At 39.1% G+C, this 144,179-nt stretch overlaps 1 protein-coding gene and 1 pseudogene across 20 annotated transcripts; one reads left to right on the top strand and one right to left on the bottom strand.

Annotated features, from left to right (window-relative positions):
- Positions 1-42,388: 42,388 nt before the first annotated feature.
- Positions 42,389-127,190, bottom strand: CD28 (CD28 molecule). 20 transcript variants are annotated; one of them, XM_071220690.1, is made up of 12 exons: positions 127,170-127,189; positions 126,306-126,358; positions 124,041-124,132; positions 118,363-118,410; positions 113,064-113,115; positions 112,034-112,093; positions 105,719-105,814; positions 103,692-103,841; positions 101,072-101,174; positions 48,199-48,555; positions 47,822-47,946; positions 42,389-42,832 (listed from the first exon to the last, which is right to left on the bottom strand). In XM_071220690.1, the coding sequence occupies exons 9-12, from the start codon at positions 101,088-101,090 to the stop codon at positions 42,704-42,706; spliced, it is 630 nt and encodes a 209-aa protein (XP_071076791.1). In that variant the 5' UTR covers positions 101,091-101,174; positions 103,692-103,841; positions 105,719-105,814; positions 112,034-112,093; positions 113,064-113,115; positions 118,363-118,410; positions 124,041-124,132; positions 126,306-126,358; positions 127,170-127,189; the 3' UTR covers positions 42,389-42,703. The 20 variants fall into 20 exon arrangements, with proteins under 20 accessions (XP_071076791.1, XP_053774949.1, XP_053774951.1 ...); XM_053918974.2 differs by lacking the exons at positions 112,034-112,093; positions 113,064-113,115 and adding an exon at positions 116,070-116,192; XM_053918976.2 differs by lacking the exon at positions 105,719-105,814 and having other exon boundaries at positions 111,996-112,093.
- Positions 69,361-72,207, top strand: LOC112307971 (SWI/SNF complex subunit SMARCC1 pseudogene; annotated as a pseudogene).
- Positions 127,191-144,179: the final 16,989 nt, after the last annotated feature.

Genomic DNA, 144,179 nt, shown 5'->3' with positions numbered 1-144,179 from the left:
AGCTGACCATGCTAGGTACTTACCATAGCCACTTAAAGCTTAAACTGTTCCAGCTAATGAGAGCTACCACCTGATGGGAATAAGTGTTTGAGTTGCCTTCCCTTATTGGGTGCCAGGAGACCATGGTGTTTGTCTAAAATGAACTTGAATTTACATAAAGTACATGTGTATCCCCAGATTTCCAAATGTCCTTTTATCTATATAAAATCTCATTTGCAGCATCCTTCCATCTGGTGATTCTAGATATTCCAAGTGGCCAGGGATGCATTAACCACTGGGACACATGGTAACTGTTACCAGGTGCTCACAGAAAAACTTGCACCCAGCAGTTTCTGTCAAGAAGCCTAGCAACATACTCTGGAAGGATTTGAGGGCCCATGTTTTTGCAACACAGGTGGGTAAGGGGTGATTCTCCTACCAGCAAGAAACCTTTAGCTACCACTGGTTGAGAGGTCTGGGTTGTCTCGGTGGCAAAATTAGTGAAAATATTGGTCAGGCTGCCCTGAGTCAGAGATGAGAGGCATTTTTCAATTAAGGACTTGACACAGGCAGTAAAAACTAGTCTAAAAATTGTAGAGAAATTCTGAATCTACTTTGTGGGATAGAACACATTCAGTTTGGTAGACTGTTGATTATGAGCAGCATCTAACAGACTATGGTGCCAGTTCCTCCTCAACAGAATGGCTGTGAATGCCTTTGCCCAAGAGTGGTTAGACTGAGCTAGGCACCTCATCAGAACAACAGTAATAACAACAACAGATTCTATTTTGGGGGTACCTGGGATGTGCCAGGAACTTCACGTTCATTACCCAGAACCTTCAGAAATACCCTGTAAGTAAGGTAAGTAGTACTCCATATGATCCTCACTTTACACACGAGGAGACTCCCACTCAGGGAGGTTAACTTGCCTAACTTAGTCCATATTTGAATGAATGAATATTTATACCAATGAATAAATGAAAATGAATGAATGAAATTACCTAACCAGCTAAACAAAAAGTGAAGTTAATTGTTCTAGAGCTGCTCTGGAAATGCTTATACTTTTGTCATATTGTTTCAAAAATAACATCTTTTTTTTTGCCTTTCTTCAAAACCTCATGCCAGGCTGGTATTTTCCTAATAGTGATCCAAAATATTAATTTCAGAGCATTCTATTTTCCTGTCTACATTTTCTTGTGGTTGTTCTTTGAATACAGAATTTTTTTAACCAACTAAAGATTACTTACTGATAACATATATATTTCTGCCCTTATTTAATATTTCACATGTCTATGTAATGCCAGAAATGATGAAAGAATGACTCTAATACCATAATAACCTCTACAAAATACTTATAAATGCTTGTGTCAAAATAAACTTTTGCACTCAAATTAAAATTGGTATTTTTAAAGTTTATCAAGTTCTTTTTTCATTATAAAAATATTATAAGCTAATTACAGAAAGTCTGATAAAAAATACTGGAAATAACTACCTATCAATATATATTACTTTTGAAAGGCAGTCATTGTTAGCTCAAATGTACTAGATTTCCTTCCTTTCTTCTTTCTGTGCAAAGGTCTTTTTTTTAGGGATGAATATTTTCATGCCTATCATTCTTTGTTTCTCTTAATGTTTAATCTTGAAAAAGGCTTTGGCTATCCTATAGTCTTTCTAAACATCACTTTTAATGACAGGACCAAAAAGATGCTTATGCAGCATTACATGGGAAATAATCTATATGTCCGACAATTTAAAATTATAAGTACATCTACTTGAAAGCATTTAGTACAAAGAATTTTCAAAATTTAGATTTATTTCATTATAAATATGATCACATGATTCTTAACATATAAGATGAAGATATATATAATATATATGATTTACTTGCCACATATGTACATATACATGTACATATATATGACCCTTCACCCAAAAATTCATGAGCTCTTTCCCCTGTAGCTTTGTGGCCTATCTCTAGCCATTGAATATTATCTTAACTTTAATAGGTTTGATAAAAACCATCCATTTTTTCCTCCCTAATATTTTGCTGTTTAACTATTTCATGTTAACAACTGCTCAAGCATGCTGCCTTGGGTATGGGAGAAAATATGTCAGATATTGCTAAAATCTCTTTCAACTCTACGGCCAACTAAAGGACTAAATTGCCATTTTTTTCATGCTTATTACAACAAGTGAACAATACAATTCAAAAGCATATAAGGCAAAGCTAATTATATCCCTCCTGTTCCTACCTCTCCATTTCCACCCCCTGAGGTGACCAATACTAACAATCTAGCAATTATTTGTCCACCTTTTTCCTTTTTCCTTGTTTATGATACATACAAACATACATACATGTGAGAGATTCTTAATAAAATATTTTCAGATGAAATTATATGGCATTTGCTTAAAATCATTTACTTGCTTAATTTGATTTGCTTGAAAAAAATCTTTAACACACACATATATCCCTTCACATAAATAGAATTATATTTTACACATTGGAAATTTTAGGAAAGTTTTTTTTTTTATTTTGCTTTTTTAACTTCTTTATTTCCCATCTCCATCCCCTCTCCACTCATCCTCACATTAACATCAATGTGTACCCATACATAATTTCCATATTAGCTATATACGTCCATGTTTATGCATGTACATATATGTAAAAATTCATTAATCATCAGATACATAGTGGAAGGGAAGCTCAGCCCTCCATGCTCCATCTGCCTCCCAGCCCTGACTCCCAGTGAGCTCAGGAGAGGTTTAGGGGTAGAAAGGAAGAGAATGTGGAACTTGTTGAGCCATCATCCTTCCCAGCATACCCTGTGCCACATTTAATATATACCTTGTTATGTAAGTTCTGCAAAGATTTCAAGTTGTCACTCAGAGATATAAGATGTTCCCCTCCTTTGTATGGCCCCCTCATATTACCCAGCTCCACCTGACCCAACTCCACCTCCTTGAAGAGCAGTACTGCTCAGCAGAGGAACCAGTAAATCCAACTCCAGATACCTGGTCCTGAAAATGCTATGGACAATTTTTTATCTGAACAACTTTTTTTCTGGAAGATAGTTCCCCACTATTAGTATCTTGAAGTTGAAGCTAAAAGGACCCAATAATTTGCCTCAGCCCTGAAAGATAAAGCAAAGGATATAGGTTCAACTTATCAAATGTTCTCATCAGGGACTTTGACTCTGTGGGGAGGACACAAAGATAGAGAGATGGCTGAGAGTTTCTGTGTGGTGAAAGCACCAGCATCTTCAGTCTCGTGAGCATGGCACTGAGAGGTGGTAAACCCCTGGCCCTGTTTTTACTGCAGCCAAACACCCCTGGGTTCCTGTCTATATTCAAGCCTAATTCTTTAGGCCTCCCATTGATTCTGTAAATTGCCCAACAATTACTTTTCCATATAAGTTAGCTGGGGTTGATTTCTGCTGCTTACCATCCAAACCCCTGATGAACACAGAAAACTTCTTTACATCTAGGAACCGAGTAGATAACTATACCTCACATCAGATCACCTTTGTTGCCAAATCCAGGATGGCATGCTACACGAGTAGTTATGGCTATAGTCAGTTCTAAGCAACACTAGTTTTTCATCACCATCTCTTTCAATTCTACCCTACTCCCCACATACTCCTATTTTCCAGTGACTGCAACCCCTGAAATGACCAGCATTCCTCTCCTGAAATGCAGCCAGATTAGGTCACAAAAGTAAAAATATCCAACATTTCAGATTACTTTTTTCCCCTCATGTTTTTATTTTAAGATAGAGTCAACACAATTTTGTGATAGCATCCTCTGAGATATGGTTCACTGTAGTACAATAATATACAAAATATAAGATAATAAAATATGAGGTTAAATTGGGTAAAGCAATCTGAATGAGGTTATTAAAGGTTATTTGATTGGTAAAATTCTTATTTGGCCTGTACAATTTTCTTTAGATTTGCCCATTTTTATTAAGACTATAATTCCTTTACTCCTAACTCATCTGTTTTTTTCTGCTATACAACCAAGAATATACCAAATGCCCAGCATATATTTCAATATTTCCACACTGAAAATATTGAAACTGAGAATAATCGATTTGTTAATTTCTTATGTGAAGTTTTTCATGCTACATCACCACTTCAATACAAACCAAAAGAGATGGCTTTCCTAAAGGTGGTTAATTTGACTAGTACAGACTAAATCAATTAGTACATAACTGATTTTCTAACTACATGCCTATAAGAGACGTGAACTAGAGAATATCCAATTTTCCATACCATATGCAATAGTTTTGACTTTAATACCTTCTTGTTTTAGGGAAACAACGAGTGAACCATCAAGGTATATTTGACCAACCTTTCTCTTTTTCAAGCTCATGAGACTGCTGTTAAGCTTTCAGGCTCATAGGATAGAAATCTCTGCTTCTGACTCAACTTGCTGGAAAGTAGATACATTTTTTAACACTGATATCACTCCCATTAAGTCACATTTTGTCAATGTGCACATATGTTAATTATTTGATAGTTTTCTAATTCTTACATACTCTACTTCTGCCTCTACAGAGAAGTACCCCAAACCATTTGCAAGATCAATGCTTTCCCTTGGGTGGCTGAGTCTTTCTCTTTGGAGAATTTTCTCTTTGTTAATCTTTATCATTTTAACCCTTTTGTTCTAGAATTAGATTGTAACCTGTCTTTCTGTAAGTTCCAGGGTGTTTACTCTGATCCTGGCACTGCACCAAGTGCTTAGTAAAAATTATCTCATCTGAGCCTCAAGACTCTGTAGATAGGTATTATTACTATCCCCATTTTATAGATGGGCCAGTTGCCCAAGATCACACAGTGAGTTAGCTGAGCTGGTCATACAATCTTGGTCTAATGTCATCTGTGCTTTAACCACTATGCAGATTGACACTTCAATCCAGGCTGTGTACATGTCCTTCCCACCAGAGAGGACAGAGAGGTAAGCATTCTCTGTCAGTTAATTACTTGGTTTTACTGTCAATACTTAGGAAAGGCCTTAATATATCATTGCCTCTACTTCTAATTACTATTCCAAAGCAAAACTCAATACCAATTATATCAAAAATATCATATTGGACCACTTCTTCAGTATTTAACTGACTATGGCTAACATCCTTATAAAGCAAGTCAAGTCAAGACACCTAAGCATATATTTTGCAATCTATCTATGCTGGAACTTTCCCCTGAAAGTTGAAATTCTCAAAGAGAGATATTCTGTATGTTATTGAGCTTTAAAAGTTTTGAAAACTAAGATTATTATGGCCATGATCTATGACTATGGCTTCTTTTTAATTTATTTTTTATTGTTCAAGTACAGTTACCTACCTTCCCCCCATCCCTCCCCACCACCCCAGCCCTCCCCACCACCCCCGTCTTCCTCACCTCCTTCTACTGTTTCCACCCCCCCTTTGTTATTGTCCATGTGTCCTTTATAATTGTTCCTGTAAACCCTTCACCGTTTTCCCTCATTATCCCTTCCCCTCTCCCCTCTGGTCACTGTCAGCCTGTTCTCAATTTCAATGTCTCTGGTTATATTTTGTTTGCTTGTTCATTTTGTTGATTAGGTCCTAGTTAAAGGTGAGATCATATGGTATTTGTCTTTCACCTCCTGGCTTACTTCACTTTGCATAATGCTCTCCAGTTCCACCCCTGCTATCGCAAAGGGAATGAGCTCCTTCTTTCTCTCTGCTGTGTAGAATCCCATTGTCTAAATGCACTATAGTTTTTTGATCCATTCATTTACTGATGGGCACTTAGGTTGCTTCCAGCACTTGGCTATTGTAAATTTTGCTGCTATGAACATTGGGGTGCATAGGTCCTTTTGTATTGGTATTTCAGGGTTCTTAGGATATATTCCTAGCAGTGGAATTTCTGTGTCAAAAGGCAGATCCATTTTTAGTTTTCTGAGGAAATTCCATACTGTTTTTCATAGTGGTTGCACCAGTCTGCAATCCCGCCAACAGTGCACTAGGGTTCCCTTTTCTCCATAACCTCTCCAACACTTGTTGTTTGTTGATTTGTTTATGATGGCCAGTCTCAACGATGTGAAGTGGTATCTAATTGTGGCTTTAATTTGCATCTCTCTGACAGCTAGCGATACTGAGCATCTTTTCATATGTCTCTAGACCCTCTGTATGTCCTCCTTGGAGAAGTGTCTGTTCAAGTCCTTTGCCTATTTTTTAACTGGGTTGCTTGTCTTCTTAGAGTGGAGTCATGTGAGTTCTTTATATATTTTGAAGGTCAAACCCTTGTCTGAGGTATCATTGGCAAATATATTTTCCCATACGGTTGGTCCTCTTTTCATTTTAATACTGTTTTTTAGCCATGAAGAAGCTTTTTATTTTGATGACATCCCATTTGTTTATTCTTTTATGTCCCTTGCTCTAGGGGACATATCAGTGAAAATATTTCTCAGTGGAATATCTGAGATTTCCCTGCCTATGTCTCCTCTAGGACTTTTATGGTGTCATGACTTATATTTAAGTCCTTTATCCACCTTGAATTTGCTTTTGTGTATGGTGTAAGTTGGTGATCAAGTTTCACTTTTTTGCACGTAGCTGTCCAGCTTTCCCAACACCATTTGTTAAAGAGGCTATTTTTACTCCATTTTATGCTGCAGATCCCTTTGTTGAATATTAATTGACCATAGATACTTGGGTTTATTTCTGGGCTCTCTATTCTAGTCCATGGTCCATGTGTCTGTTCTTATGCCAGTACCAGGCTGTTTTGATTACAGTGGTCTTGTAATAATACAGTTTGATATCAGGTATTGTGATCCCTCCTACTTTGCTCTTCTTTCTCAAAATTGCTGCAGCTATTTGGGGTCGTTTATGGTTCCATATAAATTTTTAAAGTGTTTGTTTTATATCTGTGAAATATGCCATTGGTACTTTAATAGGTATTGCATTGAATCTATAAATTGCTTTGGGTAGTATGGACATTTTGATGATGTTAATTCTTTTGTGACTATGACTTTTTGAATCTAAATTAATTTAAATTATATAAAACTAAGAGTTCAATTTTTGGCCATAGTAGCCATAATTCAAGTGCTCAATAGCCACATGTAGTTAGTTACTACAGCACTGGGAAGCATGGTATAGGAGACTTTCATCAGCCAAGCACAGTGGCATATGTTTGTGGTCCCAGGTACTCAGGAGGATCACCTGAGCCCAGGAGTTCTGGACTATAGTGCACTATGCCAATTGGGTGTCCTCACTAAGTTTATCATCAACATGGTGACCTCCCAGGAGCAGGGCGCCACCAGGTTGCCTAAGGACATCTTATCCTTAGGAGTGAACCGGCCCAATCAGAAATGAAGCAGGTCAAAACTCCTGTGATGATCAGAAGAATATTTTCATCATTGCACAAAGTTCTATTGGACAGCTTTGGGACCTTAACTGTCTCAGAAAATTGAGATTCTATCTTGTATTTCCATAATTTCTTGTCCAAGTCCTAAAATAACATTTTTGCAAATATATTTTGGTATGTTTCTAATTTTAAGATAATCCAGAGACTTATTTTGATTGAGTTCATTAAAACTTAATCAATGAGGTCAAAGTTAGCACAAATTTGTTTTATTAGTTAGGATTAGCAACATGCAAAGAGTCCCAAAATAATAGTGGATAAATAAAACAATTGTTTATTTCTATCTCATGTAAATGAGGCCTGTAGATAAGATGTCTTAGGCAGGTATAACCACTTCCCTGGTTAGAAACCCAGGCCCTATGTTTGCTCTGCACCGAGTTCTGTCCTTGTCTGCATTTTCTGAGATGATTTCCCATTCCCTTCACATTCCAGGCCCCTCAAAGGAGGAAGGGAAGAAGCCATAGACAATCACTCAGCATAATGCTAAGAAAGAGAATAGGGATTAAATTAACCCAAATATTTGGTGCCTGATATGCAATGTTTTCTGACATATTTTCTAATTTTTCAAAACAAGTTGGTAAAAAGTCAGCTCAGTGTTTTTCATTTCCAAAGCTCATGTATCAACAGTTCTTCATTAATTCAAGGTCCATTGCTAAATATTTCCCATTTCTGATGTCAGCTTAATTTTAATCAAGACTGAATTAATGAATTTGGAGTTTGTGTTTTTCTTTTAGTTCTACAATCATCCATTCTTCTGTGTGCTGGAGTTGAGCCCAAATTGTTTTATAAAAATATCTAGAGGCTCTCTCCCTGCAGACCAGAATGCTCTCCTCACGCCTGGTTGGAGAAGGGAGATGACTGTTTATTTCCTCAGTGAGTTTCTCCAATTTCTCGTTGTGTTAACAGCAATAATCAACATAAAATACCTTCACTTATCCAAGAGTGTAACCTAGAATTCACCACTGTTAAAGAAGTAATAATATTTATGAAGGATTTCTTCACTGCACTGGATAGACCAAAAATTTATCCTAAAATTACAACATCAGAAACTTGTACATGTGTTTTGCCCCTCATAGAATTAATTTTACTGATATAATCTTTGGCATTTTACCACAGTCAGATATTAAAATATATTGTAAAGAATTTCCCTATGAAACTTATAATTATAGTTATAGTAAAGACATTAAGGATGGTTTCAAAGCATTATTCACTAACCTACCCTATGATTCATAAAAAATTATTATGGTTCCCTCATGAAGAGCAGTAAGTGGAATCCAGAATAGGTTGACCTCACACCTGCTCTTACACCTGGACCATGGGCAATTGGGATAACAACTTTTAGCACTGTCTAAGAAATAGATGCTTGGAAATCATATCATTTGCCCCTAGAATATAACCCAAAACATGGTTCCCTAAACAAACTTGCAAATACCTCTATGGAAAGAGCTCCAAGTGTATTTTAGAAACAGTAGAGAGAAGCAAGTCAGGACCCAAAGTAAATGACAGTGAAAGGGAAGAAATAGGAGAGCAGCTCAGCCAGGAAGGAAATATGCCAAAGACCTTCATTCCAACCAGAGCCCTCCTTGCCTTGGCAATCATGGGAGACCCAGCCTGCTGTCCTGCTTCTGCCAGGCAACCTAAGGGGAAAAGCTGCTTCTGACAGTAACTGTCGGCCTGGTCATGCTTTCCCCAGACCTTGTTGTCAGCTTCAGGCAGAAATAGGAGCTAGATTGATTTTTGCTTTTCAACAACTGCTAAATCTGCAGGCTGGAAGTCCACATGTATAATAAAGATAAGACAACCTAGATTCAGACTGATCTATAAAAGGAGAAAAAGCATTATCATCATCATCACCATAACAACAATAAAAACAACAGTAATATCTAACTCCTACAGTTATAAGGGCTAAATGAGGGAATACATGTAAAGCCTTTGCCTAACACATGGTAAACCTTGTTTAAATGATTATTATTATTATTATTAACTACAAGGTTCAAGTCTGCCTTTAGTATCGGCCAAAATGAACTGGACTTAATACATCATTTAAAGGGTCAAGATATCCAGTTACCAAATAAGAGAAAGGATGGAAGCCAGGGGGAGGGGAGGAAGAAGGAAAGAAAAATAAAAATGAGAAAGTAAATAAGGAAACAAAATCCAGAGCCTAAATTTAAAGTTAAAAGGTTACCTTATAAGTTCTGCATTTGTCTTGTTATTAGTCTAAAACTGTGCCATACGACTCCACAAAATTCAGTTAAACAATTGAACCTTTAAACCAGTGCTTCCTAGTCAGAAGGTAGAGAACTATATTGCTTAGGGAATTACGTCAATGGGTTCACAAATCCATAGATTCAAGTATGGTCGCTTTTATCTTTATGCAGCAATCAAGAGATGTCTTAAGGGTTATATTCATATTCATATATATCAACAATAAACAAATTTGTTTAAAAGTATTACCAAATTCTTAGATGCCTCTTGTCATGATTTCCTCAAGCAAAAGATACTATTATGTGGAAAATGTGATAAGGAGATCAATATTCTAAAAGATTTTGTGCTTCTCTTTCTAATAATGGCAGGCTGGGTTTTCAGATCGACCCCTGCACTGAAAATAAATGAAGGCATGTGTCTATCATTGTTATGGACTTTCTTATGGGCTCTCCTTTGGCACTAAGGACATGAAAATGAATAAACCTTGGTCATCATGGTGAAATAAAGTACTGGGTAAAATGTGTTGGCTATTTTATAGGAGTCAGGTCAAATGAATCAGGTAACAAGAATTTGTTCATTATCTACTCAGAAAATGTCGTGCTAGGTCCTACGTCAGAATTACATGGAAGTACAAGCGATGATCCTTTTCAGTAAGGAACCTAGATTTTTGCGTTCTTTGTTTGTGTTCTGCTCTAGCCAAGTCAGTTCACTCGGTGACCATATACAGGACTTAAATTCTACCTCTGGAAAGTTGCCTGCGATTTCCATCCGAAATGCCTTCCCCACATCATTCTCTTAGTTCATATCCTTCAAGAACTGCTTGAAATTTAGTTCTATCAAAAAGTCTTTACAGGTGAAACTCACCCCACTTTGGCTTTTCTGTGTCACCTCTGCATCCATGTGTACAGCAGCTTTCACGTTGCATGGTCTTGAGTCTGGGAGTCTGAACACCCACTGACATGCTTCCCCACGCTCTGTAGTTTCCAGCCCTCTGACTGGGAAGCACTGCTTTAAAATATCAATTGTTTGGGTTTGGTGGAGTTGTATGGCACACTTTTAGACTGATTCATAACAAGACAAACGCAGACCTTAGGAAATAATAAGAAAGGAGGCTAAAGAGTCTTGAAGGGCTTGGAAGGGTGAATTGTCACGAGGCGGCAGCATTGCTGGCCATCAATTCTGAGACCTGGGAAAATGGAACTAAACTATCTGAGCAAATTCTTCCTGGTGCTCCTGTTTATTTTGGCCTGCCAAGTACAGACCCAGGGATACACAGAGAAATTCCCCCAAGATTCTGAATCAGAAAGATACAAGTGACTTCATTTAAGATAACCTTTTCCTTTTCCACTTTTTCAGTTCCATGACTGCTTAAACAATTTGGGGTTTTTTTTAAGATTTTCTTTATTTTGTTTTTAGACAGAGGGGAAGGGAGGTTAATTTTATGTCTCTCCTCTCCATGAGGTACTTTTCTACATGATAGAAAAAGGTGATTTGTGGTATATTCATAATTTGAACGAGCTAGTGGAGGATCTCTTCTTTTCCTTTATTAAATCTGAGGATTATTCCTTGATCTTTGATTTATGGTCATAAAATAACCAACATTTACCACTAATCTTTAGATCAAACATGAAAATATTTACATTTTTGTCATCTGTCTCTGTTATTCTGCATAAAATAGGATTTTTGAAGGAAGCTTCAACCTAATAAATTAATAACCTAAAGCTTTAATCTGAGAAGCCTATCTTGATCCTTGCTTTCCTGAAAAAATTCACAGTTCCTAAGAATATGAGGTTGAGTCCTCACACTGCAGAGTGTCGTGGCTACAGCAAACCTCTTTTTAGGTCTTCCATTTTGATATTAAGGCAGAACTTCTGTACTGTAATATAAAATGTAAACATCCCAGAAAAATCAACCTCTGAAGTTCTTGAAATTGCTAGTTTAGCTTTAATATTCAACTACTTTCCTTCAAATATACTCCAGGGTACAATGAATTGCTATGGGGTTTTCTATACTAAGGAAAATTTCCAAGTTCCCTATTGAAAACCTCCATTGAAACAAATGCATTGTGTCAGTTGGAATAAGAGCATCTGTAAATACTTTACAAAATAATTTTCTTTGTTCAGCAGGAGGAGGCCAGATGATGCAATATCTAGCTTCCAGCTGCACCTTCCTCCTCTGGTAATTCAGCTTCTTTTGAAAGACTCCTGACCACTTACTGTGCAATTTTGATGATGTGCTTAAATTTAGTTCATCTCATTACTTATGAGGAAGAGGGAATAGAAATTGTATGAGAACCCATATGTTTCCACAAAGCAATAGCAAGATGGTTATCTTTCTCCTGGGCATTATTTCTTAAACACAAACAGTACCAGACAAAGAGGGAAGTCAGCCAGAGACCTTGGGGGATTCAGAATGAAGGAAACCCTTCCGCAGGATGAAGTATACATCCCAAAGAAAGTACATAAACAGCCTTATAAGCTGGATAGTATTGTGATTTCTCTGCAGTTTTACATTTTCCAAGCTTCTAAAGCTATTCATCATTTTATTGTGCCAAAATAGATGAACTAATAAGTTGGCTGACTGCTTTAAGAGGTTAGAAGACAAACAGGAAAAAAATCTCCTATATAAAACATAACAAAAATATGTTAGTTGATTCAAACATATTCTTAGTACTCAGAATTGATCATACTATTAGGGCCAAATGTTAAAAAATAAATGGTGGAAATCAGAGTGTCAAGCTGAAACAACTGTTTAATCGGTCATTTAAGGGGAGGGGTGTGCGGAATGGGTGCAATTTACTGTATTAGGTTGTAAAGACAAAACAAACATCTGATAAGATTTTAACTTTCAGTTTGGTATAGGGGTAGCATTGTGCATACATTGCCATTGTCTAGTCTTTGATCTGAATCTAACAGACGAGACTTCCTCATTTTCCATAATTTTGCCCCAAGATCTATGTCCTGTGCTCTGATGTGATGCATTTCTTTAAAAAATAAGATTCATAACTGGGAAATCTCTTATGCAGACTGTCAAAGGTTTCGCGTTGCACCACCATGGCTGGAGCGTGGGTTGGACTCCAGGAGCAGTCATGGATTGTCCACTTTCCCACGCATGCTCTCTGACCTGCACCCCATCATGAATAAGGATGTGCATCAACACCAAGCCCAAAAAGCTGTGGTGGCAGCAATGGGAAAAGTTGAAGGAACTCTCTGACCTTGCCCCCAACTTCCCTGCCCAACTCCCATGTCCCCCCCCAAGTCCACAGAGTTAGTTCATGATGACCACTGGCATGTTTAGATTTCTCAGATGTGAAAAGAACTTCAAAGCATGAATTCTTTTCTTGGGGACACAGCCTATGAATTGCTGTGTTTCGTAACTGTGAGCAAAAGAAAAAAATGGAACCATTTAAGGATACACTTAACATTCTTGGGACTCTGGATACAACACCAAGTTCACATAATTCTGTAACTAGAATGATATAGTAGGCTTTTTGCTGTAAGCAATTTGTGACAGATCCTTTAAAGAGACATTTCATCTAATGTGTTATGAAGAGAAATAATGCGTGTTGCTCCTTGGTTCTTTAAAAGAGTCAGATGAACTTCAACTCTGCAGAGTCTGTGAAATGCCTGGGGTTCATTTTCCACCCACTGTAAACGTGATGCAGTGCCTGCCCCAAATCCACTAATGAGACCTTGTGCCATCCCATCTGTGTTTCTCAAAATTGCACCATAGACAATCTTCATCTCAATGTGGATTTCTGGGTCCTGTCATAGCCCAAGTGAAATCAGCCTCTGGGAAAAGGGCCTAGGAATATACCCTTTTGTCCAGCTCTCAAAGGGGTTCATTAAAGCTGGAGAGTCCCTGATCGAGAGCTTTACAATTCTATCCCTCTATTAACTTAGACCCTGGAAAAAGAATGTTTGCTCTGTGTCAACAGTCTGTTGCAAAAAAAAAATGGCTTCATTGTTACTTCTTAAAGTCATACCTTCTATCTTTATGGGTGGTTGATCCAAGAGCCACCTGAGGTTTGTCCCAGTATATTCTATACTACAGAAGTTAAAATTCTGTTCACTCCACACACCTCTGTGTCTTATGTAAGACTCCCGTGCCATTCATTCATGATTTTATTTAGTTGTGGTGTGGGGGCAGGGGCGGGAGGGAGGCAAGGAAATATTATATGATCATGGGTTTATTTGCTTCCTGTTGTCAGAAAATGAAAAATATGTAACTCCATGTTTCCTTTGTAGTTTTAGCCACCAGAAATTGTACAGCAAGTTTCTTGTCTAAGTGTGGCAATCTGCTCTACTCTGTGGTCTCAATGTATTTCTTTTCTCCTCCTTGTAGGTGGACCCTGTTTTATTTTACATTTAAATGACATACTGGACTGTTATGGTCTCTGGTGACCTCTGAACCACATTAGACAGGGTATAAATTTTTACAAAGCAGAGAGTGTACGTTTATTTGTAGCATTTAATTCTTGGCATGTAGCAGTTCCTGAATGGCTACTTGAATCAATATTAAAAACTGGCTGGTTATAAGATGCAGGACTAGCAGTACTAAATTCTGTCCAGTTGAGCCTCTTAGTTGGATTGGATACTTGGGTCCAGCTGTATTTGTTTTACACATCTATTTTTTATGAATACAAGCCAGAGACAAGGAGTTAGGATGCATTTCCAATGCTTTCAGAATCCATCCCCCTTTGTAGGCTGTGAATTTCTGAAACAACACAGTGTCTCCATGGCTACCTGACAAAAGCACTAAAACTGCCAGAGCCTGCTCTTACATGGCTGAGTGTGAACTAAACAAATTACTACAGCCAGCGCAAGATAGAGATTTTGCACCTCCAAGCCCTGTAGAGGGAGATATTGAGCATCCAATGAAAGCTCAACAACATTCCTGGCAGAGGCTACACCAAGGTTTGCTTGGGTGCTGGCCAAACCCTCACGAATTGGAAGTAGCACCACAGGTCATCCTCATCCCCCACACCTCCTAATGCTATTATTCATCACTTACGGTAGCCACACTTATGGCAAAGTTTGGGTTGGACCAACAATGGATTTTGTTTAACTTTACTTCTGTGTATGATTCCTCAGCTTCCTCAGCACCCTCCAACACAAAGGCACTAGTTATTTAATAGGGGCTCTAAATGTTCCCAGAATTTTTTTTTACACATTCTTATCACAAAACACCTTCCATGTCTGTCCAATTCAGACACAACAACAAAATCCTCTTTGAAATATCCCTTCTGGACTGCTGTCCACACTACCTGATACAAAATTCTCTAAGGGACATATAGCATAGGGTTTAAGTGCATGGCCTTTGGGCTCAAAAAGACCAGGATTCACATCCTGGCTCTGTCCCATTAAGTACCATCTGTGTGTCATTGGGCAAGTTTCTTCAGCTCTCTGAGACCTGGTTTCCTCATCTTCAAAGTAAGGACATTTATGAAAGTACTACCTCAACAGTGGTTGTTACAATTAAGTGATTTAAGAATTTAGCACATAGGGGAGATGTTGGTCAAAGAATACAAACTTCTAGTTAGACAAAAATAAGTTCTGAGGATCTAATGTACAGCATGGTGGTTGTAGCTAATAATGCTGCATTATATACTTGAAAGTTGCTAAGAAAGTAGATCTTAAATGTTCTCACCACAACAAAGAAATGGTAATTATATGACGTGATGGCGGTGTTAGCTAATACTATGGCAGGAATCATTTTGCAAGATGCAAGTGTATCAAATGAACATGCTGTACACCTTAAACTTACACAATATTATTTATCAATTAAACCTCAAAAAGAATTTAACACAGAGTAGGCACTTAATAAATTATTATTATTAGCACTCACAAAGTACCTCTTCTGGCACAAACAGGTCTATTGATAGCAAGTCTTTCCTACACTAAACTTTAAAATTCATTTCATAATAAAATACTCTTTGTTCTGAGTCCTGCCTCCAGAAGCTGATATATTCCTTCTTCTATACAACAGCATTTTAAATATTTGAGGAAAGTGTCATTTATTTGTACAACTATCATTTTTTTTCAGTTTGACCCTATAGTTCTTTCAGCTGCTTTCCGCATACCTTTTAATCTGCCACCATCTTGCCAGAGCTGGCTAGGTGCTTACCAACCCCACTTTCTCTTCTTGCACATATGTGAACACCCCATTTCCCAATGTCCCTAGACTTAGGTTGGGGTAGTGGGACTGGGTTCTGGCCAATAAAATGAGGGCAAAAGGCCTGTGTACCACTTCCATGCCTGGCCACGTGTCCCATGAGATCTTCCTTGCTCACTTTCACTCGGTGGCCTGCCGAGGCAGATGATCCAGGGCAAGATCCAGTCCTTATGCCTAGCTGTATTTCACTTTATCTTTTAGTTTTAAGTCCAAAATTCCAATTGGTTGTGGTAATTTCAAATCATGATTTTATACCCCAGAACATATCTGCTTCCTCAACAATTTATCAAATTTGTGAATGATAAGCATGCATTCTATGAGCTCATTCAAATCAGTGTCCAAAACAAATTCTTAAAGAAGAAAAGCCTGAGACAAAGGCATAAAGAATACCCAAGTTGAAACTAATTATTAATTAGTACTTTTGGAATCAGGGGTTCAACTATCTCTTGATCCACCTAAATATTTCCCATCCAGCATCCATTCCTTCACTAGAATATCACAAGATATTTGGTCAAATTTTACTTGAAATTCATATACACAATGGACCAACAATTCTTTATCTCTTTGAACTGAAGAGCTTGTGTAAAATGTAAAAGTTTATTTACTCCTTTCTCTTAATGAACTTATAGTAGCTTCTTGGTGATGATAACTTCCCTTTGTAAATAGTTATAAAATAACTGTTTAATATTTTATTCTGGCATTTTTCTGAGAGCTTATGTTTTCATGGATATGAATTTTCTGGAAGCCAGTTTTCCCTCTTGTTGTTTGGAACTTTAAGGAACACAACTTTTCATCTCTAGTTTCCTGCCGTGCCTCCTATCCTCCATAAATTTTTAGAAATTATTGACAATAATGCCTAGAGTGCTGACACAAGTGATTTCAGTGCCATTGGTCACAGTCTGCCCATACCTGAGAATGGAAGTGCCCTTAAGGCAACACAGAGATGTCTTACTATACCCTCACTTAGTGTATAAGTCAGGGGCCTGGCAGGACACAGAACTCCCTCCTCACCCCCCAGAGGGATAACATGAGGAGGCATTAGCAAACCAACAGACTACTTATAAAAATATGGACAGAGTTAAGAAACAAACATGGATGGTGAAACAAGAGATGATGGGAAACTGGTAAGACCCTGAATCAACCAGGGAACCAGAAAGAAATAGATGACATGCTTAAACTGGGTAATTGAGGAAAGGGACCACATACAAAGCTGTAGGCAATGTTTAGAATACACAGGATCAGCAAGGAGTGACAGTACCCTGGAACTAGTAAGAGCAGGGAGACAAATATCCCCTGAGCCTGGGTGAGTAAGTGGAGGAAGCTGTTGCCAGGATACAAAGAGATGATGGTATAGGACAGCCCTGAAGATGTGTGTGGTCTTTAGTAGAGGCCCACTGCCCACTGCCCATAGCCCACAGCCCACAGCCAACCCAGCATGGCACAGAGAAAAGAATGGAGAGGGATGGGGGACAGGAGAGTAAATAGTATAACCGCATTCTCCCCATCCCACATTCTAAAATCCCCATCGATGCTGCCTGTTGGCTAAACCTACTTGGAAGCCTGAGGAAAAGGAACCCCTATAGGGTACCCTTTTAGGTACAGAGCAAAATGGAGGATGGAAATAAGTAGACTCAGAAGGTGAAAGAATAGCCAGCACAGCCCCAGAGGAACAAGAGGAAGAAATGTTACTGGAGCCCTCTGCAAACTGGAACTGGAACAGAAGGGGGGGCTATCTAGTAGAAAGCTGTGGGGGTGAAGAAATGAGGCACCAAAGCAGGAGAGGGTGGAGGGAAACACCCCACCCTCTCTCTCTGCCCAGCTCTCAACTTCTCATTCTGCCTCCCATTGTCCAAACCCAAGTAGAATCCAGTTAGCAAAGGAGCCTGTGTGATAGGATGCATCTGGGGCTGCCTCAAGGACATGGAGCAGGGCAGAAAAGGACACAGATAGAGACTAACCAGCACAGTCACCATGAGAAACTCTCCTAACAATGTTTGTTTTACATATCCCATTTGAAACATAATTTTCCATCCTAGAAAACAAGGAAATGAAATAAGAGTTTAGTGATTCTGTTGTCTTGGTGTCATTTGATACCATTCTGACCAAATACTAACTCAGCTCTTCCTTCCTTTTTCTCCTTTCTATCACGAAACTCTTCAAAATTTCTTCTTGTTACCCTGAGAATTTCTCACACGTCATTTCATTCTGGGTTTTAGACTAACGTACATTTAACAAATATTTATGAGTCTTTGTGTGGCAGCGAACCTGTGCTAGAGAATCCCAGGATATGGCCATGAACAAGGGCAGACAAAGAGCAGTGCACAAATCCCCTCAAAGCCTCTACAGACCACTCTGTCTCCTCCCATCTGAAGGGCAATCTCTTCCTATCATGAGAAAGTCCACTCTTCCGAGACACTCTGCCCCAACCTAAGGAAGCCCTTCTTTTTGCTTAAGGACTCCTAAGGGCTTATATTCTTGGAAACAAAAGCTAGAAAGTCTTTTAGATGTTCCACCTTAACCACAAATCTCTTCTGAGACAATGACGTTAAGAGTTGCTTTTTTATTGAATAGAGAAGAAAGGAGGATGCAAAGATAAAACACAGGGACAAAAAAAAAGTAACATAAGAATTGATATCTCTAACTATAACCTGGTGACATTTGGCTGCTCTCTCACCTTCCATCTTTTGGACGTGGCCTTTTCAATGCTGAGCTCACTGGTAAACCCTCCTGCAGCCTCACCGGTTCTGTCAGTTGTTTCTATTTTTTTCTCTCTATAATCATTTTATTTTACCTTTTAATTTTTTATTGTATTTTTCCATTATCACTTAGCCCCCTTACACCCTCCCCCCACAAACACCACACTGTTGCCCATGCCCATGAGTCCTTTCTCCTTTTTTTCATCACACTGTCAGTATTGCATTTTAAGAAAGGCCTATCCACTTTGAGTTCTCTTCCTTGTTAAAGTCTTTGGCAATGAGAGAAACCAGTGGAACATTTTGAAATCAGTTTTTGTCAATCAGACTAAATCCAATATTGTTCTCATTGACAACTTTATGAGCTCTAAAATGGGGGTTAGTCACTTCTATTTCCAAATGTTGGCTTAACTTTCAATGTAGCTATTTCTGAATATAACCAATTGCTGATCAGAGTTATGGTTCTTATTTCATCTTCTGTATCCTGAAGGATTGGGTCACTGGTAAACCATGTTTCAAAAAAGAAAATATGTATCAGTTGTTTCTTTTAGGAGACTGAGACTTCCAGCAAAAGTCTAGTGTGCTATTCTGTGCATACAAATAACCAAACTTCATATACTCATATACCTGGTAATAAACATCAGCATAATAAACACACCGATGTTCAGTTCTCAAGCCACAGTGTTTCACCAGGGAGTCCTACATGTTATGGAAATAGCTGCATCGGCATTCTTACCCTGTTTAGCCTTTTGCTGGGAGCAGCCCACAGGAAGCTTGGACTTCAGTGTGAACACCGTGTTGGATCAGGGTTGGGGACGGGGACAGGGGACGCAGTGTGGAATAGCTGGTGCCACAGTCAATTATGCTTCCAGCAGCAAGAAAGCTGAGTGACACGTTTTTATGAGCATCACACCAAATTAAGACTAGAAAAGCTATAAGATGAGCTTTAAACTATGTAGGAAAAATATGTTTTAGATTAAAGTCTATTTGTGATTTTAAAAGAATCCTTGGCAAATAGGACTAGAAGTGAACACATTTAACTGGTAAAAAAAAACATTAAACAAAAAACTAGTGCAAATTTCAAATTTAATGGTCTATTTTAAAATCACTCCATTTTAAATAAAGATCCATATAGGAATACTTACTCTCACCACCTTGATTCAACATTGTTTTGAAGCTTGTAACTATAACAAAAAGCAGGAAAAAGAAACAAAAGGCATTAGGATTGGAAAGGAAAAGGGGGCTTTCATTATTCATTGTGAATATATAACACATGAAGATATATAATACAAAAGAATAGCCAGGAAAAGTATTAGAATTAAAAAGAGGATTTGACAAGGTGGTTGGTAAAACATCAATGTAAAAATCAGTGTACACCAATAACAAAACTTTAGAAAATATATCTGCAATACAGTTTTTCTCCTTTAAGTTATTAATATATTTTCTAGATTTATTCTTAGGTATCATATTTTTATTGTTTAAATGATATATTTTTAGAAGACTAAATACATGCAAAGATATATTATGTATTTATTTTTTAATTATATTTTATTGATTATGTTATTACAGTTGCCCAATTTTTCCCCTTTTGCTCCCTTCCACCCAGTATCTGCCACACCCTCAGGCAATCTCCACACCATTGTTCGTGTCCATGCGTTATGCATATACATTCTTTGGCTGCTCCATTTCCTGTATTGTACTTTACATCCCCATGGCTATTCTGTAACTACCTATTTGTACTTCTTAATCACCTCACCTCTTCACCCATTGCCCCATACCCCCTCCCATCTGGCAACCATCAAAATGCTCTCCATATTCATGATTCTGTCTCTGTTCTTCTTGTTTGCTTAGTTTGTTTTAGATTGAATTGTTGCTAGATATGGATTTTTGCAGTTTTATTGTTCATAGTTTTGATCTTCATTTTTCTTAAATAAGTCCCTTTAACATATATAGTAAGGGTTTGGTGATGATGAACGCCTTTAGTTTTTTGCTGTCTGAGAAGATCTTCATCTGCCCTTTGATTCTAAATGATAGCTGTGCTGGGTAGAGCAATCTTGGCTGTAGATTCCTGCTTTTCATGACTTTGAATATTTTTTGTCAATCCTTTCTAGCCTACCAAGTTTCTTTTGAGAAATTAGCTGACAGTCTTATGGGAACTTCACTGTAGGTAACTAATTGCTTTTCTCTTGCTGCTTTTAAGATTCTTTCTTTATCTTTAATCTTTGTCATTTTAATTATGGTATGCCTTGGAGTGGGCCTCTTTGCATCTATCTTGTTTGGGACTCTCTGTGCTTCCTGCACTTGCATGTCTATTTCCTTCACCAAATTAGGAAGTTTTCTTTTATTATTTTTTTCTAATAGATTTCTTATTTTTTCTAATTTCTTGCTCTTTCTCTTCTTCTGGCATCCCTATGGTGCAAATATTGGAACTGTTGAAGTTGTACCAAAGGCTGCTTACACTATGCTCATTTTTTTGGATTCTTTTTTCTTCTTGTTGTTTTAATTGCTTGTTTTTTGCTTCCTTGTATTCCAAATCATTATTTTGATTTGCAGCTATATCCACTTTACTGCCGTTTCTCTGTAAATTGTTCTTTATTTCAACCAGTGAATCCTTCGTTTCTGACTGGATATTTTTTATGCTCTTGAGGTCCTCACTAAGTTCCTTGAGTATCCTTATAACCAGAGTTTTGAAATCTGCATCTGATAGATCACTTATCTCCATTTCATTTAGTTCTTTTTCTGGAGTTTTAATCCACTTTTTCATTTCAGCTATGTTTCTTTGTCTCCTCATTTTGGAAGCCTCCTTATGTTTGTTTCTATGTACTAGGTAGAGCTGCTATGACTCCCTGTCTTGGTAGTGTGTCCTAATGTAGTAGGTGTCCTGTAGGGTCCAGTGGCACAGCCTCCCCTTTCACCCAAGCTGAGTATTCAAGGTGCACCCATTGTGTGGGCTGAGTACACCCTCCTCTTGTAGTTGAGACTTGATTGCTGTTGGCAGGTCAATGGGATGGATTTACTCAGGCCAATCAGCTGCAAGAACTGGCTGTGACCACTGACCACCAAGCTCTGTCCTCTGTGGAGCATCAACTGTGCAGGGGCAGTGTAGTGGTGCTACAGTGTGGTCTGTAGCTGTCCACTGGGTGCACAGGCTCTGGGGTTTCCTGGGTGGTGTAGGCCAAGGTCAGCCTCACTTGTATTTTGCCCATGGACACCCTGCCTAGGCTATAAAGCAATCTGGAATGGCTGCTTCTATTACTGGACTTGGAGATTCCCAGGCAAAACCAAGCTTCAAAACTAGGCTAGCTGTTGCTAGTGCCAGGCCTAAGGCCAGTTAACAAGAGTTTCAGGGGCTGGGGGCTCACTGAGGCTGGCTGTTGCTTGGTTGAAAAAATTTAGGAAGTTGTGAAGCGTGAACCAAGACCAGTCATTTACATGGAAAAGTCATGGTTAACAGTTTGGTTGGGCCCATAAGTTGGATGGGATGGAGTCCCAGGGGATCTCCTGGGCAGGGCAAACAGTGTTAGTCAGGTTGATGGAGTCTCAGATATGGCACCCACCTGCCAGTTCTGTGACTCTGCGAGGGGAGGATTCAGAAAAGGGACAATGGCCTCTTCCTACCTTTCTGTCTGGGAGAAAGCTATCACCCAGCTCTTGCCTCGATGGCATACATTTCAGTTCCTCCCTGTATGCCATTGGTGCCTTTCAAGCTACTACCCTGTGCTGGAGGTCAGAGGGAGTGAGTCTGAGTAAGTCTGTATGTGGGTTCTTTAAGAGGAACTGCTTAGGACTTCAAAAGTTTCTTCCACTGACTCAATCCCCACTGGTTTCTGCAACCAAAAGTTATGGGGACTTATCTTCCTGGCATTGCAAACTTAGTCTGGGAAGCCTTGTGTGGGGCTTGGACTCCTCACTTCCAAAATATTCCTTCTCAATTTTTATCCTCCAGACATGAATGTAGGACAAGCTGTTCTGTGTCTCCACCCCTCCTACCAGTCTGGATGGATGTGGTTTCTTTAATTCTGTAGTTGTCAGACTTCCATTCAGCTTTATTTTTGGCAGTTCTGAGTGGTGGTTGTTCTATAATTTAGTTGTAATTTTGATGAGGTTGTGCAAGGAGGTGAGCCATGTTTACCTATGCTGCCATCTTGACTAGAAGTCATATATCACATATTTAGAAGGCAAGAAATATTACAAATATGTTAATTCTCCCCAAATTGACCAGGACAATGAAACTTCAAATCAAATTTCAACAGGATTTTTCATGGATCTTGACAAGCTAAAATTTATGTAAAAGACCAAATAGTACTCCTGATGAAGGCCAGAAATCAAGATTATAAAGCCACTGTAATTAAGGAAGGGGAGTTTTTAGCTCAGTTAAATAGACACCTGCACAACTAGCACAAAATAGAGAGCTTAGTAATAGATGCATACCCCTATGGAAGCTTGATGTAAAGGTATCTTTGAACTCAGTTCAATAATGAGACAAATGGGGATCTAGATGGAAAAAAAAATAAAACTGTACCCCAACCTCATATTATATTCAAAAACCAATTTCAAATAGGTTGTAGACTTCAATGTGAAAAGCAAACTTAAAAACCTTTAGAAGAAATTATGTTATAATCTCAGGGGGGAAAGTATTTTTTTTAATGGGACACAAAACACAGAACCAAAAGGCAAGACCTATTAACATAAATTAGCGATTTTATTTTAGCCAGGTTTATTAGAAGATTCCATAAAGATTAGGTAAAGGTTAGCTACAGGATGAGAAAATAGATTTGTAACACACGTAAATAACAGAGAATTGGAATTCAGAAAATATGAAGAATTCCTTAAACTATATACATGAGAAATCAGTTCCCCCCCCAAAAAACAATACAAAAATGGATAAAAGCCTTGTACAGGCATTTCACAACCAAAAAGTTGAAGAAAATATACTCATTAGAAATCTAAAAAATACAAGTAAAATACATTGAGATATTACTTTACCCATGAAACTAGCAAAAATTAAATTGCAGGATGTTGACTATGATGGGGAGAGACAGAAATTTGAAATGCTGCCAGTGGGGGAAAAATTGACACAACAACTGAAAACAACTTGCCATTATCTAGAGAAGTTGAAACCTAGAATAGCAATTCCACTCATAGGTAAATAGTTTCATTAAAGAAGGTCTTCCATACATACACAAGTTGATAATAGCCTCATCCTTTAAAATAGGGTGGAGTGGAGGGGAACAGAAAACAACTTTAAATTGGAGAATAGATCTGATATATAGTCAAACAATAAACTATATTTCAGTGAAAATGAATAGCATAAAAATGGATTCATATCTCAAATCTCATAATAAACCAGAAAGTAAATTTCAGAAGAAAACATAAAATATGTTTCCTTACATAAAGTTTTAAAAACATGCAAAACTATAAAATATATTGCTGAAGGATGCATACATCTATGATAAAATTAAAGCAAAGCTAGAAAATGACAAAACAGAAACCAATATTTTTCTGATAAGAAGAGAGGGAGGGAGATGGAATAAAAGAGTAATACAGGAAGCATCCAGGATACTGAATATCTTCTGTTTCTTATTCTAGGGCAGGTGTACATAGGTGTTATTATAATAATTTTAAGTTGCTTATTACTGTTACTATTATTATTATTTTAATTCTCATCTTCAAACTGATTCAGACAGGTATTAGCAAGCTTCTGTAGAGACCAAAGGTAGAACCAAGGAGGTTCTAGCAACATCCCAACATCCCAAAATGTGATGCAGAACACTAGTTCCATGAATTATTAATAGATGTTGTGCGCTTTTTATAAAAAAAAATTGAAACATAAAAACTAGTTGAGAAACATTTGTTTAAAAGGTAAATTTTTGCCCTGGCCAGTGTGACTCAGTAAGTTGGAGCATCATCCCATACACCAAAAGATTAAGAGTTCGATTCCCATTCAGGGCACATACCTATGTTGCAGGTTCAGTTCCTGGTCGAGGCATAAACAGGAGGCAGCCAATCAATCTTACTCTCTCACATCAATGTTTCTCTCTCCTCTTTCTCTTAAATAAATAAACATTTTTAAGGTAAATTATTTTTTATAACAGGACTTCTCAGAATGTTTAATGCTAATACACTCTGACTCTCTGAAAGGAATATCATCTGCAGTGTTCCCCAAATTTGTTGACCCCCATCTGTTTTCTTTTTGCAAAATACAACTTTGTCTTTTGCCCACTCTGTTTCATTTCTGCACTCCTATTTTTTGTTTCCTAATTCTTATAGCACCCTAATTTTTGTTATGTTGAAGTTCCGTTAACAGGCAAGAAATAACAGATTTTCCAAAACAGTATTTTATTAGAGCAAAAACTACATGGCTAACTCCACTTTATATAATAAAATATAGTATATAGGAACTCAAGGGAACAATATATTAACAAGAATCTGAGACAACAGAAGTATGAATTATACTGAAGCAATATTTACTCCTTCCTGACTTACAAAGCAGGTCTCATAAAGGTAGTTAATTATTCATCATAATTTATATTTCATTATTCTTTCTTATGAAATAATATTATGATATACAGTCTAAATCATAGGTTCTTTTAGTGTAGATTTTCAAAACCCAACATCTCAGTTTTTTAACTTACATGGTAGTTTCAAGTTCCAGAGTAGTTTTAGGTGCCTGTACTCTATGACATGGGGTCCAACAGACGTGGGTAGGCATGCTAATACAAACACAGAATGCAGAGGAAGTTTTTCACTCAGTACGTTTTATTCTTAGCATAGCCTGAGCAGCACTCACTTCCTCATTTGGGGCATGAAGAAGTTCCTGCACATGCTCAAAATCACAAGTTTGCTGTCTTATTTATGTGCACTCGTATCTACCTAGAGCACACACCTTTTTCCCCTTCTCTCAAATCTTTTTATGTCTCTATGAGTCAGACCACAAGTTTTAGGACCAAACCCAACTCCCCTTCCCCTCTTTTTTTCCTTTTGTATTATATTTAGTACTTATAATTCTTCCCAAACACTCAGAGGCCACACAGGTACAAGATACCTCTAACTGTGGTAATTGTCTCTGTAAACATTACCTACACCTCCCCCAGCATGGTCCCCACCCTCCCACAGACGTCCATGGCTCATTCTCTCCACTCCAGTTGGGGCAGCCAGGCACAAGCTTCACCTAATTTATAAATGACTATATTCTACAAAGGCCCATCTGGAGTCAGAAAACAACCTTGGGTTTGATTTGAGTGTGAAAACCACTGTACTCACTTGTTTGTTAAAAGAGTTACAAAGATGTGTTAATCATTTCAATTTCTGTCCCCCCAAAAGAATGAAGAAAGGAAAAACAAGTGGGAAGGAACACTCATACAGTATGATTTCACTGCCTTTTGCTATGATGCCTTGAAACAGAAGTTCATAAACCTATAGAATCTCTCATTTAGAAGGGATCTTAATGTCAAGGTGGTTTGAGCACTCTGACATGCAAACTAGTGACAAGAGAGTAGGCTTTGAAGTTGGACAGAATGTTTGGCTTTGCTACTTTCCTAATCATGTGGCTTTTTTAAAATTTTAATTAATTTATTTATTTTTATTCAATTACAATTGTCTGCATTTTCTCCCCTTCCCTCCACCCCACCCCAGCCAGTCCCACCTCCCTCCCCCACCTCTACCCTCCCCCTTGATTTTGTCCTTGTGTCCTCCACAGTAGCTCCTATATACCCCTCTCCCCACTATCCCCTCCCCACTCCTCTGTGGCTATTGTTACAATGTTCTTAATTTCAATGTCTCTGGTTATATTTAAACAAGTTACTTAACCTGAGTCTCGATTCCCTGAACTAAAAAATAAAGAAAATGGACAATAAGCAGGGCTATTATGAAAATATAAAGTTATGTATTTAAGATGCTTAAGATTGTGTCTAGTGCCAAACAAATGGTAGCTGTGATCTTATTTATTTATTTACTTATTTAATTCTTACAAAGTTAACAAATGATCATCCAGTTAACTCCTCTTCAGTGATGAGAGAAACACATTGTTTCTCCAGCCAGGCCATTTTATCTTTGAAAAGTCCTCTGAGAGTTACCAAGTGTGTCCTTATTGGTGGGATTGCCACCTGCCCAAGGAGGCAGAAGCTAGGGGTAGATGGTACCAAGGGCTATATTAAAGATTAACAGAGGAGGCTGTGGATTCAGATAGCTAAGAAGGGAAAATAAAAGTTCAGGTTCAATCAAGTCAACATGTACCTACTCACTAGCCCTTCTACACACACATACCCTATGCCTAAGCCCCCTAAGCTTGTTCAAAGAAGGTTGAAAGAATTTGACCATCTAGTTGCCAGCAAAGTGTGAAGGGGTTAAAGGATAGTGAGCACTTTGGAATTCCCAATATCTTAGCAATGTATATAAACTTGTAACCAATGAAACTTAAAAGAAAATGTATTGTGTCCTAGCTTGGGTATCTTAGGAAAAAAGAGAGAGTGAAGCAGACTTCTTTATGAATACTTTATTGGAGAATGGGACCCAGGAGGGGTGGCCAGGTGACAAAAGCCAGGAAAGAGGGAGAGCCAATTCAAGGATGAGTTGTTAAATTAGTCACAACTATGTGTGACTGGTTGCTCCATTCCATAGGACTATATGGGACACTGTATGCAATCTGGGAGCAGAAAGGGGGAAATGTTTAACCGCTGACTCCCAATTCCCACTGGTTCAAAGTTCATCCTGCAGGATATTGACAGCCTCCACTTCCAGGCTGCACAAATATATTAGCTATATTGCTGGAACAGTGCTTCACACACACACACACACACAAAAAAAAAAAACCTCCAAACTTTCAGTGGCTTACCCCCCCAAAAAAATAATAAGATTTATTTTTCTTGCTCATGTGAGTCAGCTGGCTGTGCTCTGTTTTAGGCTATGAATGGGCTGGATTCAAGTCTGCCTCACTGTCTCTCTTGGACCATAAACTTCCTGGTACGTGTTCTCTCATGGTGAATGGCAGAAATATGAGGAAAGCCAAACCACAAGAGCACATTTAAAGCCTCTGCCTGCATCCCATTCATTCACATGCCATTGGCCAAAGCAAGCTACGTAGCAAAATCAGTGCACAGAGGTAAAATATGCCTCTATTTTACCAAGAAGCAATTAAAAAAAAAACCCCACCACTTGCCAATGGGTTTTGGTGTGTAATTCTATTATAGGAAGGGAGTAAAGATTGGGAGCCATAATCTAATCTACCAAGCCCATCTGGGCACCAAGTGTTTTCCTGAGGATTCTACATTAAGGTATCAGCACAGAAGCCCCATGGCAGATGAGATACACCCAGAGGTCATATGAAATGAGGTACTGTCAGGTTGAAACTGCATGAAGCTGTCTGCCTCAACAGAAGGGGGTGGGGGAAAACAGGTAAGGTTGAGAAGATTTGAAATAATACATAAAAGATATCCAATCTATACAGTCAACTCTAATATCCAATAGAGTTTTATAACATGATGAGAATAATTACTTCATCATGGTATGTAACATGTGCCAACCCTACTACAATTGAGACCCTGCTAGGAGAATTCACTCTCCTGCCTTTCCTTGTGGAAAGAAAGAAAATAGACAGTGTGAATTAAAGAAAAGAATCATCATCTCCCCACCCTGCTATTAAGTTTAGAATGGTTTGTTACACATCAGCAAATAACAGATTGAGAGCAGAAATACAGAGGGGAGAGAGAATACTCACACCTTTGGATACTATTTGTAGGTGTAGGACCAACTGATCCCATGTGGGGAAAGGTCAACAGCTCGCTCCACACATAAAAGGAATATAGTGCAAGCTCTGATGATATCAAGTCATCCTGTGCATTGTGTACCAAGACAAAAATAGAAGAGTTTGCTTTGCAGAAAATAAATCCCTCATAGTCCATTCCTTTCCATTCAGTGCACAGTGCAGCAAAAAGTTCAGGAGTAGATGATCAAAACAGCCTTTCCCCACACTCCACAAATAAGGGATGCTCGATGAATCCTGTGCACATGTGTATGTGTGAGAAGGAGACAAACATCCTTCGCAAGCCAAGATTCAGTGCTCCCCCTACACTAGATTCCTCTCCAACCCTCCACTCTCTTTCCCCAACCCTATCACCCCATCTCATTGCTCAAGGATCTTTCACCATCTATTATTTCCTTTTATTCCTTCAGCTTTCGTTTTTCTGTTTTTACTAGCTGTTCTTTCCTTAAACAGCTTAAATCTTTGTCTTCTAACAACAACAAAAGTTTCCTATAATTACTGTCTTCCTCTTGCTCTCCAATCAATAAACATTTGAGAGCCTACCATGGCCCAGTTGCTTTGTAGTTTGCTGGACTTTTACATTCCATCAAGGAGTTCCCAGACCAAAAAGGAATGCATGTGCTAAGGAGCTTCTTTTCACAAGGAAACTTCTTACCCTAAGTTTTACTCTCTTGATGTCCTGTTCTTCACTCCGGTCACATTTTTCCCTGCTAGGACCTCACTTACAGCCCTACCATCCCACTGCAACTAGTCTTGCCAAGGCCCTAGTTGACTAATCCAAAGAGCTGATTTCATCCCTCAACTTACTTACTTAATGAACACTGTTGACCACACTCTCAGATTTTGACTTTTCTTCTCCTTTAGAGTAAGTGTGACCCTTTCTCTTCTTTGCATTGGACCATATAAAGTAGCAGTTGTTATAAATCAAAAATAGTAAAATAGCCAGGAGTTTCAGGGAGGAAAGAAAAAGAGGGTGGAACATAAGGAATTTTTAGGGACATAAAACTATTTAGCATGATAGTATAATGAGGAATACATGCCACTATATACTTGTCAAAGCCCATGGAATGTACAACACCCAGAGTGAACCCCAGTGTGAACTATGGATTTGACTGGTAGTGATGTATCAGTGGTGGTTCTTAAATTGTCATAAATGTTCCACTCTGGTGGGAGGTCTTGATGGTGGGGGAGGCTGTTTGAGGCAGGGGAGTATAGGGAAATTCTCTGTACTTTTCATTCAATTTTGCAGTGAACCTCAAACTGCTCTCTACAAATTGTCTACTAATCTTTTTTTTTAAGGTGAAATCTCAGCAATTTTACATGGTTCAACCTAACAGTTCTGCTCTCCTCCTCTGGCAACTCCTTCTAGGTCTCCCCAAGTTTACCTCCCTTAGTCATTTTCTTAGCTGCTGGTATTCTCCAGGGTCCTGTGTTTTCTTCTCACTCCAAAAACCCCACAGGAAAAGGGCTGCTGTCCTAAGGATCCTGCATTTGAGACTTGTGGAGACACCCTTCCACATTTCTTGTCCTGTGGCCTGGAAACACTGGGCAACTGCCTCCACATGCCAGTGAGGTTGTAGGTTGCACCTCTGCCAATCTCAGATGACACTGCCTCCAAGTTTGGGGAGGGTTGAGTGCCAGAAACTTTTCATCAAAGGAAAAGAAAAATTAACCTTTTAAATTCTTCCTTTCAGATGGTATAAATGCTTTAGGTTCTTCTACAATGAGGTATCACTTCCCATGACCACTACACATCCTTTTCCTTGCTTCTGTTTGGGTTCCAATTTGTGGTTCCAGAAGTACTCACAAATTAGCACAGTATTTTCAACAGTTCCACATAATTTAGAACATTTTACAATCTTAAACCATTTTAAAATTACTCCAAAATTTATCTCTAAGCCTAGACAACACGCATGAATATTGATGCTGGTTCTTTACTATCATAGGTTAGGTTTCCTGAGACCAAACTCTCTGAGACTCTAAATTTATTTGAGTTTTTACAAGAAAAAAAAAATCACTCAGTGGGAAGGGGCAGTGAAGGAAGCCTCAACCAATACTACTAGAAACTATGGAGCAGGGATTTGGCCGTTCATAATTGTCCCAGTGGAAGTACCTCCAATGACCCACAATTGTAGAAAGGCTGTTGCCAGGGAGAAGGCATAACCCTGAATTAGGCAGCTCCCTTCAGCAGACAGCAGTTCCTGGAGAGGGAGCCAACAGAAGCAAACACTCTAGCAGCTGCAGAAATAAGGGCTTGTACCTGCAGGGGATTGGATGTCACTTAATAGTGTGCAACACATTTACATGAGCAACTGAATGGACATTACATGGTAGAATTCCAAATTCTGTTATATTCATAAAATATCTATATTATTTATCTAAGACTTTAAAAATTAAAGAAACCAATTTTGGTTTTAATTTAATGGAGTTTTCTTTTTCAATTGTGAAAGGAAAGTCTGTGGGAATGACACTAACATGATTAGGAAAAAAAATGTATACAGGCCAGAATTTTGGTCAAAAATACAGAAGTCACATATGACTCATTATTTGTATTGGCACCGGGAGACTGTGATTTCATGTGTGCTGAGGATGATGACATTTTTTTGGAAAAATTCAAAGATTATACACAGTATTTTATGGATCTGCCAAAAGATAAAAATCTTAATGAAACACATGCATAGCAAATGTGACCTTACAAATTTTGAATACATGATGGGAAGGCCAACTAAATACTATTAAAGCAATTAGACTTGCCATAGACAAGATAGAGACTACATTAGAAGAATTAAGTGAAACAACAGAAGACTTCCAAAAAAGAGCAAATCGTGGCCTTTGTTAGAAAATTAAATTTCTTCTGTATTTGTTCTGGCTGTTATTTGGTATGAACTATTACTTGTTATTTATTATAAAAATAAGCAGATCTGAATATAGATGTTTTATTTTTAAGAGAAATTTAAAGTATTTTTACTTTAAAGTATATTTCCAAATGAAACTACATGCAAAAATGCAACAAAAGCAGAGTCTTAATAAACTACAACAAAAAAAACATAGTTGTTTGCATGGATGTGAAGATTTTCCTATAAATAATCCTGAAACCAATTTCTCTAGAGACCATTTTCTGGCCATTTAAGATCAAGGCACAATCTCAACTGAGGCTAAAAATGCAATAAATATAGATAAGTTGCCTCATTTAATATTAGTCAAAGTACACAAATTATGTTAAAAAAATCTTGATTATCACATGATTTGTGCTGAAATAAAAGCAGGAAAAATAAATTTTAAGGCATAAGTACATGATAAGTACAATTTTTAAAAACTTTTTGCTAAAGTATAACAATACAGAAAAGCACACAAATCATACACGCACAGTTCAGCGAATTTTCAGCATGAATAGTAATAAGCAACCAGTTGAAGAAAGTGAACATTATATATTTCTTAATTTTATTGGTCATCCAATCATCTCAACTCATTAACAAAAGACCTGTGACCTCCAACAACTCTCTATGTGTGACTCTATAATAGACAAAAAAAACTTGGGAAAAGTACATCTTTTATAGCCTGGAAGCTTCCTGAGGATAGGGGCTATAGCTAATACCTGTGCCAGTTCAGGGCCTGGAATGGAATGGGTACTTAAGAAATGCTGATGCATAAACAATGAAACACAAAGCTTACATCTGCTCATCTCTAAAATGAAGGAGTTAAAAGCAAAGGGCTAGTTTTCTTAAAGAGGTCCTACATTAAAAAGCCAACAGCGCAACTGAAAACAATGATAAAATATATGAATACACAGTTCACAGAAAAAGAGATACGAATGGTTCTTAACCATATAAAAAGATAGTGAATCTCATTCATTAAAGAATGAAATTCACATTAACTCAATGATGAGATACCATGTTAAATTATCACACAAAGATAAAGTGTTGATAACACTGTGTTATTGAGATAAATGGGGTAATAGGCTCTCTTGTACATGACTAATGGGAGTATACATCAGTATTACCTCTCTGCAAAGCAAACTGACAATATATCCAAAAATTAAAAATTCAAATATTCCTCCTCAGGGCAGTTCTACTCTACACAACTTTAAGGGGAGTATATACAATACCATTCATTCTAGACCAGTTAAGAGTGAGATCTGGAATTCCAATCCACAATAATCTTTCACCTCTGAACATGATATACATATCACTTAATTGGAACTCAGTATATATTGCCTTTGTGACCAGTTTTTTCCCAGCCAGATTATACATTTCTGAGGTCAGGACTATACCTTACATCTCTGTTTGTCCTTCTAAGTATCCATGGCTCTATTGAAAACATTTTGTGCTCAGTTTGTGTCCTTTTCACAGAGCACAATTCTTCCTCTGGAAAATCCCAAAGGCTCTCTAGAAATTAATATGTCACCCTAGGAACCCCAAGGAAGATCAATATTGCCTAAGAAGCCACCGCCAAAGGCTAAGAAAGACTGAAAGGATGAGGGTCTAGGCCCAGTGCACCTATTTTAATCATTCATCTTCATTAGAAGAAAAATGGAGAGGATTCTACCATTTAGAAAAAAAATTTTAAGCCACTGATGAAAATTGCCAATGTAATATTTTAGCTTCATATTTTAAACATATGTACATTTTGAAGTCTTAATTTAATTTTATTTAAATATTATTTAAATATTTATTGTTTAATACCTACTAAGAGTTATCTCTGCTGTTGGTCCCTGGAGTTTAGACTAGTATTAAGAAACACAGTGGGAAAAAGAGACCATTCAACTAAAGAATCTTGAAAAAATTTACTGGTGTGTGCTATCCTATACTGTAAGGAAGTAAGCCAATGTTCCCATTTTTCACATACATTTTAATTCAAAATATGACAGTAAATTCCCCAGGCTCCTCCCAGGAAGTGTTCCTTCTCATTAATTCATATAATGGAAGAGAAGGAGAAAGATCTAATGATCTCTTGTGGAGGCCTTGTATCTTCTGCTATTATGTAATCTTTAACACCCCCAAAAGGCAATGTGTTCAAAGAGGCAAACTGCCAAATTTTGTGTGTCAACATACATGGACACTGCCCTGGGCGTGGGAACAGCATTTCGTTATTGACAGTTATCAGAGACTAATAATTGAGCTTGTCCATAGGATGCGATACTGAGTCATGTTCTTTGTATCCCTAAGTAATATAATCTATGAATATTAATGCACATTAAGAAACATGAAGGATGTAACAGAATGCTTTAAGCTTCATGCAATTAAAAATATTAAGTAATAAATCTATTTATTGTCTCATATGACAAGAAGTTGAAGAAAGAACAGCTTCAGTATTCGTTCAATCTGTACCTCAACAATGTCAGCAAGACCCAGGTTTCTTCCCACTTTCTGCTCTGCCTACCTCCGCATGTTCATCGCAGGCTAACTCCTCTTGGTACTAAAATGGTTGAGGCAGAAAAAAGACTATTTATTTCCACAGATTTCTTTTTAAGAGGAAGGAGAAACTTTCCCAGAGGCCCTCTCAGAACACACTGCCATGGCTATTGATCAGAATTGTGTCATTTGTCCATGCCTAAAACAATGACTGATGATAAGAGCAGGACCACTATTCTGGTTTAAACCAATCATTATCCACTCCCTGGCATGTCCCGGGAGCACACCGAGCATAGATACCAGAACATATTAGAATACTGGTTGTTGCCAAGAAAGGGTAAATAGTTTTTGCTTCTGAATGTCCGAACAATATCTTAAAATGCGTATTAATAAGATACATTTAACAATTTAAGAAATGGTAAATCTTTCTCAGTAGTCCTCAATACTCCCATCTTTTCTAGTACCTAGCTCATCTACTCTGTTAAAGACCAAAACAGCTTGCAGATTGTCAAATGAGTCATTCATTCATCCATCCATACATTCATTCAGTTCAGATCTTCTAAGTAACTATCATATTCAAGGTATAGTTTACTATGGAGGATTCCCTAATGTAAAGTTTATGTCATCAAGAAGTTTATTATTTGGAAAATACCAAACTTAGGAAATGATGTCATAGTTTCTCACTCTATCATGTGAAGGTGCTTTCCAAATTAAAGCCGTAAGTTACACAAAATATTCAAGATTCCTAACCTAAACTTACAAATAAAATTCATTCTTTTCTTATAAGAAAGTGCTGAATGCAATTTTAATAAATTACTAAATGTATTAATACTAACTTTAAGTTGTAGAAAATTATAGATTAATTCAAATAATCCTGGTTGACAAATATCAAACATAAATATATTTATCTGTAACACTCAGGCATGTGATAATGGGAGAAAACAATGGCATTTGTTTTGGAAAATTTATTCTGGGATAGTCCTAATTAGGACAACTATTATAGGCATTAGACTTGAGGGCATTTAGTCTACCCTCTCACGTACTGATAACTAGGAAACAAGAGTAGACTGCCATTAACTGAAAAGATCCAGGGACATCTCGAGAACTAACCCAAAACGCAGTACTCTTCAGGTCACAAAACTTGTTTTTCCTCTGAGATCCAAACCAGGTCGTTTCTTCTCACATTACTCCTAAAAGACAAACCCACCAGAGGTATGTCAGGAGAAAAATGACAAACTGTTTTAAAGTATAAAGAATTGAGGGGAAGAAATGACCAAAGAAGAGACCCCCAAAAGATATTTTTATGGTATTAAGGACCTTTCCATTTTTTTTTGGTTTTATTTTAACCTTTATCCAATCTAGATAATTCCTGTTTTGAGAATGGTGATCTAATTTATTCTATAAAGAGCCCAGTAACCAAGTGGCAGAAAGACAAGCATTTTTCAGGGCCTCACCAGCCAACATGTTGGACGTTAAAGAAAGGTACCCTTTCCAAGTGGGCATAGCTCTTGCAGGTGCATGGCTTAATAAGGGAACCCTGACTGGATTTCAGCCCCCTCTATCTCTTTGGCCAGAAGTCTGTGCGCAGGGCATGCCATGCATAAATGCACACAGTGACCCTGAATGCTAAAAATGAAACATCTTGGAATTCCCAAGGCTGTTTGCCCAAAAACTTGAATGCCATGCACAGAGTCAGGATAAATCCATCCTGCCAGAATCTTTTTTTATTACTAACACCCAAGATGTTGGCACAATAATATTAATCATCTGACCTTTTAGAGGTAATTTCCTGACTTTAGCTGGGCAGATCAGGCTAAGTGCTACATTTGGCCCTATTTTTAAATTACCCAGATGGTGTAAATGGGTGTGTAGCTTAGGGTGCCCACATACACTGGGCAGCTTCCAGGGACTATTTGTACCTTGGGTGTGACCAGCAGCTACAGACAGGAGTGGAGAATGGGGGTGAAGGAATGGTGTCATGTCAGTGCCTTTCTTATCTGAGTAAAACTGATTTCATCAGTCACCTGTGAAATGTTGAACCTTGGTTTAAATTGGGGGTGGGAGGGGTTCACTCTTGGTCACTCATAAAGTAGCAGCCAAGTACAGATTGAAGGAGTATGATAGACAGAAAAAGGGAGGCCAGTTCTGAGATAGCTGTTCCCCGTCTCTGCTGCACCAGCCCCAAGGTGGATTTGAATGTTCCAGGTGGGGAAGGTTTTGCAGGGAAAGAAAGGCCATTTTTTGTCCTCTGTCTGCTGTGACTTGAAATTTATTTTGTTTCCTTAGAGATTAAAAGCATTTGATGCCTACAAAAGAGAAGAAAGGGCCAACAGGACTTAAGAGAAGAGTAGCCTTAATTTCCCAGAGTTTTAGGCTTTCAATAACAAGGTACAGGGGACGTTATTGTCTTGAATCAGCTTCTTCTCCTCTTTTCTTATAATTTCCTGGTTTTCTCTGCTTAAAATTACCTTCCCTCAGATGAAGTTTCTTCTTTCTTCTTCCTCATTAATCCATGTCTTTCTTTCTAACAGATACTTAACATTTACCACCCCCACTAAACCTCTCTACACATCCAAACTGATTCCTTCTAGCCTCGATAATGTAGATGACAGCTAGAACTCAAAAACAAGCTTGTAGCTAAAATTATGGCTTTGGGTTTAAGCTAGGAGGCAGCACTCTGCAGCTTGCAGGCCAAATCTAGCCTACCACCTGCGTTGGAACAGCCCATGAGCTAAGAATGGATTTTACATGTGTAAATGGTCAGAAAAAAATCAAAAGGATATTAATGTTGGATGACATGAAAATTGTACCCACAAGTCATGGCTTATTAGAACACAGACATGCTCATTTGTTCACATACCTCTGGCTGCTTTTGCACTACAATGGCAGCGTTGCACAGCTGCAGGAGACTGAATGGCCACAAAGCCTACAGTATTTATTATCTGGCCCTTTCAAAAAAAAAAACCCCAAAAAACAAAAAAACCTTGTCAGTTCCCAATCTAAGATGTTAAATGAGTTAAAGATGTTAAATAAGAACATCTCAAAGAAATAAAATTCAGGCAAATAAGGCAAAGGCTATTAAACAGCCACATTAAGGTCTGAGCCTATAATTAAGACTAAGTGGTTTTCCTGAGAAGCAGGGTATTAAATAAAGGGGGTGAGGGGAATAAGCAAAGTCTACACTACACTTGGTAGATGTGCAGATAATGATGCTCTTGTTGCTTACCGCCACAATTCCAGTACCGAGCCCTCTTCTTAGAGCTGGGCAGTTTCTCATTTAAATAGTTATTAAATGAATGAGGAGGAAGAGAGGAGAAAGAAATATAAAACAACTGAAACAGAAGTTGCACAGAGTTGGGAGTGTACAAGAGTCCCCAATAACGACCTCAAATTTATCTACTCTTGTTTAAATGTCACAGGTTCCCAAATGTTAGCAGAAATTCACACTTTGGAAGCTAACATAGCAAATACTCACTGTGCACCCAGGAGAATAAAGAAATGACTAAATAACTATGGTAACTGCCATAATGCCCATTCAAGACCATCATTTCCACCCTCTTTCTCAGCCACCAAACACTTATATATTTAGTTCAGAGAGTAAATTTAGACTTGGAGATTAGTGAGGGGAAGGAAATCAAATATAAAGCTCATGAAACAAAGAGCACCACTTGTCACTGTTGATCTTTGATTAACTGGCTCTTCTTTCCGAAACAGGGCCTCTTTTTCTTTCTCTCTCTCATTTGCTTGCAGGTGACGCCCACACATATCCTTCGGTGCTGGCAGAGATGCTCACTCAGATAACAACTGGAGTTCATGCTGCACATTTTCATCTTCGTGTGTCATCATCACCATGTAAAACCACAACTATAGGAAAACAAAGCTGTTTGCCGCTCTTCTGTCTCAACTGACATTTCCACCCAGCTCTCACAACTTGTTCTTTGGAGCCAGAGGAGTGTTTAAATCTGTCATTGAGATAGCTCTGCTAGATGAAGTACAAGTAGAATCCAATCCACCCCTACTCTAAGATAAATTCACCTTTCTGTGACTTTCTGTTCCCTCAAACACTCAGCACCCCGTAATCTTTCACAGAGTTGAAACAGGTGACTAGAATAAGGAACAGGTTTTGAGAAGCACGCATTCTAGCCTTAGAGTGGCCTCAGTAATGAGGTCAGCTTGGAAAAGGTGAAATATTCTTGGATCACTCATATTTTATCCCAAGTATTTTTCAAGTAAAGAGTCCAATGTCCAGACCTTCAGATGAATGAAAGACACACTAAGAAATTGTCCCACATTCTGCTCTGGACAGTGGTGAGTGCTCAGAGCCCGTGAATCTTTGAAGGGAAAACACCAATTCCTTTGGGAGACCAAATCAGAGAAAGCTGAGAGGTCCACCCACTCAGATTCATTCCTGAAGAACCAAGCTTCTGAGCACTGTTGAAAAGTCAAGAGTTATGCAGTGTCTCTCAGTTTTGGAGACACAGATAAGTTACCAAAGTCTGGTATGGTTCCAAGACCATCCCATTTTCTGCTGCTTAGTGTGGTGGTCAGGCCACCGTTATGATGAATCCGGAAGTGTCTTTGATTTTTCTCACTCATCTATTATCTCTGTTCCACACAAGATGAGAGAGGAGAAAAGGCACTGCTTTAAAAGCAAGCAATCTGTTTTATCAGGCTAGAGAAAGAAAAAAGTTAATTCGGAGTTGCAGGCAATTACATATTTACACAGCTAGAACATAGTAGGAGGTCTGTTAGGTAAAGTCATGAGGTTTGCATTTCATTTCATGTTGAACTTGACTTTCAAGGAACTAGAACCTTTTTACAGAAGTAGTTTGCATTATTTTTATTAGCTCAGTTCAGGAGTGCTTATTGAGCAGATTCATTTAATGGCTGATTTTTACCAAGGTTTTCCCTTTTCAATTGATTGGGTCTGTACTATTTAACTCACAAGTGATTAACTGAATTCAGTCTTTCTTGGAGTAGGAAACATCTAGGTTCATCTTCTTCAAGTCTTAATTACCTTTATTAAGTTTAATGAGCTCCATTTCAACAACAAAAAAAGAATAAGTGTGGAGATGAACTCATTGCACATGCATTTGACTTCAGGCCATCCTGAAAGCACAGTTTTCAATGAAGTAAATAGAAGCTGCTACATGAGTTATCAGACCAGCCCTTGTGTCTGGTTCAGGGGCCTTCCCCTACCCACAGGATGATAGCTGTGTGTGTGTGTCTCTGTGTGTGTGTGTGTGATGATTAATATGTCTGATTTGAATTTTTCAACCTGTTCCAAGTGCCACAATTTTGTTTGTTGTTTTTCGTTTATTTTTAAATTATTGCAAGCCATTAGAGTATTCGGTTATGACATGAGCATGACAGGTGAAGAAGCTGAAACTGTCTGTCCCCAGCTTTCCCATCTTTGAGCTCTTTTTGAATCACAGCCAGACAAGGCATATTATAGCACCTCATAGAACTTGCTGAGACAAAATCACTCCATAGAAAAGAGCAGCAGCTTGGTAGTAGAATGGAATTTTAACTCCAAAGGCAACATTTTCAGAAGTCTTACACTAACAGCATGCTTAAAATATTGTCAATACTCCATTAAGAGAGGATTTGGGGACATCATTTGGAAATCAACCTAACTCTTGACTGTGGCTTATTTAGCGTGACTATTTAAGATGATTCTTTCTAATAGTATTGGTTTTCCTCACTGCACAAAAATTTCTAAAATATAAATTAGTTTATATCCATCAAGTTTTCTTTTAACAGGTTTAACTGTATATCTTTTTGCCTCTTGTTTCACTAAAAAATTAATTTTTGAACTTTTTAATAGGAAAGTTAGAAAACAGAATTGGCTCTCTCCTTCTCAGAGTGTGACTAGTACATAAACTGAATGTGAATTCATTAGGGCATGTGAGATTCACTCAGTCAATAAATATTTTCTTTATGCCAGGCACTGTTCTAGGCACCAGGGACATGGCAATAAACAAAGCAAAGCTCTGTCCCTTGTGGAACTTACATTCTGGCTTGAGGAACAAACAATAAATAAATAAGTAAAAAATCTAGTGTAAGAGGTGGTGAAATGCTATGGGGCGGGCGGGGGTGGGGGAGAAGCAAAGAAGGCAGATAGAGTTTGGGGGAATTTAACTAGGATAGAAAGCAATGTTTGAGCAGGGACCTGAAGGAAATGAGGGAACAAGCCAGGAGATATCTGGAGAAGAATATTCTAGAAAAAAAAATATATATAAACCCTGAAGTAGGAACATGCCTGTAATGTGGAGGAATCCATCAGAAAGAATGCATATACCTGTGAGAGAGGGATTCACATCACACAGAATGTGCAAGGAAGCCCCGCCTGACATCTCAGAGATGTAAACCATTATTTTGATAAGAAATTTTGCTAAAGCCAATCTAGAAGTGTACCTTGCTTGAAGTGAAAACATTTGAAAGTCTGGGGTTTTTTAAAAGGATAAAATTGGAGATTTATGAAAAGTGCCCATTTTTTAAAAAAACATAGCGTTTTCTTAAGTTACGTTGCTAAACGTGAAGCTTATCTGCTCTGAAAGACAATATTAAAGCACAAATTTAAAAACAGGCACATGGTAGTTCAGTAATTTTATCACTAAATACAGAACATAGTGTGCACTTTGTCTCTGTAAATTGGCATGCTCAGCCCCAAAGAAGCAAGCTCGCAATAAAAACTTACAGAAACACTAAGTATAAAACTCTTAGAATATAAGCAGCAATTGTTTTCTTCATAATTATCATACCTGACACTGTAAAAGCACGGCTCCAGCCACAGTTTTTAAACCATCTCTTGGTTCATACTAATAGTGAAAAAGGACTTCCCTGTTAACATTTCTACTTTGGTTCTGTTCAAAGTGAGTAAGAAAAATCTAAAGTGTGATTCATCTTTAGTAAACCTGTTTTTCCTATCAAAAGATAAAACCAGTTATTACCAAAGATCAAATCTTTCCATTTTTATTTTATATTTATTTACTTTTTGCCATTGCCCTTTCTGCACATTTGATAGTTCTATAATTTTCAAATCCAATCTGATAACTTGGATTGAAGAACTCTGGGTGCCAAGAGCCTGGCATTGTGGCAAATGTGCCACCTTAAATCCACCTGAGTTCTTTGTAACTCAAATACTGCCAGGTTTGGCCATCTTTGGATCAATTAAATTCATGGAATAGAAGACCACTTAAAAATCAACCGAAGTACAATGTTTTCTGTCTAGAATCATAATATTCATAGCCCTCCCCACAATACAAAAAAATTAAAGAAGACCTCTTTATGTACATAAAAGTGGGAAGTGAGATGCTGTACATTTCAGTATAAGGTAAAATAATCTGAAACAGGAAAATGGTGTCAGTTAAGAGGCTCTCAAATTTTATAGCATCTCATCCCAGGTGGTGGGTTTAAGTTTGTGTTACAATATGCTCTCCTTTCTCATGTCATTGCCCAGTTTAGTTGTCGTGCATAATTTATCTAAATGGCAATAATAATTAATAATAATAATACCTAACATTACATGTCAGGAATGGTACTAAGTGCCAGGGACAAATAGAAAAAAAGAAAGACAAACTAAGGCCATGTCCTCAAGGAGATTACAATATAGGGACAGGCATTTGTGATCATTATTTCATTTTATAGTTGAAGAGAACCAGAGTCTTAGAAAGACAGTGACCTGCTTGAGACCAACTAGCAATGGGACATGCACCAGGACTATCTGACTCTAAAACCTAGACTCCTCTCACATCTGAATAAATTCAAGCACTGAACAATTGGAAAGGCTGCAGTAGATCCATTCTTCAAGGTCCCCAGGCATACTGCAGTTGACCCAAACTGGAGGTAGAAAAATGTCCATGATCATTCCAGGGTCAGGCCTTACAGGGTATCTTGAGAACTTTGATGCTGTCTCAAAAGACTCATTCCATAATACTTTCCATGTCAATGGACCTCCAGGGTAAAATGGCACCTGCACCGGCAAAGTTCTGGAGCTCTGGGCCCTAAAGCACATAAAGTCCCTCTACAGAAGCTTTCACCAGGGCTCCTTCTGCCTGCCATCCTCTGGAAAACTTCCAGCAGCCAGCTCCTCAGCACGTGACAAGAATCAAGTCATTCCTTCTATTCTTTCTCCTTCAGAAGAAGTTTCTTGGGACTCATCCCCCACACCACAATGAATACTAAGATCCCTTTTTCACAGTATCATCAGCTCTCCTACGGGTGTGCATTCAGCATTCATTCCACTTCAGATCTCACACAGACAATAAAGAGACCAGCTCTGCAAACCTGAAATATATGGGACAGAAAAGCCCCCTACAGGAGTTGACTGGAATGTGCTGCTAAACAAATAACCCTTCATAGTATTTAAATACTTTTGACATCAAGTGGCCTTATTTCCAAGCACATTCTTCCTTGGTGTAGGAAGACTATTTTATTTTTTTAATCATATCGTGAAGACTACATTGAATTTCCATCACAGGGAGTAAGGAAAGCAAGTCCGTTTGCTTTTACATTGCTTTGAAGGTATTCCATTGGTCAAAATGACTCAATATGACCAGAATTCATCAAAGATAATGTCTATATCTTGCTAAACTAAAAGGAAAATATTAAATAGGTACTGAGTGGCTCATTTCATAATCGATAAACAGTGTTTTCATGACTTTAAAAATGTTTAAGTCTCTCTATCCTTCAACCCCAACTCTAAACGATTTCCCTAAACCCCTATTTAACCACAGGGAATGATTTTCTAACCTTTCCTCTCCATCCCAAAAGTCCTCCATTATCACACTTCACTTGACTGCCGTGTGCAGGGGTTAAGAAAGGAGTAAAATTGTAAGCAGATTTTAAGGCTAACAGGAATCACTCACTTTTTATTTTCTACCCTAATCTCTCAGTCAAGTCAATAAATACACAGTAAGATTGAATTTTGGTCATGACACTACAAGATTTAGGCTGCCATAGTAATATTCTTTAACTTCATTTCAGAGTCTCAAAATAATGTTCTTTGGTCTAGTTGGTTCAGAAAAATTGGCATTTGTGGCCTAACAGGGGCCTGAGGTGGCCGGCTGAAGACGAGGCAGTCCTTTCCTATCCAGAGCAGTGGTGTTGAGCAGGTGAAGAGGTGTCAGCCGGCTGGCATCTGGATAGGCGTCCGTGTCAGGAGCGGTAGGCTGCAAAGTCTCGTGCTGGGGCATAGGGATGGTAGTGTCTGCGAGTGGGCCCCGGCCTCCGGGGGGTCATGTTCATGTAGTCACTCTGAAGGATCCTGTTCCTCTTATTCTTCATCTGCAGAAAAGAGAAACGTCACTGTGAAGGGGCCAAGGACATGGAGGGAGATGTCATGGGAGGAATTCTAAGACTTTGGGGACAACTTTTCCAACCACAGACTGTCAAAGGAAGCTGAACACCAGAATTCATTAAGCACCTTGGACTTGGATCATGACTAAGCAAACCTAACTACTTTGGACTCTTCTAAATCAACTTGAAAAATCTGAATCAAAGAAAGTATTTTAGAAAAATACTTTCCCTGATACTCTCCACAGTCATTTAACCTGAATTTCAAAAGTATACCTAATTAACATATCTGCTGTTGATAAGTAAATACTCTTGAAGGCTCTTCATCATTTGCAAAGGTTAAGCATCCCCATTTCAATCTTCTTACATTAGCCATTTGTTTAACAAGCTGTTTTTCTATAATTAACCAAAGAGGACCTTCAGCCCCTCAGAGTCTGGAGTAATCATAAATTCATAGCAGTGCATACCAAATTAATGGGAAGATAGTTCTAGGCAACTAGTAACATTCCTATTCCTTCATATGTATTTACATTTCCATAAAGACAATAGAGTCACTCATCTTTATTCCTCAGGTTCAGCTCCCTCTAGATGAATTTCTGCAGGATTGAGGAAAGTAGGACAACACTTAACCTGCTGCAAGAGTTACACCTCCATGAATCCGAGCAAAGTTTTGATTGAGGAACATCTTCTCCAGATCAATGTGATGATAAAATTTATACACTTGATAAAAGGCCCATAAAAAATTTTTTAATAGAAAGTCACTCAGATTTTTGGATTTGGAATTCTTTATTATGGAAAAAAATGCCTATTTCCTGGCACCTAGGCCTGATGCACAAGTAGATATACTGCACGTGAATGATATGAACTCCTGCATAAATTAGCAAGCACAGGACTTCAGCCTGGCCTTATTTCCATGCACTTCTACCTCAGCACTTCACATTTCCTTGTCAAAGAGGCATGAGTAAGTGTTGAAGAAAGGTTGGAAAAACACTGACCTTCACAGTACCAAAAATGACTAACATGTTTTCAGTCCTCATCTTCTTGAACTCTCAGTAGCATTCTTTATTATTGATTATTCTCTCCCTTTTGAAACACCCTTCCCCTTTGCCTTCTATGAGATGGTATCATCCAGATTTTCATCCTGTCTCTCTGATCACTCTTTCCTGCCTCCTCTGAAAGCTCATCCTTCGCTAACTAGCCATTCAGCATTAGACTTTCCCATTGTTTTGTCCTAGGCCTTTCCCTCTACTCACTCCATCCTCACTCTCCCTAGACAAGCTCATCAACATCACAGCTTCAATTATCACCTATTTACCCAAATGTACATTTCTGGATTAGGCTTCAAAGTCATTTTAAACTCAACATACCCAAAACAAAACTCAAGATCTTACTCTAAAATCTGGTCTTCTCCCAGTGTTTCTCATCTCTGTGAGTGACTACATATATAAAGTTGCCCCAGCCAGACCTCCTAAACCTCATTCTTGCCACCTCTAGCTCCATTATTCCCTGTCCTAGGGGACATTTGACAATGTCTGACAACATTTTGGGTTGTCACACCTAGAAGGAATGCTACTGGCATCTAGTGGATAGAGGCCAGAGATGTTGCTAAATATCCTACATTGACAGGGCAGGCCCCATCAACAAAGAATCATCCAGCCTAATATGTCAATAATGCCAAGACTGAGCAATCCTAATCTAGACTCCGGTCATGAAAAAAACATGGAATGAAAGGAAGCAATGGATACAAGATATATCATCAAATCAGCATGAGTATTGTTAGACTCCTTGACTCCTCCTTCTTGGTCATACCCAAAGATGATTCTTTATCTGAGCCTAGGTGACTAGAAGGACAGTGTTTCACCCATAGACATAAGGCAAGACAGCAGGAGAAGTGTATTTGAAGGAGGTTATAAATTCTGCTTTTGTCATTTGGGACTAGAGATGATGGATGGGTTATTTAGCTGGAACTAAGAAGAAAATAGCATTAAACACACGTAACTGGGGGATTCATTCAGAGAGAGGTAGTCATGGAAACCAAATGCATGAAGGAAGTTGCTCTTCAAATATCTTGATTCTATGTCCATTCTATAAATCAGAGATAGGAGTTCCCTTGGACAGGAAAAAGGATATGGAAACGTCTGCCCCCAACTCAGTGTAGAAGGCTGCTGATGATACCCTGGGGATCATTTTAGTATTTATTCCCACCTTGAGGACTCCCCTTGCCAGATTCCCAAGTGATAATCTTTGTCTCCAGACACCCAAATAAAACTATACCTGTTAGAGAGTGCCCAAAAATGAAGAAGTATTGGTTCTGGGTTCTCCAGGTTGCACACAAAGACTATGAAAGATCTACTGCAATCAACTCCCATGCTTACCCTCACATTGTTATTGAATGGTGGATTTAGTCATCACCACCCAAACTCTAAACACAGCAGTAGAATGGACATGACACATGCATGACTGGGAATACTACACGCAACCAACAGTGTCTGTGTGTACTTAGCATACGTACATGTGTTTGCAGACTACTCACTTCATGTGTCTGTGTATCTGGGTCATCTACTCTGGCCCTTTACCATTCAATGTCTGCTAAAGCTGTATGATTTTAGGACCCACCTCCCTTGCCCTTCCCTTCACCACAGCCTTTACCCACTTGTTTCCTGAGAGCAGCAGCAAGACCCAAGGTTCATACAAGGCAATTCAGTGAATGGAGGATTAAGTGAGAGTAGCAGGTGCTGGTCTGTGGCAGCCTAGGGGAGCTCTTTATTTATTCAAATGTCAGCAATAGGTCAAGAACTGAGATAGAATCTGCAGCTGCTCCCAGAAACCCACTCAGCCTAGAACTGCCTATGGTAGCACGTCACAAGCACTCAGGAAGTTCCGGAAAAAAGCAACTTGCATCAAGGCACAGTGCAGACCAGCCAAAAATGGGATCCTAAAAAAGTACCCAGGAACAGGCTAAACTTTAGGGATCCTTAATGGCCTGGCTGACTAGCTTAGGCAGGAGCTAGTTGCTTAAACATTAACACCAGCAAGAAGAGATGAGCCCAGGATAAAAATGCTATATTATTCTATGAAACATAGGTATATATTTATTTCACACACTTTTGGTCAAAGAATACAAAGACCTAGCTAGATCTGAGATGCAAAGAAAGGGTAGTTAGCAGGTAACTAAATTGGTTGATTTGAGTCATTTAGCAAGTTAGTGCCTGATTATAGTAACTGACATTTTAATGCATATTTACAGCAAGTTTTAAATGATGATTAGTACCCTTCTGGCCACTGAAGGTTAAAGCAGTTTCCAAAACTACATCCTAGGTCAATTGACCTAGCTCAGCATATCACAAGGGAGCGCCTGTCCACTGCACCTGGCTTTTAAATTAAAAAGTTGAGATTCCCAATGGGATCAGGAAAAAACAAGAATTAAGAGCCCAAATTCTAAAATCATTAGCAAACACCACAGTTGTTCAAAGCTAGAAGGGGCTTTGGATGAAGACCGCAAGATCCACAAAGATAAAAGGACTCAGCTAACATCAGAGGAAAAACTTGGGCAATATTTCACTACATAAAAAGCCCCCCATCAGGCTTGGGCAACTTGAAGAAGGCAAGACAGGCAAATTCTCAAGATGATATCTAGTATAAAGGATTTCCAGGAACAAGGAGCTACTTTGTTCCCTACCCTGCAGAAGGCAGAGATTAGGCAACAGGCAGCATGACCAATGTCCAGAATATCCCAACAGTCTTCTAAAATGGGAGAAGTATGTGGGGAACAATTGAGAGGCAAACTCTGGCAACAGGCCAACCAGAGAGTAAGGGCACCCCAGGTTGTATCTATCATTGGTATGACTGTGAACCCATGGCTGCCAAACCCCTCCCACCACCAAAACTACAGTAAATAGGGTGGCTCCACATGACATGGCTTCCAGAAATATCTGGCCCATGTATGGACTAGTTAAATGTATGAATTACGCCTTGAAGGTGGATATTATACTTCAGGAATGTTTATTTAAGTCTTTAGTTTGGCCTCTATGGAAGTTGTTAACTTAAGCATTCATCAAGCATTAAACGACTTAATACTAGATAGATAGTGAGTATAAATAGTTCTTTATCCATTAGGAGGGTACATTTCTTGTTGAAGGAATGACTCATACATGCATCTAAATTTTAGAAAAAATTTCAAAGACAAAATGGAATCAATACATGAGGTATTCTATACCCCAAAGCTTGTATAAGAACAGGAAAGATCCTTAATAAAGAGGTGCCTTCTTAACAGTAGATGTGGTCATCAAGAGGTCCTCAAACCTCAGTGAAAAATTCAACATTGAAGAAGGTAAAAGAAATATATATATATAACAAGTTTATTGCATGAACATTTGCAAAAGTTGGTAAACCCCAATTCAGTGATGAGAGCTCAGAAAAGTCTAATTCTCCTTATAGTTTCATAATGACAGCACCATACTTGGTCTCACAAAATTCAACTGCTTCTGAGGAGATAAAAATATGAGTCACATAAACAGACCTAGTTTTTTTTGCTAGGTTTGAATGCATAATTTCAGTAGCCAAATTTCTCATGATTTTTGACCCTGAACCAAAGTTGTTCACTGATTTCAGTTGTCTAGACTCCCAAGCTGCTTAGATTTTTATACATATGTATATATTAAAACTTTTATATGTCATAATGATATTGAAAATGGGGATAAAAAAGTAACTGCCCTTATTACCCCCACCCTAATTTGGCCAATTGGCTTATTCTGTCTGGCCACCTAACCAGTGCCTTCTGGAAAATAGAACACCCATCACATTTTTATCTCAGATTAGGTTGGACAGGCTAAAAGACAACCCACTTAAACCTAGCAGGGAAAAAGAAAATAATAAAAATCACATGTTAAACAGAAAATAAACGACATGGACAAAATTCTTGAATATAATCAGATTTGCATGTGCAGTAAATTTACATAAAAGCAGTGCTGCTTCTCTTACCCAGCAAGTAAAAAGAGCCACTGTTACTAGCAAGCTATACAAAGCCAAGATTCCATCAACCACCACCAGTGCCCAAAATGGCTTAGAAGACTCAGGAGTTTGGTGAGCTGGACAAAGCTGATTCTCTGAAAAATAGAATAGAGTGGATTAAATGATATGGGAGTGGCACTTGAGTAGATTTCCTTCCTTCTGAACTTTATGGAAGAATGTGAAAGGGACCAAAATATTCAAAATATCGCTAGCTTAGAATGCATAGAATTCCTCTTTGATCTATGCTCTTTGGGATTTATCCAATCCCACCGCTCAGTATGACGAAGTTTTCAAGGCTACAGCTGAAAACCATTACTTTAGAGTGGCACACTGTGGTTGCATGTTACCTTTCACATGGATAATGGTTCCATTGCTCTTCTCATTGTCTATGTAAGGAGGAGGATACATGACTTCTATTTTGCAGAAGTAAATATCTGTTTGGTTAACGAACAAATTCCAGAGGTAGAATGTCACTGTTTCGTTGCCCAATTTCCCATCACAGTTGAATCCCGTTTTTGACTGAAACTGAAGCTGATGGGAGTAGTTTCCATTCACAACACAAACTTCCACAGCACTATCTGCTCCCTTGTAAAGGGATGCCCGGAACTCCTTTGAAAAGAGGTTGTAGGTGTATTTGCAGCTAAGGTTGACAGCGTTGTTGTTCACCACAAGCATGGGCGACTGCTTCACCAAAATCTTGTTTTCTGGAGAAGGAAAAATCATTGCTTAGAACAAGGGTATAAAGACTTTTTTCTGAAATCAAAATATAGTAATTAAAAAAATAGATCTCCAGTAAAGGCTTTTTCTTGGCAGACAAAGATACAGGAGCTCTTTTGGAGATAATTATACCAAGAGTTTAAAAGTTTACTGCTTGATAACATTTTCATTCTCCTTTGAATGAAACAATGGAGCATGTCTATTCAGATATTTGCCAGTTTACCTGGGTTGCCTTTTTATTGTTGAATTATCAGAGGTTTTTACATATGTTGAATCAAGTTCCCCATCAGATATATGATTTGCAAGTATTTTCTCCCATTTTGTGCATCATGTTTGGTATTGTCCTAAAAATTCTCCCAGTTGATGCTAATATCCAGTCAGGGTTGAAAATCACTATAGCCTAAGAGATTTCTCAAGCTGACAACATTTTAGAATCACCTGGGGAACTTCTACAAACCCTCAATTCCCTCGATTAAATCAGAACTTCTGGGTGTAGGACTCAGGCATCACTAGTTTTAAAGTTTCTCAGGAGATTCAAATTTGCAGTCAAGGAACCAGTGACTTACCAGATAAAAGCTCATTTTTATCCTCAATTCATAGGCCTCCACAGGCTTTTCCAACCTCATTTCCTCAAACCAAAACCTTCCCAGTTAGCTGGATCTTTTCAGTCAGCGCTCCAGGAATACATCGTGAGCATTCCTCTCCCCATACCTTGTTCACTAACTCCATGGCCTAGTGACTCACCCTTCTCAGGTCTCAAGATAATTACTATGTATATCACTCACTTGCCATTTGGTCAGGTTCAACATATTTTTGGCTTTTGTTTATTGGATGATTATTGGTCTTTTAATTTCAATCTATAAGTGTTATATGATTCACTACTTATTGTGTATTAAATATTGTGGACATTGATTTCCACCAGAATCGGTACTGATTGAGTTGAAAATACAGTTGTCCCCTGAACAACTTGGGGGTGAGGGGTATCAACCCCAGTGCAATAAAAAATCTATGTATAATTTTTGACTCCCCCAAAACTTTGCTAATAGCCTCCTGTTGACTGGAATCCTTACAGATAACATAAACAGTAGATTAATATATATTTTTATATTATATATATTACACATTATATTCTTATAACAAATGAAGCTAGAGAAAAGAAAATGTTATGAAGAAAATCACAAGAAGAGGAAATAATTTACAGTATTTATTTAAGAACTCAGTGTATAAGTGGACCCACACGATTCAAACCCATGTTGTTCCAGGGTCAACTGTATATTTTAAAACACCATTTTAAAAATACTAGAATGTTGTTTTCCACTTTATATATTACAAAGATCAGTTAAAGTACAACTATCTGAGAATCTTGCTTAGTTGAAAGTATCATATCTATAAAATTGAGCTGAAAATTTGCAAGAATTAATTACCTTCAAAGAATTTTTTTCTATAAATTAACTACATTTCAACAAGCTGTTTTGAGGCAATGTCCATTGATATAATGACAATGAGATCGATTTAATTCTAAGTACTCACTCATGACAGTGCCACAAAATTATTTAATTCCAGCTTATGTGTCCGCTAATTTTTAAATTGCAGATACTACTATCTCAGTGTAAATGAATGTGCCCAACGGCCCTCAGCCTACAATTTTTCATTTACATTTCTTTTGTACTTTCAAAATAAGCAGTTCTACATTTTGAATACCTCTTGTTTTATATGCTTCAATTCACTCAGCTTTTAATTTGTGTGTATTTCCTCCAGACCCCTAGTTTTCAAGACTCTCGAGAGCAAGGGCCACATGTTATGCTCCTTTGTGTATTCTGCAAACAATAGGATCTTAATAAATAACCAATTAGTGAAAGATGGTGATCTGACTGTATCATTCTTATCAGCATCTAAGCCCAACTACCATCTCACCAAATCCTTACTCAAAATTGGTGTCTCCACAATAACTTTAGCTTCATTTATTATTCATTCAACAAATATAGCCTAAAAAGCACTAAAAAGTAAACATGTAAAGAACCAAAAAGTTCAACCTGTCTTGGTAGGAAAATGCAACTTGTTTTTTGTTTGGTTTGGTTTTACTTGGCCTTTTTCTTTGGGTATTTAGAAGAAATCATTGGGCAGGTTCTGAGTGGGAGAACCAACCCCGGGAAGAAGTGCCAGCATCTCCCCTCCTTTTTAGGGAGTTCAGGTGAGGAATTTGTATTTCTGCTTACTGAGTTCTGCAGGAATTGTATTTTTGTTACTAACTATTTGGATTCTCTTGTTATAGGCATTCAAATTCTTCCTGATCTACCTTTGAAAGCTAATAAGGAAAAAGATGAGACTAGGACTCCTTTGCAGAGATTTTTAAAAAGGGTGGGGGCAGGGGGTTGGCAGATCTTGGGCAGGGAAATTGAGTAAGGCTGGAAAGAAACTCTGGATGGCTACCCAGTTTGGCTCCCTTCTCCTAGCACCCACAGTGAGGAGGAGGGAGTGAAGAGAGCATGGAGAAGAGAGCATGAAGAAAAACAAAGTTACTACACTCCATAGCATCTATCTGTACTCCAGTAGTGTGCTTACTATGTCTTGTGTAGCTCAGGGTGTGACACCTCCCCAAGATGCATGTAGGAGAAAAAAACTGATTTCCCGAAGACAAACAGAGTTCACTTTCTGTCCTGGGGCAGTTCACAGTCTGATGGGGAAGAAAGACATACACAGACAACTACTGAAATAGTGGCACGGTGCTCACAGTGTTTCTGGGGGCAACTGTGGGGCCAGCTAAGGATTCCTAGAGGTGGTGACTGCTGACCTGAGTCTTGAAGGACTATGCATGCATTAATTCAACAGGTTTTTATTAAATAAACTTAGCCTGGCTAAGATGAGTGTTTGTGCTAAAAGATGGGGTAAGGTAAGAGTGGGTATTGGGGTAGAGGGTGAGGTAGAGGACTCTGCAGAAAATAAAACAAAGAGACAAAAAGAACAATCGAGGCAGAGAAGATAAGGAGATGTGAAAGTGGATGATGTAGGGAATTACAGCTACCTCACTTTTGCTGGACCCTAAGTTTAAAAGACAAGATTGACAAAGCAAGCATAGTTTATAGCTTGGGATCTCTCCTGTAGGTTTGAGGATCTATGAGAGGATTTTAACCTGAAGAGTGATGTGTACAACATTTCATTTTATATAGATTACTTTAGCAAAAATGTGGAAAGTAAATTTGAAGGGTACAAGAGTGAAAAGATGGAAACAAATTAGGATACAATTGTAGTAGTCTAAGCAAGAGGTGATAAGGTTAGAAAGAACTACAATTTGAAAGAAGTGAATAAATTCAGGAAATATTTGTAGCCTAAATCAGCAGAACTCCATATTGGCTTAGATCTAGTGGAAGAGGGAGAAGAAGAGTTAACAATAACTGTCCTTGAGTCACACAGACCAACCAGGAAGTAACATTGTTTTCCTTTTGCCTGCCTCTCTTCTTCATTCATTACAAAAGCAGAACAGACAGCTCAGAAGCTGAGGTGAAGTTTGGACATCTGAGATGTGCAAAAGACATTCTTCTACCCTAAAAGACTGTTGCAAAGAAAATACGAATTACTTCACAGGTTCCTGGGAATACCGATGACTCCCTGGAGCTTAGTACAGTGTTTGCTGTTTTTCACAACGGTCTTTCTCTCTAAAACCATTTTCCCTTCACAAAGCATAATATAGTGAGATAACTAAAAGATAGATTTTCCTTCAGTTCATTATAAAGCCTCCAAATTCAAACCTCAGCATTGTTAATATTGATTCAGATTTCTCTTGAGCCCATTCTACCTCAGCTCTAAAGTTGAGGAATTTCTCACGGAAGAGCATTCAAGATCCTAGTATCTAGGCTGGCGGTTACACACTCCGTTTTCTCCTGGTTGATGGCATATCCAACACCTGAGCAAGGGAAGAAAATGTCTTTCTTTTTTTTTTTAATTGATGTATAATTGACATATAACATATTAGTTTCGAGTGCACAACATAATGAATAGATATTTGAATGTGTTGTAAAAAAATCACCACAGTAAGTATACAAGGTCTGTCCAGTAAGAGTCCAGTTATTGTTAATCTAATGGGAATGGTTTGTGCGACATCGATGGAACCTGGCAGCCAAGGAAATTGGACTGGAATATGCATGCATTAACAATGGACTTCACTGTACTGGTCAGTGGAGGCAGTAGATGCAGTCGAGTGAGCATGTGTACTGTGTGGCCATCGCATTCAAAATGACTGAGCAAGTACAGCAAACGAATCTGTTATCAAGTTTTGTGTTAGGCTTGAACTCTCCTCCACTGGAAACTATTTGGATGATTCAGAAGGCCACAGCTATAGGCAACTGGTGATTGGCAGCTTCATCACAGCAACATGTCCACTCATGCATCCCACCTGGTGCAGAGATTTTTGAGGAAACATCAAATCACCCAGGTGACTCAGCCCCCCTACAGCCCAGATTTGTCACACTGCGACTTCTGGCTTTTCCCAAAACTAAAATCACCCTTGAAAGAGAAGAGATTTCATACCATCAGTGAAATTCAGGAAAATACGATGGATGAGGCAGCTGAAGTCTATTGGGAAAACTGTGTAAAGTACCAAAGTGCCTACTTTGAAAGGGACTGAGGTGTCATTGTCCTATGTAGAATGTTTCTTGTATATTCTTCAATAAATGTCTCTATTTTTCATATTACATAGCTGGACACTTTTTGGACAGACCTCATACTTAATATCCATCACCATACATAGTTATAGAATATTTATTTCTTTGTTATTAAATTTATTGCAATGATATTGGTTAATAAAATTAAATAGGTTTTAGGTGTACAATTCTGTAATACATTATCTGTACATTGTATTGTGTGTTCACCACCCCAGTCAAATCTCCTTCCATCACCATTTATCCCCCAATTACCCTCTTCTATCTGTCCCATGCCCCTTTCCCTCTGATAATCACCAAATTGTTGTCTATGAGGTGGTTTTTAGGGGGGGGGATATTTGGAAGGGTTTAATTCCTTCACCTTTTTCTCCCAGCTGAAGGTAAGGGCTCCTTCTTTTTACTGCATCATAGTATTCCATTGTGTAAATGCAACACAGTTTCTTTTATCCACTCATCTACTGATGGGCACTTGGGCTGCTTCCAAATCTTGGCTATTGAAAATAATGCTGCAATGGACATAGGGGTGCTTATGTTCTTTTGAATTAGTATTTTGGGTTTCTACAGATCTATTCCCAGAAGTGGAATTGCTGGATCATAAGGCAGTTACATTTTTAATTTTTTGAGGAACCTCTATAATGCTTTCCACAGTGGTTGCATCAATCTGCATTCCTACCAATGGTGCATAAAGGTACACTTTTCTCCACATCCTCGCCAACACTTGTTGTTTGTTGATTTATTGATGATAGCCATTCTGACAGATGTGAGATGATATCTCATTGTGGTTTTACTTTGCATTTCTCTGATAATTAGTGACGCTGAGCATCTTTTCATAAGTCTATTGGCCATCGGTATGTCTTCCTTGCAGAAGCATCTATTCAGGTCCTTTGCCCATTTCTTAATTGGATTGTGTTTTTTGGTGTTGAGTTTTACAAGTTCTTTTTTAAAAGGTTTATTTTATTTTCATTTGAGAGAGACAGGAAGAGAGAGAGAGAAATATCTACATGAAGGAGAAACAACTATCAGCTGCCTCATGCACACTTCCCAACCAGGGATCAAGCCCGAGCAGGTGCCCTGGCCCAGAATTGTAACAGCAACCTTTTGATTATGTAATGATGCTCCAACTGAGCCATGCTGGCCAGTGCTACAAATTCCTTATAAAGTTTGGATACTAAATCCTTATCAGAAGTATCATTAGTGAATATGTTCTCTCATTAAGTTGGTTGACTTTTCATTTTGCTGATGGTTTCATTTGCTATGCAAAAACTTTTTAGTTTGATATAGTCCCATTTTTTTCTTTTGTTTCCTTTCTCTGAAGAAATATATCAGAAAAATATCTATATATTGCTAGAAGAAATGTCAAGGTTTTATTGCCTATGTTTTCTTTTAGGAGTTCTATGGTTTCATGTCTTACATTTAAGTCTTTAATCCATTTTGAGTTTCTTCTTGTTTATGGTGTAAAAAGGTGGTCCAATTTCATTTTTTGCATGTATTTGTCCAATTTTCCCGATACCATTTATTGAAGAGACTATCTTTAACCCACTGTATGTCCTTGCCTCCTTTGTCAAATATTAATTGACTATAAAGGCATGGGTTATTTCTGGGCTCCCTAGTCTATTCCATTGATGTATATGTCTGCCTTTATGCCAATATCATGCTGTTTTGATTACTATGGCCTTGTGGTATAGTCTGATATCAGGTAGCATGATTCTTTCAACTTTGTTCCTCTTTCTCAAGATCACTGAGGCTAACTATAATTGAACAACAATAAAAAGTGTTTAATTAAAAAAAATTAAATAAAAAAATAATAAAATAAAATAAAATAAAATACAAAAAATAAAGATCACTGAGGCTATTGGGAGTTGTTGTGATTCCATATAAATTTTTGAAATATTTGTTCCACTTCTGTGACATGTGCCCTTTGTATCTTGATAGGAATTGTGTTGAAAGTATCAATTGCTTTGGGCAGTATGGATATCTTAATGCTATTAATTCTTTCTATCCATGAACACAGTATGTTTCCACTTATTCGTATCTCCTTCAGTTTCTTTCTTCAAGGCCTTATAACTTTACAAGTACAAGTTTTCTACATCCTTGGTTAAATTTATTACTAGGTATTTTTTGATGCAGTTATAAATGCAATTTTTTTTTAATTTTTCTTTCTGACAGTTCATTATTAGTGTATAAAATGCAACTGATTTCTGAACATTTATTTTGCTTCCTGCTACTTTGCTGAATTTATTTATCAGTTCAGTAGTAGTTTTTTGGTGGAATCTTTAGGATTCTCTATATATAGTGTCATGTAATCTGCAGCTAATGACAGTTTCACTTCTTCCTTTCCAATTTGGATGTTTTTTATTTCTTCTCTTATCTGGTTGCTGTGCTAGAACTTTCAGTACTATGTTGAATAAAAGTGGGGAAAGTAAATATCCCTGTCTTGTTCCTGATCTTGAGAAAAATGCTTTTAGTTTTTGTCCATTGAGTATGATGTTGGCTGACAGTTTCTCACATATGGCCTTTAACATGTTGAGGTATGTTCCTTCTATTCCTTTGCTGAGGGTTTTTATCATAAATGAGTGTGAGATGTTATCAAATACTTTTTCTGCATCTATTGATATAATCATGTGGTTTTTATCCTTCATTTTATTTATGTGGTGTATCACATTTATTGATTTGCAGATATTGTACCAATCTTGGATCCTTGGGATAAATCCCACTTTATCATGGTATATGATCTTTGTAATGTATTGCTGGATCTGGTTTGGTAATATTCTGTTGAGGATTTTAGTATCTATGTTCATCAGGAATATTAGCCTATAATTTCCTTTCTTTGTAGTGTCAGTGTTATATTCTCTGTTGGATTGATCCATTTATCATTATGTAGTGTCCTTCTTTGTCTCTTACTATAACTTTTATTTTAAAGTTTATTTTTTTCAGATATAAGCATTGCTACCCCTGCTTATTTTTTTCCATTTCCATTTGCATGAAATATCTTTTTCCATCCCGTTACTTTTAATCTGTGTTTATCTTTTTCTTCTGAAGTGAGTCTCTTGCAGACGGCATATATATGGGTCTTGTCTTCTTATCCATTCAGCTACCCTATGCTTTTTGATTAGAGCATTTAAGCCACTTATGTTTAAAATGACTACTTATAGGTACACATTCATTGCCATTTTATTCTTTAATGTTCCTTCTTTCTTCTTCTTCTTCTTCTTCTTCTTCTTCTTCTTCTTCTTCTTCTTCTTCTTCTTCTTCTTCTTCTTCTTCAACATTTAACATTCTCCTTTAACATTTCTTGTAATCCTGATTTGGTGGTGACATACTCCTTTACCTTTTTCTTGTCCGAGAAGCTCTTTATTTCTCCTCCAAATTTAAGTATTAGCCTTGTTGGGTTAAGTTGTCTTGGTTGTAGGTCCTTTCTTTTCATCACTTTGAATAATTTATGTTAATACCTTTTGGACTGAAATGTTTCTGTTGAGAAATCAGCTGAGAGTCTTATAGGAGTGCTCCCTTGTAGGTAACTGCCTTTCTCTTCTGACTTTTAAAATTCTCTGTCTTTAATCTTTGCCATTTTAATCATGACGTGTCTTCTTGTGGGCCTCTTTGGGTTTATACTGTTTGGGACTCTCTGTGCTTTCTGGACTTGAGTGTCTTCTTTCTTCACCAGGTTAGGAAAGTTTTCAGTCATTATTTCTACAAATTGATTCTCGATCCCTTGCTCTCTCTCTTCTCTTTCTGGTATGCCTGTGATGCAGATGTTGTTATGCATCATGTTGTCCTAAAGGTCCCTTAAACTATTCTCAATTTATAATTCTTTTTTTTTTTAGCTGCTCTAATTGTGGATTTTCAGCTACCTTGTCTTCCAAATCACTGATTCAATTCTCTTCTTCATTCAACCTACTGTTTATTCCCTCTAGTGTACCCTTCATTTCAGATTTTGTAGTCTTCATTTATGATTGGTTATTTTTATGGCTTTTATGTCCTTTTCTATGCTTGTCATCTCTTTGTTGAAGTTCTCACTAAGTTCCTTGAGCATTCTTATAAAAATTTATTTGAACTCTCTATCTGTTAAATTGCTTATCTCCATTTCATCTAGCTCTTTTTCTATAGATTACTTGTTTTTTCATTTGAAGCATGTTTTTTGTCTTCCCATTTTGACTGCCTCTTTTTGGTTGTTTCTATGTATTAGGTAGATCTGCTATGACTCCCAGGGTTAGTAGGGTGGCCTTATGTAGTAGGTGTCTTGTGGGAGCCAGTAGCACAGTTTTCTTCATCATCTGAGCTGGGAGCTCCAGCAATGTTCCCTGTGTGAGTAATTTGGGCCTTCCTGTTATAATTGTGTTATAATTAACTCTTGGATGCTATTGTCATTTTGGAGTGCGGGGCCAACCCTCATGCTGGCTGACTATAAGGGTGTACCCCAAGCACAGCATGTAAGATGCTGTGCAGATGCTGACCACATAAAGTAGAATTCACCTCAGCTGGATCTGATGATTGCTGAAATCTCCCAAGGACATGCCCTTTGTGAAGCTAATTGGATCTCCCTTCACGTTGTCTGAAGCTGGTCACTGGATGTGTTGGTTTTGGGTCCTTTTGGAAAGGTCTCTGGTGCAGGTCAATGCCAGACTCTGCTTGTGACTGGCTCCGGGTAACCTGTTTGGAGCTACAAAGCAATCCACAGTTTATGTCTGCCTCCGTGGGCCCAGGTGTGCACAGGAAGAACCAAACTGCTCACCAAGGCTGGCTTTTACCAGCACCAGGCTCAGTAGCAGGTTAGCAAAAGTCCCAAGGCTTTCCAAGATCTGCCTCCACCTGCCAACTGCCTAATAGGCTCTGTCACTGAAAGAGCCTCTGACATGACTCAAGTTGCAGGAGGGAGATTCTCAGTGAGTCTCCACATAAGGGTGAGTGGTGTTCACCAAATTGATACAGGTTCAAACTCAGTGCCAGTGCTGGGTCTGAGGCCACTCAGCAAATGTCCCATGGTATACCAACTCTAGCTACCATCTGCTGGTTGCTTCCACAGCTTGTGGTGGGATTAGGTCTCAGGGAGTCATCTGGGTGAGGCCAGCAGAGACTGTCAAGCCCAAATAGACCAAGATTTGGCCACATGAAGAGAGAGCTCTGAGCGCAAGGAAAAATGGCCCCCATCCTAGAGCCACACAACTCACTGTCCAGATTCTGCCCAGAACTCAGTAGGGTGTAGCCATAAGGAGTCAGGAGGGTGGGACCTCCCGGAGCTCTGAGGGCGGTTCTAGCAGTTCTCTTGTGAGGGAGAAGCACAGTCAGGTTCACAGGAAAGTGTGGGGATGGCCGTCATCCCAAAGCCACACAATTCAGTCACTGACACTCCCTGATTCTGTCCAGACCCCTACATCCCAGCCCAGGCAGCTGACTCCTCAGCAGGGCACAAGCTCCATTTGGTGGGGCCACAGGGAGTCTAGAGTGTGGGGCTATTGCAGCCCCTAGACTGATACCATAAAGAGGGATATAATCCACCTAAGAAAGATGATGTCTGTGATTTGGAAGAGGAACACATCCCAGGAACCCTGGTGGCTGTCCCTTCAGAAATCTCCCCAGAGTCACAAACTCCAATTTCTCTTCATGCAACTCTAGTCTGCTCCATCCTCCCTCCATAGGAGCTTGGAATGAGTGGCTGTGGATGAGATTTTGTGGTTTGGCTCTTTAAGAGATTGTCTGTCTCTCCCTGGTAGACAGAATGTCCACCAATTTTCATGACTAGATGTTATGTTGGCACCTCTTCTTGGCTCTGGTACTCTGGACTGAGGAGCCCAGCTTGCTGTTGAGACCCCACTCTTCTAAGGGGAAACCTTTGCAGCTGAGATATCCCTCCAGAATCTCAGCTGCCACCATAGGAGCAGGGGCCAGCCCTTTGCCCTTGATGCCAGTATCATTGTGGTTTATTTTGTAAATCATTCATTATGAGACTTCTCTTCAGCCAGTCTTCAGTTCATTATTCAGGTTGATTGCTCTATATTTTAGTTTAATTCCAGTTTGGTCCTGGGAGGAAGTGTGTGTAACATCTATCTACTCTACTGCCATCTTGGATCCCTCAGAATTTTTATTTCTTCTGATGAGAAATTCTATTAAGAAAAAATCCTTTATTTTGTGTAACTCTTTGTGCTAATATTTTTGGAGGGAAAGAGCATGAAAAATGTTGTTTGGCCATTTGTTCAAAAAGAGATGTTTAACTTATCTGTCAATATTCATGCCTTTTCTATGTCCACACATATGCTTTTCAAATTAGCTGATCCTTAAAACATAGATACTATGTTTGAGGTAATTTACTTAGTATGTGTTAGTGTATGACTAATAGCCTCTTAGATTTGGATTCAACCTGAGTTTATGATTGGCCTATAAAACCTCTTATTTATGTCAGTTATTCAGAGAAACCTCAGTAAGAAATGGTCTCATAGGGTTTCAAAGTCTTCATCTGCTTTTGAGAGAAACTAATGAAAGAAAATTCACTTTTGGTAGTAAAAAAAATAGAACCAGTTACTCTAAGTGATATGGAATGTATTATGATTATTATGACCTTCAGTAGACACAAGAATTCTGATTCCTCTTATTTTTTCTTAAAATGGAGCATGTGTGAATATGCACACCACTTATTCAATGGGAGTGAAGTAATGACATGAATAAGTCAAAGCAACCAATAATCAAAACATCAAGTGATATTTGGCTTTGATATGTAGTTTGGTTCTCTGAGTTTCAGGAAATCCACAGTACTTCAAATAATTTAAGGACATATCTAGACTCAGAAGAAAGTAGACAAATATTTAGCTTCTCCATACTTAACTTCTGTTTGATTCCATTTTGCTTTCCAGTTTGTGCTAGGAGTGGAAAGCATCCTTCTCAGGTTACTGTGGTCTTAGTAGACCTAGCCTTTTCCCTTAGATATTTGGTTTTCCCTCTTCTGAGTAGTTAGGCAAAGTCTACGTAGGTCAAACCTCTTTTAAAAGAGAAACATTGTCAATCCTTCTATTGTATTTGCTTACGGTATCAAAAAAAATTGTCTTGACTGACATTTCTATAACTGAATTGACAAGTTGTTTTGATGATGAATTTAGTGCTTTGCTTTTCAAAGCCTTTCCTAGCTGCTAAACCAGCTAAAAGTGTGGAGACAGGAAGCAGTAACCTCAAAACTCTTTCCCTCACAACTCCTCCTTGACAACAGACAACATGAAGAGTAAGATTGGAGGTGAGAAGGTACTTATCTGCTGCTTATGAGCTAGGCAGTGGGAGCTAAAAGATTTCTCACAGATAATCTATGAATCTTGTGCTATAGTTGACTTCTGGAAAATTGAAACTTGCTTGTACTTCCATGAGAATGGAGTGGGAGAGGAAGCTTAATTACAACAAAAAATCTTTCCCTTTTTGCCTATTGTAAATGAGTCAATTACTATATTAATAAACAAGTCAACTCTCTGCACAGGTAGGGTGGATAACCATCTGTGAGGTGTGGCTCCAAGTACGAGAGAAGGAACCCTGACCCTGAAAGGACCCTCTTCACCAGCTCAGTTAATGGTTAGATTTCCAAAAAGATAAAGCCTAAAATATAATGTGGGAAACATGTTGATTTAAATTAGTAACTATGACCTATATATGTAAGGCTACAAAGCATTTTCTCCTATTTTATCTCATGTGAACTCCATATTAATATGTAAAGTAAATAGGCAAGGTGTTCATATTTACAGCAATTTTATAGGTGGGAAACTGAGGTCAATTAGGTCAAATGACTTGTCCAACGTTATAAGACAAGTTAGTGACCCTGAAGACTTGGCTCATGCCTCATGACTTCTAATTTACTGTTCTTTTCTCTCTGCCAAGTTGCATCAAAATTTCAACACAATTTCAGTGATTGATTTTAGATCCTCTCAAAGTTGGACTTGATAATTGGATGGGACTACATGTCTGAAGTGAGAATTAAGGAGGAGGATACCATTGAACAAGGAAGTAAATGGGGTGGGAAAAGACAGAATCAAGATAGATTCCATTTTCTCTACCATTTTGCTGGATTCCCATCCTGCAAAAACTACTCAGCTACAAAGAAAGCTAGAGATGATTCTAAGCCAATCCCTTGTTTTATAGAAGAAGCAACTGAAAACAAATGAAGTAAATAACTTTTTAAGTAAAGTCACACAAATAGTGGAAAAGCTAAGGTTTTGTTTATTTATTTATTTTTATGATTCTAGATATAACGTTTTAAATCATGAGTGACTGGAAAACCAAGCTTGTGAATTCAGCAAAATTGACTTCATTTTATGGTCACATTTAGAAAGTGCATCTCCAAGCAGTCTCTGCCTCTAATGTGCATACATAAAACATTTTGCTTACCATTTCAAAGACTTCCGGAAGGTCATAGATGGATCCCAAATAAGGCCTACACATAATATTCTCACATGAAATGTCTCTTATAAAGTATTTTAGATCCATAAGCAATAATTATACTATGGTACCTCTTTCATTTCAGCTTGCCTAAGTATACAAAAGGGTTTGAACATAAACATTAGTCAACACATAAAGTCATTTGTTAGTCTAAACCTCATTTGGGGAAATCCTTAACTTCATGGTCTTTGTGAATTGCATTTACTTGTCATGTTTAACTTAACATATTTTGTGTGTTTTTTTTCTTTGTCATAGCACCATAAAGAAATAAAATGCCACATAGAGGCTGGTGAACCAAAGAGTAGAGTAGGCAGCACTCAACACTGAAATCTGCATTGGGAAGTTAAGGGAGCAGTGGAAAAGGTATAATAGATATTTGGTTAGCAATGTGACTGCCCTTCAGAACCTCTTAAGAACTTTATTGGGTTCCATCTCTGCACATTCTAATCAGAGTTTCTTTTGCAGTTTAAAAATCAGGTTGGAAAATCCTAATCATATTTTTTCCTTTTTTAAGTCCTGAGTGAACAGAATTTAACGTGTTAGGCAGGAACCGAAGAAAATGAAAGCTTTCTATTTTCAGCCATCTTGCCCTATGATGTCTGTGAACATTTTGTGAAGGTGACACTGGTTTCCCTGACACAGAAGAGCACCTCCCTCCTGACCACAGAGTTGGTAAAGTTACCGTAACTTCCCTTTGAGTACACTTCCTGTTCAGGCCCAGGATACCCTTCACCATGTGGCCATCTGACCACTTTCACCTTTCAGCCCCTGTAAGAAGCAGGCTGCCCTACAGGCCAGTCCAGGGTTTGCTCCGGAAACTGTAAGATAAACTGTGCTTTCTGGGAGGAAGGAGAGACTCAGCCATCTCTGGCTGTGGTAATTCTAGCTGGTGGTTTGACCTCGTAGAGATGTGAGAAAGATAAGTACAAAACATTCATTAAAATTAGGTAGGAGGTTTTACAATAGAAGGACTATTGATGAAGATGTGGAGCCACAAGGGGTGGCACTAGAAGCTGTAACTCGTAGCAGCAGAGTTATGACCCCCTTGGGTACAAAGAGGCCAGTGGAAAGTGAAGTCATGAGAAGCTCATGGAAAGAAAATTGTGTAGAAGAGGCCAGAGCAGAAGCAGTGACTCTATCAAGAGAAACAGTCAGGCCAAGCACCTTAACTCCTATCAACAGAAAGTGTGACTTCAAACAAAATCTAAAGAGGTCTTTAGATTTTAAAGTTTAAACAAGTACAACTGATTGCAGAAAAAAATAGAAATAGAAGCCTACTTAATAAATTCACTAAACAAGCTGCTGTTGGTCAGCACTAGTCTGAGCTCCATATTTTACCCTGATGTGTGTTTTCACACAGGCAAACACTGCAGTATAGAGGACATTTTCCTTGTCCTTTTAATGAAAACACTAATTGAAAAATATATGTGCACCCCTATGTTCATTGCAGCATTATTTAAGTAAGATAAGGAAGCAACCTAAATGTTCATTTATGGACAAATGGAATATTACTCAGCCACAAAACAGAATGAAATCTTGTCATTTGCAATGAGATAGATGGACCTAGAAAGTATTGGGCTAAGTGAAACAAGTCAGACAAAGAAAGACAAACACCATATGGTTTCACTTATATGTGGAATCTAACAAAACAAACAAGAATGTGGGAGGGCAGGGGAGAGTAATGGGGGGTAGTGAATGGGGACAACTATAATTGAACAACAATAAAAAAAGATATTTTAGAAAATGAATATTTATGAAGGACTTAAAATTAATACAGACATATTCTATGTTAATAGAGAAGAATAATCAATAAAATAATGTCAATTATTTTTTATCTATTCTATCTATAAGGATATATAATTCTAACAACAGCAACAACAAAACAAACACATAGACACAGAGAACAAACTGATGATTGCCAGAGGGGTGGGAGGTAAGGGAATGGGTGAAAAAGGTGAAGAGGATTAAGAAGTACAAACTTGCAGTTATAGAATAAATAAGCACATAATGTATAACATAAGGAATATAGTCAATAATATCATAGTAACTCTGTATGGTGACAGATGATTACTAGATTTATTGTGGTGATCACTTCTTAAAGTATATAAATGTCAAATCACTATGTTGTACACCTGAAACTAATATAATGCATGTCAACTATAATTTTTTTTAAAGTACTGTTATATGAAACTGTTAGTAACTCAAAGGTCAAATAGTTCATTAGCAAAAAAGTCCCATCTGAGCATCTAAATCTAAGTCATTCATTCTTAAGTGATAAAAATTATCAAAAAAAATTCAATAAGTATTTTCTACAAATACATTTTGAATTGTCAGAAAATTTTTCTTTAGTATTCTAACTTCTGCCTTGACGAAGTCATGCACTCATTCAGCAAATAAATGATGGGACCTTAGTACTAGATTCATGGGGGATGGGAAGATGTAAAAGATGTAGCTTTTTCCATCTAGGAGAAATCTTAAGCAGGTAAACAATTAGCTACATTCCAAAGCCATGTATGGTGCATGAGCCCTATAGAGATTCACTGACAGTCATATGAAGGAGACTTTGTTTCTGGAAGACATGATTCTGGAAGCTGTTAGCCTTTAGCTGGGCTATGATGTCTGAGGCAAGTTTAGACAGGCTAAAGTGAAGGAAAGGACTTTTAGTTTACTGGAGACAAGCAGGGCATCCCATTTACTTAACAGGGAAGCAGGTGAAGATGGCTGATACCAATCATGGAGGGCCTCTAATGCCAAGAAAAGACACATGTATTTTACTAGCACAGCAACAGAAGACATTGAAGACATATGAGTTAAGTAAGTGCCTTGGGGTGTTTGCATATCAGTGCAGAATACAGTGGCTTGGAATGAGGCTAGAGTGAAGGCAGAGACCCACTGGAGGTTGCTGCAAGAGTGCTGATGTGAGCTGCAGAGGTGGGACGGAAATGATGGACAAGTCATTGGTGCTCAGTTGTGCTTGGTGATAAAGAACAGGAATCAAAAATGACATAGAGGACACGAGCTGGGTGAGAACAAAAGTAGAGGTGCTTGTTGACAAAATTAGATAAGTGAATAGAAGACATTTGGGAAAAAAGCTGTTGAGTTCAGTTTTTGATATGTTAGTGTTGAGTGGCAGGCAAGGCATCCTAGAGAAAAGGTCCAAGAGTTAGATATCTCAAACTAGAGTTCAAGAAAGTCATAGAGAGATATGTACATTGGAATGTCATCTCTAATAAGATGGCAGTTAATATTAAACCTGCTAAAAGCCATGGCCTACACTATGATCCATCCCTACCACTCAGAGACACTGCCCAGCAATGCAGGGTGTGAGCAGTCTAGGACTGAAACTTCCTAAACATGAAGCAACATAATCTTGGGTGCGATGTGACCCAGCTCCTATCATTCAAAAGGCTGCAATGGTCCTCTCAGCTCCTAAAAGTAAAAAGACAGTCTAAGAGGACACCATGGCAGAGCACCTTAACTTGTATGAAAAAGGTACCAACACCCATAACTACTCAACTACTTCCAAAAATTAAACTTTATTATCCTAGAAAGATGCCTATAGTCCAAATAGTAAGTAACCAGGGTTTTCTAGTTTTCTACATAAATTATGATAGTAATTGAGCTAACAAATAGAAAGAAACCCCACAGTATCAAGGAACTTCCTATATTAATATATTATTTTCCAAATGTATATTTTAATCCAGTAACCAAATTTGGAACTTTATTTTCCTCCTCAGTCACCAATAATTCTGAGCCTTCATTCAAAACAACTCTGTAAAAAAGATGAGAGTACATTTATTCTCTTTGTTTCATTCTCCCTAAATCTTCCATTTCCAAAGAGCCTAATCAGGATCACCTTGGCACGTACCGAATCTTCTAGGTAAGTGACACGGCATGGGAGTTTGAAAATAATTGCTTCATTGAATCTTAACATTACACAAGAAAATAGGGAGAGAGAGCAAAGACAATATTGTCCCTTAAACTCCTGTAGTCATTTCTAAGCATATTAGTATCTAAAACTCCTGGTTTGCAATCTCTCCAGATTTGCTAGATGGCTGGTTTGCAATTCTTTGTATTTTCTCTATTAGATCATAAGAGCATCTACAAAGGAATGGGGTGGTTGAGTTGCCTTGTTAGACCTCATAAAAGCCAGAGCTTTTCTATTCCACTAAAGAAGCATTTTTAAGCCAGAAATAGACCTGAGATGTCTTCAAGCCCAACCCCCTATCAGATGAGAAAACCAAGACCTAGAAAAGCTGTGCCACAGTGTAACAGACTAAAACTCCTGATCACATCCTCCTATACTGAAAATTTTTTTGCTTAAGCTTTTGAGTTTGAAAAAAGAAAGGTAAAAAACATAATAGATATGACCTTTCCAAAGCCAAGGGCAAGCAGCCACATCCTTGTTTCAAAAAAACACCGGGAGATGCTGAGATGAACTTTCCTGACTGGAAAATGGAGCCCTGCCCATGACGTTGGGCAGGGTTGGTCTGAACCTTGTGACCTTGTTATCTCAGCCATGAGCTGAAGCCACACCCAGCCACAGTGTGTATTTTTGAAGGCTCAAGCAAATTTAAAGTATGCATGGGCATCAAAGCGAAGGTATGAACTAACCCAGTGGCCCTTGTTAATGAAAGTTTAACACAGCAACATAACACATATATAAATCTCCTTTCTTCCTCCCCATTTTTCTCAGATATTTGTCCTCCTCTCTCTAATCTCCCATGCTCCAAATCATCTCCTTCCTCATCTTCTGGAGAAAACTTCCTCCATCCTCCTTTCTTCCTTCTACCCCCGCCTCCTTTCTTCCCTAATAGCTCTCTTTTCCCTCCAGCCTGCAATAGTACACACATGCACACACACTCGAAACCAGCATTTTGTTCCTTCCACATGTCAAGCATAATAAAGTCCATCAGTTTGCAAACTTTTATTACATACTTGCTGTGTACAAAATACCATGGTAAACAGTATAGGTGATAAAGGTTCTTAAACATCTCCACTTTAGTAATTTCCTGCTCTTTTTCTTAACCCTCTGAAGTCTTATTTCCCTTACCACTCTGCCTATACTCAAAAGTCCTGAGTTGCCTCCTTTTAGCCAAACCAGTGGCCTTCCCAAGTTATTATTCACTTCTCCTTCCCTTGTCCAATTAATGCTATTAGCTACTGGCTTTTGTTTTAACTCTTTTCTCCTTTGATTTTAATGATGCTTCATTAGCCTCATTCCCCTTGCCTCTCTAAACACATTCTCTGTCTCCTTCTCTAGCCAATCATTCTCTTCCTAACCATGACTCCTAACCAGACCTCTTTTTCTTCTTACCCAGTTCCTATATCATCAGCTTTGTACTGGACATTTTTCTGACACCTCAAACTGAACATGTCTAAAGCTAAACACTATTTTCCTCCAAAACTCAGTGTCACAACATCTTGATTTCAGGTGGTGATACCATCATTCCTCTGTTAAACCAAAAATCCTGGCATTATTCTGGATCCCTCCCTCTCTTTTGCCTTGATCCAAAGCTAGGTCCTAAGTCCTGGAATTTCTGCTTTCAAACCTCTCTCATAGTAATCACTTCTTTCTAGTCCCACCTTCACCACCCAGTCCGTATCTATACCCTCATCTTGGTAAAGCCACAGAGTGTTATAACATAATCTCCTTGATAATAGTCTCCAAAACCATATGTATTCTAAGCACTTCTGCTTCCAAAACTTTCATCTTCTTCATAATGCCTTAAAATGAAGTGTGAACTTCTGTTATTAATATTCAATCCTTTGTTCAATCTGATTCTACACTACCTTTCCAGATCTCCACACATTCAGACTGGCCATCAGTTCCAAGAACATAAAACAATACGCCTGGTTTAATTTCTTTATTTGCATGTGCCTCCTTCCTGACACAACATAGCATTGGTAAGACATGAACCCTGGAGACAGAGTGTCTGGATTTACTCACTTACTAACTGTATGACCAGAGACAAGTTGCTGTATCTCTTCCATGCTTCAGTTTCCCCATAGAAAATGGGGTTAATCATAGAAACTACCTCATAGGATTTAGGGGGAGAATAAATGTTTTGGTACAGGGAAAGCCAGGTAGAAGAGTGCCTGGCACATTATGACTGCAAAATAAATGTTAGCCGCAAATTACTATTAATAAAATCATTCATTTAAATCCTGGCTTTCTTTAAAGTCCAGCTCAATTCCCAACCCTTCATGAAGGCTAACTATTCTATGTTAATCTCACTAAAGTGTTTATTTTATGCTTCCTCACTTTAGTATTAATCTATTTTCTCCATCAACAAATATTGAACATCTACAATGCCCCCAGCACTTTTGCATAGTACTGAGATTTTAAGGATGAATGAGACATGACCCTGCACACAAGAAGCTCACAGTCTAGAGGAAAAAACAAATGTGTGAACACAATAACAATAATTTTGGGAACCCTGAGGAACAAAGAAATCCATTGTTTTGCCATTTGAGGTCCCAGAGAAGGTTTCTTCAGTTGAGAAGTATAGGGGACATTCCAGATTACAAGAATAATATATGCAAAGTGATTAAGACATCAAATGGTGTGTGAGGTAGGGGACTTCCAAGTGTTATCTGTTTCCAGCTGTTATGTCCTATTATATATACATAGTCTCCTCAACTAGATTGTAAAGTCCATGAAAGCAGAGAGACCTTGATTAACTACACAAGCAGTTCCTGTGTGCTAATTAAGTCTTTATATTTCTTTCCCTCTTTTTATTTTCCCTCAGACTCAATACAGGTTAAAATACAACAGGTTTAATAATTATTTGTTAGATTAAGTTATGCTCCCATTTAAATGCCTCTTACAAGTTTATAATGAAGGCTAAATACCCAGAAAAAGCTTCTTCAAGGAGGTGAATCTTACATTAAGGACATGAAGTGAAAGAGAATTAGGATTTAGTTGGGTGGAAAAGGGGAGAAGGGAAATTTCAAGAGGGAAACAGTATCAAGAAAGTCATAAATGCAGGATGCAGGTGCGTGAGACAGTGAAGGAAGCTGCAGTATTAAGGTTTAGAATCATATTAGAATATGAAGGGAGACAGCTTGACTAAGTAAGATGAGTCCAGCCTAAAAGCATCCAAAATTGCCAGGAAACGTTGCAATGTCATCTTTCTATAAGCATCTTCTAGGAACTATCAACATAACTTCCTCTTCTATACATTGAGAGAATGTATATGTCAAGTCCCCTCAGCAATTACAAGCACAACGCTTTACCTTCTCAGAAAGTTAAAAAAAAAAAAAAGTCAAACAGCCACCTAAGTTCTTAAGAAGGAAATCTATGTCATTGTTAAAATGTGAGACATTTTAATAATTCAGGTTCTTGTGTGAATGAGTGAGTAATAAATAGGAGTTGCTGCTGTAGTCAGTACATTCTTTTGAGGATTTGAGTCAAAAAAGTGACACAGATACTACAGAAGGGGGCTCACGATTAGATCAGAGGTCAGAGTGAACAGTGAGTGGGTGACTCTGATGTCACCATCAGGAACCATTAACCTGGGTACCTTGGCAGCCACAGTCCCCAAGATAACAAAGATGATGACGAATGAAAAAGGTGACAGTCGTGATGATGCAGAGATAAAGTTGCAGCTCAAAGTTATAAGAAATTCTCCCATCATGCAGTTTCTCTTCCAGGAATGAAGACATGAACACATGTAATCTGAATGGTGACACGTACAGACTACATTAAGGTGCCACCATTCAGATAAAATGCTGGCTGGGCTGATGGTGCAGTTTCTCCAGTTCCAGGAAGACGCCTTTGGGAACCATGTTACCTACCCGGCCTTCACCCAACAAGCTGGAGGCACTTTGTGTCACAGTCTTGGGGCTGCTTACAAGTGTAAAAATGAATAGGGATGGTTGAGGTTTGATCTACTGAATCTATCCTGAATGGACCGTAACGTTGAGATGTTGTTTATGAACATTGAAAACACTGTTGTGGAGGAATTGTCTGACCAGACCCAACATCTATCTCATTCCAGACATTGCTCTGAAGTTGGCTAACAAATTGAAAGATACCATCAAAAGACATCAAGGGACATTTACTGATGAGGAGTCAAATCTTTCCACCACACTTATCTGTATCCTTCCTCACATGAAGATGAAGAGTGGTTGAGACCCATGATGAAAAAAGACATTGAGGATTTTACCAGAACAGTTACAATACTTGGGTCCATAGTAATGATGTTGATAAGGAAATTGAAGAACCACAATTCCAGAAATGGCATGGAAGATTCATGCAAAATGGATTTGGGACACTGATGTTTTCAATGAATGGATGAATGGATGAATGGATTATAAGGTAGACAAGAATAGGAAGCCTGTGAGTTTTCAATAGCGAATTTCAACAAAAAATGAAGACCTACTCAGAAGTCCAGAGAGAAGAGATAGAAAAGCATCAGCTAATGCTCAAAAGAGGGAGCATTTGCCTTTCCTTCTACCTTCCACACCCACAGAACCAAAGGCCAAGCTAGTCCTTATGGGAAGCACAGAAGTCGGAAAGAGGAAAATGAGCAAGATCTTACCAAGGATATGAAAGACCCAACAACTGTACCCAACACAGAGGAAGTGGTACTTCCAAAAAATGTAAATCCGAAAAAAGATAGTGAAAATACATCTGTTGAAGGAGGAACTACAGCCAATCTAGATGAGCAGGATGAAGAAACAGTCACAGCAGAAGGAAAGGAAGGTGAAGATCCCAGCAAAGGTGATCAGTCAGTCAGTTGACCCTGGTAAAGATAGTGTAACAGAGAAGACCGATCACATCACTATTCCTAGCTAAGCATCGTGGTTTGATTATAACTGTATTCATGTGATTGAATGGTGCGTTGTTCCTGAGTTTTTCAATGGGAAAAACAATTCCAAGACTCCAGAGATATACTTGGCATACAAAATTTTATGATTGACACATATCGCCTAAACCCACAAGACTGTTTGACCAGCACTGCCTGTCAGGGGAACTTGACTGGAGGTGTGCGTGCTATGGTGAGGGTTCACGCCTTCTTAGAGCAGTGCAGTGGAAGCTTGTTGATTACTGAGTGGATCCAGCAAGTTGACCCATGGCAGTGGGTCCTCCTCCTACTCTTCATTTCAGTGTATTTGCTGTTACCCCTCTGCTCTTGTGCCTCTACATCTTTGATCACTTCAGGTCCCTGCTGCTCAACAGATGTTACATTTTCCTGAGAAGAACAAGGAAAAACTGATTGATTTGCAGAACTTTGGTCTCCATACTGACATTTACTCCAAGAAAACCTGAGCAAAGAGTAAAGATGCCAGTGCTGAAAGAGATTGGACTGAGCAGGAGACCCTGCTATGCCTGGGGATACTGGAGATGTGTAAGGATGATTGGAACAAAGTTTAGGTACATGCTGGACTTCATACTCAGGCTGAATGCATCCTCCACTCTTTTGAGGCTTCCCATTGAGGATCCATATCTGTACCTACCAGCCTGTCCCCTTTGTCAGTCAAGGAACCCAGCAATGAGCACTGTGGCCTTTTTGACATCTGTGGTGGACCCCCGTGTGGCATCAGCAGCAGCAAAATCAGCTTTGGAGGACTTTTCTCAGGCCCAGGAGGAGGGACCATTGGAATTGCTTGAAACTCATGTCAAGAAAGTACAAGAAGCTGCTCGAGCCTCTGGGAAAGTGGATCCCATCTAGGAGAGCAGCTGCATCTCAGGCACAGCCCGGATAAGCCAGAAAAGCTTGAAGGAGCTGAAGGCAGAAAACAAAGGGGGGAATGAAATGAATGAAGATGATAAAGCAGAAGACAGAGTCAATGAAAAAAATAGCAAGAAGGAACAGGATAGTGAAGTTAGTGAGGATACCAAACCAGAGGATAAAGGAGAATAAAGAGAAAAAGGAACTCACTGGCAGTTGTAAAGAAAGAAGTGATATTGGGAACAAGAAAGTCATAGAACATGAAATTTCTGAAGGAAAGGTAGCCACTGTGGCCGCAGCTGCTCCTGCCTCTGCTGCAACCAAAGTCAAGCACCTGGCTGCATTTGGAGGAACTGGAAATGATCATGGGCAGAGAGAAAGAGGCTTTGCAACAACAGAGGCAGCAGTTGCTTGCTGAATGCTAGAAGTTCCACATGGAGCAGCTGAACTATGCAGAGCAGCAGCATGGGCAGAACCCTCCACAGGGAGAGCAGCACTCAGGCGGGCCTGGCCTGGCCTCGCTGGGAGCAGCAGGGCACCGCAGCATGACGCCTCACCAGCAGCCCGCTCCCTACTCTCTGACGCAGCACCAGATGCCACCACCCCACACGCCCTAGCCAGGTCAGATACCAGATCCAGGTTCCATGATGCCTGGGCTGCCCATGCCAGGCCGCCTGATTCCCACCAGTGTGGCCAACATCCACTGCCTGGGAGTGGCTCTACCACTCCTGGTATGCTGCCAATGCCCGGGAAACATCTTAGGACCCTGGGTGATCCTCACAGCACCTAAAAGCATGTATGCCCTCCACCGCCGCTGCAGCAACAGCAGCTGCAGCCACCTGCAGGTGGAGTCCCTCCGCCTCCTGCTCTAGGCCCACCCGCCTCTGAGGTGCCCTAACCTGGAAAATGCCACAAACGCCCACGCCCAGCACCAAACCAGCTGGAGTGGTTCCTCGGCTTCCTTGGGTTTCCTTCAGGATTTTTCTCCTCACATATCCCGTCTCTCCCCATTCCCCACGCCACCCGTGTCCATGCCCTGACTCCCCTTGTGTTAGGTCCTTAGCCAACACTCAGGGGAAGTCTTGGTGACAGTGTCCCTGGTTATGCTAAAAATAACCTGAGTCTTCCCTGTCCTGGTGTGGGTATTCTATGTCTATTATTTTTGTTCTCCTGCAGTTTTTCGCTTTGTCCTATGCCTCTGTGGATAATGTGTTAGTCCTCTTCTCTCGCTCTCTCGCTCACTCTCTCGCTCCTCTCTCGTCATTTTTGCTTTAAAGGAGAGCATCCGAAGTTAATAGGCACCAAAAAATGGTGATGGGCAGAGGGGATAACCAATGGGGACAAACCTTAAGGCATTATAAGTGACCTTATTCCTGCTTATCTGAGCAAATAATGGGGCTGATGGTGAAGTTTCATGAGACTTTTGCCACAAGTAGATACGCCAAAATTCAAAGCGATGGGGTTAGGGCCTCCACTGCTTTTTCTCCCTAGTGAGGACTGTGAGGCCCTCCACCCTGCATGGCAGAACATAAGCCCACCCTTAAGCACCTGGGCGGGGAAAGCACATGCATTAGCACAGGTCCACTCCCTCCCCAGGCCCACAGGTCTGCTTCCCTGTGCAGATTGTTGGATTGGGGTGGGTGCTTTTGTTTTTCTGAAGGCAGTGTGAGCTTTGTCCTTAGTTCCTGGGACTAGCCAGGAAAGTTTTAGGGTCCAAGAGCAATGGCCACCCAATGAATCAACCTCACTATTCACTGCCTGTGTGCATTCTTTTGCTCCCTCTTAAAAAGTAAAATAAAGTAAACTTTAAAAAGAGGGGGAAAGGTAAGTAGATAGTGCTGAACATTTTAGCTCACAGAACTTGCTTAGGACAGCTGGGGTGCAGGACCCCACACTACATCTTGCAGAGGGAGTGGAATTTAGTGCCCTCCTCATGCAGGAACTACTCCGAGGAAGATATTCACACAGGATTACAGCTGAGTGGTAGCCGTGTGGAATTTCTACACTCATGATAACAGAACAAAGACGTTAAGAAGGAGGATGGTCGATGTCTAAAGAGAGAGAAACGGTGAGATCCCCTCCCCACCCTGAGCAGAGGTTCAAATGTGAGAGCTTCAAAGTTAGGACCACAGATTCATTTCTATTTCTAATCTGTCTGTGAAAATGACTCATTCTACTTTCTGATATTGATCTATTAATTTTACAGTCCTGGCTTTAAAAGTCCTTTCTGGATGATTACCTTTAGAAAACTAAAAAGTAGTTTTTGTTGTAGGGTACGGCAGTAGAGAAAATAAAATTCTCAAGCAACATCTATACTTTTGAAATATCCTTTTGTAAGATCACTTGAAATGACAAAACAGCCAATCATTTTTTTGCCAGTCAGAAAAACTGGCTACGGTGTATTGATCGTCATATAGATACAGCAGTCTGTTGATTACAGCGCATTTTTGATGTTCGTCTTTTTACGTTCCTTTCCCAAGTCCAGCCTCAGAGCAAACACTTTCCTCTGAGAAGTAAATCACGTCCTTTTGTGTACAGCTACCTCAGCGGGGTCATTTGCTGAACTAAAAATAAAGTTTTAAATTATTGTGCTTTGCTGATTATTTAAATGATCAAATACCATTTTTCTGCCTTCTGTGCCTCTCTCAGAAAAAGAAAGGCTGAGAGAAATGCAGCAGCATTGGAGAAATCAATCCTGTTCAAACTGGCCATTTTGACAGTTTATTTGCTAAGGCTTGGGGAGAAATGAAAATAAACACTCTCATGGAAAACAAAAGTGGGGTGGTCCTGATTTTGCCTTCATGCCGAATAATTAGCTTTCTGGAAAATAACCAATATTGGCTGCAAATCTATGAACGATGCTATACATCACATGCCCACCCCTTCCATCATCAATCACTGGCCCTTTCAAGGGCCTGCTGTACCAAGTTGGACTCATATTCTGACGTCCAAAAAAAATCCTCTGTTGTGGATCTCAGTTGCACAATTATCCAAATCTGGTAGAAAACATGTAACTTTAGTAAAGGAAATGTCTAAATTAAGATCTCCTCACACTTCCTAAGTCATACTTCTTTAATTTAGCCATAAAGATCTTTCTACAATGTCCTTAAAATCATAAAGAATCAGGCTAGGTTTAAACTGCTTAGAATTTTAAGCTGTGCTGTGAGCCAATGAGTTAGGATTATTAAATTAGTGGAAAAAAAGAACTATTCTTTACAAACACACACACACACACATGCACCTCGACACAGACATACCAGTAGTTTTCACAATCCTAGGGAGGACAATTACACTTTGACCAGAGAGTTTTCCTCTCTTTCTCATTTCTTCATAGAGGGTGAGTACAGAGAAACAAAGAGCACATGAAAGGGTTTGCACCGTTGATCAGAATGGATCCTACATTTGTGCATGTTGTCATTGTGTTTTCTCATAAGTTCTCCTATTGGAAGAAGCATTTCAAAAGTGCCCTCTCTACCCCGACCGCTTTCCTACTTCATTAGATGGCCACTCAGCATCAACTCGGAAAAGTTACTAGGAGGGTGATTTGGTGTTTGAAAGGCAGATGTATTTTTAAGTTGAAAACTTTAAAGGTTCTGCATGTGTGAACCCTCCAACTGCTTGTTTAGCTACCCCCCCCCTTTGCATAGATGTTCTAAAGAAAAAAACAGAGCTTTGAGTCTTACCAAAAAAATCTTCAAAGGACAGTGAATGAACTGATGACAGATGATTGTTCACAAAACACATCAGAACAGTATTTTGTGTACAATTATTCCTTTAAATTTTCTGTCAGGGTGAGCCTTCTCTTTCCTTTCTGCCATTCTTTACTGACTAATAAATTAAGACATTTTAAATATTATTTAAAAATAAATTTTAAAGATCCCTTAAAATTAGAGTTTAAAAACCTTTCAAAAATAAATTTAAAGATACTTTTTAAATGAATTTAGTATCTCTAAATGCTTGGTAGTAGATGCTGGGGCAAAACTTGTCTCATCACCAGCCTTTCCTTATATGAACAGCTTTTATAAATACACACACAATTTGTAAATGTTCGCGCTGGCACATCAGACAACAAAATAGATGGGTATATATGTAACTATTGTACTTGTGCAGGTTGGGAAATCATACCCTTCGAAGCACGTGCACATGATGTTTAAGAACAACAAATAATGCAGTCTTTGCACACCAAAATAAATGAGAAAGAAAGCCAAAGATACTGTCTTTTCAAAGTATCTCCAAGGAAAAAAGTAACTATAGTTAAACATGCCTATCAACCCTTATCAGCCCAATTTTTGAGCCAAGCAGGACCCTTTTCTAACTCTGAGAATAAGTTAAACAGACACCTTACTCCAGCCCACAAAAGCAACGAGTTCATTCTGTTTGGAATTGGGATTTTTTAAAGATGATTTAGACTTGGATATATCTAGAGCTATGAAATTATAAACCACATCATGTTTGGTGAGCTCGCATAATGCTCAAGGGAACAGGCTGTAGCATCAGGCCCTGGTGCCAACAACTGGTATCTATACATCCTTGGGCCTATTAGCACTCTCCTCCTTTTCCATTTCTTCATCTGAAATGGGGTTCTCTAATAGTGTTAGATATGTCATCCTCCTCATCATCATCACTGGGAACTTAAAGGATTTTAAAGATTTCATTTTTTAAAAATTTATTTTTAGACAGAGGGGGAGGGAGGGAGAAAGGGAGAGAATCATCAATGTGTGGTTGCCTCTTGGGCATCCCCCACTGGGGACCTGGCCTGCAACCCAGGCATGTGCCCTGACTGGGAATCGAACCAGTGACCCTTTGTTTCGCAGGCCAGTGCTCAATCCTCTGAGCCACACCAGGAGGGTAGGATTTTAATCTAAAAAAACTATTTCAGCCAATTATCAAAAAAAGGAAGGAAGGAAGGAAGGAAGAAATAAAGAAATAAAGAAATAAAGAAATAAAGAAATAAAGAAATAAAGAAATAAAGAAATAAAGAAATAGAAAGAAAGAAAGAAAGAAAGAAAGAAAGAAAGAAAGAAAGAAAGAAATTTATTAGCATTTGTATCATTCCAGTTTCTGTGATGACTCCAGAAGTCATTTTGACACCAGTTCGACTCTGTCAGACATAGTAATTATAAGTACCACTTACTTTGCTAGACAAGAGCTGTCTGCACTAAGCATTTTACATTGATTATATCAATTTATCCTCACAATGACCTTGAGATGAGGTTATTATCATCCCCATTTTACACATAAGGAAACTGAGGCTTAGAGAGTTTAAACACTAGGCTGAGCTTAGCTAGTAAGAAAAGGATCTGTGATAATGAACCCAGCCAGGCAGTCTAATTCCAGAGCTTTCAGAACCAAACTGCTTATAGTAGTTTTCTTTTAAAAAAATCATATATGTGACATTTTCAACTAAGAGTTAAATGAATTTTATTTAATTTCAAAAGATGTTCATTAAAATATTATCATGTAGTCTAAGAACTGGTGAGCTTCTAAATAATAGGTTACCATTTTATAGCAAAATCACACTTCAAATACCCAAATTTCACAAGTTGCTTGAAATTCAAAATGAATCAAACCAAATGGAAACCTCAAAAGTAAAACTCAGAGGAAGAAATAAATCAAAATTGTTTACCTGATACTTGAATGGAGGGGAAGAGGTTGAGAGCCAGGAGCAGCCTGAGGATCATGGCGCTAACGGTGGGTCAGGGCTGCAGCCCCTCCTCCCCGAGGAGCCCAAAGTGTGAGGTGGGCTGAAGACGCACTTGCCAAGGCCCAAGAGTCTCCGTCATCCACAGCCACCTCCAACTTATTTCTCTCAGGGCACATGATCAAACCACACATACTCAAACCACAAAGCATTGTTTCACACAGGATATTACCTTGTTTTGATGACTTTAGACTTTTCTTTTAAAGGCAGCCTTTTCTTGTCACAGAAAAAGAATGTCAGTCACTCTATAATGGGCTCATTAAAATCACTCTTTACAGTCAGATGTCAGAGCTGTGAAAAATTGGGACTTGGAATCCAGACAAACAAGGTATTCTGAAGGACGAATAAAGCCTCTGATAGAGGAGAAATTTTCATAGGATGGGGATAGACTGTGTCAAAAAGACAACAGTAAGAATTATATTGAGGATTTGGGAAACATCCATATCAGTGTTAAAAGGAATCATAAATATTAGGAACTGAACCTTTATGTTGGACATAGGTAGCCCTATGGAGCACTTAACACACCTTCCTTAGTTTATATCAAGCCTCTTCCCCAGCTCACTTCTAGACACTTTGAGAAACACACCCTACTTGCAAGCAGCCAGCCTACTGAGGAGGTTCCCTAAGCAAAGGGGGTGTCAAATAAGCTCACATGTCCTTAGTGGGGAAGTAAGGTGACCCAAAGCCCTTTGGTATCACATGTTCTCTATGTCCCTCAAGGATCACTGAACGTTAAGTGACAGGCAAGAAGAGAGGCTCCAGAGCAGGCTCATTGAGGCCTGTCACCACACCTCCTCAGCCCCTCCCGCTGGTCAGGCCTCCTGCATTTAGGGTCATCCCATGGTGTGGCCAACTCTGCTTTCATCTTCTGGCACCTGGCTCTTCTGGCACCTGGCTCAAAACTCTGCCAGTAATTTTTCTGCTTTCCTGAAAATCTGAGTTTTATATGATTACTCTAGCTTTTGGTTTGTATATGTGGGGTTTTTTAAAGACAATTTGTATTGATTTCTGTTCTGACTGTAAAAGTAAGACATATTTCATGTAGGAAATTTAGAAAAGGATACATTTACCTTTTTAAATGTTAAAAATAATCATTAAAACAAAACTGTCTCATAATCTTACCATCCTGATATAAATGCTTTTAATATTCTGGTCCATTGATTTCCATGTGGTTTTCTATTAAGATTTTTACATATTTGATATCATGTCTTATTTATAGTTTCAAACAGATATACACCCTTATCTGTTATATCTGGATCATTTTCCCATAACACATAAGTGTTCTTTATAAGCATCATTTGTAATTGTTATATAATACTCTATCCTATAATCATTATTATAAATTGTTTAAGAATCCCATAGTATCGTTGCCAATTTTTTACTATTTTAAAACACTACAGTGAATATCTTTGATGACCTAGCTATAAGTCCTTCCCTCCTCATCTGCTGAATGACAGACAAAAAGCACTTCCTCTACTGAGAGACCCCTTTTGTCCACATTACAATTTTCTCACAAACACAGTCTTTGTGAACCTCCCACACTGACACATTTCTCTGTCCTTTGGAGGAATTTGTCCTTGAAAATGATCCACTCAGACTTCCGAACTAAAGGTAAATAATGAAGTTATGCCCCTAGTCCTGGAGAAGATTCACTTCTAGAATTTGACCCAGTATTCCTAGCTCTGACCCTTTATCCAGGTAAGGGGACCTATATCTTATCCAGGGCCTGATGTCTTTGTGGGGACAATTTAAAGAAGGCATAGTGCCCTTCTCTAAAAGGTTACCCCTTTTAGAGCATTCTCCCCTATTCTGGAGCAACCAGTCCACACAGATCTAGAAAGAAAGGCTCTGGAATTCATTATAGAGTTTAAGATTATGTACAGTAGAAAGAAAGACTTCCCAAATTTCCTTATGATTAATAACAAAAGACTAAAAAGAAAACTAATAACTGTCTTTGAGCATATAAAAGATAACTGTGTAGCTTCTTGTTAGTATTATTATGTATATGGTGGTGCTTGATTGCATCATACTTAACTGGAAAGAAACAGTGTAATTAATGGTATGACTCCTTTATTTTGCAGAGGAGGAAGTTGAAGTCCAGGGAGGTTAGCTAATTTATACAAACTCACAAAACAATAATTAAATGTACTTGATTTTATTACTTGACTAACCCTATTTGGCTTTCATTCTTTAGAGTAAAAGGAAATATAAATTTTGACTTCCTTTTTTATAAACATGTGCCACACTAAAGAAGCTAATCATTTCATCAGGGTCCTTTCACATTTGCTCTTGAAATTCAATGGCATTCACATATACTAATAAGTAGAAATGATAAAGATGAAATAAAGGTCATTAAAGCCATCCATGCACAGAGTACTGAGACTCTACTGCATTCCCCCACAATAACAATAGCTGGAATTTATGTACCAAGCACTTTGCACGCCTGGTCTAATTTATACTCATACAACCTTTAAGGAACATGCTATTATTATCCCCATCTTACAGATGAGAAGAGTGACTCCAAGAGAGAGTTGCAAAGTCTCAGTGGAGCCAGCATTAGAATCTAGATCTTTCTAACTTGAACCGCTATACCATAATCACAGCGCTGCCTTGCCTCCTTACTGCCAAGCTGCTCCAGTATTACAAATTCCTTCTGGACAAAAGAATAAGAAATGTGCATTATCATGAGATTCTCCTTGAGAATTCTCCTTGAGAAGCATCTAACCTGTGTGACTGGCGTGTGGAGAGGAAAAGAGCTAGTGGCCCAAGATGCTGGAAAGATATAATCAAACTATGTTTCATAAAAAAACATAGATAAAACCTGGATAAAACCTGGATATTTCTGGAGGAATTTCAGATTTTTTTAATTCACACATGATTTTGAAACTCAAGGACATGTGCATTGTGATGAAACAAATGACCTTAATCAATCAACAAGTATACTGAAGTCCTGACTACATAGCTTGTCAAAGAAAAATATAATACAAATGATCAAATTCTATAGGCTGTTGAAACATAATAAGAACTAAGCCTGGGGCTAAGACCCTGAAGAAAAAGAATCTCAGAGTATATAATACTGTGATATAATATTGTCTTCATCCTTGGTTCTAGCAAAAGCTCCTAAAACCTTTACAATTTCCTAATCAATAAAGGTTCTAGGAGAATTTTGTTTTCATATTTGGTCTTTGGTCTCAGTTCCTGCCACAGAGCTCCTAAATGCCTTGGAATTCCCTGGCTGGTGGAAGCATCTTTTGTTCTAATGAGGTGATTCTAGTTGGGTTCCTGAATAGCTTCAGGAAGGGGGTCAGAAATAAATTAAATTGTAGGACAACCACTGGTGTCAAAGAATTAGTTGGTGTGGGGGAAAAAAACTTCGGGGAATTCTAGTGGCTAAAAGCACAGGACTTGAAGTCCCACAGGCTTAGGGGTCAAATCCCAGTTGGGCCACTTCGTAGCCATATGATCTTAGAATGTCATAGCCTCAATTCCTCACATTGTGTAATACCTCACATATTAAGTTGTTCATATCTCACACAATGTATGAATTTTCACTCTTAGGATAGAAATGACTTAATGAGTCTTCATGTCACACTTATAAGGGGCTGAGTAAAATTTTGTTGGATCAACCAAAATGGATCATTGAATATAAGTTCAATATGTTTATGTGAATTGATTTTGCTCCATAGCATGAGTACCATGAGAACTCTGTTTTAGAAATTAGCATAGTATTCCTCCGTGAGGCACACTCTTTCATTATAACATACACCAGTATAAACTACAAAGTATCACTGAAGAGCCTATAAGAATTACAGTTGTCAAGCAGTCAATGACAAGAAGCCCTTGGGCTCTCTCAACTGTTATTGAGTCACCTACCAGGATAATGTCTTCTTTGGTCTAAATTCCAGCTAGAAAATTGCCTTTATTTTAGTTTCTAATTTTCCTTCCAGCTCCGTCACACAGAGATTCAAATGCTCACATGGTGGTTGTGGGAAAACAACAAAGCCTGAGATTCTCTCTTTGAGCTATTGGTATTATCCCAGCTGTTGGTATGGAAAACTTACTCCAAAAATACACAAAGAGGGTTAAGAAAGCCATGCATATTACAACAAACCAGCAGGATCAAAGCCTGAAAAAATTACGTTACACCTGAAAGAAATGAAAAAAGCAAGAAATAACTACCATTTTATCAACTAATTCTACTGAGTAAACAAATATTACAGAAAGAAATATTTGCAGGAACAATCTAGGAGGCTTTATCAAGGGTTACATGAGAAGAATATGAGAAGAAAAGTAGCTTAAAACAGTTACCTAAAACCTTCCACCACTTAGAGAGAGAGGCAGGCCTATGGCTCCAAGTGGGTGAAGCAGTAGCTAACATTTCCTGGAGGCTTCCTGCAAGCAGGCATTGTGCTAAGCATGACGCATGCGTCATATCATTTAATCTGCACAACAGCCCTAGGAGGTTGGTACCATTAATATCTCCATTTATAGTTAAGAATACAGAAGCTTAGAGTGGTTACGTAATTTACCCACAATCACACAGCAAGTAGGAAAGCAGAGATTTAAACTTGATTTGTTCTGACTTAAAAAGTAAACGCTAGATTCGAGCATCATGGCAGAAGTAAATGCAACCCCGATCAACCAACAGCTGGAATATGTGATTGATAATGCAGTGCTTAGGAACAAGGTTTTTAAGGAGGAATGTATCTTCTTGATAGGCACAGCTGACCTTTAGCACCAACTTCATAAAAATTCAGCAAGAATTCTTTGTGTGACTTGCAACATCTTCCTTCAGTCTGGAGGATGCAGTTCTCATTGCTTTTCTGCTGACCCTATCGATACTCATGCAGCCCCCCATCAAGAGGATGAAGCAAAAGTTGTGTAGTTTTGACATCATCCTACGGAATCGATACTGATGAGATCCTAGAGGAATTCGTGCACTGTCAGCAAGGATCCATCATGTGCCTAGGCAATGCTGACCTGGCGCTAGGGCAGTTTCTGGACAGTAGATTCATTCACTTAGTAATCTGCAAAAAGCAGAAGGGGAGTAGCAGATACAGAAAACATCAGTCACCATCATTAAAGACTGAGAAAGACTATTTATTATCACGCAGATGCTGGCTAAGCCACTGTGGCGATCTAAACTTACAAGTCTTAGGGCCCAAAGATATTGTTATCAGAAGCGTCTACTATGCTGTTCTCAAATCTTTTTATTCTGAAATTGAATGGTCTCATAGAGCAATGTTCTTTTGGTCTTATGGAAGACCAGCTGCCTGCCTTTTTGCTGGTGTTATTTCATGTACCGAGGGCCCTGTTGGGCTGAATTTTTAATTTTTTGAAGCCACTGAGACATTTGGATGTTTTCTACAAACAGGAATGTTAATTAAATATGACTGGGGTTGGAAGGGCAAGGTAAGGAATGTACTTCACTCCACATCTTGTATGGAACCTGATTTGACTCTCTTCTATTCCCTGCTGTGCAATCAGTGGACTGGTAAAGAGGCAACCTCTGACCTCTTCAGGAAGTACAATCTTGTCCTGGCCTTGGGAAAACTGTCAAGCCTGGTTTTCCTCCCTTCAGAAAAATTTTAAAGGCCCTCATCCCCTAACGTGTTTTTTTAGTATAGAAACTCCAGGAAATAAAACTGTTAACTTCAGTGTTGCTTTCCATGGTCTCTCATGTTACTGAGCCCCTGTGGGAGCCTTCTCACCCTCCCCACGGCTGTGGCTCCCTCCCCCCTCCCCTTTTTCCACCAGTTCCCACACTCACTGAATAAGGAAGGTCAATCTGCATACATCTGTCCACATCTCCGGAATGCCACAGAGGAGTAACAGCTGTTGACCTCTGTTCCAAACACATGATCCTGTTTGTCCCAAAAGTAGCTTGGGTGAACTCCAGCTAATACATACAATCTCTACTTCCTATGGAGAATGCAGAGCCAGGAGAGCATATTCCCCACACTTGATTTGCTATAAAACGACCTGCTTTCAAGTTCTGGATCCTGTTACTGCTGATTATAATAGTAATTGCAGCTAAAATTCATTTAAGCATTGCTATGTGCCAGATATAGTACAAACCTAAAATATGCCAAGTTTCTAAGTCTGAAGGTCTTCTTTATGTTCTGGAAAATGCAGTCCTTTCTTTCCTCTCTAAGTCACTATACTTCTACATCTTGATACACACACACACACACATACATACACGCACTGACAACATTTTCTAACCTCCTGTGAGTACAGGTGATAAAACTGAAGATTTTGTGTTTTCTCCCAGAGATATTGATGAGGGGGGAGGGGGAGGGAGAAAGCTGTAACAGATGTTACAAGAAGCCCAATGGTAACAGTAAGGAGCAGGAATAAGAGGCTATTTCCTGAGGCAAGGCCCAGACAAATCTAGTGTTTGTCTAAGAATTCATCCAGAAATAGCCATTAACACCACAGTGCATGAGATGTCTTTTATTCATGGTCTTGAGGAAAACTCCAGACTACAGTTGTTGTCACAGCACTCAGCTCCCTTTATATCACAGGTGCTCAGTGTTAGAATGACTGAAACCTAAGTCATTGTTCCATTCAGTGAGGGGCCAAACTCAATCCCTGAGATTGAAACACAAGGAAATCTCATTGTCATCAAGAATCTAATCTGCACTGATTTCTCATGCTGGTGTTCATTGGATGAAATTTGCCCAGCTTTGCTGTGCCGAATTGTCCCAGCACTCTTCTAGAAAAACTGGAATCCTTTAGCTGCCTTCAATGCAGAACAAACAAGAGTAGGAAAGTCTATATACAGCAAGCTGGAAAATGCACTCATTCACTCAACAAACATATGTTTGGTGCCCACAATAGAGAAGGCCTGTTCTATACCCTGAGCATCCAGGGAAATCAAGGCTGTCCCCTTGTCCTCAGAGAATTCAAGTATGGAAGAAACACTGAGGAAGAAGCCCCTAACTTGCCTGGACAGGCTTTCGGGGCAGGGAGGCTATGATTTGGAGGACAAGCAAAACTGGCCAGACCAGAAGTAGGGAAGAAAGGGACTTTCCTTCCAAGCAAAGGATATACCATATTTCGAAAGCTTTAAAGTACATGGCTTGCTGAGAGAACTATGAGGAGCTTCATGTGGCTGGAGCAGAAGGAACTCTGAGCAGAGGCAAGGGAGATGACAGGCATTCAGGAGCAATCAGGCCATGGCAAGAAGTTTGCTCTTTGTACTGAGAACAATGAGGCACTTCCACAATATGGGTCAGCACACAGGTCTGGGCTGCTGTTACAGATTTAGAAGGCACCAGCATGTTAGACCCAGGCTTTCAGAAAGGTTTAATCTCTTACATCAACTCCAGTTGATTGATGTCAGCTGCCTGAATCACAATGTTGAATGGGATCTCTGAGACCTCATACTGGTTCAATGGGAGCATGGGAAGGGGGCAAATGGTGGGGGTAGATAGGCATGGCTCTCTGTTGCTCCCTGGTCAGGACTATAAAAAAGCCATGAACACAGCTCAGGTCTTAAGCTGCTTTCCCCCCACACTACGTTACAACATTTTTTTCCACAGTTGGGGTCTGAGGAGGCCAACAGATTACTTCCTTCTACCTGCTAATTCAGCACTAAATCTAATAAGGGGGACTGAGAAAGAAAGGAGTCATACTGATGAAGATGCAAATATTACTGATAGAGTACTGCCAGAGAATGTGGTTAAGATTTGCGCCCACAGCAAGCACCCCAGAATTAGGCATATTTACCCATCAGTCATAGACATTGTCAGAAAAACACAGGCCCCACCTACAAGGTCAGAGTCCTCACCACTAACCTACCACTGGGCCCAGAACAGAACACCAGCTCTCTGTAAGAAGACAGGTCCCAAAGTTTGGGATAGAAGGCAGCAGGAGACAGAGGGATATGTAAGGTCAGGTGAGCGTGTTTTCGTGCTCCAGCAAGGAAGGCATCACAGAGAGAAAGACTGAAGAGATAAGAGAAAAAATAATCTGTAGGGGAAAGAAAAGAGTTGATAAGAAATAGGCCTTGGCATAAACTAATACCTCACTATTAATTAAAAAGGAGGAAACCTCTTTGAGACTAGCACACCTGTCTAGGAAAACAGAAGTGATAGCAGTTAGAGATTAATGAGCTCTGACCAGGTACTTTCCATTCACGCACATAATCTTGTATAATCCCTGTGTGAGAGCCATTCTTTCTAGTCCATTTTATAGACAAGACCTACTTAGCAGCAGAAAGGGAATGAAGCACACTTCTTCCAGCTCTGAGACTGCGATCTTGGGGGAGTTGCAGATTTCTCTGATTCCTCGCTGTTTGCCATTAAACCATCATTTCCTTAAACCATTGCTTCGGAATGAGCTTCCACTAGACAATGTGAATCAATGGGAGAGACATCTTCAGGAAACATTATTCAGTTTGTGTGATGGAGAGTGGAGGATGGTGGGAAGTGAGCGGCCTCTTGAGCTTTAAATTCGATTTCTAATAGTTCTTTAAAAGTGAACAAACATCTCTTTCAGCAGGGGGGCATGAAGGCATCTCTTATCCCTGGATGGCGTCTCAGACCTTTGGGAAACCAGGCTGACTTCTCAGGGCTTGCTGGGTGCAATGTCTCTGCCAGAAATTAGATTTCCTAAAAATAGCATCCCTCTGGTGGCTAAGCCATGGGAGGTGGCAGGCTGGCTAATGATCTGCCTTGTGCTTACAGAGGTCCCCTCTGAGGACCCTAAGGCTAAAGCCCAAAGGAATGGGGAAGGCTGGGGCTGGCTGAATGGACTTTCCCTAGACCCCTGAAGGTTAAAGTTTTGAGAAAATTATGTTTGTTCTTTTCCCAGATCTCTACTTACTTAGCAAAGGTGGGTGGAAATGTACTCTTTGTACCCAAGATTATGGGTACTTTCTCTCAAAGCTCTCTCCTGTCTTTCTTGATTTATCCATCTTTTTATTTCTCAGAAATTCAGCCTCTGAATATGTTTACAAACTGGATAAAAATATGCATGTTTCTTCACAAACATGGGGTTGACAAGTACTCATTGCCTCTTCACCTTTTCTACTCAGTCAGAATGCAAATATGCCTCAGATGAAAGTGGACGTGTGGCTAGCTTGGCCCACCCTCCTATTACATACATCAAACTGGTAAGATTGTCCATTAAGTGTGACAGTTCTTAAATTTTTATGTCAAGGACCTGCTTAGTGGTCTGGGAGCCTACAAACCTTTCCCATGGCCATGTTTTGAAATGCAAACAATAAAATGCATAGGACTGCAAAGAAAACCAGAGTACTGAAATGCAATTTTCAAACCTTTTTAAAAACATCAGTAGTAATAAATGTGCTTTATTAGTACATTAAATAACAAGATCTAGCTATGGTGTGATAACTACTATAATTTTGAATTACTGATAAGCATAGTGATATTTTGAGATACCTGAAACAACTATAATGTGATATGAAAATATCTGTGTTTTCTACTGATGCTAAAATTATTGTGGTTTATTGCCTAAAATATATCATTGAAATGCTAACTTTCAGTTAGAGATGTTAGTGAAAATGAAGATATAATTTTTTCCTGCTCAAGATTATGCCAGACCCCCTGCTTAAAGCATCCCTGAATAAGCCAATACATCTGGTGGTCATCAGCGTCAGTCTACCTACAGGTGGCTCTCTCTCTCTCTCTCTCTCTCTCTCACACACACACACACACACACACACACACACGCAAGCACTGCGTGCCCTACAATATGAACTAGAATTTGATAGCATCTTAATGATACTCATAAAGGACCCTTCTCAGATGTCTTCCATCCTGAAAGATCAGGAGCAGAAAGTTCACTTCAATATCAGCATTCTCTTTAGCCTCCAGTTCCAAGTACCTACTGGGTGTGGATGGCAACTCCCAACCATGATTTTCTCATTTGGGCCTGCAACTTGAGCCAGAATCATAAGCTTTATAGTTCCACCTGCACTTGTTTCGCTCCCTCATTTTAGATGAATTCCAGCTTTCCGCTGTGCTCGCTGTACTCAGCCAGGTGGGACATACTGTGCTGAGATGAGATGCAACGCACAGTGGGAGGACCACACTCAAGCCCAGACTCCTTGTTCTGGATAACGATGTCAAGCCCCCTGACAACTCTGCAAGCACTCCACATCCTCCATGTGCTATTCTGTCCTTGAAAGTAGATCCAAAAATCCCTGGAGGATTTCTGCCACTTATGGCACATGCTCCCCATCATTCGCCCCACTGCAGATACATGAGCACTAGTTTTTATGCTCTAAAATACCAGCTTATTTTAGGTGTCAGGTCCTTCACAAGAGCTCTTTCCTCCATCTGGAATAGATGCTCTCTCCTCCCCTTCAAGAGCTCTTTCCTCCCCTTCAATCTTTCCAAAGCTCATGCCTCCACCTGACAGTCATTTCTGGCCACCTTATGTAAATTAGATACTTCTTTTATTCCCTGCCTCAATATCCAGGTAATTTTTCTTAAATGACCACAATTTGCCCTGGCTAGGTGGCCCAGTTGGTTGGAGCATCATCCCATACACCAAAAGGTTGCAGGTCTGATTCCCAGTCAGGGCACATACCTAGGTTATGGGTTCCATCCCCCATCAAGGTGCAGATAGGAGGCAATCAATTGATGTTTCTTTCTCTCTCGCATGTACACTCAAAAAAATCAATAAAAAGATAAAAATAAATAACCACAATTTGTTAATTTTATATATATATATATATATATATGTTTGTGCTTTTGTCCATATCTTACTAGAGGCTAAAGTTCTTAAGGAAAGGGACCCCCATATCTGGCCTGTTTACCTACGTATCTCAGTGTCAATGCAATGCCTGGCATACAGTAGGCACTCAATAAAAATTTGGTGAGTGAATTAATCAGTAATGAACATTCTTTCTTATAATACACAGCTCTATAATCTGTAATGTACACACTAAGCTCCTATATCAGAGTAACAATGGAAAGTAGACAAAGTATCAGATGATGTATATTCAAAAGCCTTCCTCTGCTCTATGGACTAGAAGTGGTATCCTATTTGGCCTAGTTTGCCTGTCTGCCACCTGTTGATCCAGCTGCCACAGTTCCCCATACTTGCTGTGCCAGTCTCTAACAACTGGTATGGATAACTCTGTGCCTACTTCTCTGCTCCAGGGAGGATGGCAGTAGGAAGTACAGTTGTTTATTCTCTGGAAACATGGAGTTTGGCACCTCAGGAATGCTCTAATCCTAGCTGGCCAGGCACTCTTTTTGGAAATCTCTCTCTTCTTGATGTCATCGTACCAGGGAAACAAGTTCTATGGTATTATTTCCCTCTCTGAAATTCATTTCCTTTGAAAGCCATATATTCATCCTCAGATGAGTAATAGCATTGCACTCAGCGATAGGCTCATTACTATGGGCTGGGAGGCATAGGCAAACAAAGCATGCCCTCAAGTGGTCCAAGACAGATAAGCAAATGAGTAACTTGTACAAAGTCAGTTCTGTTTTTACATTGACAGGAACAGAAAGCATTATCTTGGCTCATATATACATTGTCTTTCTAAAATATCTATAAAACTATTTAAATGAACCCACATGACAAGGGCACTCACGGATATGTATATGTGTGTGTGTACCTTCACATTTGCCATATCTCACAAGATCCTGAAAGTATCAATTAGAAAATGAATCTCCCTCCCAGGGAGGGAGACTTAACCATTCAACACGATTACTGTTGCTTTAAGGGAAGGTCTGGAGCTGCCGCACTGCCCAGCCCAGTAAACACAATGGAACATTTTCCTTGGGATTACCTCACTCCCAGTGACCCACACAGGAAATAATTATTTTGGTAGAGTTGCCAGTAAACAGTGAAACACACTTACTTGAAAAATAAGCTCTTTTTGACCCTGCAAGACAGTGGCTTCACAAACATAGCTGAACCTAGTTTCTACCCAAATTCAACAATTTTGTACATAAATGGTGCCTTATTCTTGGATTGTGGGTTCCCCGATCCAGGCCACACTTCAGCATTCTGCCAAAACCCCACAGCAAACAGTGGTTTCCTTGTATTTCTGGCTAAAGAAGAACGTAGCATCAAAGAAAAGTTATATTTCTTTCCTGGGATAGAATATGGAAAGTCCATAGACGTCCTAGCAACAAGTTCAAACACTGGACTTATGTCTGAGAAAGTACTCCCACTCTTACAGATGTCAATCACAAGAAGTGCCAGAGAAATAGGGCAATGTTTGCAGTAAATGACAGTTGCGGGAAGGATTTTTGAATCAAAGAGAAAAATCTCCACTCCCTATTCTAGCTGGGCCTAACTTCAAAGCACTTTGTTTTTCTGGGTAGCCCCCAGAAGGCAGCACCCTAAGTGGAAGCTACAGAGCTCTGAGAGATGTAACATTACCTGTTGAAATAGACAATGTTCTCAACTAAAATTGACTTTATGCTTCTGAAATCCAGTCAGTGACTTAGGATAAAGTCTTGGCTGCTTTGACAGAGACCCAGACTAACAGTGGTTTCCACATAATAGATGATTTTTCCTCTCTCACCTAACAGTCTGGGAGTAAGCAGTCCAGGTCTAGTGTGGCAGCTCGAAGCTCAAAGGCCCAGATGCCTTTTATCTTATAGCTCTGCCATCCCGGGACCCACAGGGTCCAGGATGGATCACCCTCACACTCACATTCTAGCCACCCAGAAGGTAAGGTGGAGAAAGGGAGGGCCTGCCCTTCACTTTAGCGGCACAGCCCGGAAATGGCATCACCTCTTCTTGTATCCCATTTGTCCAAAACTTAATCACATGAACAACAGAGCTTCAAAGCTGTTTCCAGCTACCTATTGGAGATTCTGTTATTATAGAAAAAAGAGAGAATTGATATTGAGAGATGGCCAGTGGTTTGCTACAATTGTCAATTTTCAGATTGCTCCTTTGATGATGGATGAGTTGTCAGAAGACACAGCTTCTTTTCCTGCCTGCAAAGCTATTGATGTGCCCTCCTCCAAATATACTCCATTTCTCAGACCATCTATGCCAGTGTGATGCCCTGGTATGCCTAAGGAGTAAAAGGCCATTGAAATAAAGCTACAGTGCCTGTGGACCTTTCCGTGGTGATATCAGCAATAAGCAGGGCTGTACCTCCTGGGAATCTCCCCTGATGATGGCTCTGGTTGGGTCTGAATAGTGTCAACAGTTATCCCATAGGTCAAAGACACTGATTTTGATGACCTTGAGACCCAGAGGTTATCCTGTGGTTGTGTAGATCACCTTGTCTCACCTTTGTCCTTTCTACAGCTCCAATAGGAGATAAGATAGAGCTGCAAAGCTCCCATGCAATTTCAACTTTGGAAAGGAGGGAGGATTTCTCCAACTCTGAAGCCCTGAAAGAATAACCTAGTACAAGAAGGGGCTACATGTTAACTTGGAGTGTCTCTGTGAGTTCCTGAGGTCACTCTAAGAAGTACATTGTGAAAAGAGGGAACTAGGGAGTAATTCATCCAGCCCTCTTCTTGGTTCATTTTGGAGTGAGACTCACAGACTTCAAAAGTAATAGAGAATTCCTGAGCAGGGACTTCCCAGAAATTTTCATTTATTAAGGAGGAAAGAGTGAGGGTCTCCGTGCTGAATAGATTCGAATTCCACCTGGTGTTTACACCAGACTACAGGATGTGCTTAATATCCTGGCGTGAATAGGCCATCACTTGGCAGCAGCAGACAACTGTTTACAGTACCCAAACTGGTCATATAAGTTTAATGGTACCTACTCTAGTTTCAAGTGATATAAAAATCAAACGTATGGATGTTCAGTATCTCCAAGATAAGCTGCCAGAAAGGGGGCCAGATTGAAAAACTCCTAACTAAAGGAATGAAACAGAAACATAACTGGCTTTGTGTGATTAGCAGAAATTGTAACATATTACTACTCAATTATGATAAAGTCATAGCCAAAGAAGTCTTTGAGGTGAGAAAATTTTAATTTATGCAGAGAAAATCATCTTCATTTGATATAAGACCTATAAACTATAGAAGTGTAGAAATTTAACCAATGTCACAGCTGATTTTAGTGATTTTATGTAGCACATTTATTGTAGCTGATGTATAACATAGTTGACACTCACACACACACACACACACACACACACACAGAGTACAGGACGATAGAGTCTTACAATGAAACAATGATTTTAATCAGAAAATGATTCCAAATTCCAGTTCAGGTCTCTAGTCAGGGAACATTAGGACATCCTCTTCCTGTTTCTGCCTTGTCCAGAAGCTAGAACAGAACTCTTGGAGAGGGTCCAGGATGTCAGGAAGAAATTATTTTAAGTGCCGTTACGCTAGGGAGGGGCAGCAGGGCACCATGAACTGAGCTCTGTATCTGAATCCATGTAAAGTAATAATAAATCAAGCCCCCAAAAGACTTCAGTATGTTAATTTCTGGCAATAGACAGAGGAAATTGCACAAATGTCCCACACATAGGCCTGTTTACTCAGTCCTTCCTCTGCGCTCTGTACATCCCTCCATTAGCACTTACCTCATTCATTACACTGTAATTATTTGTTCACAGGCCTGTCTCCACCACTGGCCTATGACATGGGAAGGAATTAAGAACCCTAGCTCTGCCTAGATTTCAACCCTGGCTCTGCCACTAGCGAATTTCTGTGACTTGGAGCAAGTCCTTCAACCTTGCCAAGCCTTAGTTTCTTCAACTGTGAAATGAGGTTAGTAATAGTATCTGTCTCTCTGGTGGCTGTGAATATTTTGTGAGAAACGAATAAAAACATGTCTTGCCTTCAGGAACATCCTCGGTAACTGATGCTGTTCTTTTATTACCATCTAGGGATGAATCGCAACTTATTCATCTTTGCATTCCCAGCAGCTATAGGGTGCTTAACTGCTGAAAGCATGTAAGTTGAATGAACCAATGAAAGAGAAAATGGAGTGGGGAAAAGGCAGACCCTTCCCATGCCCTTCATTCACTCTGCCCCAAGGCAGCAGAGAGACTTCTTTGCCTGATAAGTTTGGGAAGAATACTGAGGCATGTGTGGTCCAGCCTCACCCTTCCTCTGGGCATGAGCTGATCTCAAAGGACATATCCCAGACTTTACACTTCCAGCTTTGCCCTGGTGGGTAGGCCTGCACCTTTTTACCCATCGTCCTCTGAAAGGGGCGGGGAGGCCAAACAGCCAGAGGAAGCACACATTCTCTACTCCCCTCTGGGAACAGGCTCTCTCCCACATGGTTTGGTGCCATCTGAGACCAGGTGGAGAAGACTAATGAATTGTGCTGATTACACAAAACAAATTCAATTTTTAGGGCTCAGCTGGCAGATTTATAGCTGCTCCCATGAAGCTATTCCCTCCAACCTAACTTGACCAATCACAAGCATGGCATTTTGGCTACTACCCATTACTTAGATTATTCCCCAGTCTGTTCTATTTATTGAGCCCTCTCCAAAATCCTAACAGTAGCTTAAAATTTTTTTAATTGTTTTAGATTTTTAATTTTTAAAATTTTAGTAAAGGGCTTCTCTCAAAAGGAACTGAAAGTACATGAATTTCTGAAGAACTGAAGAGTTGAATAACTGCAGTGCTGCCTGTTCTCCTTTGTCCTTTCCAGACTCATTCTTGGCTCTTCTCTTCCTTACTGTCCCTCAAGAGGTTGACCTCTTTAGTTCCATCATCTGGGCTCTCTTGCCCTCTGACTTGCAAGTGAGTTCTACCAATTGGAGAAGACTGAAGGGTGAGAAGAGAGAGACACCTGGGTATTTATTCTGTCTGCTGCCTCCCTGACTGTGGTCTTATTCCTCTACTGATAGCCACACTCCTGCTGGATGCTTCTCTTTCATGACTGTAGCTCATGCTGGGTTCTCTAACACCACTCACTCTCCTTATCCCTTCAGGCCTAGGAGCAGTGACAGCATCCCAACATCGCTAGTCCCTTCAGTGCTTCCTCATCTTTCCTAGTTCCCTTAACCCTGCACACACCCCTGTTAAGAGTCCTTTGGTTAAAGTCTCTTCAAGTAAACCTTTGAGTGTGCCATCTCTTTCCCTTATTGGACTCTGATTTCCATGAGGACCCTGATTGAAATAATTGATGAACTAAAGAAAGACCCTTTTGGAGATGGACACATTGAGCATGCATAGCTTGATATCACTAAACATCGTCTCATCCAGAAAGAATTACCTTTATTTTGATTACACCTCACCTAGAATCTTTCTGATAACTTGGCTTTCCATGTTGTTCTAGCTAAAGAAATTAGAAGACCCTGGTCAGACTGGTTCTCATAACTGTTCAATATCTCATCTCAAATCAGTAAATTATTGTTGTGCTCTACAAAAATAGTGAATGGAAAGTCAAAAGGAAGTGGAAGTGGTAGAATTAACTTAGTTTACTTTTAGTTGTATGGAAAAAAAATCACAAATTTGAAGGGCTGACATTGTAAGATAAAGAGCTCTAAGATCAGGGTTCAAAGATAAGGACTCTGAGGTTTACCAGACACAAGCTTCTGAAAATGTAGCCTCCAAGTAAACTCAGGGGCAAACTCAAATTTTGTTTGCTAATTTTCTAATCTGTTTCCATCTACCCTTTTATATTTTAATGTGTTTGACTGTTTACTAAAGTTTACAAGTGTAGGCAATTTCTCACAGCCTCAGAACTTCAATGTAAGAAAGACTTCTGGCTCACACAATAACATCAGTAGAGATTAGTGCTTTAAGAAAATTCTAAAACGCAGTAGCCAAGCAATTATCATTTTTCTACAGAAAAAGCACAAAAACAAAAATCCCCAGACCAGCATTTGTAACTTTTCACAATCCAGACCTCATAAATTCAAAATGCCAGAAACACCACACTCCTTCCTGCCATTTGGCCTTTGCTTATTCTGTGACCCACACCCTGAAACGCCTTCCCCTGTCCTCTCTGTCTATCCCAATGTGACTTGTCAGTCTTCAACGCCCCAACATAATCCCATTCCTCCACAACTCTTTTTCCAGCCATACCAGCTCACAATATTCTCTGTCTTCTGAGCACCTTTGGCACTTACCAACTTGTCACTTACTGAATCACATGTCACTCTTTATTCCCTGAGCCTTCTCACTGTCTTCCTCCAACCTTATTTCTGGGGTGAATTCTTGGTGATTTCAATATCCTTCCAATAAAACCTGGCCTCATATATCATTTTCTTTAGTGAATTGGAGGCTTCCTGGGGAGGGCCTATTTTAATATTTTAATTGGCTGGACTTTTACTGAATTTATTAGAGAGATGATTGTTTAATAAAATTATATATGTTTCTGGCATATAATTCTATAATACATCATCTGTATATTATATTGTATTGTGTGTTCACCACCCCAAGTCAAATCTCCTTCCATCACCATTTATCCCCGCTACAACCCTCTCCTACCTCCTCCTACCCCATCTTCCTTCTGATAATCACTGTACTTTTGTTGGTGTCTATTAGTTGGTTTTGATTATTGCTTAATCTCTGCACCTTTTTCTCCTAGCCTCCCAACCCACCTCCCCTCTGACAGCTGTCCATTTGTATCTATGAGTGTGTTTCTATTTCATTAATTTATTTTGTTCATCAGATTCCACATGTAAGTGAAATCATATGCTGCTTGTCTTTTTCTCACTGGCTTATTCCACTTAGCATAATACTTCCCAAGTCCACCCATGCTGTTGAGAAAGGTTAAGAGTTCCTTCTTTTTTACTGCTGAGTAATATCCCTTGTGTCCATATAAATTGTTGGAATATTTGTTCTGGTTTTGTGAAATACACCATTGGCATCTTGATAGGAATCCTGTTGAATCTAGAGATTGCTTTGTGTAGTATGGACATTTTAATTATGTTAATTCTTCCTATCCATGAATACAATCTATACTTCCACTTATTTGTATCTTCTTCGATCTCTTTCTTCAGTATCTTATAATTTTCTGAGTATAGGTCTTCTACATCCTTGGTTAAATTTATTAGGTATTTTGTTTTACAGCAACTATAAATGGGATTATTTTCTTAGTTTGTCTTTCTCATACTCCATTATTGCTGTATAAAAATGCATCTGATTTCTAGATATTTATTTTGTATCCTGCTACTTTACTGAATTCATTTATCAATTGTAGTACTTTTTTGGTGGAATTTTTAGTATTTTCTATATACATTATTATGTCATCTGCAAATAATGACAGTTTTACTTCTTCCTTTCCAGTTTGGATGCTTTATTTCTTCTTCTTATCTGATTGCTGTGGCTAGGACTTCCAGTACTATGTTGAACAAGAATGGTGCAAGCACACATCCCTGTCTTGTTTCTAATCTTAAGGGAAACATTTCCAGTTTTTTCCATTGAGTATGATGTTGGCTGTGGGTTTGTATGGCTTTTATCATGTGGAGGTGTGTTTCCTCTATTCATACTGTGCTGAGAGATTTTATCATAAGTGGGTGCTGGATATTATCAAATGTTTCTTCTGCATCTACTAATATGATCATGTGATTTTTTTGAACATGTGATTTTCATCCTTCATTTTACCTATGTGGTGTATCAAATGTATTGAATTGAGAATATTGTATGAACCTTGTATCCCCAGAGTAAATCCCACTTGATATGGTGTATGATCTTTTTAATGTTTTGGTGGATCCAGTTTGCTAATATTTTGTTTAGGATTTTAGCATCTGTGTTCATCAGGGACATGGACCTATAATTTTCTTTGTAGTGTCTTTATCTGGTTTTGGAATTAGGATAATGCTAGCCTAATAAAATAAGCTTTGAACTTTTTCCTCCTCTTGAAATTTCTTGGATAGTTTGAGAAGGATAGATATTAGTTTTTCTTTGAATGTTTGGTAAAATTTACCTGTGAATACGTCCAGCCCAGGACTTTTGTATATTGAGAGGTTTTTTTTTTATTACTGCTTCAATTTCATTAGTTGTAATCTTGTCTATTCAGATTTTCTGACTTTTCCTTATTCCATTTTGGAAGATTGTTTTTTAGAGGAATTTATAAATTTCGTCCAGACCATCCAATTTGTTGGCATGTAGTTGTTCATAATATTTTTTTAAATCCTTTGTATTTATGTGGAGTCAGTTGTTGCTTCTCTTTCATTTCTGATTTTATTTATTTGGGATCTCTCTCTTTTTTCTTTTTAAAATTTATGTATTTTTAGAGTGAGAGGAAAGGAGGGAAAAAGAGAAGGAGAGAAACCTCAATGTGAGAGAGAAACATCATTGCTTTCCTGTTGCACGCATCCCAACTGCACACTAAACCCATAACCTAGGCTTGGGCCCTGACCAGGAATCAAACTGGCGACCTTTCACTTTGTGGGACAACACCCAACCAACTGAGCTGCACCAGCCAGGGTTCTTTTTTTCTTAAGGAGTCTTGTTAATGTTTTGTTAATCTTGCTTATCTTTTCAAAGGAGCAGCTCTTAGTTTCATTGATCTTTTGTATTGTTTTTCAGATGCTATTTTGTTTATTTCTTCTCTGATCTTTATTATTTTCTTTCTTCTACCCATTTGGGCTTTGTATTTTGTTCTTTGTCTAGTTTCTTTAAGTGTGGACTTAGGTTGTTTATTTGAGATTTTTCTTGTTTCTTGAGATGGGCCTGTAATGCTATGAATTTCCTTCTTAGGACTGTTTTTGCCATGTCCCATAGATTTTGGGTTGTTGTGTTCTCATTTCATTTTTTTCAAAGTACATTTTAATTTCTTCCTTGATATCATTGTTAACCCATTTGTTGTTTAGTACCATGTTATTTATGCTCATGTCTTCATGTATCTTTCAGTTTTTTTCTTGTGATTGAATTATATTTTTATACCATATGGTCAGAGAAGACGCTTGATATGATTTCAATCTTCTTAAATTTATTGAGACATTTTCTGTCCTAACATGTGATCTGTCCTAGAAAGTGTTTCATGTGCACTTGAAAACAATGTATATTCTGCTGCTTTGGGGTGAAATGCTCTGCAGATATCACTTAAATTCATCTGATCTAATATGTCATTTAAGGCTACTGTCTTGTTGATTTTCTGTCTAGAAGATCTATTTATTGATGTCTATGGGGTGCTAAAGTCCCCAACTATTACTGCATTACTGTCAATGTCTCCCTTTATGTCCATCAAGATTTGCTTTATGTATGTAGGTGCTCCTATGTGGGTGCATAAATATTTACAAGGGTTATATCCTCTTGTTAAATTGGTCACTTTATCATTATGTGGAGTCCTTCTTTGTCTCTGACTATAGCCTTTGTTTTGAAGTCTATTTTTTCTGATATAACTATTGCTACACTGGCTTTTTTAAAATTTCCATTTGCATGAAATATCTTTTTCTATCCCTTTATTTTTAGTCTGTGTGTATCTTTCATTCTTAAGTGGGTCTCTTGCAGACAGCATATATAATTATCTTGATTTTCTTATCCATTCAGCTACCCTATGTCTTTTGATTGGGGCATTTAAGCCATTTACATTTAAAGGTATTATTGATAGGTACGTGTTTATTACCATTTTATTCTTTTATGTTTCTCTGTGTGTCTCCTCCTCCTACTCCTCCTCCTTCTTCTTCTTTTCTTGAAGGCCCTTTAACATTTCTGGTAATACTGATTTGGTAGTAACAAACTCCTTTAGCTTTTCTTTGTCTAAGAAGCTCTTTATTTCTCCTTCAATCGCAAATGATAGTCTTGCTGAGTAGTTGTGGTTGTAGGTCCTTGCTTTTCATCACTTTGAATATTTCATGCCAATCCCTTCTGGCCTGAAATGTTTCTGTTGAGAGATCAGGTAACAGTCTTATGGGAGGTCTATTGTAGGTAACTATCGTTCTCTTGCAGCTTTTAAGATTCTCTCTTTGTCTTTAACCCTTGTATTTTAATTATGATATTCCTTGGTGTGGGCCTCTTTGGGTTTACCTCAATTAGGACTCTATGTGCTTCCTGGACTTGCATGTCTTTTGTCTTCACCAGGTTAGGGAAGTTTTCCACCATTGTTTCCTCAAATAGGTCCTCAAACTGTCACTATCTCTTTTCTTTTTGGTATCCCTATGATGTGGATGTTGGCATGCTTCATGTTGCCCCCCAAATCCCTTGCACTATCCTTACACTATATCCCTTACACTATATTTTTCTTTTTGCGGTTCTGATTGGGTGTTTTCTGCTACCTTGTCTTCCATACCTCTGATTCAATCCTCAGCTTCATCCAAGCTACTGCTTATTCCCTCTAGTATATTCTTCATTTCAGATAGTGTATCCTTCATTTTCTTACTGGTTCTTTTATATGTTTTCTATGTCCTTTTTCATGTTGTTGTAGTTCTCACTAAGTTTTTTGAACATCCTTAAAACCATTTATTTGAACTTTATATCTGATAAGTTGTTTACCTCCTCTTCAGTTAGCTCTCATTCTGGAGATTTCTTCTGTTGTTTCATTTGGGGTATGTTTCTTTGTTTCCCTACCTTGGCCGCTTCTTTTTGTTTGTTTCTATATATAGCTAGATCTACTACGACTCTCAGTCTTGATAGGGTGGCTTTATGTAGTAGGTGTCCTGTGGGACCCAGAGGTGCAGTCTCCTGGATCACTTGAGCTGGGAGCTCCAGGAATGTCTTTTGTGTGGGTTATGTGGGCCCTACTATTGTAATTGAGTCTAGATTATTATCAGCCCATTGGTGTATGGGGTCAACCCTCAGGCTGGCTGATGGTGAGGATCAACCCCAACCACAGTGCACAAGCTGCTGTGCAGGTACTGACCACACAAAGCAGAATTCACCTCAGCAGAGACTGGTGCCTGCTGAGATCTACTTTTGGATATGCTGCTTATGAATCTAATAAGATCCTGCTCTGATTTTGTCTGAAGCTGGCCACTGGGTGTGTTTGTTCTGGGGTCTCCTAGAAGGGACTCTGGTGCAGGCTAGTGTGAGATGCTGCCTGTGACTGGCCCAGGGAAACCTGTTTAGAGCTACAAAGCGATCCAGTTTGTATCTGTCTCTGCTGGGCCAGGTGTACACAGGAAGGACCAAGCTGCACACCAAAGCTGACTTTTACAAGCACCAGGCCTGGAATCAAGTCAGTGAAACTCCCAAGGCACCCCAAGATCCACCTTCACCTGCCTCCACTTGCCAGCTGCCTGTTAGGCTCAGTCACTGAAAAAGCCTCTGGCGGTATTTGAGTTGCATAATGTAGGTTCTCAGTGAGTCACCAGTAAGGGCAAGTGGTGTTCAACAGACTGATACAGGTTCAAACTTGGTGCCAATGCTGGGTCTGAGGACACTTGGCAAATGTCCCAGGGTATACCAACTCTAGCTGACACCTGCTGGGTGCTTACACACATTTGTGTTAGAGTGGGGTCTCAGGGAGTCATCAGGGTAAGGCCAGCAAGTTTATCAGGCTCAAATAGACCAAGATTTAGCTGGGCATACAAGGGAAAAATGGCCCCCATCCTAGAGTCACAGAACTGAGTCTGTTTCAGAATCTACCCAAAGTCCCATCTCAGCAGAGTGGGTGGGACCCCTGGGACTTGGAAGAATGAGATTAATGAATCTCCTTTAACGGAGAGGTGCGGGTCAGATTTAGGGAAAGGTAGGAGGAGTGGTCTCCTCCCCAGAGCCACACAATCTGTTCCAGATGCTGCCCAGACCTCAACAGGATGACACCACCAGGAGTTGGGATGGTGGGGCTGTCAAAAGCCCAAAGGGTAGTTCTAGTGGATCTGCTGCGAAGGGGAGGCACCAGTCAGGTTTACAGGAAAGTGAGGGGAAGACCCTCACCCCAAAGCCACACAACTTAGTCACTGACAGCCCCTGATTCTGCCCAGACCTCTACAACCCAGCCCAGGCAGCTAATTCCTCAGCAGGGCACAAGCAGGATGGGGTTACAGGGAGTCCAGGGGGTGGGACTATTGCATTCCCCCAGGCTGACGCTGTGTGCACTCCAAAAAGACGGTATCTTCAGTGTGAAAGAGTGACATGGATCCTGGTGACTGTTCCCGTAGCTCTCTCCCCATAGCCACAAACCGCAGTCTCTCCTCACACAACTTGAGTGCACTCCACCCCTCCCTCCACAGGAGCCCAGGGTGAGTGGCTATGAATGAGATGTTGTGCATTGGCCCTTTAAGAGGGCACCTGTAAATTTCGTGGACTCCTGTCTCTCTCTGGTGGACAGAATCTCTGCCAATTTTCACAGCCAGTTTTTATGGGGGCTCCTCTTCCCAGCTCTGGTGGTCTGGGCTGGGGTTGAGATCCCACTCTTCTCAGAGGGAACCTTTGCAACTAAGAGACCTTTCCAGAATCTCAGATGCTGCCCGGGGGAGTGGAGCCAGCCCTTTGGTGTCTCTGCTCTTCCTACCAGTCTCAGTGTGGTAAATTCTTGGTTATAAGACTTCTCTTCAATTAGTCTTCAGTTGGCAATTTAGGTTGATTGGTCTATATTTTAGTTGTAATTCAAGTTTGGTCCTGGTAGGAGGAGGTGGATAGCTGCTACATACTCTGCTGCCATCCTGAATCCATCTTCTCTCATGTCTTTTCTATTTACCCCATTGAGTTGTTATCTACAACACTTCAGCCAACCAGTCCTATTTGTCCTTACCAGTAACTGCACTCCCGCTGTAATCTCAATTTTAACATTCCACACCAATTACAACCTCCAATGTTTTCCAGATGATTCTCCCTATTATTTCAACCCTCTCTAGTTGACCAAGCCTACCATCTTTTCTCTCACACCTTTCGTGGTCTTATTTGCCTTCCTTATGCAGCCTACAGTCTAATATCCATCACTATACTCGCTAACTCATGTACACCTTTAACTCCCTGAATCTTGTCCATCATGCTCCTCTGGCAAACCTCAAGGCTGGCTAAATCCAAAGCTCTAACGTCTTTGTACGTGTACTTGAACATGGCTGGGGACAAGCATACAACCACTTTGTTCTCAATTTAAAGTGTAACTCTCCTTATTGACTCTTTGAAGCACTCAACTTGGGTTTTGTAGAAATAATAATCCTCTTCCTTTTTGCAGTCAACTTACCTGCTATTTCACTAAATAATAACAAAGTATAGTAAGAAATGCAAATGGAATTAACAAGTTTGGGAATAAACTAAGCCAACTCTTGGTAAGCATGTAACTCACCCAGGGAGAAGAGAAGCATGTGCAGCCTACTAGCCCGCGGTGTTCAAGCACCGTGGACCTTGACCAGAATGTATCACAGGAGGCATGGAGAACCTCTGTTAATCTGCCAAGTTAGTTAAGAGGGAGTCAGTTAAGAGAATGTCTATCATACACATATACAGAAAAACTATGTATTCTGTAAATGGCATTTATAAATAAGCAAAACAGGATTTATCTCTTACTACTTCTTTATTGACAATATAGAGTCAGTTTTGGTTCAGGGTCATTGATCTATAATGAGGCTATTGAGAAAGAAACCTGTCAATTTGCCTCAGGCTCTTTCATCATTTATTAGCCATGCTACCATTTTGGCTTTATGTTATCATGGTCATTTTCTAATTGATGCTATAACATAAATATCAAATTCTTTAAGATTAAGTAGCTTCACCCAGAAGAAAATTAATATATTTTGCCATGTATAATGTGCATCCACATTTTTGGCCCAAACTTTCAGGAAAAAATCTTTCCTTTTAATTTTTAATTCAATTTTTAATGTATTTATATTGAGAAATAAAACCAATATTCCAGAGTGTTGTTTTGCATATGGATATCATTATTGCTTTCCAGAGTTACACTTTTAATGCATAAGCATAAATAAAAGAATTAGAAACATTTATAGGGATACAGAATTAGTAATACCCATATATAATGCACATCCTTATTTTCCCCTCAAAAATTTGGGCAAAAAAGTGCTCACTATACATGGCAAAATACGGTATCTCCTCTATGTACTGCACAAAGATACCATTAAAAGCAATGTTTCTCCACCATTTGTTCTCATTACTGCCTTCCCCCTAAGGAAATTTTTAAAACATTTTTTTTCTAACTGCTCTCCCACCAAGAAATGTTAATATCATAGGTATACTGTATAACTGTTTATATACTTTATATCTATGCTTTGTACATTAAGAAAGTAATATTATGCACACATATTTGAACAAATTGTCACCTCCTTGGAGACAATTATCCTGTTCAGATGAATGATTTAGGGCATATGATTTAAGTGATCTTATACACGATTCCTTTTTAATTAAAATTATATATGTTTAAGGTATACAACATGATGTTTGATATACATATACATTTTGAAAAGATTACTCAGTCAAGCTAATTAACATAGCATCACACTACATAGTTAGCTTTTGTGTATGTCTAGTAAGAGCACCGGAAATCTATTCTCTGAGCAAATTTTCAATACTCGGAAGAGTATTATTTGCTATAGTCATCATGCTGTAAATTAGATCTGTAGACTTATTCATTGTTCATAACTGAAATGTGCACACTTTGACTAACATCTCCCCACTTCCCCCACTTCCTTGGCCTGGTAACCACCACTGTATTCTCTGCTTCTCTTATACAGTTCTTACTTGGCTGTTATCTGTGGCTGACAAGGGGAGCACAGGACATTGATTTGGGGAAGTGGCCTACCTTAGTGGTGAGGCTATCAGTAGTGGCTCATACTCTCCCTTTCTCGTTTCTTTTATTCTGTCTTTCTTAACATGCTATCGAATTTATTCTCACCAATTCAGCTCTCATGTTTTTATTAAAATGTTAAGCAATTAAACACCAGGCCAGTACTAAAGATTTTAATCAAGAATAGTGCAATATTAATCTACAGTTGCAAATGAGCTTTTCCTTTACAAAATATTAGCAATTTCCTCAACCTAAGAAATAAAAAATCTGTGAAAAGTGTTCTTCAATGTTATCACATCATTCATGTACCCTCTCATCTCTGCACATTTTTTTTACCATCAATAGCATATGTATTATTAATATTAGCAACAAAGCTCAGAGGTTCACATGGTTCACAGAGGTTCATCGTTCAGGGAAAACTGAGACAAATAAAAGAAAGGACAAAAGGTAAGCAAGAGAAGAATAGAAAGGAAAAAATGCTGAAGAGTTTCTTTTAATATATACCCATAACTTCCAAGGGAACTATGAAACACCAACTTAATAAAATGTGTTGTTCTGCTATATTAAAGAGGTCAGCTTGCTCCTCCAGTGTTAAGCTTCTAATACTGAAAAGTTATTATAAGTTATTTTCTTACATCTGGGACCAGAAAAATATATTATTCTGTGTATAGTTATTTCATAAGCTTCTAAGAGTAGTCTTCCTGACGTTTGGAGAAGAGTGCAAATGCCTGCTACTCGTATTTTCCACCTCCTGTATCTACTTGTCTTTCCATATTCTTCCTGTGCAAAAACATACACCCCTGATTACAGATGTTGGAAATTTTTTAGAATTCCAAAACTTTCATGCAGTCAGGTTCTGACTCACAAAGTATCAAGACCATTGGGAAATAATTTGGGGGAAATCAGACTGGTGTTTACCAACCCCCAAAAATGTGTTTTTCTATAAACAGTTGAGCCAAGCCAAGCAGCTAAAATAGTTATACAAATATTAATTCATGTCCTTTTTCCCTACAGAACTTCTGCATCATAAGTTTAAAAAGTTAATTATTGTAGGAGGGTAGAAGGGGAGAAAATATGAGTTATAATTCTTACAGGCATCCAAAAATCTGATAAAACTTTAACTTTTCCTACCATTTTCAGCCCAAATCTTTTATTTCAATATTTTTACCTCCGTTGTCTCTTTTGGTAGAGTTAGGAATTACAAACTGTAGCGATTGTCCATACAAAGTCTGTCTTCTCCCATCTGACTGTGCACTCCACAAGAACCAGCGTCGTGCCCACTTTGCTCACCGCCACATCCCCACGATACACACAGGGCCTGCGCATGGTAGGTGGTCAAAAAAGGTATTAAAGACTGAATAAATTAGATATAAGATAGGATATTTTGATATAAGACTTTTCTTAACAATGAAAAATGATGCTATGAAGGCATCTATTTCTTTTATTCACCCATCTTGATGTTGTTCTTTACTCATCGTAGAGCTCTAATGTGCCAGAACAGAAACTATTAAGATATCATCCCTGACCTTAAGAGGTTCTCAATCTGGAGGGAGTGACAGACCTGACGATAACATAGCAAGATATGAGAACTAATAGATATCTGGGCAAGAGGTAGAGAAAGAAGTAGCAATCCAATTGCTTTCTATTGAAATCAGAATTTTCTCTCAGACAGGCAGTCATAGAAGCATAGAGAAAAATAAAATATTTAAAACTGAATTTTTGTTTTGTTTCATTTTGGAACAGGATCATTGAAAATGAAGATAAACTAAAGGGAGGACTTTGTCCATCTAACCACTCTCAGTTCCTGGCTTAAACATCACTCTTCAGAGAAATCTCTGACCCCTCTTGACACATACACCGGGGTGGGACTCCTGCCATGTGCCTTCCACTAGCGTGGGAAGTCCACGAGGCCACAGAGCACGTCCATCTAGTCTACTGACTATTATATTTCTAGAACCTAGAGCCATCTCTGGCCCATAGTAGATGTTAAATGAATTTTTGATGAGTAAAGTCTCCCCAGCAATGTATTTCTCTCTTTTTAAACCAATTTGTCTCATTTTTCCATTCTATAAAGAGAAAAAAATAATTCCCCTCTCCAAGTACTGTTCTCTACCTTCTCCTTCAAGGTGACTGTTTCTCTAATTTTTCAAGACATTATCATTGAATATCTAATAGAAAATAGCATTTTATGCATCTCTTCATGTAGCAGAGAACTGAACCTACATAGTATATCTGAGGCTGTTTGCCTATTTGCAGACTCCCAGACTAGGGTTCTCCATACCTCCTATTCACACAATTTCCAAAGCAGTTAGGCTGAAGAAGGGAGACTTTCTTCTGGAAAGTAGTTAAAGATTAGTGTTCTCAGGGGAATGATGAAAGGTCAGCATTTACTTTCTCTGCCCGAAATTAATCCTTACCCTCTACTTTCACTAAAGGGAGGAAGGAGAAAAGGAGCAAGATCCCAGTTTAAGGCTGAGAGTGTTCCAGATATTTAGAAACAGAAAGTTAGGTATCATGAAAGAGCCTTCAGTCCTAAGGCATCAAGTTCTGAGGTCAGTGAACCCTGTGTTTCGTGCGTCCCCGGAGCCATCTGGCTGCCAGAGAGGGTTATTTTGAGCCATGGCAAGGCCATGTGGCAACCTCAAAAACCACACCCCTTGAATGTCAGCTTCCTCCACCAACATGGGGCAAGTCAGACACAGTGCAAGAAATAAAGACTGTGCTACGGGGATACAGGTCCCACTGAAATGCTGTTGCCTTTTTTAAAAATGGCTAGATGATTAGTAAGCTCTTTGTATTTGTATTCACTAAATGTTCTGCTAAAAATTGGAAAAGTCCAATTTGGATGTTTTCAAATGTCCAGATGTGTCCTAGATACAGCCTAGATGGCAGGAAGAGATTTGAATTGGTTTAAATATGAAGGGGTTTTATTCACTGCAGAAATATCTCTTCTGAATTATATAGTCTTCCACATGACCCTTGGAGGAAACAGGAAAAAGTACATTTAATTTTTTTTTTTTTGCTGTTTCAGTTACAACATATGAGAAGATGTTATACTATTACATACCGATTGTAACAGCTAATATAACAGAAATCTCCTGGTGTTTCCTATTACTTATTATTCCATAGAAAAATAGGGATTTCCCTTAGTTTCCTTAAATTCTACGAACTCAAATTTAGAGGAAGAGGACCTACCACCTTATTAGAGATGATACGTAGTAGAGATGGTAGCAGGTAGGGCATCTCCAGATGACCTGGGTTCTAAAATCATCTCTGCCACTTATTACTTTCCTGGAAAATAGACCAAAGAATATCTCTAAAATCTTCCTCATGCCAATATCCCACAATTCCACAGTCCACCCCCCCCAATTACCTCGGGAAACAAATCAAGGGAGCACTAGGTTAGGGCCCAAGCCATGCCTGCCTAGACAGACCATACGACTGTCTCACCACTGGATTCTTGTCACTTCCTCCTGAGCCTTGAGGGCCTAGGAAAACCTGCTACTTTACATTCCATCGTTTTATTTTATTTTTGCAAGAATGAATGGTAAACCAACAGGGTACAAGAAATGCTGAGATATATCAGCTAATGTTTCAAAAATGGCAATAAATTGGGGAGTCATAAGCTTATAAAATATAAATGAAGCCAGAAATTTTAATGAAATAACCACGAAAATATATGTAGAGTAAGAAAGAATAAATAAAACTGAGGACTGATTCACCTTAATAATAGGAAGGGGAGAGCATAAGGACAGAAGTCCTAGAAAGAGCCTGAAAAGGAGAATCAATATAGGTAGAAAGAAAACTATGGCGCTTTGGAAGAAGCCAAGGGAAGAGATTGCTTTAAGGAATCAGAGGCCAACAAAGTCAAAGCTTCTCGCAAATCATGTAGGCTAGGATTAAGTCATTAATATAACACTATGGAGCTGCCATTAGCAATGGAAGTTTCTACAAGGTGGTGGTAGCAGGAGATAACTGGCAAGTGGCATCAGAAGTGCATGAAAGTTGGAGCTGCAGATTGAGCTAATGTTTATCCCTCTCACCATTATGAACATTCAAATACAATGTTGCAAATACAGCTAACACAGGGCTGAGCTTAACCAGTGAAAGAAAGTAAAACCAACTCCAACTGATGCTATGGTGGCCCAAGAGCACAGCCTAGGTGCTGGGACTGGGATCAGCAGCGTAAGAACAGGAAACATGCTCCAGGTTCGGCATGAAGAGAAGAATTGAAAGTTCATATGTCCAGACCCTCAAAGGGTTGCCCAGTCTATAAAAATTGGTCTAGAACCACACTATCAAGTGTGGTAGTCACTCACCATATATGATTATTTAAATTTAAATTAATTAAACGTAAATAAAATGTACTATTCAGTTCCCCAGTCACACATTTTAAGTACTGAACAACTGCCCGTGGACAGTGACTGCCATGTTGGAAGACACAGGCACCAAACACTTCCATCATCACAGAAAGTTCTATTGGACAGCAATAATCCAGGGACACCATCCCAAAGAAGCAGAAAAGAAATATGCTGTCTGCCTCGATCTTTGGATGCAGGCAACAAAAGCAACTCTCCTTATGAGAAATTGATATACCAAATATGTGCACATTCCAGGTAAGAGGTCCACATTTCTACTGTCCGGAAAAGCTGGAATCCCGGGTCCAAAATCTAGCACTTGCAGTCTCAGCAGAGCAAGTGCAGCACATTCATAAAACACTGTATAGTGCATATGCCCAAGCTGAGACACGCAGAACTCCACCGGAAAAAGCAACCCCATCTAAAAATGAGCTCATAATTAACAAGAACAAGCTACAGAAAGAATTTGAACAGACACTTCACAAAAACAGATATCCAAATGACCAATAAATATAAGAGAAGGTGATCGACTTCATTAGCCATCAGCAACTACCTAATAATATTTTTTTAATATCCATGAGATATGCTTACACAGCCTCCAGGATGGCTAAAATTAAAGATGAATACCACCACGTATTGGTTAGAATGTGGAGCGACTAGTACTCTCATACACTATTGGTAAGAGAGTAAATCGACTCACTTGTAACCCAGCAATTCCTCTCCTGGCTCTACCGAACAGAAATGGGTAGCTATGAATGTATACTAAAAGCAGGTACCACAAAAGGTATACAAAAGACACATAAAAAGATGCTCGTAATAGACATTTGTGATAGACAAACTAAAGACAACCTAAATGTCTATCCGTACAAGAAAGGATAAATAAGGGTACATATTCATATAATAGAATATTTTACAGTAATAGAAACAAACTACACCCAACAACATGAATGAATCTCACAAAAATAATAGTGAGGGAAAAAGCCAAACATGGAGTCCATATAAGCTCAAAACAGGCAAACTAATCAATAATGATCAAGTTAGGATAATGATGATTTGGGGAAGGTGGTGACTGAGAAGGGGCATAAATAGTGCTACTGGGGTGCTAGTCATATTCTAGTCCTTGATCTGGGTGGTTGTTACATGATAAGAGCTGCTCTCTTTGTGAAAATGCATCAAGTTGTGTAGTTATCATTGACATACTTTTAAACAGAGGTATCGTCTCTTGTATATTTGTATGAAATATATAAATTTTATTAAAATAGTACTGACTAATTGAAGGAATTACAAAAAATGTGGAACTAGCCCTGGCTGGTGTAGCTCAGTGGATTGAGTGCTGGCCTGCGAACCAAAGGGTCGCCAGTTCAATTCCCAGTCAGGGCACATGCCTGGGTTGTGGGCCAGGTCAGGTCTCTATTAGGGGGCTGGCAAGAGGCAACCACACATTGATGTTTCTCTCCCTCTCCTTCTCCCTCCCTTCCCCTCTGTCTAAAATAAGTAAATAAGGTCTTTATTAAAAAAGTGGAACTAAAATTCTATATTCCAACAACATGAAGTATGGGACAAGGGTGTCAGAGCTCAAACATTCTATAGTGCCTTCAAACATTCTATAGTGATGTACTGAGGAAGAATAGAAATATTTATTAATGTTAGGCCCTGTAAAGTAAACCTGTTAAATATATAAAGGTAACCACTAAAGTATAAGAAAAAAATGTAAGCTTTTAATTAAGAGGAAAGAAATACTTCTAGAGAAAAAAATTAATTGATGCTAAAAAAAGAAATGGGAAAAAAAGAAAAAGCACTATTAAATTTCCAATAAAAGTCATATAAATATGCCCCCAAAAGTCAGTAATTACAATAAATATAAACAAGTCAAACTCCTCCAATTTAAAATAGGTATTCTCAGATTATATTAAAAACAAAATGCAGGTATCGGTATACTACAAGAAACATACCTAAACATAGTAACACAAGTTTAAAGTAAAAGGATAAAAATGTCTAGTCAGATGTTTGATTAATCTAGAGTTTAGGATTTGGTGGGCAAGGGCAATGGAAGGACAAAATGTCAAAAAAGTACAATAAAATGATGAGAGTGGTCAAAGTGATAGGTTACAGAATCTAGGTTGGCATAAAGAAATGATGCCTGAAGACTGCTGATAGGGAGGAAATGTAATAGTTGAGGAAATAGAACGGCCAAGAAAATATTAATCTAGTAGGATCTCAAAACAACTGTGATGGCACGGAGCAAAAAGACAAGTTTGATTTTCCATCAAGTATAAATTTGTATCTAAACAGACCATTAGTTTTTTCCTAATTGTCCAACTTTCTTACTATAAATATACTATAGAACTCTGAAAGATGTAAAGAAAAATTTACACCAATGTTCTCCAAAGTTGAAGTGTGTCTTAGGAAGTTACCAGCCTTTAAACCAGAGTCAGCTTTGAATTCTATCAGAGAGTTATGCAGATGAGGCCAATAAAAAATCCAGCCATCTGGTCAACAACTAAAATGTCATTGGCTCTCAGGGTAAGCAGGGCACAGAAATCTAAAAAAAAATATCTAAGCAATGACTGACCTTTCATGTAACAAAATTAACACACATTTCCTTTGGTAAAGGTCGCTTACATTTTTTTCTGCATTGCACACAACTTGCAGTGGAGGGAAAATAACCCTTACCATGTTTGCAAGGCGCACTAAGTAGAAACTTCAGTTCTAAGCTCAGTAAGTACATAGTTATAAAACCCTTAACAAGCCTCTGTCTACTGAAATGATTTTAAGTTTCAAAATTTCAGCCCACATGCTACATCTTCCTTAAACTTTTTCTCCAGTTTCCTTAAGCAGAATTAATCCATTATCATGGATTCCTCTGCATTCCCTCATCACATTGGTAGTGTGGTTAATGTACCAGATATTCCATTCTACTTATAGTATAATTATTTACAAAAATCCTCATCTCTCTGAAGATTATAAACATCTTGGGGACAAGAACCACTCTTGAACTCACTCCCAGAACATAGCACTCTATTCTGTACAGAAGAGGGAATAGTAACTGTTAAATACACATAGTTGGTCCATTTTCAGGAGAAGGAAGTATGATTTTGTTCCATGGTCATTTTATTTTTCTTCTTTAAACTAATGGGGTTGATTGGCCTAATAGTACCAGGCTGACACAGGAAGACAATTGATCTAGAATATGCAAGCAAAATCTCTCTACTCTAAAGAGCTACAGTACTAACGAACATAGAATGATTCAGTTCAGTATATTTTGACATTGTATATTTCTAATTTTTGCTTTAATTAGAGACAGATTTGACCATTCCCCCCTCTTTGTTAATGATTTGCTGTGAGTAAATCCTTGAAGAGTCATATAACTCACACTGTCCTTCAAGTGCACCAACTGTTCCATTAAGGCCAGGAAGAGAATCCATTATCCTACTGTACTTATTTATTATGGCAAAGGCTATCAAAACATGAGCCAGTGATCACAATGCCTAATGAGAACCTTACTAAAATATTTTCCTCTCTTTTGCTCCTTCATGTCAGAGGACACCTGGTCAAGAGCCAAAATCTCATTGGCTCCCAGCGCAACCCTTGTCAGGGATCCCAGGTTAGGAACAGATTATTACTGCTACAGCTGTAGAAAATACAAAGCCATAGGGACAGGTTTGTGCCAATTTTTTTTTTCAAATAATACTAAATCCATTTAGGCCCCAGAACTAAAATCTAAGAGTCAAAATCTAAGTCTTATGTCTCCAATTCCTGTTTCCTGTAACATAGAAAAGTAATTTACTCTCCAAGTAAAACAGACTTCTGTTTTCTATAATAAATCAGTGGTTCTTAAAGTATGGCATTCCCAGATTAGCAGCATTAGCATCACCTAGGAACTTGTTAGAAATGCGAGTCAGGCCCCATCCAAGACCTACTGATACAGAAACTGGGGGTTGGGCCCAGCAATCACGTTTTCACAAGCCCTCCAGGAGATTCTGGTGCAGAGTAAAATTTGCTAGAACCACAGCTCTAGACTAGACCAAAGTGTGGTCTGTGGACCAGGGCATCAGCATCCCTAGAAGCTTGTTAGGAATGCAGACTCTCAGGCCCCACAGACAAACTGAATCAGAAACTACATTTTAACAAGATGCCCAAGCGATCTGTATGTATACAATAAAGCTTGAGGAGAACCATCAAGGATGAACTTGAGAAAATTAAAAATCTGAATAAGTAAATAAATAACTACACTGTGAAGTGTATAATGCACTTCTACCTCGTTTAATTGTACCTTCCTCACTTACCACTCTCAATAACCTGGTGGACCAGGTATTGTCGTGACTTCCATCTTACATGTGAGATACAGGAGACTGGATGATGGACCCGATGTCACAAAGCGAGCAAGCAGAAGAGCCAGGATTTAAACACAGGTAACTTCACTCTGAAATCTAGGCTCTCAGCCACCACCAATAACTATTCTACTTGTAACTCCAGTAGCGTCTTTTTTTAATCACATCACATTATCTCTGTAATGGGAATTTCATTCATGAATAGCCAATTAAGCTTTTTCCTAAAACTAAAAATAATACATATCCCTTTTAGTTGAACAAACATTCCTTAAAGTCTGTTTTATAACAAACCACCTTGATCTGGTGGAGCTGATAGTACTCAGCCAATAAGAGTAACTGCTCAGTAAATATTTGCTGAACCAATCAATCAGTGAATTACTTTATTATCATATACTACGTAATGCAGGAGCAAAGATGAGGCACCTGTACACATCCTGGTTACTGAAACATTTCCTGTAAATGACGTCTGTTGAGCTGAAACCATAAAGAGAACAAGGGTCAACCAGACAGCGAATGAGAGTAGGAGATTCCAGGCACGGTAAGAGCTTGGGCTTTATATCACGATGATGAAATTTACTAAAGCATTTAAAGGAGAGATATGGACTTAAATCCATATGTATGAACACATATAAGTAGCTGTTACATAATAAATTCAAAATATCAAGAATGAAGCCCCCAAAGCCATCAGATCTTGAAGTCTAAAACTAAACCTTAGGATTTAGCTTACTAGTGATCTTATCCTGTCAGAGGGTAGGAATGTGTGGTTTTTAATTGAGGTCTTACCTCCCTATACATGGGAATGAAGAGAAAGGGCTTCCTACCCTTAGTTGTCTGCAGGTGGGAGAAGGGCCAAAAGAAGCTGGAGGAAACAGAGACTTGACCTGGGGACCATCAGAAAAAGAAAATGGGAAGCCCTCCGTTAGTTTCAGTATCAGCTCTTAGAAAGAGTTATAGAAAATAGAAGTAGGAGAGCTCAATTTGAGTGACATACCAGTTTTCTCTTTGACACCTAAGTGACACCCCATTAAGATGTCTGCCCCTGAGAATTCCCTGGGAAGTGGACTTCTCCTCTTTAGCTTTGTGTGCAATTTTTTAAATAGATTTTCTTGGAATTTTATTAAGAATTATTGACATCCCAGGAATAATTTTCATATCTTAGTGTTTCTACACAGTAACGACAAAAAAAACCCTGTTTTCCTTTCTCTCCAATTTTTGCTTACATCTTGCTTTATCTCCACAGAATTCTCAGTGTATTAAATAGATGAAGTAACAGCATTTAAGGAGACTGAGTCACTTGTATCACCTGTTGTATGCATCAGGGTTTTTCTTCATCAAAGAAACCAAATTTTCCTATGTTCTTTATTAGGGCTCCAGTAGTAAAGGCACTTGCCTTGAGGTGTTTTGTAAAGCACAATGGGTTCAAAAGAAAAATGCTTTCATTCTTATTGCCCAAACTAACGTTCAGACTTGTAAGGCTTCCTCTTCAACAGGGTGTGCTGGAATCTGAACTGGTATTTGAGGCCAAGCACCCCACAGTCAGGAGTGCAGGGACAGTGTTTTTTCCCCATCCAGACACCATCAGAACTATGAAGCCTCAAAAAGAGACATGACCTTCCCCCTAAAAGACAGAAATGACCCAAGAGATCAGGGTCGCTTGTAGGTCCAGCAGAGATCAAAACAGCCCTCCTTCTGAGGGACCCCTCAGCGCCCTAGCCTGTCCTTACAGAACATCAGCAACAGTCTGTGTCAGGGCAAAAGGAAAGGAGATGAGGGATGGGGCGGGGGATGGCCAGCTTACTTCCTGCCAAACGACATGAAAGATGAAAGCAACTAGAAAGAATGTCCGCCCACCTGCAACAGCTTTCTTTGCCCTTAGTCTTTTTTTTCATCCTTATCTTGGCATCTGCAGTGAAAAAATAATAGGTCACCCAAATATTTTAATAAAATATTTTCTAAGAGCAGAGTAATGGAACTACCTTAAACCAAATGAACATAACAATGAGAAACCCCACTTCAATTCCTCTTTATATAAAACCTAGATTCAAACATCAACTCTTGGTATTCTTTTTATATCATAAAAACATTGACCACACTGAAGACAATTTTGATGGATAAGCTTTTATATTATCTAAAAATTTCTACAATTTTAGTTCAAATATGTTCATGTGTACATATTTTCTTCAGGCTTATGAGCAAGTAAACATTTACATACACAGTTATGGGCCTATTTTTGAAACTACTGGGAAAATGTTTTTCTATTTTACAAAGTACTAAAGCCAAATAAAGGGATGATTAGCTTAAAGAGCGTATAAAAGTTGTATTTACATTACACCAAAATTATTATCTATTCTGATTACCCCCAAATCCCAAATTTTGCAGACATAAAAAAACTGGTTAATAATGGATTAATAAGCATTTGATAAATATCACATGCTGCATTTCCCACCCTTTAGAAAACCATGTGCTTTAAAGAGTTTTTTTGTTGGGGGTTTTTTTTAACCTCTTGGCAGTCTGACATTTCTTGGTCATATAAACAAGTGGGCTATTGAAGAGATTAATATACTAACATTTAGTTTTTTAAATGCTTTGACCTCTAAGATAAGAAGTTAAGAAATGACAATGCCATACCATGTCAAGTGGCTGACTGTGTATACTGATATTTTATCTCTGTGAGCGTGGCCCAGAAATGCACCGTGTGCAGCCACGGCTATCCCCGTAATGTGGAGGTAAATGTTCCCCTTCTATTTCCATCTCAGAAAAAGAAGTAGTTTCCCCTGCTGAAGGCAAGCCCCTCTTTATGGGCTCTCATTTCTACTTTTTCCCACTTTCTCTGGAAGCTTTTGAGCCACCCCTTATTCCAACCTCACCCACCCCTACCCATTTATCTACACAAATGCCCGAGTCATATAAATGTCTTCTCTCGACCCTCAGCTACTATTTCATCTCTCTTTAACAGATCTCTTGGAATCTATACTCTTTACCTCCGCTTCCTCATTTAACCCAACTCAGTTCTTGGAATTTGACCTCAAACCACATTAACTATAGACCAAAACATTCTTTTCTCAAAGACACCAACATCCTTCTAATGATCAAATTCACTGTTCTCTTCTCAGCCCTCATTTCTATCATTTTATCTTTCTATCTCTGAAACTGGTACTTCATCCTACTAGTAGTCTCCTCCTTTGCACTATTGATCATCCCTCCGATCCGACTCGAGTTTCTCCTTCTATCTCTGTCTCCCTTGCCGACTCCACCTCCTCTTGTCCTAGGAATAAAGGCATTATGCTGCATTGATCTGTTCTTAACCTTCTCATCGCTCTGGGCTATGTTCTTTTGCAGACAAAAGATCCCCAAATGTACCAGTTCTGGTCTGAGCTCCAGGTCTACATTTCTGATGGCTTGCTAGAGATCTCCACCCACATACATCTCAAACCCAGTATGTCCAAACTTAACATTCCTGCCAAGTCTGTTCCTTTTACTGACACTAGAAGAGAAATCAAGGAGCCATCTTCAATTATCTCCCTTTCCCAACCCCCACACATAGTTACTATGTCCTATATAGTCTTACACATTCCTACCATCACCATTATCTTTTGTCTGAATTGTTTCAAAAGCCAAGAGATGGTTCCACATAACAAGTCTCTTTCTCTTCTGACCCCCAGTATACCCTAAACACTGCTTCTAAAGTAACCCATCAAAATATGGTTCTTATGGAATCACTCCCCTGCAAAATGAAGCCCAACTACCTTAACATCTTATTCGAGCCCCACAAAATGGTCCCATCCCTTATCATGCCTGCTCATGAATCCTCCACTATAATAATACTGGACATTCCAACCATGGTGTCCCACTTTGCCATTGTTCACGGCTGTCTCTTCTGCCTGAAATATTCTCCACCTCCCAAACCCTCTCCACCAATAAATCTAAAAGGCATTTGAAATTCTGCCTTTTCTCAGAAACCTTCCCTGTTCTCTTAGTAATTTCTCCTTTATGATACTTAAAACTCTGTTACATTAAGGTAAATACATGTTTTTATTAAACTTACAAGTTTGTGTGGAGATTCTATTTTGTGCCAAACACTGTATTCAGGATACAGAGAATACAGAGTTTCTGCCTTGGGAAGCTTCTGCTAATGGGGGACAGAGAAAAGTTACCCTACTAAATTGGAGTCATATGTGTGCCTTTCTGTGCTAGAGATGCTCACACAGGCATGAGGAAGGAGCTCTTAACCCAGACTGGGGCAGCAGGGTGAGTTTCCAGAAGAGCAGCACCTGAGCTGAGCCTTGGAAGGACTGTAGTCCAGGAGATCTCATCATGAAGTGCATTTCAGAAATAGAGAATAGCATATCAAAAGGCATAAGACACCATGTCCCATTTCAGGAATTCAAGTAAATCAAGTACCTGGAGCATAAAGTGCTTTAGGGTGGCGGGACATGAAGCTAAAGAGGTAGGCAGGCCACACGGGGAAGAACCACTAGTCGTGTCTGTAACACACATGATGCCACAATGAGGCCGCGTAACAGATCATCCCTAAACTGTGAGGCTTAAAACAACAGCCATTTATAATTGCTCCTAAGTCTACAGGTCAGCAGGGTGGCTCTCCTGGTCCCAGCTGGGGTCACTGATATGTCTGGAGTCAGAAATGTGCATCAGGGAGGCACTTCAGCTGATCTTAGCTGAGCATTCTCATGTGTTTGGGAGTTGGCTGGCTGTCAGCTGGTATAAATGGTCTTGGCTCTTCTCCACATTTTTCTCACACATCTGAAGTAGGTTAGCCTGGGCATGCTCTCATGACAGGCAGAGATGAAAAAGAGGATACAACCAATCACGCAAAGCACAAAGAGGAAACATGCGTACTTTTCAAGCTTGTGCTTGCCTTCATGTTTGCAAACGTTCCATGGGCAAAAGCAAGTCACATGGATGAACCCGGAGTCAGAATGGGAGCTTGCCTCAGGTTCTTCGCCTTTCATATTCTTCAGCCTAGAATATGGTTGCCACAGGTAACTAGATGGCTCATCAGTGCTCTGTTCAAATATCACCTTATCAAAAGTCCTTCCCTAATTACCCATTATGAATTGGCACTCGTGGCTCCCTTCCAACCCCATAACTCTCTTCTTCCCTAATATGTTATATATTAATATTTATTTGTATACTTGTTTATCATTTGCCTCTCCCACTAAAATTTAAGATCGACAACAACAGAACATCTGTCTGATTCACTGTTTTATCCCTAGAGCCTAGAATATAGACTTGGTACATGATAGACCATCAATAAATATTTGAACCTACTCACACTGCATATTAGCATTAAGCACATCACTCACTCTGACTGAAATTGTTGGATTTTATTCGTCCCTTCTCTTTTGGGTCCATTTCTCAAAACTACCCAGGATTTAATCTGGCTATGATACTAAGAAAGTTGAGGAGAATGAACTCTGCCATATTTAAATGGTATCGACTTTAGGTATTTGTCTTAAGAAAAAAGGAAAGTTTCCCAGTCAAATTCCTAAATTAATGTGCATAGGAATAAAACAAATTTGCCTGATCTTTCTCACATCACTTGGGTAATTCTGAACACAGAGTGATAATTCCACAAGCTTCTCTAAGTACATGGCAGGCACTTGCCAATCTGATACTTTAATACTGAACTAGTGCCAACTTTTAAGTACATATATTTAATGCTATTTTCCATTTATCTACCTCTAAACCATCAAACTATAAGAACCCATTGAAATTCTTGACTCATTGTCCAGGCTTCACCAAGCTACCTCATGTCCATATGTTCCCCAAAGCAGCCAACTCAGAGCGTCACTAAATCAAAAAGCAACCTAGCATTGTCGTCCCACATGGAGCAGGCTAATGGTCTGCTTTCAGACACCAGATGTAGGCCATCTGTTCTTCCTTTTATTGTGATTTAATTTTCAGGTACACGAGGCAGCGGTTTTCCAACAGTTTGCTATGTCACCCCAGCATCTGAACCCCTTACCAAATTTTGTAAAATGCATCTTTACTGCAAGTGAGTATACATATTATTCCTGAGGTCTGCAGGATTCATCTTTCAAAGGTAAAAGCTGTGGCATAAGAGAGGACCAGCAACAAAGAAAGACTGTATGTTTTCTGAAATGTGTAAACATATGAGACATCAAGGTAAGGGTGATAAACAGCTGTCCTCACACCAGGCAGGGCGTGGAAAGACTAGCGCAGAAGCCCTGCCCTCGCTGTAGCTACCTGTATGGACACCAAGAGACTCCGTTTTATTGTAATGGGGATGGTGGTGTGTTTTGGTTCTTTGAAGCCCTTCATTGATGTTGCCAGTAAATCTACCACTTTACAGTGGACTACGAACACAGAAGCCTGCGAAGCTCCAGATGTGGGGAATACATCCAGATTATGGTTATCTGAGCAAACTCCCTCACACAGCATATGGACCAAGGGAAAGGCTTAACTTAAGGACAGAGTCTGCATCTCAGAGGCAATTTTCAGAAATGAGTAGTCGAAGTAAATTAGACCAACCCTAAATCTGATGTGTCTAACAGAGGGCATTACATAATCGCAGAAGTTGTCCTTACTCTAATTTGTGCTTCGAGATGTAACTCTCCCTCAGGGCACCAAAAATAGGAGAGTGCTCAAAATTCCCAAATGTGTTCCTCCTCCTTCTGCCTCTATAGCTTCCAAATTATATCGGCAGCCTTTTCTTTCCCTGAAGGTTTGTGTCTGAACCAGATACAATGCTGGTACTTCTCTTGGAGAAGCTTTTGCTTCAGTAAATTTTATAAGAGAAATAAATGTGAGAGCTTCCCGTCTCTGTCAATCACATTCATTCAAAATAAGAGCGCATGCCAGGACCGGAGGTTGTGGGGAGGAAAGGGAGGGGGAGCGGCAATGCCATGAATTGTTTTCCTGCAGCTGGTATTGCTCAGTAACAACTGTTCATGCAAAACAAAAGATCACTTCAGAACACCAGAGACAGACAGACAGAGCCCAACAGAAAGAGATAATTATAATCATATTTTAGAGATCAAACAGTTTGAATTACATTTGTTCTGGAGCCTACTTAAGTTTCCCAGTAGTTTCATATAAACATAACAATTTAACATACCATTCCATAATGATATATTATTAATGTAATGACAAATGCATATCAAAGTACCTCTGGGCATCTAGCAGGTTTCTTATCTTCTATTTATCTTCCAGGGTGCTGGGGAGAAAAGATAAAGCATGTTAACACAGGGAGGCAGTATAGCACAGTGGTTAAGAGCACAGCCTTGACATCACATCAGAATAAAGCCCCAGCTTTGCCTCTTACTGTGCAACCTTGGGCAAGTTTCTTACCCTCTCCAAAGGCTCAGTTTCCTCAACTGCTAAACGGAGGTTGAATTTTACCTACTTGATGGTTATTGTAAGAACTAAGAGAGAGAATGCATTTAACACATTGAGCACAGTGACTGGCCCACAAAGAGCAGGTAATAAATATTTGCATTTATAGTTAATAAATGGGTGAAGAAACAAATACTTTGTTTTTTCTTGTAGACCTCTCATTTTCTATCCTCATGCCAACTCCAATCTGAGCGGAAAACAGGAAGTTTTTGGAAGTCGTTACAGCAAGCCATGTCAGATTGCTAAAGGAGAATGAGATGACTCCAATATGCTCGACCCTTGCCTTGCTGTTGGGTCAAAGCCTTGCTACACAGCTGTGCTTGCCACCAAGGATTCCTCCTCTCACCCTCTCCAGCGTGTCTCCTGTTGGACCGCAGGCCTAGTCACACAGCACCCCCGTGCCTGACCACGTAGGAAGTGAGTATTATATGTAAGCACTCAGGTAGTTCTTGGAAGTAAGGATTACACAACTCCTATGTAGAGACACAGTCTCCTGGGGCAGAAGTCCACAGCAACAACAAGAGACCGGAGTGAAGGGCAAGGCAGAAGACTTCTGAAAAATGTTTGTCTCTTTTTTTAATGGACAAAAATATGAAGTATTCCTAGCTTTAGATCTTAGCTAGTTCCCTCACATCTTCACTTAACTGCCTATAACTTCAAAATAAACAGCAAGAATGACCACATACCTGAAAAAAAAAAAGACAAGGGAATATTATTTAGGTCTATGTAAATGATGAAATCCAGGAGCAATTTTACAATTACAGGTTTCCTTTGACAAAAGAACCAAAAGGCCCTCTGCACACCAAACTGATGTTGTGACTCCGTTGGCCTCAGGACAAGCGGGCAGTACGGTCACTGGCAATCGTGTGCAGACTATGTGAGTGTCCACTCCAGGCTCACATGCAAAATCCACATGCCGCTTCTAATTAGATGCTGTTAAAACAATGTTTTAAAAAATGCTTCCTAAAAGAATACAAAATACCTAAATGTAAAAGTATTTGCCTGTGTCAGAAGGTACAGAACTGCTAAATGACGCTGAGCTTAGCTGGCCTCAAGCCAAGTGGAGCACTTCACCCGCAGGAAATTATAGTGCTGTCATCATGTTGTAATAAGCCTCTATAAAATAATAAAGCATTGTGTTTCTGCTGAGTCTTGAACAAAAAAAAATGAATCAGAATCTGGCTTCCTTAAAGGAAAAGGAAGAAGTGTGTATTTGCACCACAGAAAAGGACATTCACTTGGCCTCATGAAGTATGCATTTTGCTCATCATTTTTTAAATTCTGCCTTTCAAAGGGAGCTATATTTGACCTGATTTGAAAATGCTGATTATGTACAGAAGATGTTGCCATCTTTTGCTCTATAGATTTTTAGAACTGCATTTGCTGTTTATAACTGGCTTAACATCCAAGAAATCCAGGTGGAGGGAGGAAGTATTGGAAATGTAACACCTGGGTGATGCCATATTTCCCTGAGCCGTCTCCAGCAGCAAATGCAGAAACCTGGTGGAAATTCAGTGAGCAGGTCCACAAGATGTTCCCCCACTTTTAAGACTCAGCTGTTACATGGAAAATAAACTCAAGCACGTGTGCTCAAGTATGTACAGTAAGTGAAAACCAATAATGGTCCTAGGGCAAGGCAGCTGAAGTAGGTTGTTATTCTGAAGGGTTGCTTGCTAGTTAGGAAAGAACAGAGGTCACTATAATTTATAGAGTTGTACAATGTGGTTGGTGCTTTAGGCTAGACACTGCCTCAAGTTGTACTTTACCCTAATGAAATGCTCTTATGGTTACTACTACCCCGCCCTACCCTATTTTTCCCTTATTTCAATACTCCGAGCACCTCTTTCAGTTTTGAAAACATAAAAACCTAATTTTTATCAACAGACGTACATTCCAGATTGACTTTGTTAAGAGTCTCAGACCTAATCTCTATTAACATTTACTCTCTGCTTGCATCCAATACAGAAGTTGTTGTGTCCACGAGAAGGAAAGGCAAGAACTAGCCAACGATATTCCGTTTTTTGTTTGTTTGTTTGGTTGGTTGCTTTTGCTTTTTGTTTTGGGGGGTATATCTGTCCCTTTGAGGAAATAGCAATAGTTAATAGTTAACATTTATCAAGTGTTACACTAGGCAACTTGCTAAAGTCTTTAAAACATCACCTTTCATCTGCACACTTCATAAAGTAGAACCTATTATCTTCATTTTACAGAGAAGAAATTAAAGGAGTTAAGCAATTTTCCCAGGGCCAGAGAGCTAATAAATCAGAGAGCAAAGAGTTAAGAACCAGGCTGACATTTAAGTCCATTATGCAATGTTGCCTCCCAAGTCTGTTTGCCCAGGGCAAATATTACACTACATTTCAAAGACTAGGAAAAAGAGGGAGGTGGAAGTTGCTAAATGGGGGAGAAGCAAATGGAAATCTTTGTGCTGTTTACTTGCCCACAAGGGTTACCAAGGGACAGGCACACTTTAAGAAACCCTTACAGAGTTGCAGTACCGGTCCTGCCCTCAGGGTGCAAACATTTTAACTGGAAAGACACCTAAACATATAAATCACAGCCAAATAAGTGCTGCAATAGAGTTATACACCAATTATTGTGCATAAGAGGCTGGAGGAAGAAGGAATTTTTTCTGATGGCTTGGCAAACCATTGGAAAGACTCGTTTTGCCTACAAATCATTAATATCACATCTGTTTTAATCTCCTCATTAAGAACATCTGACACGTTGTTTGCCAAAATTAATGACTACTTATACTGAATATTTGAAGACTTCCAAGTCTGTAAACTATAAAAAAAAGAAAAACAAAAACAAAACCTCTGCTTCTATATTCTCAAATTCTTTGGTACCAATGAAAATTGGTAAAATTTACAAAGAAAACACAGACAGATCATAACATTGAAGGTAAAGCTGAGGGGCTGAATGAATTGCCTGAGCTGAGGCCATGGGTAAATCCATTGGTCTCTAAGCCCACTGCCCTTTTGTGCAATAACTTATTTCTTCTCTGCACAATTTTCAGAGTGTTTAACAGAGTTATTCTTTTTAATATGCCAGAAGAAAATGCATTAGGTGAGGATTTACTGATGAGAAAATTTTAGAAATTTCTTGCTGTCAAAGATGCAAATATTTAAACATTAGGAAAGGATACCCTAAACCACCTGAGCGTCTGAAAACTTTCCTTTCATTTTGCTCCTGGGGAAACCTGAAAATTACACACTTTTGTAGAAAATGATTTGGTTTTTAACTTCAGAAATGTGTTTGAGAGTTAAAGATTTTTTTTGTTTGAAAATATAACCAGAGACATTGAAATTAAGAACATTGTAACAATAGCCACAGGAGAGCGGGAAGGGGATAGTGGGGAGAGGGGTCTATAGGAGCTACTATAAAGGACACAAGGACAAAATCAAGGGGGAGGGTAGAGGTGGGGGAGGGAGGTGGGACTGGCTGGGGTGGGGTGGAGGGAAGGGGAGAAAATGCAGACAATTGTAACTGAATAAAAATAAATTAATTAATTTTAAAAAGATTTTTTTTGTTTGTTTTGGAATTTGTAGGCAATATACATCATTTATTTAAAGGTGGTAAGAATAGGTTAAATGACAACAAAGATGATCTGGGACAATTTAGTAATATTCATATAAAAGTATAAATTATATAAATTGCTATATCAGCCCTGGCTGGTGTAGCTCAGTGGATTGAGCGCAGGCTGAGAACCAAAGGGTCACCGGTTCAACTCCCAGTCAGAACATATGCCCGGGTTGCAGGCCAGGTCCCCAGTAGAGGGAGCATGAGAGGCAACCATACATTAATGGTTCTCTCTCTCTCTTTCTCCCTCCGTCCCCCTCTTACTATAAGTAAATAAATAAATAAATTTCTATATTATTTTTGTTATAGAAACTGGCTTTATGTTTTCTGGATATTTTCCTTCAATTGAATTCATTAAATTTTTTAAAAGCTCCATTTCCTATACTTTTTATTATTAAAAACAGGTTTTTTTTCATTCTCCACCCATTGATAATTTTTTCCCTCTTCTCATTACTGAGTTATATAATGTTTCATTACATCTCAGCACTTGGCATAAGGATGTTTACATCAAATCCACTTACTCATGCTTCAGAGGTTGATAATTGTGCTCTTTTAGTAATGACAGGTATGCAGCAGGAATGCACACTCCTCATATAATCTGTGTACTCCCATAACTGGAAAAGATTCTATTCTGAAATGTTATCTATTGGGAACCAGACAACTTTTAAACACTAAAGAGCACATTTTCTAGAGCTATAAACAGTGGAATCTTAGCATGTTAGCCATGGAAGAGGCTTAATTTTGCACAGGAGGAAACAAAAGCTCAGAGATCTTTGTACAAATTGGTTTCTTCCATCAGCCAGTAATCTGACTCGTAAAACCCAAAGTAAACAATGTGGTTTCTATATTTCATTGATTTAACGAGTAATGTGTGCTTCCTTAGTTGATTTGGTTTTGCAGGTGTGTATTATAATGTATGAAAAGTTGGGAATGCCTTTGGGCCCTTTTGTCCCTTAGTTTATAAGCATATAACATATAATCACTGGGAAGAAGAAGAGGAAGGAGGAAGGGGAGGAGGAGAGGAGGAAGAGAAGAAGGAGAAAGAAGGAGGAGGAGGAGGAGGAAAAGAGAAGAAGGAGGAGAAGAAGATGGAAAAGAAGGAGAAGAAGAAGGAGGAGGAGGAGGGGAGGGGGAGGAGGAGGGGAGGGGGGAGGAGGAGGTGAGGGGAGAGGAGAAGAAGAAGAAGAGGAAGAAAGAAGAAGAATAAAGAAAAGAAGAACAAATATATAATATCTTTCTTCCAGCTACATGGACTCCTCCACATGAAGTTGGATTGCAGAATAATAGAATCACCTTAGAAATGCCATCAAAGTGAATAACATATTATTCCTTGTTACTTCAAACTGGACATGAATAAAAGGTATAGACCTATGTTTTCCCTGCTGGAATACACATCATATGTATATGGCTGTTTTTTGACTATTTCTGCATTGAAGAATAAGATAGCCAAGTCCAACCTCATGCTCACTGCCATTGACACATCACGATTTTCTGATTATGGCAAATCCACCAAGCAAGTTCCAATCTATGATCTGACAGAGAAAAAGCTTTTCTGTTTTTGTGGTTGTTATTTTGAGAGAGAGAGAGAGAGAGAGAAACATTGATCTGTTTCCTCCCATATGTGCCCAACCAGGGATCACACCCACAACCTTTTGGTGTAGGGAATGATGCTCCAACAAACTGAGCCAACCAGCCAGAGTAAGAAAAATGTTTTGTTAAAGGTGAATTATGACTACTTCAATAACAATATTTGGAAATATTTTTTGGAATATATTATATCATATCATTTTATGATGTGTAAGTATAGAAGAAGATACATTCCCCTCTCCCCCAAATAAGATAATTTTCTTTTCTGACCCTGGTACTTACCAAGTACATGTGAATTTGGGCAATTTCCTTAGCCGTTGAGTCTGTTTCCTCATCTACAAAAATGGAATAAGGATACCCTGTTCACGGAGTTGCTGTTTATAATTAAAAGAGAAATTATGTAATATGCTTCCAAGATAGAAGATAATTAATAAATATTAGCTCACTTCCTTCTCAACTCTTCTATATCTTTGTCCTATTTCTTCAGAAATACAATTTAATACTTTATAATATCTTTAAAGTATAATGACTTTAATCACATTTTAAAATTTATCAATTTATATGGAACCATAAACAACCCTGAATAGCCACAGAAATTCTGAGAAAGAAGAATAAAGTAGGAGGGATCACAATACCTGATATCAAACTATATTACAAGGTCACTCTAATCAAAACAGTATGGTACTGGCATAAGAACAGACACATAGACCAATGGAGCAGCATAGAAAGCCCAGAAATAAACCCATGTTTCTATGGTCAATTAATATTTGACAAAGGGGGCAGAAGCATAAAATGGAGTGAAAATAGCCTCTTTAACAAATGGTGTTGGGAGATCTGGACAGCTACATGCAAAAAAAATGAAACTCAACCACCAACTTATACCATGCACAAAAATAAATTCAAGGCAGATAAAAGACTTAAATAAAGTCACGACATCATAAAAGTCCTAGAGGAGAACATAGGCAGGAAAATCTCAGATATTCCATGCAGCAGTATTTTCACTGAGGTATCCCCTAGAGCAAGGGACATAAAGGAAAGAATAAACAAATGGGAACTTATGAAAATAAAAAGCTTCTGCATGGCTAAAGAAAACAGCAGTAAAACGAAAAGAGAACCAACCATATGGGAAAATATATTTGTCAATGATACCTCAGACAAGGCTTTGATCTCCAAAATATATAAGGAACTCACACGACTCCACTGCAGGAAGACCAAAAACCCCAATTAAAAATGTGCAATGGACCTGAACAGACACCTCTCCAAGGAGGACACACAAAGATGTATAAAAGGATGCTCAGCATCACTAGCTATCAGAGAGATGCAAACTAAAACCACAATAAGATACTACACTGGACAGAATTATTAACAAATCACTAACAAATCAACAAATAACAAGTGTTGGAGAGGTTGTGGAGAAAAGGGAACCCTACTGTGGTGTTGGTGGGAATGCAGACTGGTGCAGCCACTGTAAAAAACAGTATGGAATTTCCTCAGAAAACTAAAAATGGAAATGTCTTTTGACCTGACAGTTCCACACTGAAATTATACCCTAAGAATCCTGAAACACCAATCCAAAAGAACCTATGCACCCCAATGTTCACAGTAGCACAATTTACAATAGCCAAGTGCTGGAAGCAACCTAAGTGCCCATCAGTAAATGAATGGATAAAAAAAAAACTGGTACATTTACACAATGGAATTCTATGCCACAGAGAGAAAGAAGGAGCTCCTACCCTTTGGGATGGATGGAACCCATCCCATGGATGGATCTGGAGAGCATTATGCTAAGTGAAATAAGCCAGGCAGTGAAAGACAAATACCATATGATCTCACCTATAAGTGGAACCTAATCAACAAAACAAGCAAACAAAATATAACCAGAGACATCGAAAGAAAGAACTGACAGTAACCAGAGGGGTGGGAGGGGGTAATGGGCAGGGGGGCAAAATAGGGGAAGGGCCATCAAGGAACATGTATAAAGGACACAAGGACAAAGCCAAAGGGAGTAGGTTCAAGGATGGGCGTGGGGATGGTTAGGACAGGGGGGCATGATGTGGGGAAAATGGAGACAACTGTACTTGAACAACAATAAAAAGTTTATTAAAAAATAAAAAATTTTTTAAAATAAAACTTCATTCAGGTATAATTTATATACAATAAAGGGCACAAATGAGACAATTTTTATATCTATATACCCATGTAATCAGCACCCAGAACCAAACATGGAACATTTACAGGCCCCCAAAACATCCCACATTCCACCACCAATCAATACTTGTCTAGAGGTAATAACAATTATTCATCACTAATCTTAAATATGTTTAAATAGAAAAAATATGTTACAATATATCTATACCTAGGAATTTTCAACAACAACAAAAAGCAGTAGTTCATATATCCTAATGTGGAAAGATCCCAAAATATATTGTTCTATATTACTGATGTAACTGAAAATTAATAACAGAAGTGATAATAGAAAGAATGCTAGATGGAAAGGAGAAAAGGACTATTATAAATAAAGCTATTTTAAATCTTTTAAATCCTTACCATGTGTGACCTCAGCAGAGGAAGTATCCAAACTGAAGCCAGCCACCAACCACCTAAATTGGAAGATGGCAGGAAGCATTGTCAGAGCATATATTTACTGAAGTAAATGTACTCCTTTCCCTCTAACTTGGACACCACCACACCCTGCGCGGAGACTCCTTCTTGCAGTACTTGCCAGGCCCCACCTTCCCTATCTCCATCTGAAGAGCGTAAATGAAAGGCAGGGAACCCTTCATTGTGCTCTTGTTGTGCAATAACAGGAACACCCCACCAGGGTTTATCAGACTCTTCCTAAAAGTCACAACCAAAGTGGATTCTTCCATGATGTGGTGAATAAACACAGCATCATAGAACATTTTAGTTGGTATTAGCCAAAACCAATATAATAGGGCAAGGCCTTGCTCCCTAAAATCCTGAACCTATCTAATTTGCTTCTATACCTTCAAACTAAATTTTTGTTAATAACTGGATTTAGATAGTCAATAACTAAATGACTTCAAACAAAAAATACCTGGTTTGTTTCCAAAACAACTCAAAAGCTAGTATTTGAAAAGCACCTTTATTCTTCCTCTGCAGGTAAATGTGAATTAGTGGACACACCCATAGGTGTACATCAATCTTTTTCTCTACAATTACCAATAAGAGCTTTGAAAGCCTCCTTATTAACAATTTTCACCGCCCCAAACCTTCCAGAGTGCAATGTAAGCTTCTTTCCTCTTGTCCTGTTACTTATGGAGATGGGAAACAACCAACGTATTTTTTATAATGACCCTTCAAATCTGTTAGACCTTTATTCTCTTAGCCAAATAACCCCACAGCTTTTTGGCCTTTCTTCTTAGTCCTTATTTTCTAAACCTTAATTACATTTTCACTCTTCTCTGGAGTTCTGCCAGTTCCCCACATCCTCCTTGAAGGGGAAACACAAAGTAGCCACAGTTGGGGTCAGACCAATGCTAGGAAAAGCAGACCAGTGCTAGGAACAGGCCACTTCCTGCCCTTGGCCTTATAAGCATCTCGCTATCTTATTGGTTTATAAATAAACAGCACTTATTTAGATATTTCTAACAGGGCTGCCATACTGGCTTAAAGTCCACCTTTCCCCATCCTGCATGGCAGCATTTTGACTTTGTCCTGTAAACTTTTTGCACTTATCCCTTTGAACTTGATCTGATTCAAAGTATCTTACCAATTGAATTTTTGAGGTCACTTTAAATTGGATCCCTACTTTCTCACTTCCTGACAAAAGATGTTGCAAATTCAGGAAGTGCTTTCCCAGAAGTGAACCCATTGATTACAATTTCCTATCTTCCCCAGCCATTCACAAGGCAAGTGCTGACATTAGGGTACTAATAACCACCGGTTATTGAGAGATTATGCTAGGAAATTTTACATACATTATTTCATTATTTCCTTACAACAGCCATATGAGGCAGACCTTGTTACCCCCATTTTATTAAAGAGGAACCTAAGTTAGCTAAATTAGGAATTTGTTATGGCCACAGAGCCAATGAGACCTGGATTCAAACTTGGCTCTCTGACTCCAGAATTCTCTGTGCCGCAATGCCAGGAAGCCAGTGCTCACTGGCGTTTGGGTGTAACCCACTAAACAAATATGACTCTGCTTGTAAAATATATGTATGGTTTATCCTGAAAATCAACAACAAGCATGGGTGCCTGGTAGATTTAGGAAAAGGAAAAGGATGAAAGTAAAAGAGAAGGCAAGACAGAACAGGAAAGAGAGGGCATGGTGGAAGGTCATCAGGTGAGGCTTTCCAACACCTTGCCTCTTTCTGATCATAAAGGTAATAATGTGGGGCAGGAGCAAACGGTTTAATGGTCCTGATAGTGTGGCACATCTCTGCATTTCCCTACTGAGATGCATTTACTTAATTAGTTCTTTCAACTTAATTTACTACTGTTTGGAAGAGATAAACATACTTGTCCTATTAAGTCTGTTACTGCTTTATCAACAAAATGAATTCTATGAAAATGGAATCGAAATGGAAGGGGAAAACTGGAAAGTCATTTGTCTGTTTGCTGATACAGTTGTACATGTACGCAAACACCTGGAAAGAGGTTGACAGTCGGCCACAGAACTGCAGGCAGAAGCAGTATGGGGAAGGAATGGGAGCCTTTCAAACAATACCATCTGAATGTTTTATTCTAAGATGTTTGCATATGATATAGATTAAATCTTTTTAAAAATTGATTGTATTTAACCTGTCATCTGCCCTAAACCCATTTTAAGGAATTTTATTGTTTAAATAGGAAAAAAACCCCTCAGTTCTATGGGCCAAATATTAAAATACAGTAAAATAATGCAAACAAAAATATAATAAGATATATGGATTTGGGGAAAGTTATCTTTTTCAAACTGATTCTCTGAAATCAATTTTTAAAGCTCCTAGGCAGAAATAGAATTCTTAGTTCTCAATCGATATCAATTCTACAAACCCAAAATTATTGGGAAGAGTGACTCAAATGTTAAGCTTTTCCTCAAGAATTTGATGAACTTCCTCTAGTGTTAAAAAAAGGTCCTACTTTTTTAATACCATTTCTGACTAAAGTTGGACTCATACTAAATCAAATAAGAATTACTTCAAAAATGCAATATTACTTGCATGAGTTTTCTCATAACCTTAACCTTACCTCTCTCAAGAACACATTTTTACAGATGCCTGATGAGTTTATCAATGCATGTTTAAGGGCTGTCAGTCAGAAAACTTCAATTATGCAGCTATTCCGATGTAGGTGCTTCTCTCATGGAATCGATAGGTTTGTTGAACTTTCTAAACCAAATGGTTTCAGGGTTTCTCAATAGTCCTAAATCTGCCCGCCTTTGCAACTTGCTTATTTGCAAAAATAAATCCATGTCAATCACCGCCTGGCCAAAATTTACACTTAAAAATAGATCCACAGTTCATCCAAGGGTTGGCCTGCTGGTGCAGTACAAGGTAGCTAGGCCTGACCAGAGGGCATCCTGCACGAACGGTAAACAACGTATTCCTGATAGAATTCAGCTCGGAGAATCCAGCCTAGCAACAAAACTATGCCATATGAGTTAGGTAATTTGCAAGTCCTCAATAAATGTTTGTTGAAGTTGATATCGAAACAAATCTGTAAGTTTCTCCATTATATGATATGGTAACAGTCATTTATAAATAATTTAGTCTACAATTAAGGTATGGTCTGTTTTTCCACAACAGAATCCCTTTAACACTCTATTATTTATTATTAGGCAATATTTAAAAAGTAAATACGAGTATGTAAATCTAGAGCCTTAGCTAAAATTAATGTCCTCTGAGTTGATGGCTACCTCTATATGGGAAAGTTTCATAGTGAGAAAAGTATATATAAATTGTTCTATACAGCCTGTATGGAATTACCTTTATTTAAATATGATCTAATAAGACCACCTTCTGGTTGACTCTGCATCAGGTCTTTAATTTGTAAGGATGGTGTCAGAAGAAACTGAAATGGCAAACATCTATTCCGGGTTTTGTTCTTAAAGGTTGTATTGGTCTGGATTATCGACAGGCTCATAATGTTTGGGGACCTTCCACAATAGCTTTGAGAAAACCATGCAGTCAGTTTGAGTTCACAGTAAATTTTCTTCATCCAATGGTGACTGAAGGATGCCAGTAAAACGCCAAACAATTCGACATTGGCTGAGTTCCCAAATCCCCATTTTGAAATTAAATGCATACTAGAACCACTGAACCAAGGCCAAGAAGGCCAAGCAAGTAACTTCATTAGCATCTATTAGGAAGCAATGAGGAGGAAAGAACTTCCTTCCTTCCTTCCTCTGCTAGAATGTGATGAAGAGTCATGGGGAGTATATTTTTAAGCATTTGTGCCTTATCTTCCCCTTCTTGGCTCACAGGTATCCTTTGAAATAGATACAAGCATCAGCAAGTGTTTGGAGCGCCTTGAAGTCAACACCTGGACAAGCATGCCACCTGGGGTAGAGAGGTGTGTGTACAAACCTATCAGACAATGGTCCCAAGCTGTGTCCCAGGCTCCCTGCAATGGCAAGGCAAGGCCAGGGACCAAGAAGCTCAGCTACAATTTCTGGAAAGCAGGGTAGAACCTGGTTGAAGGTGAGGGCTTCTCAGCCAGCAGGTTTGTATCTCAGCTCTGACACTTTCTCACCAGATTTTCTGAACAATTTTCTTTATTCCTCAGTTTTCTCATCTGAAAAGAGTGATATTTAATAATATTCATCTCAAAGTATTGTTGCAAATATTAATTAATGCTTATAAAGCATGTACAATAGTAGTTTGCACATGGAGAGAATGAAGTTAATATTAGTTATTCATCATTATAACTAAGCATCCCATTGTCATTTTAGCTCTCTAGATGGTTTAATACTTTGAGTTATTATGCTTGATTTCCAAGCCTTTAGTCTCTCCCCGCTCTGAACCACCTTGCAGATGTGGCCATGTTAATTAAGCCTTCTAGAAATTCTCTTCCACCATTTCACTTTCCTCCTCAAAAACATTCAAGGACTCCCTACATCCAACGAAATGTCTGAAGTTCTCAGTCTAGCTAGCAAAGCTGCCTATGTAGTCTGGCTCCAACCTGCTTTACTAACCTTCTGCTCCAGCTAGACTGGCTCTCTTGTTGGCATCAGCCATCTGGTACATATTTCTATTTCACTTTTCATGCACTCCTAAGTATACAACATGTGCTTGGTAACTATTTGCCAGCCTTGTTTTTGTTCTGGAGCCTGGAGTATGAATGTTTGTGTCTGATGCCGCAGAGGATCCTGAGGCTGTGGTCTAACCAGAGAGAGGTTTGCACAGAAACTCTGGCCTCATCACAGTGCATCCTGGGAAACTTGGCAACAGTAACAGGGGTAAGCTAAGGCCAGTAGCATAGAGCTACCGTAGTGTTTAGCTTCAGAAGTGTCCAAGAAATGCATATTATATATTAAAACCCGTTTTAAAAATAATATCTCTATTGAGGAGTTTACAGAGAAGTTCTCAGGTAAGAAATCTGAAAATAAGTCTCTGGAGGCCTAGAGATTTGAAAAAGCCATAGTGTGTTCTTGGCTAAATATTATCCTAACTGTGAATCTTGTTTATTCAAGCTTCTACCCATAGGGACACCCACTTTAAGAAGAATTTGTTTTGATTTATTTACACAAATCTAAAAAGTAATCTGTCCTTCTAATCAACAAAAACTTCTGGCCCCATTCACAAAACTGACTTAAAACTCACAGTTATGATGACTGGCTTCCTTTATGGTGCCCCTGGGGTTTGGAGAGAACATAGCAGAGAGCAGAGTGTGCCTCGGATTAAGGAGAGGCCCAGGGTGATGTGCTGATAACCCCTGCGGTTGGGATGGGGGATGGAGGGGAACACTCTGAGTGTTTACTCTTAGCTATTCATTGAGGAAGTGAAGGGTAGCCCCTCTGACAATTTGCAAGATGGACATCTTCCTTCCAAAGACATGTTCTGCATTTCATAGCCATAGTAAAAGGACAGGGGGGAGTGAATTTTACATAATCTTAAATTGTGACAGGAAGTTTAGACAATAGTGTGCCCTTATATAAAGCAGTTTTGCAAGTCACTTTCAACAGAAAAAGAGCCCCAAAATTCAGACCCTCTATGTTGAGCTCTCTAGGTAGCTGTCACAAATTGGTGGCCCTTGAGGGAAAGTACAGCTCACAAATACGTTTTGTTTGGTCAACACGGTGTTTTTAATTTTGTTTAAATGGAATTGCCTTTATACTAGATATGTGTTCTGCGGTTTGACACAGTTCTCACTATTCCCTATGGTCTTACACTCTAACATTTTATACTATCCACTAGTCCTTGCCTTGAGGCATTTGATTTTGCTATTCCTACTCGAGCTGGTCTCTTTGACAGACCTCATATGAATGGCCTTAGATGATACATCCAGCAAATGCCCCTCACACATACCCTCATATACCTTCTACCTCTGTACATCATTCTCTTCAAGACTCTATCAATTTTATACTTGGCTCCTCTTTTTAAATATACCTCAGCAGTCCTGGAGGCTTATTTTTTTAATTACACATGGGAAGAGACCATCCCCCCTTCACACTCATTAACTCTGCTTATCTCAACCCCAGCTTTACCCACGGGGCTCACCTGAGCAGTGAGGCTTAGATAAATTAGTTTCTGCTTTCATGCTGGAAAACCTAGCCTTGAATGGGCCATCAGTGTCTTTTGGCTTCACAAAATATCTTAAGGGTAAAACCCGACCTTCTCTAAAAAGAGATGGAGACCATGGTAAGCTGGAATCTTAGTTCGTAATGTTCAGCCTGTCCCAAAACTTCCCCACCCTGCTCCTCTAGTACTACCTGCCTTTCAGGCCCACCAGAAGAGTGAAGAGTGTTGCTCTGGGTTTCATGGAACATTTCATTTAAGTAAAATGTATGGCATTCCGTTTTGGGTTGGTTTTTTTTTTGGGGGGGGGGGTTGTTTGGTTTTTGGCCATGAAAGAGGGTAAAGGACAGAGTCCGCCTTTGACATAAACAGGATTCAGCCAGTAAGTTGCCAGAGGGAAATGTTGGCAACATGTAATTAGCCAGCTGGTCATCCTCTATTTAAAATCCACCCCCTTCTCTAAATGCCAAGTTCTGAAGAATTAAATATTTTAGCATACCATGCATAGTTCGAAACCAGATTTTTAAAATCTGTTTTCATGTTACCCCCTTTCTCCTCAGCCAGTTTCACATGCAAACTGAGGGTCAAATAAGTTAATACCTTAAATAAAAAGGTGCTGAGACTTTTGGTTGGCGCCAACTGAGAAGTCAGTATAAACTTTTCTTGAACTCTTGCTCAAGAAGAAAACTTCTTGAGCCTTAATTATCTTTGAGGCTGGAATTCTCAGGGCCTATCTCACAATCCAGCCCAGTGCCTTTAGTAGGACAAATATTTCCTTTATTCCAGGGTTACAAAAGAGACGCTTGGTTATCAAAATAGACGCAAAGCATGCATGAAGTAACTGAAAACCCTGGTTGAACTTGACAAGTCCCAGCTCTCATCTTTTTTGGCCTTTGCAGATCCCAACCTCCTTTCCTGGAGTCTGGGAAGTCAACAGCCTTTCCTGGAATTTTGATAGATATCATCCTAGATCTTCCTCCCCTTCTTGTGGAGCAGCATTCCCTCATGCCACCTCCTCCCTGTCTTTCTCCTCTGCTTGTAATATGTTTACTTCAACTAAACTCAGTTCAAATGACTTGGTCCTAATCAAAGCAAGAACAGTTCAACTCATTAATTTTTCCTTTCACCTTCTGATATTCCAGTCTGAAAATCTCCATAAGTTTAGATATTCTTGAACTAGAAATGTATAGCGAGGCATCACAAATACAAGAGATGAAGTCTCCTAAAATGTTAAGGTCTGTCCTACATCTTTCTCATGTTAAACAGCAAACAGTTCATTTGAAGTTTCAGGAAAAAATGACTCTCACAAAGGAATAGTTTATGGGAAACATTTCACTTTGGGGTATTCATTACTGAGATAATTTCCAATTTTGTTATTATTAATTGCTCTGACAATGAATAAAAAACATGTTTTAGATTCTGGTTTCAAAGAGAAACAACAGCATAGCTTCCTTGGCTCTTTAAACCCCAGAGCTACACATTGCAAATAAAATTTACCACATAGCCATTTATGAGAATTTAATCTCTGCCAAATATGCTACCAATTCTTATGGGCTTTATCTGTCAGAAAATACACGATTAGGACAAGTGTATAGTTCAGTATGTTTACCACATATTTTGTTGTGCTACATAGAGCCAACATATTTTTTTCTTTTATGACTCCTAAGAGAAAAATGCTTGATTTTTTTCCTTACCTACTTCATTCTATGCCAAAACCCCTAATGTGTATCTGGGATCAGATGCAAAGTACATACTATTAGCCAAAGAACATCATATATGCTGGTGATAAACAGCCTAGGGGAAAATAGAAGTCATTGGTAGATTTTAACAAATTGCTCATCTCCCCCACTAACTCCAAATTCCTATGGATGAAAAGGGGGTTCTACGGAACGTAGCCTTACAGGATGATCTGCTCATAAATTCCTAACTGGGCAGGTCATGCTGATTAGTCATGTCCCAGTCATATAACTTCTTTAATAAAGGGTTGACCTTTGCCTTAAGCAAGCCCCGACCATTGTTCCTGTGCTTCTAGATCAACACACCTTTGAAATGCCTCTTTTCAGGCCCTTCAGACCACCTTCAAGAGAGCACATCATCTTGTTAACTGTCCTGCAGTCCAGCCCCCACCTTGCTCCCTCCTACATTCGCATGGTCTTCCTTTCATCCCCTCCTTGATTCCAACTGCCTGAAAGAAGCTGCCAACTGCCATTCTGGGGAGCATTTGAGATCCCATCTCCCAACAATTGTTATCAGTTTTAGCTCAAATAAAATCTTATAAAAATTCTTTACAGGTTTGGGGATGAGAGAGGTAAAAGAGGGTAAAGGGTGGATAAATGGTGATGGGAAGGGTCTTAACTTGAGGTGGCGAACACACAATACAATATACAGATGATACGTTATAGAATTGTATACCCAAAATCTATATAATTTTTATTCATCAATGTAACCCCAATAAATTCAATAAAAATAAATAAATAAGTTAATTAATTAATTAAAAATAAAATTTTTTACAGGTTTGAACATTCTTACATCAACATTCCTGTCTCCCCATGCCTGGCAACAACATCCAACTTCTAAAACTTGGGTTCTTCCTTTCTTGTTTTGAGTACCCACTTGCTTGGCTCGTCAAGTTCCTGCCCAGTTGTGCCGAATGGATCACTCTGCTCCTCTGCCCCCAGCTAACTGGGGCTGATAATGTCTGAAGCACCCTCTCTTCCCAGCCCTTCTGTATGCACAATACATCAGCTGGTTATCGCCACTTCACTCAGTGTCAAATTCCCTATAGCTTCTGTTGTGGGTTGAGTTATGTTCCCAAAAATTATATATTCAAATCCTAACCCCAAGAACCATAAATGTGACTTATTTGAAAAGAGTCTTTGCAGATGTAATCAAATTAAGATGAGGTCATGTTGAGTTAGGGGCATACTGAATCTAATATGACTGATGTCCTTATAAGAAGAGGGAAATTGGGACATAGTGGCACAGACACACAGAGGAGACACACACCGGAAATAAAGGTTGGGTGAGATGCCTCCACATCAATGAACGCCCAGGATTGCCAGCAAACCCCAGAGTCTAGAAGAGAGACATGGAGCAGACCCTCCCTCAGACACTTGCAGTAAAAAAAAACCTTGCCAACACCTTGATTTTTGATTTCTGGCTTCCAGAATTGTGGGAAAATAAATTTCTGTCATTTTCAACCACCCAGTTTGTTGTACTTTGTCATGGCAGTCCTGGGAAGCTAATAGAGTTTCTCTCACAGTTTTGGAGAATTGCTCAGTTCATTTAACAAACATTTATTCAGCACCTCCTATCTGCCAGAGCCTCTGCTAGGTGTTATGGAGACTGTGTTAAGTGAAACATATTTTCTGTCCCTGTGAGACTCTTATACAGCCTCATCAGTGAAATGAAGTGATAAGCTCAGTGACAGAGACACGCACAGGGTTCTGAGGGAGCAGGAAGGACACTTTCCCCAGCTCAGGGTTATGATAGGGCATCCTGGAAGAGATAATGCCTGAGAAGTTTTGAAGAATTCTCTCCCTAGGGGAAATCTGCAGGCTGGAATGGAAGATAGCTTCTCCTCTACCACACCCACCTCTAAAAGCAGCCTCTTCCTGCAGCAAAAGGGTTTAAATGGCAAAATGAAAGCCATGTACCACATTGTGATCTTCTCTAAGTACTTTTCCACAGCCCAAGGTTTCTTGCCAGTTTCGTTTTATGGAAGAAGAAAATTATATGTCTGTTTCTCCTTAGGCCTGATTTGGGGAGCGGTGGGAGGGGTATCTGTTTGCGTTTTGTATCTTGACTTTATATAATTGGAAATGTTCATGCAATATCATTTTTTTTGGAGATATTATTGCCCTTTGAAACACAAAATGCTTTAGATTAAGTTCAAGACAGGTAGGTGGCTCTTTCAGAAAGGAGAGCACGTAGAGTCCCGGTTACAAAAGTAATATATGCAGCCCTGACTGCTGCGGCTGTCAGTTGTGCGACCTCACACAAAGTGCAAGGTCGCCAGTTTGCTGTCCCGCTCTCTACAGTGATGGTTTTCTCCCGCTCTTTCTCCTTCCCTTCCCCTTTTTCTACAACTAAATAAATAAAATCTTCAAAAATACATGTTTTTTTTTAAAAAAAGTAATGTATATAAAAACAGTAAGACAACTGAAAGAAAAAGTGATGAACAAATAATTTGGAAAATAGAAAACTAGAAAAATGGTTTTTAAAAAATTACTCTCAGCCCCACCACTATCTAGAAGCTATCTTTGTATTAACATTTTGATGGATTTCCTACTAGATTGCTTTTCATGCATAGTTTTTATTTTGTTTCATTGTACTCTATAAACAATCTTGTATCCTGCCTTTTTCAGACACCATTATAACATAAACATTTCTTCAGGCCTTCAGAAACTCTTCATAAACATAGCTTTAATAGCTGTAAAATGTTTGGTTGTGTAGATGCCCATGGTTTACTTAACCAGGCCCTGTGTTGGTCCTTTAGGTTAGATCACACCTTTTTAAATAGCCTGCAGATAAATTTAATGAGCTTCAAAATGGAGATTTTAAGTAATTTCATCATAGACCAACAGTTCTATCATGATACAAGACCATTCTATTTTATCATCAGGAAGTTGATTTTAAAACAAACAAAGACAAAGAAAACATCAGCAGCTGTTCTTTCTGCCCCCTAACCCTTCTCTGCCCCAACCCCCAGCAGCACAGATTTCCCTCCATTGGCCTTTTGGCTCTCCATTGTGGGGCCCAATTATTTTACCCCTTCATAGTCTCCAAATGTCAAAATCCTTCACTCAATCACAGCGGCAAAGATCTTTTTTTCCTTATAAGGTAGCTTTTACAGGGTCTAAGGATGAGGACCTGATATCTTTGAGTGGCCATTGTTCAACCTACTGTACTGACTTAAATAAAAACAAAGCTATTTATGATCTTTATTTATCCCTCCTAATATGAATGGTCATGTTTTGCTAAAGAAATAGTCATGTGTGAGAGTACCAGGTGCTAGCCTAAACCTCAATAGATGTGTTAGGTAATATGCACAATGGGAACTGCTTTTCCATTCTCAAATCATAAAATCTCTGCTTCATTCCGAAATACATTTGGCCACAAAGTTTTCAGATAAGGCTTCATGGACCTGTTTCACAGTATTGCACACTGCCTGAGACATGGCATAAAGTATGTGGTTCTGAAATGCCCTGGCTCTGAAACACCAGTCCAGGCCACCTGCTTACCATTTTACATCCCTTTCACGTATACCATATCAGTTAACCTACACGTCAGTCCTAGTAGGTAAGCAATGCAGGTGTCATTATCCCTGCTGTAAAGATAGGAACTCAGAGGGTTGAGTCTCTTGCCCAGGGTCTCATAGTTGTCAGTAGCAAGGACCAGAATCAGACCCTGTGGTTCTAATTTTCAATTCAGTTTTCAGGTGTTCTCAGTTTATCACCACTGAGAGAGGATCTGATGTAAATTACTCTTTAAAGCATGCGATTTGATTAATTTTATTGGTGAAGATTAGAAATAGCACTTTGAATTCTGTTGAATGATAAAACAGATAGGCCTTGAAGCTAAGATTAAACAAAGACGATAAAAAAGGTATAAGAAAATATTGTCTAGAAACGGCAGGCAGCTATGAAGGCTCTACTGCTTATGACTTGCCTTTTTATTTCTCTGTATTATTAAACTTTCTATTTCCACATTATTTAGTTTAGGGATTCAAGAAGAAAAATCTGCATTCACATAGAAATTTACATCATGTTAAGGCAAGCTGACATTTTTTCAAAAATTAGGATAATCGTGCTTCCTTTGCAGAATTCTCATGAGAATTGAATGGAAGTATGTGAAGTGCCTTACATGGAGCCTTAATAGACATGAATTCCTTTCCCTGCCTCTCCCTGTGTTTTCAGAGACTGCCCATTTCAACATCCCCAACTCCCAGGCTGCTAAGCCAGTGTGGAACCTACCAGCCCCACTTCCCCAGTAGGATCTAGTCCTGACCAGTACCACCAAGCGCACCATCCCATTTCAAAGTTACCCGAATCGCAGCCAGCCTGGGGCAGGAGCCAAAGCATAATCCTCTCAATTCCTCTCCCTCTCCCTTGTACTCTCATCCCCACACCCCCATGGTGTTCCACTTCTTCTGTAAGTGATAGAAATGAAAAGGCAAAGCGAATAGCATGCCCAGAGGGCTTGTGTCTTAAATAAGGAGAGAATTTTATATGTTGTTATTTACTTTTCTCTTTTATTCAAGTCCTGTATTATTCTTTGCTTAACAATGTATAAAATCTAATCAAACTTGGCAGCAAATTTCCATGATCTCCACTCTACTCTGCACTTGTACTCCACCTAAGTCACACATTATAATGGCCTTGTCCAGGGCTTTGTCATCAACCTGTAACTGCTTCACTTCTGAAATCTTGAGCACCTATATCCAAGATACTCCTTGTCTTCCGGATCTCTCACACCTGCACTTCAGGTCCATATGCTCTTTCATGATTTCAAGGTGTCAGCATTGGTCAGTCCTGCTGGCCCTCACTCCTCTCCTGATCCAACCTCCAAGCCTACTGCTCAGAGTGGATCACCTACCTGCTCTCTTACTTACACCCCATGCACACCTGTTTCTTCTACTTATTTTGCTTATTACCTGACTAAAACTCTGATCCCAGGTCATTTCAGGTCATATCTCCTGTGCCCACTACCTGCGCTGCTAGCTTCTTCCAGAAAAAAATAAATCATGCAACCTTGCAGATTTTTTGCCACTCAGCATTCATGACCAACAAACAGCTTTGCCCTTGTGCTACTGGACAATTCTTTTAACTGTATTGATCAGCAACCTCCTGCATTCTCTCCTAAGCAATTACTCCAAAGTCTCAATACTCCTTAAATTCCCAAGCCACATTATTCTCCATTTACTTCCATGAGTCTTAATCCCCTCATTGAAGGAAAAAAAATTAAAGGGCCCTGGCTGGTGTGGCTCAGTGGACTGAGTGCTGGCCTGCAAACCAAAGGGTGGCCGGATCTATTCCCAGTCTTGGCACATGCCTGGGCTGCAGGTCAGGTGCCCAGTGGGGGCCATGTGAGAGTTAACCACAGATTGATGTTTCTCTGCCTCTCTTTCTCCCTTCCTTCCTCTCTCTCTAAAAATAAAGAAAGAAAATCTTTTTTAAAAATTAAAGCAATCATGACCTGCCTCAACATCCCAATTACAAATTTGCCCATATTTGCCAATATCTACATCTTCAGAAAACATTAATAAATCATCTCACCTCTGGTTCAAGGTCAATCCCTCCACCTGTGGTCTTGATGCCAGTCCTTGCTTACATCATCACATATCCCTTCTCTCTTAAACTTCTCACCTTTCCCTCTCTATTAGCTCATTCTCTCAGCCCATAAACATTCTCTGATGCTCTCCATTAAATATAAATATATAAATATATATATTTACATGTAAATACATATATAAATATTTGACCCTAAATCCCATTCTAGCTACTGCCTTTTATGTTGCTTTCCCTTCTCAGTTAATCTCCTTCAAAAGGTCATTATATTCCTCATTCTGTACCTCCACTTCCTCATTTCTCATCACCGTTCACTCTCTTGAATTTGAATCTCTTCTATATAATGCTACCAATTACCTCTATATTTCCAGTCTTAGTGGACAAGTTCCAGCCCTTAGCTTACTAGACTTCAGTGCTGCACTTGATGCTGTTGACCACTCTGCCTTTGTGAAATTCTCTACTCCCTTGACTTCTGTGGAAATCTGAATTTGGGAGTAATGAGCATTTAGGTAGCCATACATGACCAGAGGTAAAAAGGATGAGCTCACCCTGTGCTGTCTAGAAGAGATGAAGACTCAGGTCAAAGGAAGCTTGCACTTTAGAGAACCCCCTCAGGCCCTCTTTCAGCAGTGCCCCTTCTCACAGGGTGAGGAGTCTGCAACACCTATGGAATGTATCAACTTGAAAGCCATAACTTGCCCAAGACCAGGACCCCAGCATACCCTAGCCAAATAGCCTTCCAAGGCTTATACAGTCCTCTGCCCAAGTCCTGAAGATGGACTGCACCACCAGAGTGTCCACACCTAGGCCTGGAGTTGCAGCAGGGCAGCTGTTCACAGCAGTGTTAGCAGAGCTTAGATATGCAGGTTGGGGTGACCTCACACTTGCACACAAGGCCCTCCATAATTTGCAAGCATTAGAAGAAAAGTGGTAAGCTAGGGCCAGTGACTGTTTCTTCCCTTGCCCCCACATTCCAATATAGAATTCTGAGGAGTAGGAGAATTTCAGGTTGTAATGAAGCTACATTTTTCACAGTAGGAGAGTAAAACCTATGTTATTTAATAGTTTATTAGCTTGATTTATAAGCTTAAGGTATTTAGACAAATAAGATGTGGCCTCCATTTGTACTGTTGTCCCAGACGACACACATTAGGACTAGTAGGCTTGTGTGGGAGCTGAACATTCATATTTACCAAAGACAGTGACTAGCTTTCACTTTCCACCTTAGGTGCCACCTCCAGTGGTTCCATGACACTGCCTGGGGAACTGCACTGAGAGTCAGCGGGAGGAATTCTGGGAATAATTAGTGATGCCTGGCCCGGGGAACACCTAACCACCTAACCCCTTCTCTGACTTAGTCACACCTTCTCATTTCATGTAGGAGAAAACTGAAGTCAAGAGCAGTTAAAATACTTTCCCACTCTAGAGAGCAGCAGGATAGCAGGAGGACTCAGGTCCTCTAATGCCAGGTCAAGGCATTTGTTCTTGTAATGCTGGAGGCAGGACATCTTCACCTTCAGAAGGCAAGAGAAAGAAAGTTCTTCCCAGGCTTCCACAGAGCTGCTGTGTGTGTGCTTAGAGAGAGGGTATAACATAATGGAGTAATTAATTCAAAAAGATGTCTTGTGAAAAAAGATTTCAGGATTTTCTAACAAAGCCAGTAGTGTTCTGAATTATGTAGAAATTATTCTGATTTAATTTTACCAAAAGGGATATACACAATCATTTTGGAGAGACAAAGGAAATATTTTAATAGCAAGACTGGTGTTTGAGGAATCTAAATAGGGATGAACTAGTTAGGTCTTTTAAGTATAGACCATTTTAAGGGGACATACACAAGCTAATACTTAATGTTACTCTTGTAACAAGTCATGGGACAAAAGTGGCAGACATTAGGTGAACAGAAAAACATGCCTGATATTGATAAGAGAACTCAAGAATTAAAGACTTTAGCATCAGTCGTAGTTGATAGGCTGAAGTGATTAATGCCCAGGGAAAACTATTATTCCAGGAACTGCAATGACCACGTGACTCCAGCAAGTTGAAGAGCGATTCAACCTTTGTGTCCCAGGGGATCTGCAAGCCTTGGAGATGGTATCTGAGCCATTGTGCTCCAGGGAGAGATCATCCATGACGCAGATAAAGAATTGTTGACCAACAGATGAAGGACTAGAAAAATCACTGCCAGACTGCAACTCTCATCCAATTAACCCTTTTTCCAAACCCCTTACCTACCCTGTCTTCTGATAAAAATGTCAGCTTGATATAAGATGTTAAGATGGTTTTAGAGGGTACTTAACTTGTCATCTTAGATCACCAGCCATCTGAATAAAATGCCCATGAAAATTTAATCCTTGTCTCTACTTACTGGTTCTGGTGGTAACAGGCAGCACGAATGCCGACTTTTCTGCTTTCAATAAGGTCTAGAACCTGCATCTCTGGTTGGCTAGGTGAATGGCCTCAGATAGGATAAAGCCTTTAATTACTCTAAACTTCAGCTTCTCATTGTAATACAGGGAGAATAATAATCTAGGTATACTGCTGCTATGATGATTAAGATAATGAGATAGAACATACACATGCAGAAAGCAGACATGTGTTATTATGTATGTAGACTGTATCCTTCATTCAGTCATACAACTAACCTTTTCTGAGCATGTATTATGCATCGAGCACAGTCGTACTGGGTCTCCCTTTCCCATCAAGGGGAAGAGAAACAAAGCCAGATACCACCAAGGTGGAGCCTATACCCACCCAACTAGTTTACATTTTTTTTGCACATTCATACCTGTCTTCCTTGGAAATCACGTTAGTTCTCAGACTGTTTCCTGGGATTGTGAAAAAAAACCTCTGAGCATAATCACAACAGATAGTGGCTTGTTAGAGTCAGAGGTAGTTCATGCAATGGTTAGACTCACACTATGCAGCCTGAGAGCTTGCGTTCAACTTCCAGCCGTGCCACCTTCTAGCTGAGTCAGTTGCTTAACTGCTCTGTGCCTCAGCCCTTTCATCTGTAAAATGGAAATAAGAATAGTGCCTCTTCATGGCATTGTGAGGTCTAAATGTTGATGCAGCTAAGACAGGGCCTGGCACATGCTCAGTGCTATGTAAATATTAACTATCATTATTTAAATCTCCACTAATCACTGACATCTAAGATTCTCTTATTCCCATTGAAACGTGAGCCTTGTCCTTCTGTAACCATTCCTACACAAGGAGTTGCTTAGAAGAACCTCAAACTATTGGCACTAAACAGGTAAGCAAATTATAGGTACCTAGAAAACTTCCAGTACCCACCCTGGCACCACTTAACACAGGGTCTAGCTTCCCCATAACAATACGTTTCACCTCTAGTCAGCCCAGCCATTCCCTTTCAGTGTCAAGATTGAGAAAAACAACCAGTTTAGCATGAAAACCCTCTTTCCCAATCCTCTAAGTCAATGATTCCCCTTCTGGAAAACCAACCTAAGATAAATTACCACCCTAAGAGAAATTCAGGTACAGGTACAAACATCTTTTAACAGGAATTAAAATAACTGAAGCTTCATTTGAGGCACAAAGATATATATTTTTTAAAAATATATTTATTGATTATGCTATTACAGTTGTCCCATTCCCCCCCTCACTCCACTGATATATTATATGCTGCATTTTAAAGGAGGTGGGAGTCCAAATGCAAAGTTTTGTAAGATTTTTGCTGAAAATTGCTTATATTACTTTTGAACTCCTGACTCACATTGGAGACATAAAAGGACTGAGAGAGAGTAGGGAGAAGATTTTGGACAGAGTGACTTGGGAGGAAATATTTTGGTGAGTCCTTTCCCCACCAATGGAGGAAGTGGTGCTTCCCCTTCACTTCAAATCCCAGGAAGAAAATTCAAAGGGAACATTTAAAAATCTTAGGATGCGCTCCCTGCAGTTCAGGGCATAAGGCACTGGCTCCCAACTCACATTTGAGAAAGCTGTAGTGACTGGCCGCAGGAGAGAGGGTTTAGTCTGGGAAGTGATGCAATGGATTAAACATGTGTGCATCTCAGGAGCCAGATGCAGAACTCCTGAGCTGGGTGAAAAGGGAAGCTATGCGTGACCACCAGCTGGCAGTGATAGAATCCAGCAGAAAACGAGTGTGTGGAGGGGACTACAGAAAACAAAGAGCCCCAGGGAGAGTTGATCTTCAACTGCCCACAAGAATTGAAACTTCAGAAGTCATACTTGTGGGAACTAAGTCATTATGGTAGACCAAAGCTTTATTTGGGACTGCCACGTAGGCCTAATGAACCCTTGGAGAATTAAGCCAAATTTCCAGGTTGTAAGAAGCCTTATGGAGATGCTCACATGCAAAGAAACAGATGTCTCCACTGAACGGCCAGAGAGGACCAGAGCCATGTGAGCGAGCTTGGGAGCATATCACTCCTCCATTGACCCTTGAAATGACTGTAGCCCTGGAC

Source organism: Desmodus rotundus, chromosome 2, assembly GCF_022682495.2.
Source record: "Desmodus rotundus isolate HL8 chromosome 2, HLdesRot8A.1, whole genome shotgun sequence".
NCBI classification, from domain to species: domain Eukaryota; kingdom Metazoa; phylum Chordata; class Mammalia; order Chiroptera; family Phyllostomidae; genus Desmodus; species Desmodus rotundus.
Note: the sequence above shows the minus strand (reverse complement) of the source record. Positions and strands in the feature narration are given on the sequence as shown.

Bases quoted from the DNA above. Each gene is read 5' to 3' on its own strand.
- CD28 (XM_024564145.3), bottom strand. From the start codon at position 76,990: ATGATCCTCAGGCTGCTCCTGGCTCTCAACCTCTTCCCCTCCATTCAA. The intron at 48,556-76,935 runs GTAAACAATTTT...TTCCTTCTCCAG, and splicing joins CCCCTCCATTCAAGTATCAG to AAAACAAGATTTTGGTGAAG. The intron at 47,947-48,198 runs GTAACATGCAAC...TCTATTTTTCAG, and splicing joins AACCATTATCCATGTGAAAG to AGAATCAGCTTTGTCCAGCT.